This window comes from Choloepus didactylus, chromosome 20 (genome assembly GCF_015220235.1).
Source record: "Choloepus didactylus isolate mChoDid1 chromosome 20, mChoDid1.pri, whole genome shotgun sequence".
Classification (NCBI taxonomy): Eukaryota; Metazoa; Chordata; class Mammalia; order Pilosa; family Megalonychidae; genus Choloepus; species Choloepus didactylus.
Window position 1 is genome coordinate 36,464,368 of NC_051326.1, and position 122,046 is coordinate 36,586,413.

At 45.1% G+C, this 122,046-nt stretch overlaps 1 protein-coding gene and 1 pseudogene across 4 annotated transcripts; both read right to left on the reverse strand.

The window, feature by feature from the left end:
- Positions 1 to 54,266: 54,266 nt before the first annotated feature.
- Positions 54,267 to 98,462, reverse strand: FAM167A (family with sequence similarity 167 member A). 4 transcript variants are annotated; one of them, XM_037813361.1, is made up of 4 exons: positions 98,197 to 98,462; positions 92,001 to 92,102; positions 79,938 to 80,825; positions 54,267 to 58,103 (listed from the first exon to the last, which is right to left on the reverse strand). In XM_037813361.1, the coding sequence occupies exons 3-4, from the start codon at positions 80,334 to 80,336 to the stop codon at positions 57,840 to 57,842; spliced, it is 663 nt and encodes a 220-aa protein (XP_037669289.1). In that variant the 5' UTR covers positions 80,337 to 80,825; positions 92,001 to 92,102; positions 98,197 to 98,462; the 3' UTR covers positions 54,267 to 57,839. The 4 variants fall into 4 exon arrangements, with proteins under 4 accessions (XP_037669289.1, XP_037669291.1, XP_037669292.1 ...); XM_037813363.1 differs by lacking the exons at positions 92,001 to 92,102; positions 98,197 to 98,462 and adding an exon at positions 87,218 to 87,597; XM_037813364.1 differs by lacking the exons at positions 92,001 to 92,102; positions 98,197 to 98,462 and adding an exon at positions 82,148 to 82,184.
- Positions 62,704 to 65,954, reverse strand: LOC119516854 (annotated as a pseudogene).
- Positions 98,463 to 122,046: the final 23,584 nt, after the last annotated feature.

Genomic DNA, 122,046 nt, shown 5'->3' on the forward strand with positions numbered 1-122,046 from the left:
TAGCCAGCTGGTCAGGGACTTGGAAGGAATATGATTGGAAAACTGGTGACAAAGAGGTCTAGAGGAGAGGTATATGGATAGTTCTTTCTGAGTGAGCAAAAAACATGAAAATATTTATATCCCATGGGAATGCTCACCATAGGGAGACTTCAGCCAAGGAGGATTTTAATAATCAAGTGGATAGGATGATCCATTCTGTGGATAGTAGTCAGGATCTTTCCCTAATCACTCCTTTCATTGCCCAGTGGCTCATGAACAAAGTAGCCATTGTGGTAGGGATGGAGCTTATGCATGGGCTTAGCAATGTGGACTTCCACTCACCATGGCTGACCTGGCTGCAGTCACTGCTGAGTACCTAATCTGACAGCTACAGAGACCCACACTCAGACCCCGATGTGACACCATTCTCTGAGGCAATCAGCCAGCTACCTGATGGCATGTTGATTACATTGCACCACTTCCATTATGGAAGAGGCAGCATTTTGTTTTAACTGAGCAAAGTTAAACACATAGTCTGGGAGTGGGTTTGCCTTCCCTGCACACAATGCTTCTGCCAAAATTACCATCCATGGACTTCTTAGAATGCCTGCCTTATCCATTGTCATGATATTCTACACAACATTGCTCCTAATCAAGGAACCCACTTCACTGCAAATGAAGTGAGGGAATGGGCACATGCTCATGGAATTCACTGGTTTTACCATGTTCCCTATCATCCTGAAGCATCTGGATTGACAGCATGGTGGAATGGCTTTTTGAAGATTCAATTATGGTGCCAACTGAGTGGTAATACCTTGCAGGGATGGGGAAATGTTTTCCAGGAGGCTGTATATGCTCTAAATCAGCATCCTCTCTATGGTGCTATTTCTCTCATAGCCAGGATTCACAGGTCCAGGAATCAAGGGGTGGAAATGAGAGTGACACCACTTACTATTACCCCTAGTGATCCACCAGAAAAATGTTTGCTTCCTGTCCCTGCAACCTTAAGTTCTGCTGATCTGTGGGTCTTAGTTCTGAAAGGAGGAGCACTTCCAGCAGGAGACAATTGTTCCACAGAACTGGAAGTTAAAACTGCCAACTGACCACTATGAGCTCCATATGTCTCTGAATCAACAGGCAAAGAAGGGAATTACTGTACTGGCTGGGGTGATTGATCCTGATTATCAAGGTGTTATCAGCTTCTACACAATGGAGGTAAAGAAGTGTTTGCCTGAAATTTGGAAGATTCCTTAGGGCAACTATTAGTAGCAACAATCCAATCCATGCAGGACTACCAATGGCCCAGAAACTGCAGGAATGAAGGTTTGGGTCACCCCACCAGGCAAAGAACCATGATCAGCTGAGGTGCTTGATGGTGGTAAAAAGAATATGAAAAGAGAAGTGGAAGAAGGTAGTCATATGAGCTACATAGTCATGTGAGCTACAACCACTTGACCAGTTACAGAAGCAAGGATTGTTGTGGTTATGAATATTTCTTCCTTGTTTTGTTATGAATATGTTTGCATTTATGCATAAAGAAAATGTATTTGTTTTCTTCCATCTCTTATCCTTCTATCAAATAAGTTGTATTAACTTTATGTCATAATATTTAAGTTATAGGATATCAAATTTAAGAATGGATATTACCCAAGGACTTGTGCCCTCTTCTAGGGAAAGTGTGCATTTCTCTTTGTACAGAGGACAGTTGAATATTGTTAGGTCAAAATATGACTGTTACTGCTTTTATTTAGAGATTAACTATGGTTTACGGAGATGTATATGGGTGCCAAGTTGAGAAGGGGTGGACTGTGGTGGTTAATTCATGTGTTAACTTTGCTAGGTTATGGTGTCTAGTTGCTTCATCAAGTAAGCCCTGGACTAATTATTATTGCGAGAATATTTTGTGGATTTAAGTCATGAGTAAGTTTGTTGCATCTGTAGATGTAGATTACATCTACAATCAACTAAAGAGATTGTCTTCAAAAATGAGATAAATCTCATCTAATCATTCGAAGGTCTTAAAGGGAGAGCTGATGATTCCAGCAGTAGAAGGAATAATTTCAATCACTCCTTCAGCCACCCAGCTTCTCCTGGGTAATTCATTAAAAACCTTCATAAAAATTCCCAGCTTGCAGCCTGCCTTACAGAATTGGACTTGCCCATCCCCACAGTTGTGTGAGCCAATTGCCAATTCCTACAATAAATTTCATAGTATTTACATCAGACAGGAAGCAATAAAACTGTCCTTCTTTGAAGCTGACAAAACTGTCTATATAGAAAATCCCAAGGAATCTGCAAAAAAAAAAAAATTCCTAGTTAAGAGAGTTCATCAGGGTTGCAGGATACAAGATAAACATACAAAAATTAATTGTATTGGAGATAGATTTTAGGTTGATAGGTAATCTGTTCATGCTTCTGTAGCAATAGACTCTTTCTCCCTTTGAAATCCCAGCGTCATAGATTGGCTGTTACGCACATTGGGCAGAGAACCCTGTGTTTGATCATTATCACAAAGGGACCCGGATGTCCATAAAGAATAAGGAATCCCACTGCCCCAAGTTCTAGAGCCCCAGAACTTGAGCATTGTAATCAAGTCTTTTGTGGCCACCAGACCCTGTTAGTCTAAAGGCTCAGTGACCGCATTTTCCCTGCCTTACCAGTATGCCAGGTTCATCAGTGCCTTGAAGCGTCAAAGGGAAAAACAGTTCCAAATCTAGACATCCAACCGGATGAGGAAATCAACAAGGTCATTTATCAATAGGAGAGCCTCCAGGACAAAATCGTGCATTGCAAGTGGCGCTGCTTTTGGCTAAGAAAGATAAGCTAATCACCCCTATCCCAGAAGAAATCTTCAAAGCTATAAAACCAAAGATATAAGCTGATGGAAAACCTGGACATGCAAGATAATAAAATGGATTCAAGTAAAACTCCAACAACCAGAAAGTTAAAGCCTCCAGATTGTTCCTAAGCCAGTTAAGCCCTGAAACTCAGAGTACCAGTCTCTGCAGGAACAATGACTTTCATTCCTCTACCCCATGAGGCTGATGTCCCTTTTCAACATAAAGAAGTCAGAACAGTCATTGCCCAGATATCTCTAAAGATTGAGGAATGGACAGAACAAAAGGGAAGGAATTGTAAATGAGAAATTAAGAATTAACAAATAATTAGGATGACAATCATCAGATGCCTTTTCTTACCTTCTAGTATATTGTAAAACAACAAAAAGGAAATACCTGAAATGACTGAAACAAACTGAATTGTAACCCAGCTGCCTTGATCTTTGATAATGATTGCATAACTATATAACTTTTATCTTGTGAATGTAAAAACCTCATTACTGGCCCCACTTGTACCCCCTTATCATGTTTCAAAACTTTAGAGTCTTATCACACAAAAAAATCAATTGTATTTCTATATACTGACAATGAACATATGGATATCAAAATTCAAAATAAAATACCATTTACAATTGCTTAAAAATGCTTATATGTAAATCTAACAAAATATGTACAGCCACTTGTATGCTGTAAACTACAAAGTACTCAAATATCTAAATAAATGGAGAGACATACTATGTTTATGGGATGGAAGAGTTAACATAGTAAAGATGTCAATTCCCCCTAAATTGATATACAGGTTTAATGCAATTTCTATTAAAATCCCAGCAAGATATTTTGTAGATAAAGACAAGATTTATCTAAAATTTACATAGATTGGCACAGAAAGTAGACTATCTAAAAAATTTTGAAAAAGAAGAGTAAGATGATTTCAAACTTACTCTATAACTAGAGTAATCAAGATTATCCGGTATTGGTGGAGGATCAAGACACATAGATTAATGGATCAACGGAATGGATAAAGAACACAGAAATAAACCCATATATATATTCCCAAATTATTTTTGATAAAGGTGCAGAAGCAATTCACTGGGGGAAAGAGCTTTTTCATCAAATGGAGCTGGGGCAATTGGACAGCCATAGGCCAAAACAAAAACAAAAACTCCTTGAACTGACCTCATCCCTTATATGAAAATTAATTCTTAATGGTTCATGGACTTAAAAGTAAAACATAAAATGAAAAAAAACTTTTAGAAAAAATTAGGAAAAAACCTTTGGAATCTAAGGCTAGGTAAAGAGTTCTTAGACTTGACACCAAAAGTATCATCTATAAAAAGAGAAATTGATAAATTGAATTGCATCAAAATTAAAAACTTTTGCTTTGTAAAAGACCCTGTTAAGAGGATAAGCTACACACTGGGAGAAAATATTTGCAAACCAGATATCCGACAAAGGACTAATATCTAGAATAATATCTAGAATGTACAAAGAACTCTCAAAACTTGACATCACGAAACACAATTCAGTAAGAAATTGGACAAAAGACATGATGAGACATTGTACTAAAAAAGGTATGCAGATGACAAGCAAATAAAGATATGTTCAACATCATCAATCACTAGGAAATGGAAATTAAAATCCTAATGAGATATCCTTACACACATATCAGAATGGCTAAAATAAAAAGTAACAACAACATCAAATGCTGGTGAGGGTGCAAAGAAATGGAATCACTCATACACAGCAGGTGGGAATGTAAAATAGTTCAGCCACTAGAATGCAGTTTGGCTGTTTGTTAAAAGACAAAATGCAGCCACCATATGAACTCCTAGCAATTGCAATTCTGGCCATTTGTCCCAGAGAAATGAAAACTAATATTCATGCAAAAACCTGTACACAAATGTTTAAAAGTAGTTTTATTCATAATAGTCCAACTCTGGAAACACCCTGATGTGTTTCAGCAGGAGAATGGCTAAAGAAACTGTGCTACATCCATACTATGGAATACTACTTAGCAATAAAAAGAATGAATTATTGGTACATACAGCAACCTAGATGAATCTTCAGAGAAAAATGTTGAGTAAAAAAAGAAAAAATCCCCAAAGATTACACAGTGTATGATTTCATTTACATAATATTCTTGAAATTACAAAATTATCACCATTGTGACTGGATGATCAGTTGCTGGAGGTTGGGGAAGGAGGCTGGAGTGTAAGGGAAATGGATGTCACTGCAAAAGGACAACACAGAGGATCCTTGTGGTGATGGAATTGTTCTGTATCTTGACTGTATGAATGTCAATATCTTGGTTGCAATATTATACTATAGTTTTGCCAGCTGTTACAGGGGAAACCTGGCTAAAAGGTAGAGGGGATATCTCTGTATTATTATTATTACAACTTCATTTGAATCTAAAATTATCTCAAAATAAAAAGTTTAACTAAAATTTAAGAAGCAAAGTACCAGTCATGTACAGTAAACTCAATTACCTGTTTGGAGTCATTTGTTTAATTGCTCTCCACCAACCTTCTCCCCTACTCTCTTCTCTGACACCACCCAGCAGGATGGTTGTGACAACTCCCTACAGCCCCCCGCTTGGCCCTTGCTGGTGCAGGTGGGGATGGGTCCAGGTTTTTTTCTGTGGTGTTTGGCTGCAGTGGAGCAGTTATTTTCTGAAGTTTTTCTGTCATGCTAAAGCTGCTTCTTCCCTGGTTCTTTAGCTAGAGCCAGTAGACTTTAATTGGGGCTACTTTTTGTCTATTTCCATTGACATTCCCAGGTTGCTGGCTTCTCTGGCATCCAATTTGGGATATATGAGGCAAAAAGAAAATCCAGAGAACTCATTACTGAGATTATCAAGTTCTTTATCAAACGCTAGGCAGAACTCAGGAGGGGAGGATGACGTGATTGCAACCCTATCTATCTTAGTGATTCCCTAGGAAAAGGCCTCTGTTGGGTACTGGGGATCTTATAGTGAAAAATATTTCCTGCCCTAAGTGACTAAAAGTCTAATGGGGAAAAATGGGAATGAGTAAAAAGGCAGTTACAAAACACCGTGGTAGGTGCTAAATGCCAAAAAGTGGTTAGCACAAAGTTTATGGGAAGAAGTACATGGTTTTGTGTTTGTGGGGGGTGAGGTAGGGAGTGTTGATTTGAAAACTAAGCTCTTATCCTCTATACTCCAGACTTGTAAATCTGATTGTATCGTTAACATTCACCACTTGGATATATAAACGACATCTCAAACTTGACTTTTCCAAATAGATCTCCTGCTTCTTTGGGGAAATTTGCAAAATAATTTGAAATGGACAAAAAAGATTACTGGGTGTCCTGTCTAATGTGCCCTTCTGGGTTATTTATGCCTATTTTAAAATATATATATATATTTTACGACTATAAGTTAACTGAAAGTAATGCAAATGATTCTTTTCCATAGACAAGATGAAGGTACAATTGATCCTCTCTACTAAGAAGCCAGTTTTGCATCTATTAAAAAATTCATTTCAATATTCCTAGTTGCCTATATGTGTGCGTATTCACTTACCATACAATCCATCCAAAATGGACAATCAGTGGCTCTCAGAATAATCACAGAGCTGTGCTTTCATTGCCACAATCAATTTTAAAACATTTTCACAGCTCTGTAAAGAAAAGCCCGGTATCCCCCTAGCCCCCCTATTATTGACACTTATCATCGGTGGGTATCTTTGTTACAACTGATAGAAGAACATTGAGTTAATACTGTTAACTATGGTCCATGGTTTGCATTAGTTGTATTTTTTTCCATACACCACCCTATTATTAACATCTTGTAGTTGTGACATACATTTGTTCTAATTCATGGAAGAATATTCTTGTATTTGTTCTATTAACCATTGAATTCTTTTTTGAGTAGATTGTAGTATCTTACTATTTCCATCATTAATTAATGAGTTAAAAACATGTTTATTTTATATTTGCATGAAAGTCATAATTTAGCATTTAAAAAAAAAAAAAACTTTCAACGGTTTCAGAGGTCATCCTGGGAGAAGCCCAGTTGATTTGCTTGACAGAGCAAAGTAAACTACTGTATACTGCCAGACAAGTGCTCCCACCTCTGACCTAAGCCTGGGCACATCTTCTCTTGGTTTCCAGAGGGAATCCCAAGCAGCAACAGAACTTTAACTTTGCTGATTCTCTGTTTCTCTAGTTTTTTTCCCCTCCCAACACATTTTGTGTTTTGTTTTTATTTCTAGTTCTCACACGGATGTAAGTAATTCCCCCTTGGTAAGAGCAGTGAGGGAATTTGGTAAGGATGACAGAGATCTAGTCTCTGTTGAGTAAGAAATTACAAAGAATCTGATTTGTTAGTCTTTTTTGATTGTCTGATTATTTTTAGCTCAGATCAATTAAGATTCTTGTGCTCACTGGGACGAATAGCTCTTTGATATTTTGTGTCATGACTCTTATATTTCTGTAATTTGCTCTTGAACCATAGCTGATGTTGTAGAAATGAAATTATATGTTCTCCTTGTCTCTGTTTTGTTACATGAGTGTGAAATATTTTTCTACCTCTGGAGGATAGTAGATTAGAATGTCCCTTAATTTAAAGGAGCTCTGTTCCAATTCACTTATAGAGGTAAATAAGTACTTTATAAATTGAATATTTCTAAAATTCCCAGAAGAGAAGGAAATTGAACTTCTAATACAACATTTTAAGAATCCAGGTTCACATAATTAAGGTAAATCTTTGGCATATGAGGCTATTTTAATAATTTTGGTTTAAAAAATAACAATGTCATTTCCCTTATTTATCAGTGTATAATGTAAGCATTCATTTTATTTAACTGGTTTGTTTTTTCTAAACGTATATTGGTTTACTAATCAAATAAGTTAAAATTACTTTTACAATATTAGGCTTATGAATTATGTAAATTTATGTTGACTAAATTGAATCATTATTCTGATAAACTTTTTCCAAAACAGTAATCATGTTTTTGCAATATGTCAGCTGGATGCTAACTTCCAAGGGCTTTAGGAAACTTAAAAATTTGTACTAATATTATATTGAATTTATATATATTTATATAAAATAAATAATATAATATATATGAACAAAGTTATAAAATTAATGGGGGGTGATTGTTAATGGGATTATAAGTATCAGAGCTGTATTGAAGACAAATAGGGTTGAGAGGGGCTGTTTAAAGGTATGTATCCCACAGATCATCACTACAAATATAGACAGATGCTTGTATGATATACTTCTAAGGTATGACACTAGTACAGAGAGTTGACAACAACAACAAAAATTAATATGGTGGTCAAAGCTATACAAGGAGCAATAATGGTAAAGAAATATAACTGTGCATGGGCTTTTGTTTTTCAAGGGAAGAGTATTTTGTTTCTAATTCAGTGACGCTCAAACTTTTGTGGAGAGCCTTGGGACCAATATCCTTCCTAGGCACTTCCACCAAGTACAACTTTTGCTTATCTAATCCCATCTTGGATTCGGGCTCCTCAAAGAACACCACCCCCACCCACCCGGCCTGCCCCCTGCCCGCCTCAGGCTGGCCCGTCTTCCAAAGATCATTGTATTGTGTGTGTCATTGTTTGCACATCTGTCTTCCCACTGGACTGCAAGCTCTTTGAAGGCTGAGTGTGTTCAGTTCCACTCAAAACACATTTATTCATTATTTAACTATATGCCAGGAAAACAAGCCATGCTATACGAAAAATGTATAGAATAGTGTTTGTTTTAGAAGACTGTTGTGATAAGAGAAATGAAATAGCATTTGGGAAGTACCTAGAAAGTGGCAGTTGCACGTAAGTGTTAATTACTTTGATGTCTGGCCTGGCTGGCTCCTGTCTCCTCAGGAAAGCCAGTAAAACTCTGAGGGCAGGACCCAAAGAGCTGCAGGGACTTGCGTTTACCATTTTTCTCTCAAGGAATCTGATAAAGCCAGGATGAAAAGGACACTCCAGAGTCCCAGGGAGGCCCCAGCCTGCCCAGACCAGATGAGGCAGAGACTGGTAGCGTTTCTTTCTGCCTGGCTCAGTGACTGTCTGACAGATTGTGGGGCCCTTGCCCCTGCAACCACCTCTCCCTGGAAACAAGTCAGTCTGGTTACTAGCTCATGGAGGGCTTTTCTCCTTGGCAATGCCCTCTGTCTACCTCCATTTCTTGGGAACAACTGACTTCTCTGCAGGATCTCTTGAAAAATGTGCAGACTTGCGCCCCCGTACCCCCCACTTCTGCCCCCCATCATCCACAGCAGCCAGCATGGCACAGACCCTGGGCTGTTGATTCTAGAAAGGAAGTCAGTATGTAGGTAAATGTGGGTTTTGGGAATACCCGTCTCTCAGTTAGGGTGCCTGGAATGAGGATGGCTCCAGGGCAGGAGGTGGTGAGGTGATGAAGGGCTGGGAGAGAGGAGTGCTGTGAAGGGACAAGAGCATGCAGGAAAAGGAGAGACAACCCAGGTGAAACCCACCAGGCTAGTCCCAGAATCTGGGACCATCTAGGAGGGGGAGAAGGCTCTAGGCAATTGCCAAGAGGAGGAATTTGTCCTTGCCATCAAAGGGCTCATGGAGGAAAAAGGAGAGAGCTGCTGAGTGGGATTTAGCAATCTTGTTGAAATCAGTACCAGGAGAGGAACATCAAGAGATGGTAGAAAGGAGTCTCTGGGTTTGTGGGAAGGAAGAGAAGGAAGCCCAGGGAGCAGAGCAGAAGGAAGAAGCTGGTCTTAAGGGCTTAACATGAACAGGCTTCTGGGTTCCCTGCCACTGTGCTGTAGAAAAAGTTCCCTGGTGAACTGACCTCCAAGAGAAGCAAGGCCAGGCTTGGGTGGGACAGGCACGGTAGTGGAATGCCTGCCCTCCCAGGGCCCAGGAAATAAGTTCCAAGTGCCTGTCACAGAGTCCTAGGTCTCCTTGGATGGTTCTTGTACAAACCACACCATTCATATGACCTGTGCTTTCAGGAACTAGTCATGGAAGATTTGATCAACAGAATTGCGTGGCTTTCAAGACTGGAGTCTCTCATACACTCCATTTATCATCTTCAGAGCCTCCAAAAACTGTAATATTTGAACTTCCAAGGTTGTTTAAATGGCTCATCCTGCCCATCATTTATCTCTGAAGCTGTAATGGTAGGTGTTTAATGTTTGTATGTTAGATTGAATTAAATAGGAGCAGGAAGGAATATTCTTTGAAATTTTAAGGGTAGGGCTATTCCTGCAACATTACATTATGGACAAAAGAGCTCTGCAGCCAGAAGACTGGATTCTGCCCTTGGGTCTATCTCCTGTGACCTAAGTGATCAGCATGCCATTTTCATCATCTGTAAACTGCTATGGTCCCTGGCATCACAGTTGGCACCTAATAAGTGCTAGCTGAATAAAAGCGTAAAAATATAAAAATGGGAGCAAATGTTAGCAGTATGTGATTATTAATAAAAGATGCATCAAAAGTAAGTGCAAACCTGCAAAATCAGTATGATTTGGGGATCAGAAATCAAGAATTATTCAGTTACGTAAAAATTCTCCAAATCAGCAGGTGACCCAGCCTAGACTGTGACATTTCAATCATTGAAGTCCCTAGATATGTTTTGCCAACTCTGCTTTTGCAACCTCCAGTAAAAACTGCATATCCCTTATCTCCATCTTGGGTTCTTTCGAGGATGAAGGAAATCTGAGTCTCCTGAAGACTTGATGGTGACCCACAGCAACAGTTTCTGGGGATAAGATTTAGATATAGAAATAATTCACAGAATAAAAGGAATTCTTCTTCAGAATAATGTCCAAGACTGTACAAATGCTAAACCCAAAGTAAACACAGTCATTCTTGAGACACAATGGGGAGACCATTTATGCACACCCTGGAATCTCCCTGCTTTTATCTTCCATTGTAGATACTCCTAACCACCATGACACAGGTACAGAAAGCCATCTAGAGACTTCCCTTGTCCATGGCTGTGTTAGTTATTTATTGCTGCATAACAAATCACCACAAACTAAGTGGTTTAAAGCAACACACGTTAATCATCTCATAGTTTCTGTGGGTTGGGAGCCCATGTACAACTTAGGTCCTTTGCTTAGGGTTTCACAAGGCTGCAAATGAGGGGTCCTCCAGGGCTGGTTCATCTGGAGGCTCAGCTGGAGAAGAAACTGCTTGAAGATTAGTTGGGTAGTTAGCTGGCACAACCCTGTATTTGTGAGACTAAGGGACCCGTCTTCTTGAGGACAGTTGGCTGGAGGCCACCCTCAGTTCCTAAAAGCTGCTCTTAGCTCCTAGAGGCTTCTACAGTTCCTTGCCAAATAGCCTTTGCTAACATGACATTTATTTTATCAATCCAACAAGGACGAGTTCTAGAGTGAGTCTGCTAGCATGATGGAGTCTTCTGTAACATAACCTTAGTCAAGGGAGTGACATTCCACCTCCTTTGCCATATTCTGTTAGTTAGAAGAAGGGTTCCGCTTATGACTACCAGGAGATAGGGATCATCGGGGCTACCTGAGAGTCTGTTCTCCACAAAGGCCAAGTTTGTCAGTTGTCCAGCACTCCAAGGGTCACATAAATAGTCCATCATGATGTTTTAAAATTATTTATTGAGACCCAAAGAGAAGAGGGAGTAGGGAGATGCTTCCATGCTATTCCCAAAGCCTTTCGTCAATCATGTTCTTGGTCTCCTGCTGGATTCTTGCTGAGCTAATGTGTGACCCCATCATTTGGAGGGCTGGCATAATTTGTTTATTCCATTGACTATTTCTGAGAGATGGGGCTTCCTATCTTTCCTTTTGCCTCAGTGTTGAACCTCATCTGAACACTTCTTCCATTTTCACTCCCTTTCCTCCAGACACTCAGAGGCATTTTATCAGCTTCTCAAGTTGTAGTCTGCTCCCCCCACCCCATAGAGTTCTGTTTGTGCATTAGCAGGTTTCAGAGGGATCTAAAACCCAAATATCCAGTTGCACACCAGATGGCTACATTTTTCAGGGGAGAGGGTGCTGGCTTTTATCAGGTCCTCTTCAACCCCAAAAGATAAAGAACCATGAAACTTGAGCAGACTGCTCAAGTTTGGGAGTATGAAAGCTTGTCATCTTCCTCCCACCCTCTGTCCAGGATAACAGGTCCGAAGGCCAGTTGCCCTCTCTAGCCACAGCTGTCACTGTGCCAGAGGACAACAAGGCTGGGCCTGTGCCTGGGGCTGGAGCAGCTCCCAAGTTCCAAGTCCCACTTATCTCATTGGCCAGCTCTGACCCTGTCTTGAGACTCAGGCCTTGTGAGCTGATAGCGTCCTTTCCTCTTGCCAGAGTCAATACCGCAGCAGTCCCGTGAAGCTGGCAGCTGTTCCCCTATAGATGGGGGTGGAATGCCTTTTCATCTGTAAAGCAGGCAGGTGTGTTCATTCTTCATCTTGACAGGCCCTTTTGGCTTCTTCTTCCTCTTCTTCTCACCTCTCCAGGACCTGCCAGTGGTTATTTGAAGCAGTGGATCCCAAGGTAGAATCTTTTCCCTGCCTAGGATTCTCTGTGATCTTTTTTTTTTTTTCATTTTATGAATTTTTAATTTTTTTAAAATTTAATTTTATTGAGATTGTTCAAATACCGTACATTTATCCAAAGATCCAAAGTCCACAATCAATTGCCCACAGTACCATCATACAGCTGTGCATCCATCACCACAATTAATGTTTTTTCCAATTTTTAGAACACTTTCATTACTCCAGAAAAGAAATAAAGACAAAAAATAAACTCAATTACTCCCCTACCCCTAACCAACCCCCCTCCATTATTGACTCATAGTATTGGTATAGTACATTTGTTACTGTTGATGAATCAACGTTAAAATACTGTTAACTGTAGTACATGGTTTGCAATAGGTATATGTTTTTCCCTATTTACCTATTATTAGCTTCTAGTTATAGTGTCATTCATTTGTTCTGGTTCATGAAAGAGATTTCTAATATTTGTACAGTTAATCATGGAAATTGTCCACCACAAGACTCACTGTTCTATACATTCCCATCTTTTAAACTCCAACTTTCCTTCTGGTGACATATGTGACTCTAAGCTTCCCCTTTCCACCACATTCACACACCAGTCAGCACTGTTAGTTATTCTCACAATAATGTGCTACCAGCACCTCTGTCCACTTCCAAACATTTAGGTTCAAACTAGTTGAACATTCTGCTCATAATAAGCAACCTTTCTGTGATCTTTTGTTAAGTATATCTACCGTTTCTTCAAATCTTGGCCCGATGGACTTTTCTTCTCCTGGTAGGAATTCCTGCAGGGGCCCTGTGCTTCCAGAAATCAGAGACATGTGCAAGAAGGCAGGGTCAGCATCTGGAAGGCAGCTTTGGTTACTGGTTGAAAAATGTCACTGGATTGTGATAGGGGCAGGCCACAGAGGGGAGAAGTGATGGATCTGGCATCAGGAATTCTATGTGGTGTCAAAACCACAAGATCTTCCATCTCTGTGCAGGCAGAGCTTAAAGAAATTTGTTATAATATGGACAGTTGCAAGGATTCACATGTCAGATGTTCTACCAAGCCCATGACAGCAAGTCGCATGACAAGAAGCTGTAGAATGCATTTTGGAAAGCACATCAGGATGGATGGGCACATTATTATGGAAGTGATTTATGGCATAAATCATACTTAAGGATCTGAGGGAAAAGTAAAAGGGAGGGAGGCCACTCTGGTTGCTCTTGGGAAAAAGACCAATTAACTGGGGTGGAATGGGTGGTACCAGTTCAGACTTGATGAGCACAGGTGAAATGGATGTGATTCAGCTCCCTTGGGTCAGATCCCCAATAGCAGGGCCCCATGTAGTGGCATAAGCAGGTCCCCACCTCTGGTCAGAAAACAACCCTGAATCCTTCAGCTGCCTTTTTTTTTTTTTTTCTTTGATGACTATGTCTACAAATTTGCTTATGAGCAGATCAAATGTGACACTTAAGGCACTCATTCCCTAACAAACTAGCAGTTCCTGGTATGCATGGGGACAGATTTAGAAATAAAGGGCTGCCCAGGACTCTGAAGCCAAAACTCAGCTCATTTGCTGTGTTACTAAGAGGAAGGACAACTTACGACAGGTTGCACCCATACAGAGAAACTTCTTGGCTTCAGGTAGGGAACAGGGAGGGGCCAGATTGATGCAGAATTCTCAGAGAGAGAGAGAGAGAAAGAGAGAGAGAGAGAGGGAACCATTTCCTGATAGAAGTCACAACCCAAGGGTGAGAGTGGTATGCGGACAAAAGTGAGATTTCAAATAGAGTCAAGAGGCTGTCCTGGAGGTTATTTCTAAGCAAGCTTCACCTAGATATACCAAATGGCCACGTATGATAAGCCCATGTCAACTGTAGTCCCGAAAACCCTAAAGACTACCCCGATCCCTATCTGAGACTCTATGAATGTTTCATTCACTAAGTTTATTCTTCAGAAGCTTAAATCCTTCAGAGAACCCCTATGCCAGCTAAGTCCCCAAACCCAGAGGCAATAGCTTCTTCAAGAACATCAACCAGATGTGTCCCATTTTCCCATAATGTCAACACCCCTTTTCAACATGAACAAGTTAGGGTGGTCACTGCCTAGACATCCCTAAAGATTAGGAAAATGATTAAACTAAAGGAAGGGGTAGCAACAGATAAGATGGAATTTAACAAAGGATTATGAATACTGAGTCTGTATATAATTTTCTTTTCCTTAGTTGCTATGGTATTAGAATAGCTAGAAGGAAAGAACAAAAATAATAGAGCTGTAACCCATGGCATTCTTTGAAATTTGCTCTATAGCTACTCTTTAAATTGTAATTTGAAAGTTGTTACCTTTCTGCATGTATGTTATATTTCACAATAAGGAAATAATTGAAACTGTGGAACTGTAACCCATACATTCTTTGAAATTTGCTCTCTAAATACTTGTTAAATTGCATTTGGAAAGTTAATACTTCTATGTGTACATGTTATATTCCACAACAAAAAATATGATTGAAAAAATCATTGAAAAAAAAAGTAGGCAGGGCATCCTCTCAGTGCATGGGATCAAAGACACAGGGTGGCATTGTTCTCGGAGGACCCAGCTTGGAATTCAGCCCTAATTCCAAGTGACCTTTAAGTCCTATTGCTGCCAGATTCCACCCAGTGATCCTTATATATCCATAGTCTCCCCAGGCTATCCCAGTGGCGTCTCCTGAGGCCTTCTCCCTTGCAGCGAGGACAGAAGCCATCGGTAATGTTGAGACATGAGTGTCCTGGAGCAGAGGGCAAGAATCTCCATCCAGGGTTTCTCAACTGGGCTGCTGTGAACGCAACACAAGTGTGTGGAGAGAGTAACCCCTCAGCCTAGGAGACCCCCGCAGTAAGCTCCTTGCCTCGGCTGCAGCAGCCTTCTGGAATGATCCAACAGGTGGTACAGTATCATTTTCTCCGTATGTCACCAGGTGAAAAAGCAAGGGCAGACTTCGGCACCAGGCTGAGCTGAGAACTCATACCCCACAAGAAACTCGAAGCAGAGCCCTGTGATTCTCCTACCGGAATCATTAGGAGAAAGACCATTAGTTAAAGAAGCCTGGGAATCACAAGTAAACACTGAGATTGGTCTTCTCTTCTGGCCAAAAGTAGGGACAGACTTTACATTATTAAAAAAAAAGAAAATCTTTGCATAAAGCTGCCAATATTTTTCTCAGATGAAGATACAATGTGATGAACATTTTATTTCCTAAAAAGTTGGGGGCCTGGGCAAAGCAGATTGGCCTGGTCAGCGGCTCCTCGACAGAGAAACATTTGGAGCAGAGACTTGACCAGAGGGGACCACGTATCTGGAGCGTGGCTTCCTGGGAGGGCAGCAGAGCCTGAGAGAAGTGCACAAGACGGCTGAAACCAGGCAGTGGGAGGCTGAGATGGCTCCCCGAACCTCCTTGCATCTTTAGCAGTCTCCTGTGCAGTAGCGAAAGGGCTGAGCTCTGTGTGTGGATCGTGTTGGCAGAACTGAGTGAGCCTCAAGGTGGAGGGAGGCTGGAGAGGAAGGAAAGTCTAGTTCCCTGCCCCTCCGCAGACCCTGCCCCTAAGACAGGGAGGGGCCCCATGAACGGTGAGGTTACATTTATCCTTCTGACCCCTCCCCTGCCTTGCTGCTCAGTGTGAGGGCCAGGGTCCCGCTGCATCAGTTGTGGGCATCACCAGCATCATCCAGGAGCTCGTTAGAAATGCAGCGCCCCAGGACCCACCCCAGACCTTCTGCATCAGATCTTTTAACAAGATCCCCAGGTGCCTGGTAAGCAAGGGAAAGTTTGAGAAGCGCTGCTCTGTGAGGTACTAAGTTTGTGGCTTACAGAAAAAGCCTGTTCTGGTGGAAAATCATGGCTTAGGTAACCACACAGTCCTGGGTTCAAATCCTGGCTCCACCACTCTGACCCATGTGTCCTGTTGCAAGTTACTCAACTTCTCTGAGCCTCAGTTTCCTCACCTGCAAAAGGAAGATGATCATGGCACCAACTTCATAGGAGTGGGGAGAGAACTAAATGGGTGAATGTATGTGGAGGGCCTGGCCCATAGTAGGTGCTTCATAGATGGGAATTCTCTTTCTTCCCAGCAGATTTCCCAGGGCTAGGGCTGAGGAATCAATGTTTGCAAAGTCTCCCAGGTAATGCTGTAGCAAGGTCAGGGGCACTGTCTCGTACATTTACAGTCTTTAACACCTGGAATTATTCCCAGAGAGCACCCATGTAGGCCAAGGATGAAATAGACTAGAATTAGAAGATAAACATCTCTCCAATGGGAGAAGGAGGTATTTCTCCAGATGACAGTGAGCCCGATCAGGAGCCCTCCGACATGTGGAAGAGTGAGCCCTGACCAGAAGTCAGGGGTGTCCGGCCGAGGCACAGCCCAACACCCATGCCGGGCTCAGGAAAGGAGCGGGAAGTGAGACCTACAGGTGTAGTTTTAGATTTGTCATTTTAGGAGCTTGACTAGGAAAGGAGAGACATCTGCTGTTGTGGTGAATCCAAGGAATTTATTTTAAATTTTTTCTAAGAAAGGAGAGAATTAAGACTGAGGTACAGAAAACTAGCATTTATTCAGCACCTACTTTTTCTTTTACATGTGTCACCACCCAAGAAGGCTTTTATAGCCAAAGGACTAAAGAAAGCACCAGACATGTTCTGAGACATGAGCTTTTATTACAGGGCTTACCTAAAGGGTAGGGAAGTTGAGTCACATTGCCCTGAGATCAGGAGATTCTCTGAATGATTCAGGAGCTGCTCCGAATGGTGGCGTGTTCAGAGCACAATGTGGAAATAGTCTGCACTTTGGGAGGCTGAATACGCTGGTTGTAAGGCTCGACATTCCAATGGGTATGAGAGCATAAAGCAGGGAGCAGGGTCGTGCAACACAGGGAGGGGTTGATTGTAATCAACAGGGAGGAGAAGAAGATTATAGAGCTAACAGTATCCCAGGGAGTTTCCAGGAGGGGGTAGTTCCGGGTATAGATTACAGTTAGCACCTGATATTACAAGGAGAACAGGTCAAACCTTAACTGTCCCAGGTCAAGCAAACTGCTGCATGCAGTCTTCAAGACACTGGGGGGCCCCGGGCTCCCACAACAGGTCTGCTAGTTTGATTTATTTTACTTTTTTTTGGAAATAGTATATTACAACATGATATAGAAATGTCTATGAAGTAAAAGGATCCAGTTTAATTATATTTTAAATTAATTTTAAAGCAAGTTCCTGGGAAGCCACCAACTGGCTCAAGAGGCAGAACCTCACCAGCAGCCAGAAGCAACTGTGGGACACCCACTCCTTCATGGGAGACGGCGCATATCCATTATTGTAGTATGCTATAACATGTTATATTATCCTTATATTATTATAACATATACATTCGTTACTCTTTATGCTGACCCTGGGAGGTAGGTATTATATTATTGTCCCTTTTTACATATATGGAAGCTGAGACTCTTGAGGGTGTCCCCAAGGGTCACACAAGCAGCAGAGCCAAGTTCAAACCCAGGTGGGTCTGAGTGCAGGTGCAGGCTCTGTCTGCAGGACTGTCTGATGGGGGAGGGAGCTGAAAAGCAAGGGGGGAACAACCTGAAGGGTCAGGCCCTGGAGAAGATAGGGGCGAGAGAATGTGCTTGAGACTCGAAGGGGAGGACGAGAGGGGAGATCCTGAGCCAGCTCCTTGGGGGTGAAGGTGATATGTGCTCCCAAGATGTCTCGCCCCACCAGTCTCTTCTCACCACTCCCTCTCGGTGCCAGGAAGGCCGCCCAGGAGAGGTGGACGTTTCAGCTGAGGATTGGGAGAGGGTGCCCTTGACGTTTCCTATGAAACAAAGAGGAACTTGGCAACCAGATCTTGGAACTTGCCAGTGCTGGATCACCAAAGAGACTGTCCCCAGGACCATCAGAAGCTCAGCAGGAACGTGGCATTACCCCAGAGGGAACGTTTCCAGCTGGGCTGCTTGAAGACCCACGGGCCCCACTGGGCCCCAGCTAATGGGACTGTTTCCAGGGGAAAATACTCGACTGTGTTGGCTTGAAGGCTTATGCTGGGTTTCAAGGGAGATAAGCCAGAAAACAAGTCCTTGGCCAATGACATCTCAAGGTAACCCTGTCAAAAAGAGTTATTCTGAGAAGGTCACAGGGCCATTTTGTAACCCCTTGTATGGGACATTTCTGCTTTCCATAGCAGCTGGGAATTTCTAAGACTTTTAATACAGAATTAGAAATTCTACTAAAGGATAAAGGACATAGTGACAAGCGTCACACCCACCCTTGTCCTCCATCTGCCCAGTTCCCACATGTCCGACACCAAACCTTGATTCTCAGTTTCTTATACATCTTTCCAGAGCTTTTTAAATGTGTCTACAAGCAAGTCAAATGCTAGATTCCTACCCCACCTTTTTCACACGATAGGAATGTTACATACAGTGTTCTGCATCTTGCTTATTTTTACTTACAATGTCTTAGAGATCTTTTCAGATCAGTAAAAGCCTAATTTCATACATGAAGAAACATCAGTCCCAGAGAAGGAAAGGGTACTTTCCAAGGCCGCCTGGTTTTTGGAACTGAAACTAGACCTCCAGACAGGCCTACTCCCAGACCAGTGTTTTTTTTAGCATACCATTTTGTCCCTTTTAATTTATATTAAAATTAATACTAATTTGTAAGTTTTGGGCATAAAATTACCATTTTATGAATAAGTGAAAATCATGAAATTTGAAATGCAACTTCTACCTCATGACTGTATTCCATTTTGCTGCTTACACATATGTACAACAATTATGCTGGATGGAAATAGCTCTAAATTTATACATAATTGACTTAACAAGTGCCTTATAAATTATGTACATTTCTATCATATCCTTCCATGTATATCAAAGCATAAAGTTTCTTAACTCAGTATACAGGGAAGGTTTGCTCAATGAGTTCTGCTATTCAATGTATCAGACAGTGCTTTTACTATCGCCCCAGTATCCCTTCTTTGGGGGACTCTCCTCTCCCATTTCAAGGAGGGGCTATCCTCATGGGAGCTCACCCCCTGCCTCAGGAATGCTGTGTGATCTACATCTGGCCAATCATGGTGTTAAATTCCTCTGACAACAGTGGTATCAATGGCCCAAACAAAGCCGAAGGGGGTCCTTCCTTGGCATTGGCGTGTGGGCAATGGAAGAAATAAAATCTCTTTTTACCAGAATTGCTAAGCTGGGAGAATACAAATCTCAGGTGCTGGGGGCCCCTTACCCTGAGAGAAAGTGACCTCGGAATGGAACCAAGCAGACAGAGGTGAGAGATGGAGGGGGAGGGAGAGGCTGGAAATGCTGAGCCTTTCCTGTCCTGAGCCTGTCCTTAAATCCTTTGAGGTCTCCAGTGTCTTTCCCAGACTCCTTTTTGCTTGAGCTGGTTTGAATTGGGAGAGAGTCCTGATCACATATGTGGCAATCACATTTGCAGTTTGAAGACCTGTTTTTTTTTTTATTTTTATTTTTATTTTATTTTATTTTATTTTGAAATAAATTCACAGTTATAGGAACAGTTGCAAAAACAATACTAACCCCATACACAGAATTCCATCATACCCTGACCCCCCTCCCCCGATAGCTCAATCCACCAACCTTAACATGCTGTCACATTGCTATTTCTTTCCCTCCCTCCCTATCTATCATCCATCATCTATTACTCTGTCTTCTGAACATATGAGAGCTAGCTGCACACACCCTTGAACAAACACTGTAATTCACGTATACACTTCCCATAAACAAGAACATTCTTTTATGCAATCCCATTAAGCGCAGCTAAGAAGTATAAGAGATTCAACAAATGATACAAAGCTTACATTCTATGTTTCCTTTTCCTTATGTCTCAGCTGTGTCCCTTTGAACCTCCTGTCTTCCATCCTCAGATCCCATCCAGGATCATCCTTGGCATTCAATTGTCATCTATTTAGACTGTCTTCTTTTTTTTCAATTGTGGAAACATATATACAGCATAAATCTTCCCATTCCACCCCTCCCTAGCATTCCATTAGTGGGATTAATCACCTTTAGAATGTTGCAATGCTCTTTCCCACCATCCATTACTAGAAATTTCCCTTCACCTCAAACAGCAACCCTACACTCATTTCTTAACTCCCCATTGCCCCTTCCCCCATTTCTCTTAACCCAAACTCTACTTTTCATCTCTATGGTTATGTTCTCTGATAATTTCTTTGTGTTTACTGTGGGGCTTAAAATTAACCTCTTAAATCCATATCAATCTTGTTTTTCTTTGATACCACCTTCACTTCAATAGGACACATAAACTATGTTCCTATACTCCTCCATTCCCTCACCTTTGTATAGTTGTCTAAAATTACATATTTTACGTTGAGTTCAAAACCACTGATTTGTCATTAGAGTTTGTGTAATTTATATCATGTAGGAAGTAAATAGTGGAGTTACAGTTCAAAAATTTTTGACTTCTATTTGTATTCCATTGTGGTTGGAGAATGTGCTTTGAGTATATTCAATTTTTTTTTTTTTTTTTTAATTTCTTGAGGCTTGTTTTATGTCCCAGCTTATGGTCCCTTCAGGAGAAAGATCCGTGATCACTAGAGAAAAATGAGTGTCCTGGTGATTTGGGATGTAAGGTACTATATATTTCTGTTAAAATTCTCTATATCTCTTTTTCTTTTCTTTGTTTCTCTGTTGTTAGGGCTCCCTTTAGTATCTGAAGTAGGGCAGGTCTTTTATTGGCAAATTCTCTCAGCATTTGTTTGTCTGTGAAAAATCTAAGCTCTCCCTTGAATTTGAAGGAGAGTTTTGCTGGATAAAGTATTCTTGGTTGGAAATTTTTCTCTCTCAGAATTTTAAATATGTCATGCCACTGCCTTCTCGCCTCCGTGGTGGCCACTGAGTAATCGCAACTTAGTCTTATGTTGTTTCCTTTGTATGTGGTGAATTGCTTTTCTCTTGCTGCTTTCAGAACTTGCTCCTTCTCTTCAGTATTTGACAGTCTGATCAGAATATGTCTCGGAGTGGGTTTATTTGGATTTATTCTATTTGGAGTTCGCTGGGCATTTATGCTTTGTGTATTTATATTGTGTAGAAGGTTAGGGAGGTTTCCCCCAACAATTTCTTTGAATACTCTTTCTAGACCTTTACCCTTCTCTTCCCCTTCTGGGACACCAATGAGTCTTAAGTTTGGACGTTTTATTTTATCTATTGTATCCCTGAGATCCATTTCGATTTTTTCGATTTTTTTCTCCATTCTTTCTTTTGTTCTTTCATTTTCTGTTCCATCGACTTCTAGAACACTGAGACATTGTTCAACTTCCTCTAATCTTCTATTGTGAATATCCAGAGTCTTTTTAATTTGGCCAACAGTTTCTTTTATTTCCATAAGGTCTTCTATTTTTTTTATTTACTCTTGCAATGTCTTCTTTATGCTCTTCTAGGGTCTTCTTTATGTAGCTTATATCCTGGGCCATGGTCTTCTTGATGGCCTTTAAATCCTTTGCCATGTTTTCATTCCTCGATTGTAGTTCTTTGATTAATTCTGCCAAGTACTGAGTCTCTTCTGATATCTTGATTTGTGTGTTTGGAGTTGGATTCTCCATATTGTCTGGTTTTATCATATGCATTAAGATTTTCTGTTGTTTTTCACCTCTTGGCATTTGCTTTGCTTGATAGGGTTCTTTCAAGTTGTAAAAAAGAAGATACCAATCTAATTTTTCAGAAACACAGTTTGGTGATGTACACTTTCTCTAACTAACCAGCAGATGGCATCTGTGAGTCACCTATACCCCTCTAGTCAGTTCTCAACCTTGTTCCCATGGTGTGTGGGGAAATGATTCTTGTGGGGTTCAGTTGGAGAACTCAGATTCGGTGTGTTGCTGGAGCCGTCCGCCCTGTTGCATGTTTACGGGTGGCCAGGGGGGAAGGGCAGCTTTAATATTCAAATCCCCCAGGTTCCTGGAGATTCAAGGCCACCGCAAGAATCTAAGCCTTTATTTCATTTCAGCCCCAGACCCTGTCTCTCGCTGTCCCACAAACCACCGGACTTGGCGTAGTGTCCCTGGGTTCTCCGAGTGGGTCCCCCCTCCTAGCCACGATCCTCCAGGAGCTCTGCTGAGGGAATGCCATGTTACATCACAAGTGCGCACCATCCCTCAAGGGAAGCCCCGGGCCGCCGGGCCGTGCTGCGGCGCTCTCTTCCTGATGCAAAGATAGCCAAATGGGGCGTCTCAACCCCCCCTCCTTGTACAGTTCCTCCTTCCCAGCTCTGGGACAACTGGTGGGGCTCTGGGCTGTGGGCATGGCCCTGGACAGGAGTCTATCCAGCCCTCCAGGGAGCCAGCTGCAAGCCACGGGGTTTCTTTCAGCTTCCAGCTCTCCCCTCCGTTCCCCCAGCCCTGAGGGTATCTGCAGCGGACTATCCTCCAGGCCAGACACCGAGAGGCTGGCCCAGCCCCCTCTTGCTGTGTTTTACTGTGTGGTTCCCACTCCTGCAACTGCAGCCGCTCCTGGGTTTTTCCCTTTTTTTTTTTTTTTTTTAAAGAGCCTGTCAGTCTCCAAATGCAAAGCCCTGGCTTCCCCTCACCGCCGCGCAGCTGCAGGTCTTCCAGCCAGCTTACTCACTCATTTCAGAATGCAGACTCCCGGTTTCACCAAGTATATGGCCCCTGTGGAACTAGCAGACCTCATCCAGCTGGCACATAGCTGTAACCGGTATTCTGGGTCACTTTCTGGTTTTTATCTAGTGTTTTTCATGGAGGTGTTTTTTTGCCTTGTCTCACCTAGCTGCCATCTTAGTTTCTCCTCCCACAATTAATTTTTGAACATTTTCATTACCACACGCAAAAAAGAATAAGAATAAAAGTTAAAGTAAAAAGGAAACCCAAAACATCCCATACTCCTCCATCCCTCCCTATTATTCTTTTACTTTTTGTCCTCATTTTTCTATTCATCTGTCCATACATTGCCTAAAGGGAGTACGAACTGTAAAGTTTTCACAGTCACATGGTCACACAGAGTAACTGATATAGTTATACAATCATCTTCAAGAATAAATGCTACTGGGTTGCAGTTCAACAGTTTCAGGTATTTCTTCTAGATATTCTAATACACTAATAACTAAAAATGGATATCTATAAAATGCGTAAGAATAACCTCCAGAATGACCCCTCAACTCCATTTGAAATCTCTCAGCCACTGAAACTTTATTTTGTTTCATTTCTCTTCCCCCTTTTTTGGTCAAGAAGGCTTTCTCGATCCTTCGATGCTGGGTCCAGGCTCATCCCCATGAGTCATGTCCCACGTTGCCAGGAAGATTTACACCCCTGGAAGTCATGTCCCACGTAGAGGGGAGGGCAGTGGATTACTGAGTTTTTTGATGCCCCCTAAAATTTTGTGCCTGAGGCAGATGCCTATTCATCCCACCCTAGTGCCAAACCTGCTCTAGAGACAAGTAGTTGGTCAAGACTCTAGATCCATACAGTCTGCCTGACTGCAGTGTAGCAGCTCTCCTTTGAGACTACATGGGGCCAGCCAGAGGCTCACCATGCAAAGAAGCCCTTTGCTTCTGCCAGTCATTTAACTGATGCATCCACCAAACTACTCATCAAGATGCTGACCAACAGTGTGCTGCTAAATGCTCAACAATGGGTCCTTGCAGAACATGGAGCCCTGGTTTACAGTGCTTGTAGGTTCCCACGGTGAAAATACTCCTTCCGTGACTGATTTCAAGCCACAAAATGATATTGCTGAAAGTGGAGTTGGGAAGAGATGTGCACAACCAGCAATGGGTAGATCTGGGCTATAGGGGTCATCGAAGCCCAAGGCTGCTGTGGAGAGGAGCAGCGCCTCTTCAAGACCTACTTGCCTTTGAAATTGCAATGCATCAGTCAAATTAACTGGGAAAACACATGCACAGGAGAAGAAATTTAATGCAGGAAATTGGTTACACAGGTAATGGAGAGGCTAAGAACCAAACAGGGGGCATCAAAGACTAGAAGCAGCAGGAAGGTATGGCCATCTCCGGGCTGAGGGACAGCGGGCAGAGGCAATGCTGATGTCTGGGGTGGCAAAGGGCCGGGGTCACCTGGTAGAAGGTGGGGCCACAGCAGGCCCGCACAGCAGTTCTGAAATCACAGGGGAGATGCAGGTGCTGCTGGAGATGCTGCCCGAGGCTAAGAGGGAGGGAGACAAGCACCCTTGGTTTCTCTTTCCCGCCTGCCTTCCTGTCCCCTGCCACTGCCTCCCCTTGGGCTGAACCCACTGAAAGCTCATAAGGGAGCCTGCAGGCTGCACGAGCCCCCTACACCCCTTAATACCCAATCAGACAGGGGCAGGGTGAGGGATGGATCTGAAGGCAACCAAGCCGGACCAGCGCTGCCAGGCCCTGGGCGATGGGTGCTGGCCCAATAGCACCATGGCCACCACAGGGACAAAGGGTACAGGGGACCGTTTTCATGTTTCTGAGAACATTGTTTGATGACTAGACTTTCTGGGGAGGGAAAGGGTTTTTTAGCTTAAAATGGTTGAGGATTTCACATTTAAATGTGAAATATACACATGCCTATCAAGCAGAAAACTTTTCCCACACAGGCAGACTATTGTTATTGTGCTTAGATTTCCTAATAACACAAGCAGGGATGATGTTGAAAATATTTAATAACCTTAAATGGTAGCCCATAATGCTATTGTTGCAAAAGCAGTTTGGAAATCATATCAAGACTTGTATATTCACTTACATAGATATTGTGCAATGGGAGTGGTTAAATGTTTGGGGAGAAAATTAGAGGTTTGGTTTAAGCAATTTTTTTTTCATTTTTATTGAGATTGTTCAGATACCATACAATTATCCAAAGATCCAAAGTGTACAATCACTTGCCCCTGGGTACCCTCATACAGCTGTGCATCCATCACACTTAATTTTTGTTCAATTTTTGGAGACTTTTCATTACTCCAGACAAGAAATAAAGTGAAAGATGAAAAAAGAAAAAAAGAAAAGGAAACTCTAATCCTCCCCATCCCTAACCAACCCCCCTCAATTGTTGACTCCTAGTATTGATACAGTACATTTGTTACTGTTTATGAAAAAATGTTGAAATACTACTAACTGTCGTATATAGTTTGTAATAGGTTTATAGTTCTTCCCTATATGCCCCTCTATTATTAACTTCTAATTGTATTGTCATACATTTGTTCTGGTTCATGGAAGTGATTTCTAGTATTTGTACAGTTGATCATGGACATTGCCCACCATAGGATTCAGTTTTATACATTCCCATCTTTTGACCTCCAACTTTCCTTCTGGTGACATATATGACTCTGAGCTTCCCCTTTCCACCTCATTCACACACTGTTCGGCGCTGTTAGTTATTCTCACATCTTGCTACCAACACCCCTGTTCATTTCCAAACATTTGAGTTCATCCTAATTCAACATTCTCCTCATATTAAGCAACCACTCCCCATTCTTCAGCCTCGTCCTATATCTTGGTACCTTATATTTCATGTCTATGAATTTACATATTATAATTAGTTCCTGTTGGTGAGACCCTGTAATAATTGTCCTAATGTGTCTGGCTTATTTCACTCAGTATATTGCCCTCGAGGTTTTGTCATCAACCCATTTTTTTTTTAATATGGTTTTGTTCACTCACCATACATTCCATCCCAACTAAATAATTGATGATTTTCTGCATGGTCATACATTTATGTGTTCATCACCTTCACCACTATCTGTATAAGAGCATCTATATTTCTTCCACAAGACAGGAGGGAGAGTCAAAGAAGGTAGAGAGGCAAAAGAAAGAGGGAAAAAAAAATGACAGCTAGGAAGCAGCAAAAGGAAAAATAACCTTAAATCAAAGTAGAATAAAGAATCAGACAATACCACCAATGTCAAGTGTCTAACATGCCTCCCCTATCCCCCCCCTCTTATCTGCATTCACCTTGGTATTAGTTACAGTCTCTAGTTTATGCTGATTGCATCCCTCCCCCAATGCCTCCCCATTTTTAACACCTTGCAAGGTTGACATTTGCTTGTTCTCCCTCATAAAAGAACATATTTGTACATTTTATCACAATTGTTGAATACTCTAGATTTCACCAAGTTACACAGTCCCAGTCTTTATCTTTCCTCCTTTCTTGTGGTGTCTCACATGCTCCCCATCTTCCTCTCTCAACCGTATTCATAGTTACCTTTGTTCAATGTACTTACATTGTTGTGCTACCATCTCCCAAAATTATGTTCCAAACCACACACTCCTGTCTTCTATCACCCTGTAGTGCTCCCTTTAGTATTTCCTGTAGGACAGGTGTCTTGTTCACAAAGTCTCTCATTGTCTGTTTGTCAGAAAATATTTTGAGCTCTCCCTCATATTTGAAGAACAGCTTCGCTGGATACAGGATTCTTGGTTGGCGGTTTTTCTCTTTCAGTATCTTAAATATATCACACCACTTCCTTCTTGCCTCCATGGTTTCTGCTGAGAGATCCACACATAGTCTTATGAAGCTTCCTTTGTATGTAATGGATCGCTTTTCTCTTGCTGCTTTCAGGATTCTCTCTTTGTCTTTGACATTTGATAATCTGATTATTAAGTGTCTTGGCGTAGGCCTATTCATATCTCTTCTGTTTGGAGTACGCTGCGCTTCTTGGATCTGTAATTTTATGTCTTTCATAAGAGATGGGAAATTTTCATTAATTATTTCCTCTATTATTGCTTCTGCCCCCTTTCCCTTCTCTTCTCCTTCTGGGACACCAATGATATGTACATTATTGTACTTTGTTTCATCCTTGAGTTCCCGGAGACGTTGCTCATATTTTTTCATTCTTTTCTCCATCTGCTCCTTTGCGTGTAGGCTTTCAGGTGTTTTGTTCTCCAGTTCCTGGGTGTTTTCTTCTGCCTCTTGAGATCTGCTGTTGTATGTTTCCATTGTGTCTTTCATCTCTTGTGTTGTGCCTTTCATTTCCATAGATTCTTCTAGTTGTTTATTTGAACTTTTGATTTCTGCCGTATACATGTCCAGTGCTTCCTTTACAGCCTCTATCTCTTTTGCAATATCTTCTCTAAACTTTTTGAACTGATTTAGCATTAGTTATTTAAATTCCTGTATCTCAGTTGAAGTGTACGTTTGTTCCTTTGACTGGGCCATAACTTTGTTTTTCTTAGTGTAGGTTTTAATTTTCTGTTGTCTAGGCATGGTTTCCTTGGTTATCCAAATCAGGTTTTCCCAGACCAGAACAGGCTCAGGTCCCAGAGGGAAGAAATATTCAGTATCTGGTTTCCCTGTGGGTGTGTCTTAGAAAATTGATCCACCCTTTGATGCCTCGGGTCACTGTGCTTTTCTGCCCAGCAGGTGACGCCTGTAAGCCTATAATTCTTGACTGGTGTGAGGCGGTATGGCCGAGTTCCCCCAGGCTCTGGGGTCTGGTTCTGAATGGAAAGGGCCCCACCCCTTTCCTCCTAGAGAAGACAGACCCCCCAGGTGGAGGTCATTAGCATTTCAATGGTCTTGCTCTCTGCTTGTGCTGTCTCCACCCTTCCCTGAGTCACAGCCCTGGAAACTGAAAATGACTGGGGCTTTCTCCACTGAGCCAAAAAAGAAACAGATAGTCCCCTTCAGACCCAGTCCAAGGTGACCCTCCAGCTTTCCAAGGTCAGTCGTCACCCAAAACCTCTGTCTGTTTTTTAGGGATTCGTACCTGTAGTGAGAAGTTCACACTCGCTACTTAAAACCCCAGTTGGAGCTCAGCTGAGCTATATTCGCTTGCTGGGAGAGAGCTTCTCTCTGGCACCACGAGGCTTTGCAGCTCGGGCTATGGGGGAGTGGGCCTCACGACTTGTATCCGCAGGTTTTACTTACAGATTTTATGCTGTGATCTCGGGCATTCCTCCCAATTCAGGTTGGTGTATGATGAGTGGATGGTCTCGTTTGTCCCCCCGCAGTTATTCTGGATTATTTACTAGTTGTTTCTGTTTTTTTGTAGTTGTTCCAGGGGGGCTACTTAGCTTCCACTCCTCTCTATGCTGCCACCTTGCCCCTCCCCTCCGGTTTAAGTGATTTTAACACCTTAAAACTCTGTTTAGCTTTACAAGAAAGAAATATTTCAGTTATTAAAGCTGATAAATTATTTTGATGAATGATAAAATCATTGACATAAATCTCTGTAAAGGAAATAAGAAAGAGAAGCAGAAGATAATTATAGAAATCTTGAAATGAAGAAATGATATCAGTTGAAAATAAAATATCAATTCCAAGAGAAAAACTATTAATTTTCAACTAAGTTATATACAAATGTACTTTTTTTATGATGGAAGTAAAAAACGTAATGAAGTTGGAAGTTCTTTCAATGTTCTGAATCTTGTACATCAATTTGGCTGATTGATGTTTACAAAGCTCTGTGGATCATAGATGAACATAAGTTAACAAAATTAAATCGGTTCTTTAATATGGCATTTGAATAAACATTTTATTAGTTGGTAACAGACATATTTAATAAACAGAAGTATCAGACAGTATTATAAATGCTAGGAAATCTTTTAGTGAAATTGCTGTAGTTCAGTTCAGTAGAAGCCAAGAGAAGATTGGCACCTAAAATTAAGAGCACTGTACTTATTATAAGATAAAGTTACCTACTAAATATCAATTTAGTGGGGATTTGTTCAAAGAGTTTGATGTGATTCTGGAAGTCAAATTATGTCTCAAAAGAAAAGAAATATTACTCTCGCCAATTTATAAAAATAAATACATGATTTGGAAGTTATTAACATGATTTGATAAATTATCAAATTTACATGTCACTTGATAAGCTGTTGTATTAGCCATATAAATCAGTTTATTTAGATATAAAATAAAATAATTTTTGCTAATTTGATTAGCATCAGAGCATCTGTGCTGCAGAGGGAGCCCTGGGAAAACGGAGGAGATGGTCTGACGTTCTGGGGTGGAGATCATGTCCCAGAGGAGAGGCTGGAGCTGAATTCTGGGTAATAAATTGGGGGGGGGGGGGGGTTGGGAGGGAAGGCCGCACTGTACATCACACATGAACAGGAGCAAAGACACATGAAACAGCCTGCCGCCGCAGGGCTTGTTAGGTGGCTAAGTTCCGGCAGGGAGGGCTTAGGCGTTACTTAATTGCAGTCATCCATACAACAAATATTTATGGGGCACCCACCTGTGCCAGGCACTGTTTGAAGTGCTAGGGATGCAGCAGGGGATAAGAAGATTTTTAAAATCCCTGCCTTCATGGACCTTTCATCCTGGTGGAGGGGGAGACGTAATCAAGTATAAGGTGATTTTAAAAAATTGGACAATTTTGGTGTTTGAAAGTTGTACACATTTCTGCCACCAGGAGGCGCCCCAGTGCTGATCATGGTGACACAACTGGAGAATCATTTTGATGTTCATGTTTTCTGAGCTTGCTGTGAGACCACAGGACAGACAGAGGAAGCTGGGAACCGGGCTCGTGTCACGTTCTCTGCTCTATACGTGTTCCCCAGAAGCAAAATGTCACGGAAGCTCTTAACTTTATGTTACAACACTAAAAAGTAGGTGTAGCTCACTGTAATTTTTCAGATGAGCATATGGGATGTGACACTCTGGGGAGGAGAGTGTGTATTAGAGAATGTAACACAAATATGTCAAAATTCTGTCCCTGTTATCTGAGTTGCTCATCTTAGAAAAACAGGAAACGCAGCCTCTGCTTTCCTCCCTTGCTCTTCCAAGGCTGGGGACACAGAGGCAACAGAACTTGTCACCAAGAGTGTTTACCTCTCCCCACCAACTTCCCCAGAGAAATATTTGCAACTCGAGGTATATGTGATAATATGTAAAAGTGGGTTCTGAAGTTTTTAAAAACATATAAGGGAATCAAAAAGGGGAACTGTGGACAATGTTTGCTTGACTTCTGGGATTTGGAAGTTTTGTTTAAAAGAGTTTTCTAAAGTAACAGGACCAATTCTCAAATAGTTTGGGCACAACAGGCTCATGGTATACAACCTTATGCCCTAGGTCCCACAAACCCAGCCTAAGTTGTACTATCCTTCACTGCCGTGACTACCAGATTTTGTGTCCCAGTTTGGTTTTGGAAAGCATTATTGTACTTCTTGTTGGAAAACAAAAAAATTTGGCCATGGCCCCCCTACCCATCCCCATTCTGTGAGTTGTTGGAAGCAGTTCACTGCTTTTCTGTAAGAGATGACAGTTGAGGTTAGACCCACACACAGGAGAAATCAGTCCTGAGCTGAGCAGGGTTCAGGACTGGCTTTTGAGTTTCCAGATGGCAAGGACTGTGTCTTATTCCATTATCCGTTTCTGAATGCTCAGCCCCTAACAGTGCCTCACACCGAGGATAGTTGTTGGCTTGTAATACAAAAAAGTGAATCTTAGTTAAACACAAGCAAGAATTAGAGTCTAAATTTTTTGAGAAATATATGTCAAATGGATTGAGCAAGAAAATGAATGTTGCATCATAGTTCTGCTTCTTAGATCTGGTATTGCTTTCATGATTATTCTAATTTATTAGCTACCAACTAAGTAGCTTTTCCCAGGGAGGAGAGGATAGGGAGGTGAGAGAATTTGGTAAATTCCCTTGGCCCTTGAATCCCAGGTCCATCACTTTCTGTGTGATCTTAGAAAAAAAAAAAGCACTAATTTTCCTAAGCCTCAGTATCCTTTACTGCAGAAATAGAAATGACAATATTATTTAAGTCAAGAGTGGATGTGAGGATTGAATAAAAATATATTGATCATAATATCCAATACAGATATGAAAGTTTTACTGTAATGAAGCGTGGGTAGGCATGGCTGGAAAAAGGTTCATTGAACCTACAGATGATAATATCTCTAGTGTTTTCTAAGCCTTATTTTTTCTGGAGAGCTTGGGGTTTTTTGTTTGTTTGTTTGTTTAATGAGGTATTATTTTCATGACATAAAATGCACTCCAAACTGCGGTCGCAGCTATTGGCGGGCACCCACGGAACCCTCTGCGGTCGGCGTTGCTTGAGGGGTACCGGAGGCGAGGGTGAGGCGGGGGACTTGGCCGAGTCCCCGGCGGAGGCGTGCAAGGTGTGGAGGGCGGCGAGAGAGGGACGCGAGACAGTCTCTCTTCAGGAGGGTTGAACCAAAAGCCTTTATTCAGGGGTGAGCACAAGTTATATAGGGTGGCATAGAGGGCGGGGTCGGTGTTAGGGGTGTGGGGTTCTTACATGGCAATGCTGAGGGGATAAAGGCTAGGATTGGTTCTGAGAGGGCGCGGAGGTCGTTTGAAAAAGGGCGGGAGTTGCTCTGGCAACGGTGTATGCGCACTGGCGGTGGCGGGAGTTGCTCTGGCAACGGGGAGTGTGCGGGCAAGATAAGGGGGGCGGTTTTCTCCGGCAAGCTTCCTCTAACGGTTGTAATTTGGGTGAGGGAGGTGGGGCCTGTAGCCGGCTCCACTTTCTCAGGCCCGGGGGGCTGTGGAGGGTATTACTGCCCATGCCCACTACCCTCTCCAGGGGCTGGCCAGGTTCCCTGGCCCCGGCCCGCCAAGTTGGAACTCAGCACCAGCAACCCGCACCAAACCCACTTTGATGGGTTTTGACAAATTTACATCGTCAAAGCTTGTGTAACCACTTACCACAATCAAAATATAGAACATTCTTATCACCCACGAAATTTCTCTGTGCCCCATCACAATCAATCCCCACCCTTGCCCCAGACAACCACTGATTAATATTCTTTTGCTATAAATTAGATTCATCTTTTGTAGAGTTTTATGTAAACAGAATAATACTTTGTACTCTTGTTCAGCGTAATGTTTTTGAGATTCATCCATGTTGTTGTATGTATTAGTAGTTCATTCCCTTAATATCCATTGAATGAATATACCACAATTTGTTTATCCGTTTACTTATTGAAGGACATTTGGGTTTGTTCCAGTTTACTAATGCTGCCATTATGCAAAATACCAGAAATGGATTGGCTTTTATAAAGATGGTTTATTAGTTTACAAATTTACAGTCTGAAGGCCATGAAAATGTCCAAATTAAGGCATCAACACAGGTATACCTTCACCAAAGGAAGGCCAATGGCTTCTGGAAAACCTCTGTTAGCTGGGAAGGCACATGTCTGGCATTTGCTGATCCCAGGTTGTGTTCCAGCTCCTCCTTTGGCTCCTGTGCATTATTCAAATTGCTGCTCTTGGGGCATTTTGTCTTCTCTTAGGGTCTCTGGAGCAAACTCTGGTCTAGCATTTCCAAAGTGTTAGCAAAAGTCTGCTTTCAGTGGTTGTCTCCAAAACATCTCTCTAAGCTGCAGCAGCGAGCGCCTTCTGGTTGAGCTTTTATAGGGCTCCGGTTAACTAATCAAGACCCACGCTGAGCCGGCGGGTCCACACCTCCATGGAAATAATCTAATCAAAGGTATTACCCACAGTTGGGTGGGTCACATCTCCATGGAAACAACCTAATCCAAAGATTCCAACTTAATCAACACTAATATGTCTGCCCCCACAAGATTGCATCAAAGGACATGGTTTGGGGGAAATAATACATCCAAACCATCATAGGGTTGTGCTTCAGTTTCTAGCTACTATTAATAAAGCTGCTATGAATATTCCCATCTGAGTCTTTGTGTTGATACATGTTTTTAATTTCTCTTGGGTAAATCCTTAGAAATAGAATTGCTGGGTCAAATAGTAAGTGTATGTTCAATTATATAAAAAATTGTCAAAATGTTTGCCAAAGTGGTTGTGCCATGTTTTCATTCCCACTAGCAATGTTATGAGAGTTTCAGTTGCTCTACAGCATCAATACTTGCTATGGTTCACCTTTTTAATTTTAGCTATTTTAATGGCTATACCATTTTGATTCTAGTTTTCATCTCTCTGAAGACTGATGATGCTGAGCATCTTTTCATGTACTTATTGGCCACTTGTGTATCTTCTATGAAGAGTGCATTCAAATTTTTTGCCCATATTCAAAAATTGTTTGTCTTATTATTGAGTTGTTAAGAGATCTTTATATATTCTAGATATAAGTTCTTTATCGATATATGTATTGAGAATATTTTCTCCTGCTCATGAAGAGGAGATATTCCATTAGGAATATCTTTCAAAGAACAGAAGTTTTTAATTTTGATGAAGTCCAATTTATCAATTTTTTTGTTTGTGCTTTTTTTATAAGAAATTTTTGCTTACCACAGGGTCATAAAGATTTTTTCCAATGTTTTCTTCTAGAAATTTTATAATTTTAGCTTTTATATTAGGTCTATGATCCATTTTGAGTTAGTTTTTGTGTCCATTATGAGGTAAGGGCCATGGTTCATTTTTTTGCTACATGAATATCCAGTTGTTCAAGAAAAATTTGTTGAAAATGCCTGACTTTCCCGACTGAATTACCTTGGAAATTTGTTGAAAATCAATTGTTCCTATATAAGTCAATTTCTGTATTATCTCTTCTATCCATTGATCTATTCATCTATCCTTATGCCAATACCAGAGTCTTGATTATACCGTTGCTGTATAATGACTTAAAATAAGACAGTGAGGGCTTCTAACTTTGTGTTTCTTTCCAAATTTATTTTGTCTTCCCTAGGTCCTTTGTATTTCCATATAAATCTCAGAATCAGCTTGTCAATTTCTACAAGAAAGTCTACTGGGATTTTGGCTGGAGTTGTGTTGTATCTATAAATCAATTAGAGAGAATTGACATCTTTTTTTAAAAATTCAACTCTATTGAGATATATTCACATCCCATACAACCATCCAAAAAGTACGTCAGTTGTTCACAGTACCATTATACAGTAGTGTATTCATCACCATAACTAATTTTTTTATATATTTTTTATTGAGATTGTTCACATACCATACAACTATCCAGAGTCCAAAGTGTACAATCAATTGCCCATAGTACCATCATACAGCTGTGTATCCATCAACACAATTTTTTTTTCAATTTTTAGAACATTTTCATTACTCCAGAAAAGAAATAAAGGCAAGAAAAGGAAACTCAAATCTCCCATACCCCTAACCATGCCCCCTTCCATTATTGGTTCATAGTTTTTGTATAGTACATTTGTTACTATTGATGAAAGAATGTTAAAATGCTACTAACTGTAGTATATAGTTTGCAATAGGTATATATTTTTTTCCTACACCTCTCTATTATTAACCTCTAGTTATAGTGTCATACATTTGTTCTAGTTCATGAGAGAGATTTCTAATATTTGTATAGTTAATCACGGACATTATCCACCACAAGACTCACTGTTTTATACATTCCCATATTTTAACCTCTAACTTTCCTTCTGGTGACATGCATGACACTGAGCTTACCCTTTCCACAACCTTCACACACCTTTCAGCACTGTTAGTTATTCTCACAACATGCTACCATCACACCTGTCCATTTCCAAACATTTAAGTTCAACCTAGTTGAACATTCTGCTCATAATAAGCAGCCACTCCCCATTCTTTAGCCTCATTCTATATCCTGGTAACTTATGTTTCATGTCTATGAGTTTACATACTATAACTAGTTCATATCAGTGAGACCCTGCAATTTTTGCCTTTATGTGTCTGTCTTATTTTACTCAATATAGCGCCCTCAAGATTTCTTCATCAACCTATTTCTTTTAAGATGGTTTTGTTCACACACCATACATTCTGTTCTAAGTAAACAATCGTTGGTTCCCTGCATAGTCATGTATCTATGTATTCAGCACCATCACCACTATCTATATAAGGACATCTCCATTTCTTCCACAAAGATGGAGGAAGAGTCAAAGAAGGCAGAGAGGCTAAAGAAAAAGAAAGGAGAGAGAAAAACAAACAAGCAAACAAAAAACAAAACTTGATAGCTAGAAGGTGACAAAAGTAAAGATAGCATTAACCTAAAGTAGAATAATGAGTCAGACAACATTACCAATGCCAGGAGTCCCATACCCTTCCCCTATTCCCCACCACCCCCATACACATTTAGTTTTGGTATATTGCCTTTGTTATATTAAAGGAAGCACAATACAATGTTTCCATAAATTATAGTCTTTAGTTTGCATTAATTGTATTTTCCCCCAATCCCATCCTATTTTTAACACCTTGCAATGTTGACATTCATTTGTTCTACCTCATGTAAAAACATATTTGTACTTTTTATTATAATCATTGAGTACCCTAGGTTTCCGAGTTACACAGTCCCAGTCTTTATCCTTCGTCTTTTGTTCTGGTGTCCCACATGGTCCCAGCCTTCCACTTTCAACCATATTCACAGCCATCTTTGTTCAGTGTACTTACCTGCTATGCTGCTATCTCCCAAAATTGTTTTCCCAGACTCTCACTCCTGTCTTTTCCTTTCTGTCTGTAGTGCTTCCTTTAGTGTTTCCTGTAGAGCAGGTATCTTGTTCACAAACTCTATCATCTGTTTGTCAAAGAATATTTCAAGCTCTTCCTCATATTTGAAGGAGAGGTATGTTGGATATAGGATTCTTGAAAATTGATACACCCTGTGATGCCTCAGGTCACTGTGCTTTTCTGCCCAGCAGCTGGAGCCTGTCAGCCTGTAACTCCAGACTGGAGTAAGGAGGTGTGGCCTGTGGCTGTTTCCCCCCAGGCTCTGGGGTCTGGTACTGAATGGAAGGCAGGTAGTAGAGCTGGGCCCCACGCCTTTCTTCTTAGGGAAGATAGACCCCCTAGGGAGAGGTTATTAACATTTCAATGGTCTCTCTCTGCCTGTGGTATCTCCACCCTTGTCTGGGTCAGAGCACTGGGAACTGAAAACAGCTGAGGCTTTCTCCACTGAGCTGAAACAGGGACCAAAAGTCTCCTTCAGGGCTAGTCCACGGTGACCCTCTGGCTCTCCAAGGTCAGTCATCACCCAAAGCCTCTGTCTGCTTGCTGGGGACTCGTCGCTCACAGTGAGCAGTCCACACTTGCTAATTAAAACCCCAGTTGGAGCTTAGCTGAGCTATACTTGACTGCTGGGAGAGAGCCTCTCTCTAGCACCATGAGGCTTTGCAGCTTGGGCTGTGGGGGGAGGGGTCTTCTGGCTTGGATCCACAGTCATTACTTACAGACTCTATGCTGCGATCTCAGGCATTCCTCCCAATTCAGGCTGGTGTATGATGAGTGGATGGTCACGTTTGTCCCCCCCACAGTTATTCTGGATTATTTACTAGTTATTCTGGTTTTTTGATAGTTGTTCCAGTGGGACTAACTAGCTTCTACTCCTCTCTATGCTGCCATCTTAGATCCTCTACCATAATTAATTTTTGAACATTTTAATTACCACAAAACAACAAAAAAAATAGTATAAGAATAAAAATTGAAGTAAAAAAGAACACCCAAAACATCCCATAACCCAAAACCCTCACTATTATTCATTTACTTTTTGTCCCCATTTTTCTATTCCTCTGTCCATTTACTGGATAAAGGGAGTGGGAGCCACAAGGTTTTCACAATCACACAGTCACACAGTAGAAGCTATATAGTTATACAATCATCTGCAAGAATCAAGGCTTCTGGGTCACAGTTCAACAGTTTCAGGTATTTCCTTCTAACTATTTTAATACACTAAAAACTAAAAAGGGATATCTATATAATGCAGAAGAATAACCTCCAGAATGTCCTCTCAACTCCTTTTGAAATCTCTCAGCCACTGAAACTTTATTTTGTTTCATTTCTCTTCCCCTTTTTGGTCAAGAAGGCTTTCTCAATCCCTTGATGCTGGTTCCAGGTTCATCTCTGGGAGTCATGTCCCACATTGCCAGGGAGATTTACACCCCTGGGAGGAGTCATGTCCCACATACAGGAGAGGGCAATGAGTTCACCTGCCAAGTTGGCTTAGAGAGAAGCCACACGTGAGAACAAAAAAAGTTCTCTGGGGGTGACTCTTAGGCACCATTATAAGTAGGCTTAGCCTCTCCTTTGCAGTAAAAAGCTTCATAAGGGCAAGCCCCAAGACTGAGGGCTCGGCCTTCTAAATTAGTAGTCCCCAATGCTTGTGAGAATATTGGTAATTCCCCAGGTGAGGAAGTTTAATATTTCCATATTTTCCCCCAGTCCCTAAAGGGGATTTTGCAAATACATTTTTATTCTCTGCCCAAATTACTCTGGGATGTATTGGGGCTTCACACTAACCCATATAAGCCAACTAGATCTCACTCCCTACTTAAAGGTCGATGTAATTATGGTGTTTGAATAAAGTGGCCATACAAGTTCAATTATATAGTGTGCTACATAAAATAGAGATTTTGCACCAAATAAACATCTCTTCCGTTGGTCTCACACAGAAATTGAGGCTTTAAAACACCATTCCTGTATAATCACATAGTTACACATTTACCACCACAATCTATATGAGGATATTTCCATTTCTTCTGCAAAGAAAGAGGAAGAGGAGAAAAAAGAAAAAGGAAAAAAAATGATGACAAACAAAAAAAAAAGAAAAAATGAAATAAAATATGATAAAAAGTTCAGACAACACCACCAATGCCAAGAGCCCCATCCCTCTCCCTTATATCCCCCTCTTAGGTATTTAGCTTTGATATATTGCCTTTACTCTGGTTTGCATTGATTGTATTTTTCCCCAGTACCATCCCGTTTTTAACACTTTGCAAAGTTGACATTCATTTGTTCTCCCTCAGGTTTTTTAAAAAACATTCTTGTATTTATACATTTAATCACAATCATTGACCACTCTTGGTTTCACTAACTTATACAGTTTCAGTCTTTATCTTCTATCTTTCCTTATGGTGTCATACCTACCCCTAACCTTCCTCTTTCAACCACACTCACAGTCATCTTTGTTTAGTGTACTTAAAATATTGTGCTACCACCACACAGTATTGTGTTATCCATTTCTGGATCTATACAATCAGTCCTCTTGAACATTCTATACTCCTTCAGCATCAAATGCCTGATCTCTACCATCTTTCTATCTCCTGATATCTGCATTTTTACACTCTTCTCCAAACCTCTCTCTCCTGTCTTTTCCTATCTGTCTGTAGCACTCCCTTTAGTATTTATTGTAGAGGAGGTCTCCTGTTCATGAACTCTCTCAGTGTCTGTTTATCTGTAAATAATTTAAACTCTCCCTCAGTTTTGAAGGACAGTTTTGCCAGAAATGGGATACTTGGTTGGCAGTTTTTCTCTTTCAGTATATTGAATATATCATACCACTGCCTTCTTGCCTCCATGGTTTCTGCAGAAAGATCTGTACTTACTCTTATATGTGATGGATTGCTTTTCTCTTGCTGCTTTCAGAATTTCCTATTTTTCTTTGACATTTGACAATCTGGTTAGTAAGTGTCTTGGACTAGGTCTATTTGGATCAATTCTGTTTGGGATGTGCTGTGCTTCTTGGACCTGTAATTTTATGTCTTTACTAAGAGTTGGGAAATTTTCATTGATTATTTCCTCTATTATTCCTTCTGCCACTTTCCCCTTCTCTCCTCCTTCTGGGACAACCTATACAATGTATATTTATTTGCTTCATGTTGTCATTCTGTTCCCTGAGCCCCTGCTCATATTTTTCCATTCTTTTCCCTATCTGTTCTTTTGTGAGTAGGATTTAAGATGTCCTGTCTTCTTGTTCACTTATCCTTTCTTCTGCCTCTCCAAGTCTGTTGTTGTATGTCTCCATTGTGTTTTCATCTCTTATATTGTGCCTTTCATTCCCATAAATTCTGCCATTTGTTGTTTCAAGTTTATGAATTCTTCCTTATGTTCACCCAGTGTCTTCTTTATATTCTTCATCTCTTTTGTCACATTTTCTTTCAACTTGTTGATTTGATTTAGAAGATTTGTTTGAACATCTTTAATTAGTTGTTTCAACTTCTGAATCTCAGTTGTATTGTTAGTTTATTCCTTTGACTGGGCCATATCTTTGTGTTTTCTGATGTGGCTCTTGATTTTTTTTCTGTCTAGATGACATCTGATTTTCTTGATTAATTTATTCTGGAGGTTGTTTTCTCTCTTTTGCCTTGGATTTTCTTGTTGGTTTCTCTGATCTCTATATTTCTTTATTTGTCTCATTGGCCAGTTGTCAGATTGACCCTGCCCCCAGTCTTCTGCCCAAAATCAGGCACCAACTGTGGCCTGCCACAGGGATGGGAGACAGGCACTGGGCACCCCAGCAAGTTCACTGTGTGTAGTAATACAAATCTGCTTGTTTCTGATGGCACTCTGCTTTCTGCCAGCCAAGAAGATCTGGGTTTGTTTTAGAGCCCTGCTTTAACAGTTGGGTCTTCCATATTTCCCAGATAAAACAGGGCTGGGTTTCCTTACAGGGCATGTAGACCAGCTCCTGTCATCTTAAGAATGGGTCTGGAGGATCTTTTTAGAAGTTTTTCACTTCCCTTGCACCTTCTGGACTGTCCAGCAGATGGTGCTGTTTGGTAGCTTAATTAACCTCAGAAGCTGTTTTGCCTCCAAGTGCAGGCTGCTTCTACACAGGTGAGCTGAAACTGTGGGATTTCTATGCCCTCACTTTGCTGACCAAAATCTGGCTTGATGTGGAGCTCCACCTGTGGCAAAGTATTCCCTCAGCTGACCCAGTACTCCAGCCATCCCCCAGCAAGGAATGGCTGCTTCCCTCAAGGGTGGGGGAAGGGCTTTCAGACCTAGGGCTGTTAACACAGCATCTGTCCATGGTTTCTCAGTCTCTTTGTCCCTCACTGACTTGGGCCTTGAAATATCCTCCTCTGTTCCCTGGGTCTTCAAATGGTGGGGTATGTCTTGCTGCTGTGGGAGACTCTATAGTCTGTGTCCATTATGAGAGGGGTCCCACCTGCTTATTCTGTGCCTTTCCCACATGAGACCAAATGAGGGGGAGGGGAGCAGACCGGCTGGTCCAACATGGAAGATTCCTACCTAGAATTTCTTGTCTTTCTTCAATTCGGCCTCTGCAGGGTCCTTCTCCAGCCTATATCCTCCTCCAGAATTTCAAACAATTATAACTGTCCTTTTTTTCACTGATTCTCTGGAGAGTTTTCAGTAGCTATTTACATCGCCATGTTGATGAAGTCACCCCCTTGAGAATTAACATCTTAACGAGATTGAGTCTCCGAATCCATGAAGATGATATATCTTTCCATTTGTTTTTGGTCTCTTTAGTTTCTCTCAACAATATTTTGTAGTTCTTAGAGTATGAGTCTTACACATACTTTGTTACATTTATCTCTAGTTATTTCATGTTTTTGGTGCTATTTTTTATTTCAAATTCCAATGACTAATGTATAGAAATATAATTGATTTCTACATATTGACTTTGTAACCTGAAACTTCACTAGCCTTGTTTATTAGTTCTAATAACTTTTTTGTAGATTCATTAGGGTTTCCACAAAAATTGTGATGTTGTTTGTAAATAAAGATAAGTGTTACTTTTTCTATCCCAATCAGCCTTTTATTTCTCATTCTTGCCCCATTGCACTAGGTAGGATCCAGTACAATGCTGAATAGAAGACATGAGAGTGTGCATCTTTACCTTTTTCCCAAAACTGGGATGAACTGAAAGAATTCTGTCTTTTACCATTAATATGGTATTAGCTCCAGGTTTTTCAGAGATTCCTTTGTCAAGTTGAAGAAGTTCCCTTCTATTCTTAGTTTACTGAATGTTTTTATCAGTGTTGGGGATAGAAGTTTTTCAATTGTTTTTTTCTACATCTATGGAGAGGATGATATATTTTTTTCCATTTATTGCTAATATGGTTTAGTAAGTTGAATAAGGTCTCTGAAATATATGTCCACCTGGAACCTCAGAATGTGATCTCATTTGTAACTAAAGTAAGGATTTTGAGATGAGATTGCCCTGGATTAGGCCCTAAATCCAATGACAGTGTCCTTATAAAAGACAAAAAAGGAGAAAATACAGAGATATTAGGAAGACAGCCACAAGAAGATAGAGGAGAGATTGGAATTATGCTGCCACAAGCCAAGGACAACCACGAGCCACCAGAAATTGGAAAAGGCAAGGAAGGATCCTCCCCTGGAGGCTTCAGAGTGAGAATGTCCCTGCCAACACCTTGATTTTGGACTTCTTGCATCCAGAACTGTGAGAGAATACATTTCTGTTGTTTCAAGCTGCCAAGTTACTGGTAATTTTGTTAAGGTAGCTCTAGTAAACTAATACAGATTTTGGTCCTGGGAAGTGGAGTGCTGCTGTAACAAATACCTAAAAATGTGTATGTAGCTTTGGACTGGGTAATAGGTAGAAGCTAGAAGAATATTGAGATGCATGATAGAAAAAAATGTAGGTTCTGGTGCGAGCTCAGAAGGAAGTGAGTTGGACAGTAGAGAAAGCTTCTATTGTCTTGGAGAATACATTATCATCATGAACAGAATATTGGTAGAACATTCTGAACATTAAAGCTGCTTCTTGTGAGGTGTTAGAAAGAAATGAAGGTCATGTTATTGGAAACTGGAGGAAAGACCATCCTTGTTATAAAGTGTAGACAACTTGGCTGAATTGTGTTCCATTGTTGGATGGAAAGCTAAACTTGGATATCTAGCTGAGGAGATTTCTAAGCAAAGTGTTGGAGGTATGGCCTAGTTTCTCCTTGCTGCTTGTAGAGAAATGTGAGAGGAAAGAGATAAATTGAGAAAGGAACCGTTAAGCAAAAAGGAACAGCACTTAACCATTCAGGAGTTTCTTGGTCTATCAAGATTGCAAATTATGCTAAAATTAGGAAATTCAATTGTTGGAAAAGCATGCTCTGGAGAGAGAGCCAACAGTGTACTTGGAGATAACAGAAGCAGGAATAGAGAGAGGGTTATCCATGAAGTATCTGTGGAAGACCCTCTTATTTAATGGTGTTCTCCCACCCCCACCCCATGACATACCTGAGACACCCACAAAGTTTTTGAGAATATTGTACCAGTGGAAACACTGCCAGCTTGGACTGAAGGGGACAAAGACTAGACAAAATGAGAGAAGGCTGTCAGACTTCCAAAATTTTATAGGCAGGAAATGGGCTTGGTTGCAAATGTGTATTATTCACCAAAAAAAAATGAAGAAAGACCCTGACGGTAGTACAAGGCTGGGAGGGTGGTCACCAGAGGTCTAAAAACTGACCTAGCTGGAGCCATGGGCCCAGAAGGCAGAGCTACTGCAAGCCCAGAGGTCAGTTGCAGGCCAGAGGGTGAAGCATAAGCCACAGAGGAATATCCTCAGGTCTTGGAATCTAAAGGAATTTGCCCTGCTGGATTTCATACTTGCTTGCAACTGATGACCCCTTGCTTCCTTCCAATTTCTCCCTTTTGGAATGGGAATGTCCATTTTATGGCTATTCTATCATTAAATTTTGGAAGCCAACAGCTTGCTTTTAGGTTTTGGGTCCACAGATGGAGAGGAATTTTGCCTCAGGATAGACCATACCAAGAGCCTCACCCTTATCTGATTTAGATGATTTAGATCATATGATTTGGGACTTTTGAGCTAACATTTAGATGAGATTTTGGACCTAGAGTTGATGCTGTAAAAGGTTGGGACTTCAGAAGATTTTGGCATGGGGTGAATATATTTTCTGCATGGGATGGACATGAATTTTGGGGGGCCAGAGGACAGACAATTGTGGATTGTTTCCTCTCCAAAGATAAGTTCAAGTGCTAATCCTGGTAGCTGTGAATGTGACCTTAATTAGAAATAAGGTCTTTGTAGATGTACTTCAGTAAAGGATCTTGAGATGAGATTATCCTGGTTTACCTAAATCCAATGACTGATTGATTGGAGTGATGCATTACAAGCCAAGGAACACCACTTCTAGAGTGTTCACTTCTGGTTGAGCTCGGTCATAACCATGAAACAGAGCCGTTCTTCTCCAAGGATGCAAAGGGTTACATTATGTAAATAGTCGAGGTAGATGACACTCTAAAATTAGCTCTGAGACCGCTCATCCTCTTTACATTTATTTATTGAGGGTCCCGCCTGTTCTGGGTACTGGCTTAGTCACTGGAAGTTTAAAGGGGAAACTTGCACTCTACTTGCAGAGCTGGGGTATATGCAGGAAAAGGAGACCCACTGCTCAAGTGGCAGAGACAAGGACACTTCGGTGCTGGCAGTAGGTGCTCCATGGCACTTTGTGGTGAAGGACTGGTTTGGTTTTGTTTTTAAACTTCCAATCTATGATGGTCTCTGAAAATACAATAAAAATGCATTACTACAAAAATGAAGCAAATAACTTACGAAATACAACCAAGATTTTCTTACTGTTAGATTCAACAAACAATTACTCTGTCAAAATGCTCTAAATGTTTCTCAAACCTCACTCTCCATTTCTGTACTTATCTGGGAAGGCGCATCACCAATGGCTAGGATGGGGAGGGCCTGGACTGAGGATGAAGGGGCCAAGGATTTGTAACCCAAGGAAGAAAAGGCTCAGGGGAAAGCAGTTGTGATATGGTGGGGAAAGTCCTGAATGTGAGTGTGAATCATGACAGCAGCGTTCATTGAATAGTGCCTTGTGTGTGCCAGATCTTCATTTCTGTCACCTTAACCCTTACAGCAACTCTGAATGGTAGGCATTATTACTCAGAGACAGTGTTTCAGAGGAAGAACTGAGGGTCAGAAAAGCTGACAGCTTCTGACTGCAGAGTTGAGCTCCAATGCCTGCCATTTGACCCCAAAGCCCTGAGGGGCTGCCTGGCTATCTTTCTGGGTTTAGTACAAGATGCTTAAATCCTCAGAGTTACAGTTTCTTTGTCTATAAAATGGGGGTAATGAGACTTTCCTAAAACAGGTCATAATGGGCACTAAATGAGGTGACAAATTATTTAACCATAATCATGAGGTAACAAAAAAAAAATCATTTTTCTAAAATGATTGTTGTGTTCAAATATTTAAGGACCTTTATGTGAAAGAAGATGAGAATTGTGTTGAGTAACTCTGGATTACAGAGTTAAGAATTAATTTAAAACTTATCTTCTGCATCTGCTTTGAACCAGGCAATTTATTACCTTAAATGAGTCAGGTGTAAAATCTCTTTAGACAGTAGCTACTACTTAAGTGTATACTCTGATTACACATATGACCTCATTTAATTCTCACAACCCCTATGAAATCAGTGATTTTTATTAGCTCCACTTTACAGATGTACCAATGAGGTCCAGAGAGGTTAAGTGAAGCGCCAAGTTCATGCAGATAAAGAGGTAAGGAGCTGGCCTTGGAGGCTTGGCTGGGGGACCTCCAGGGTCCAGCCAGCTCCCCTCTCCATTCTCCACTGCACTGAACTGCCTCGCGGACAAAGCCGCAGATGCTGGGCGTGGCTCACACACCCCCTCTTCCCACTTCTCTCTTGCTTTTCTGTCCTGGGGAGACTGAACAACTAAATATTTGATTTTCTAGCTTTTGGACCTTGTTTCCTGATCCTTGTTCTCCTTCAATTTATTCCTATAATCAGTTGGTTCAGGATTTCTCCATTCTGCCTATATATTAGAACCACCTGGGGAGCTTTAAAACATATACACACTCATGAAAAAAAAAAATATGTATATATAGAGAGATTTCTGAACTACTCAGAGATTCTCATTTAATTGTTCTGGAGTAGGACTTCGGCATAGATATACTTTTAAAGCTCCCCAGGTGATTCTAATGTGCAGCTGGGATTTTAAATTGCTGATCTAGATGATTGGTCATAAATATTCTGATGTTATGGGATATTATGTGATTTAGATGCTTAATATGTTCACATTTAACAATTTAAAGATTGATAACAAACTTCAAATTGGAATTTGGGCTGGTGCAGAAAGGGAGAGTCACACATCCAACTCCCGAGGCTGTAGAAGTTGGTTGGGAGGGTCGGGTTGGCTATTCCTTCCTTTCAACCATCCATCTTTCAGGTTTTGAGGAAAATTATGAAGGTTGCATTCTTATCTTTGAAACCAAGATAACATTAAGCTCAAGAATGCACACACACACATACCCTCCTTTTAAAGTATTTTGTTTAGTGGGGATACAAACTCTTTTAGAAATCCATTGCATGGACTTGGCTTGCTGGCATAATCTATATCTGGGTTTGTTACCAGGGATAATCAAGGTGAAGATACACTTCTTTGCAAGTAAGTTAGCCATGTGGAGAGAGGGGAACAAATCAGAGAGTCCAGACAGTTGTCTTCTCCAAAAGGTAAAAAATTTAAAAAAAAAAGCAAGCAAAACCATAAATACAGGATGAACTGAGACACATCAAATTGGGAACAATTAGACATGAGAGAATGTATACAATCAGGAACAGAAAGCCTTTTGTGAAAGTAATCTCTTTGTAATTCTGACCCATGGGAAAAAGGCAGAAATCGACAGCTGGGAGATTGAAGAGGCAAACTGAATTATTTTGGTAACAGTCTTAGAAAGTTGTTCCTCTTGGAAGACAACGCCAAGCTTTTAGCTGCAAATTGATAAAGACTGCTAGGGCTTTAGAACTGGGTGAAGCCATTGAAGGGGAATACTGGAGATGTCCAGGGATTTCAATAGGTGAGAGCAAGTGATAAAAAGTTGGAAGGGCTTCTTACTTTTCAATTGTAATGGGGAAAATGGATACACTCATTAGGAATTATAGAAGTTAAAATTTAGAAGGAAAGCACCAAATTAAACAATAGATTTTTAAAAACTGCAATATTTTCAGGTTAATAATGGACATTTTATTTTCTTTATAAAGTATTGCACTCCAGAGCTGAGGTAAAACATGAATCGCAGTTTAGATTGCATGAATGAAATCAAAGTATTGTGTGTATCTTCAGCTTCTAGTCATCTTGTTTTCCCAAAATTGGCACATGTTTGGCATTTATTAGATAATTACAAGTATTTGTAGAATTGAATTGAGCTGTGACAGAGTACTCCAACTGGAGATTTCAGTTGAGTGGTAGAGAACAGTATTTGAATTTTGAGTTTTCCAGCAAACATGGAAAGCGACAATAATCTTAAACACCAAGAAAACTAGCAAAGTCAGTGTTCTAGTTTGCTAATGCTGCAGAATGCAAAACACCAGAGATGAATAGGCTTTTATAAAACGGGGGTTTATTTCGCTACACAGTTACAGTCTCAAGGCCACAAAATGTCCAAGGTAACACATCAGCAATCGGGTACCTTCACTGGAGGATGGCCAATGGCGTCCGGAAAACCTCTGCTAGCTAGGAAGGCAGCCGGCGTCTGCTCCAAAGCTCTGGCCTCAAAATGGCTTTCTCCCAGGACGTTCCTCTTTAGCAAGCTTGCTCCTCTTCAAAACATCACTCACAGCTGCACTCACTGAGTTTTCTCTCTCTGAGTCAGCTCATTTATATGGCTCCACTGATCAAGGCCCACCCCAAATGGGTGGGGCCACGCCTCCATGGGAACATCTCATCAAAATCATCACCCACAGCTGGGTGGGGCACATTCCAAGCAAATCTCTGCCCCACAAGACCACAAAGATAATGGCATTTGGGGGACACAATACATTCAAACCGGCACAGTCAGGTATAAATTTTTGTACTGCTAAAGTGTGCCACAAAATGCACATATAGATTCCTCCCATTTTTCCAGCAGGGGGCGCCTTAGTATCATTTTTTCAAAACAATGTACCTAAGAAAAAGTCTGAAAAAACGTATTTGTTTACTCTACAGGGGGAATAACTTCCCAGATTTGTTTTCTCAGACCTCCTTCCCTACGTGGTTCTGGCAAAGAGCAACATGCAAGTGCAGGGCTGCAGGAAGAGAGGACAGACTATTAGCAATCCCGGGATGAGTTAGGAAACCAGGTTGCAATCCCCGTTCTGGCACTGACTAGCTGTGTGGACAGTCACTTCAGCTCCCAGACCTGCTTCTCTGTCTGCAATAGGAAAAAAATTGTACTCTTATTGCTGAAGTCCTCTGGCCCTGACAGTATATCCTGTGACTGAAATGTCAGCTTGGGTCAATATAAGGTCATGTCTCTTTTAATAATTTATATAAAATAATTCTGAATCCCATTTCATCACTGCGAGTTGGTCTCCTCAGCTCGGCTCGTTTACTGACTGTCACTCGCCAGAGCTGCTCCTGGCTGCTCTGCCTCGTCCCTAGAAGTGGAAGAAGTCGCCACCTCTACGGACCTGGGCTCCCGGTGTTACAACTCATTCAAGTGGCAGTCTGTCTGTCCCCGACAGCCCTGCCTTGCAGGAGTCAGGCACCCATGCAGCTGCTTGTGCTGCGCCCAGAGAGCCCCCTCAAGGCAGTTTAGGGCTCCGGAGCCCGTGCCTCCCTCCCTTGTGGAGGATTTTCTCTTCGAGGCCCCTGGGATCTCTATCAGCTGACTTAGGACTAACTCCCTCAGTGTTCCAAGGTGCCTTCATAACTTTGAATCTGTGAAGGAATTGAGATCTCTTTCTTCCAGAAGGTTTTGTGGCCCTGACAATGTCACAGTTTGTCCATCCCCTCCCTGGCAATTTCAGGGGTGAAGTGAGGAGGGGCAGTTTTCCTTAACACCAACAGTCCTGGTTTCCTCTCCCCCAGAACATGATTGCTTCTTGCCTTTCATCTGCTCAACTAAAAGGGAACATTCAGGCGGTTTTTCTCAGGGAGACGTAATATCTCTTCTACTAGCAATAGAGTCAACTGTTCACTTTTAAACCAAGACTTCTCTTCCTTAAAAACAAAGCAAGTTCAACCTCACTGGGTGCCCTGCAGTATTTTTATGATGCTTCATTCAGCCTGATCTTTCCTTTAGAGAGAGAGCGAGAGAGTGCGTAGAACATAGAGGCAACTTTGCAAGGTGGGAAAGAGAAGGGATTACAGGAGATGACACATGTCCCTTTGTCTCTGTCTCCTGCAGGAATACAGCAAGAGCCTCACCCCACAGCACCCCCACTTCCAGCCCCTAGCCCCAGAGGTGGTGTGGTGGGCTCCTTCAGGGGGCCAGAGGGCTGAGCTCAGGCAGTCTGCAGCAGAGGACTTCTGGGAAGAGTTGTGCCAGAGCCCCTGTACCAAGGACACCGGCTGATGGGACGACTGGGGACCAAAATCCAGCTGCTTTGCCTAAGCTGAGTGGTGGAGTCAGATGAACTGTTCCGGAACTGTGCAGATTGCATTGGCTGGGACAGTGAGCTCCTTGGCTGAGCATGACAGGGCTCTGTCCCCCTGATGACTACTGTGTCTTGGACTTGCTCCTGCCCCTGAGCCTCAGCCTCAGAAGCTGCTATTTCTGGGCCCTGTTCTAAGAATCAACCAGGACATTATACAAGAAAGGGGAGGGGACAGGAAGGGAAGGCTAATTCATGTTCTCAGATTTGGTGCTACTTCCTCATTTAAAAACAAAACAAAACAGAACTCCTCCTTTTGTTTTTTCTTGCACCTTCTTTCTTTCTTGAGTCTCCCCCACCCCTATTTTTCTCCCTTCCTCCCTTTTCTGTTTTCTACTCTCTGGTGCTTCTGACATGGGCTTCATTGTGAGGGTGTCAAAGGGAGCAGAGCTCAGAGTAGTTGGTTGGGATGCCGTACCTTTCACCAGAAGACAAAGTTTGGGCAGCTGGCTGATGCAAAAGGCCCTCTTCCTTTCTGGTGGCCATCGAAGGGCAGTGGGACATTTGCCATAGGACGTGCATGTGCGACCTCTGGAGAAAGAGAAGGGCCCGTCTCTTGTCCCATGTGGCTCAGCCCTTAAGGCCAGCAGCAGGGTGACATCCAGGATAGTGGCTCTGAAGACAGGGGCTGGGGTTCTCACACTGGTTTTATTTTGTATTCCATCAGTAAAAAGATTTGTGTGTGTGCCCCAATATATTTATACATCATATAATGTATTACCTTACCAATATATTATGCATATTTTAAAGCATTTTAAAAACAGAAAGGAAGAGACTACAAATATTAATAGAAGTTCTAACCTTTTCTCCTCACACCCTACTGCATCCTGTTGTGCATTCCCAGATGCCTGCAGGACACTTCAGAGTCTGTTGGCCAAGGTGTCCCCGGGACTGCAAGCCAAGGGGTTTTGCAGGACCACTTGGATGAGATGGCAAGGACGGTGAGGTGGTTGATAGTATCCTGTTTGTTCATAGATATCCCAGCTCTTCTCTCTTGGGCACCTTCCCGCCCCTTGGAGGTTAGGTTTGGCGATTGGACTTGTTTCGGTCAATGAAACGTGAGAAGTGAGTCACTTCCAGCTGAGTGATTCGAGAGCCAGTGGGGAGGTAGGGCAGGGACGAGGAAGAGGACAAAGCGGAAGAGCGAGGGGAGCTGCTATTTTCTGGTGGCAGCAGGCGGCAGAGGTGTGGACAGAAGAGCTCTTGAGAATCACCCACTTGGGTGCTGAGATGCTGCGGGGAACCCACGAAGGCTTCCGCTGAGCTGGCTGGGATTCAGGGCGGATTCTGATGAGCCCTTGGGAATCACCTCTTATCGCAGCACTTCCCTGACTCTAGCTCCCACAACCCCTCCGCTAGGCACATAAGTCTCCAATTCCCTGTATCAGGGCCTTCGCTTCTCGGAACACTGCGAGTGGCTTCAGCTTTCCACAGCAAACTCTGACTCACCCGGGCAACTGGGTAGGAAGCATTTATCCTACCCTCTCCTCACACTACCCAGAATGTGCCACCCCTTCCGTCGAGGCTCCTGGTGGGTGGTGGAGGCCCTGAGGGGTGCCCACCGGAAGCTCTCCCTTTAGCACCTGGGCTGGGCTCACCTGGAAGGTGAGTCTACTGGAGTGAGACTGAGTCTGGCCTGTAATTTCAGACTCAGATTTCCTTGGTTCTCTGGATGCTCTTTGGCCAGTCTCCCTTTCTTAGTGCTTCAATCTCTCCGTTATGGAGAATGGGGTAGGAAGAAGAGCAATCTGGGGGCTCTCTGTTTAACAAAATGGTTTAGCAAACACACTTGGGTCCTGCAAAGCTGAACCCGGCCTTACTGGATGCTTCCTGGGGAACTTCTCCACTCCACTGGTGCCGGTCCCTGCTGGGAGGGGAAGCGTTTGCCAGCAAACTTATCTTCTCTCAATGAGTGGTGGATGAGCGCTTTCCGGAACCCTCCAAAGCTTTTGAGGTTTCTCTTCCTGAATCAGTTTCCTTTGGAGACCGCCTTGCTGTCTCCATCCCTGTTTGCTTTGAGCCTGTGAACAGGGTATTTAAAACTCGCCAAGTCTGAAAACTTCCATCTGCCCGCGCCGTTCCCATCAGATAGGCTCTGCGGTTAGGACAGGCCTGTTGGCTCTGGCAGGGCCGCCTTCGGCTCCCTGCTGTCATCCTTCTCCTCCAGCTCACCCCCCACAGCCCTCTTCCCCAAGCCCTCGGGACCACAGACCCTGGAGCTTTATCACGGAGAATTAGGAAAGGGAAAACGCTTCTGTTCTCGCTGAGAAGCCAAAAGGGGATGTGTGTAAAAACAGTTCAAAAGCCCCTTTCCAAATAAGATAGCTCATGCCTTTGGGAGCTATTGACAGCTGTGGCTGAAGTCACGGGCCAGGCCAGGCACCGCTTCACTGGGCCCAGCCAGCAGCTGATGGAGCAGACGGCGCCTCTGAGTGGAACCCGCATCACCTCCGAGACGTCAGCTTCACTCTCCCCGTTCTCTGACCATCACCTTCTGTTCAGTCTCACTCTGGAAATTCTCAGATGTCCTTGACACCTCCAAACCCAAAACCCTACAACCTTATCACTGTTGTCACCCCCATCTCCATGTCCTCTCTTCCCCCCTTACTCAGCTTAAATCCCCTAGTCTAGCACTAGGACTGCTCGCTTGCAAAACACCTTTAGCTTTTGCCTTTCCCTTTTCTCAAAATACCTGCCAGGTAAATGCCCTCTGCCAGTATCTGCTTGGTCTCTGCCTGCACTGGAACAGCTAAACATTGCTGGGGGAAGATTCGCTCAACCCTGCTCACTGGTTTCACCTCACGTTTATGACCATAAGCCTCAAATGGGCAGGCAACACTACCAGATGGTTCTACCACACTTTCCTAATAAGTTAACTTGCCCACTCTCTGAGATAATTACTTTAAAGCTTCTTTCTCTTCAAACCTTCAACATTCCACCCCCCTCCAACTCAGTCTTACATTTCATAGAGAAAAAAGAGCAATCCTACGTGACTCACCTCCTTTTCCCACCACTGATGTCACCAACCCCCACATCTTTGGCCGCACACCCTGTACTCTGTCTTACTACAACAGAAGATGTGCTCTTGCTCCTCTTGAGCTCACACTCTCCTCTTTCACCTGTACACCTGCCTCCTGTACCCTCTCATCTTCTCAAGAACTTCACTGCTAAAATCGCTGCCCTCTCTGAAGGATCCTAAATTTCTCCGTCTCTATAGGATTATTCCTACTGGTGTATCTTAGATGCTATGTTTGTTTCCCAGGGCTGACGTAACAAGTACCACAAGCTGGGTGGCTTAAAAACAACAGAAATTTGCTCTCTCTCAGTTCTGGAGACTGGAAGTCCAAAATCAGGGTGTCACGAAGACCCTGCTCCTTCCCTCTGAAGGTTGCAGGAAAGATTCCTTCCTTGCCTCTTCCTAGCTCCTCATGGTGGCCAGCAATCATCTTGACATTCCTTGTTGAGTAGATGTGTCACTTCAATCTCTGACTCTGTTGTCACATGGTGTTCTCTGAGTGTGTCTGTGTCTCTGTGTCCAAAATTCCCTCTTCTTATAAGGACACTAGCATTGGTTAGAACCCAACCAAATCCCGGACAACCTCATCTTAACTTGATTATATCTGCAAAGGCCCTAGGACTTGAACATATCTTTGGGGGGTGGGCATGGAATGCACAATTCAAGTCACAACAGACGCCAACACCTTTATTATATACAAACTTTCCCTTGACTTTACATCCTTGTCCAGTTCCTACCCTATTTGCTCTGCTCCCTTGACAGCAGACAGACTAGAAAGAGCTGTCTCCATTTGCTGTCTCCAGTTCTTTACCTTCCGTTTTCTCCGCAACCAACACAATTGGCTTTTGTCTCTACCACTGCACTGAAATGACTCTCATCACGGTCTCCAAATGCCCTCCATCATGCTGAAACCAAAGCCTAATTCTCTGCCCTGCACTTACACAATATCTCAGCAGCATTTGATATTGGCAACTCCTCCTTCATGAAACATTTGCTTCTGTAAGGCTCTCTGATGCCCCATTCTCCTGGTTTTTCTTCTATTCCCATGCTGTTCCTTCTATGTCTTCTCTGACAGCCCCCTTTCCTCCACAAGACTTCTAACTGTTGGAGTCCCCAGGATGCTGTGCTTTGCTCTCTTCTCTTCTGTACCTACACTCCTTTCCAAATGAGTTTATTCAGTTAATGTACTTTAAATGTTAGCCAAACCCTAATGACTCCCGCATTTATGTCTCCAATGTTGACCTTTCCCCTGAACTCCAGGTCCTACTGCCTACTCCTTTCTTGGATGCCTAAAAGGCCCTTTAAACACGAAATGGCTGAAACAGACTGTTGATGCCACCCCTTCACCCCATTCATGCTCTCCTCAAACTTTCTCCATCTCAGCAAACATTACCACTTAGTTGTTGACCCAAAGGGACATCCTTAATTCCCGTTTCCTTCACATTCCACATCCAAGCTACCTGTAAGTCCTCTTGGCCTTACCTCCAAAGTATACCCCAAATCAGGTAATTTCTCACCAACATCCACAGCTAGTACCCTAGGCCAAGTCACCATCATGTCCACTGCAATTGCCTCCTAACTGCCTTCCTGGTCTACTTCTGCCCCACCCCCCCTCAATTTCTACACAGCAGTAAGAGGTTTGCTAAAGTTTAAAACAGATTATCACATTTCACTTCCCTGCTCAAAAGCCTAAAAAAACTTCCGCACAATGCTGATAAAATCCAAACTCCTTATTCTAGCCTACAAGGCTGACGTGATCCAGCCCTGCAAGCTCACCAACCTCACCTCCCATCTCTGTTTCAGCTTCACTGGCCTTCTTGCTAACCCCTTTACAGGCCTAGCTCCCTCCTGCCTCAGAGTCTTGGTACTTGCTTTGCTATCTGGGACACTCTTTTTCCTGATCCTTGTTTAGCTGCAGTTTCAGCCGAATTAACACCTTCTCAGAGAAGCCTTCCCTGACCACCTAGTGAAAGCAGCCCCTCCCACACGATTATACTGTAGTCACATTTTATCTCCTCTGTGGCAAACTTATTTTATTTCTTTGGAGACCAAATCAGGGTAGTTTCCTTTGGGGCTGAAGTAGTGTATGTGTGGTGCATCTGTAGGAACAGAAAGGCCACATGGCTTCTTGAATGTCCTTTGGGCCAGATGGTCAATGGTGGATGGTGGAGACCACCACTGAGCATGGATTTCCAGGTGCCTGCTCTGCTCCGTCACCTCCTAATCCATAGTCTACCCGGCCAGTGTCTCCTGTGTGCTCTTTGTGGGAAGTGGGTCACAGTCACACATTCTCTTGGATTAGGCGGGTGATATAATCTCTAAGGGACTGCACAGAACTCTTTTGAGAACATAGCTATAGAATCAATTCTAAACAGTGCCTTCCCTTGCCCACTTTGTACTTTTGAAGGGTTTCTCAAAGTGTCTGTGGAGCACTTGCATGAGAGTCACTTAGTGTGTTTGTTTCAAGCAGAGTCCCAGGCCCCACTCCAGCTCCAGAGAACCAGACTCTTGGTGGACTGCAGTACTTTTCCTGGGACTATGCATTTGCAACAAGCAACTCTGGTGTTTCTTATGCCCATTTCAGTTTGAGGATCACTGCTTTAAGAGGCTGAAAAAAATTCAGGCACAAATCTTCCTCAGAGTATGATAATAAATTTCCAAAGGTAATAAACTTTGGAAAGGTTTACTGGAGACTAGAATGGATTTACTTTGGCTCTGGCCTAGGTCAAATTCAGGAACAATGGTTGAGTTTCTTAATCATGAGCTCCCTTAGCCCACACTGTGAAGCTCCTGATTGGCCACAGCTACCAGGTAGCTTTCCTTAGAGAGAAGCATAATAAAGGAAGAAGAGTGATTTGAGTGATCGTTTCCATCCTCCCATGCCTCCGTTCAATGGTTGGTTGACCAAATCATGCAAATGCATGTGTTCATTCTTTTAATTAAAAAATAATGCTTTATATCTTCTTTTGAAATATTTTTATTTCACTTTTTCTAACAGTAATATAGGAACAAATGATCATAAAAATAAAATTATAAAGTATCCATCGATTACATAATAGCACTTGGTATTGCTAGTAGAAACAGGGAGGAGGCCTGGAGCTAGATAAGACCAATGTCAAACCATCCAGGCTCTCCAGGACTTGGTGATTGCTACTGAATCCATGAAGACACCAGACATTACCACACGGCAGCGCCAACAGAGATTTCATGTTTTACACCCAGGGGATGCTTGGGGATGGCAGAGAGATGGGTAGATAATGAGTAAAACTACAGAGTACTGTATACACATAGAAAGCCAGAAAGTTGCCCTGGGACATCGACAAGATTAGGCCAAGATTGTCGCTGACCCACAGACATGGCCCACACAGAGCAGTGACTTCACAAAGCTGAGTTAACTTGGTTAGTTGTTTGTGTTCACTGTGGCCAGTAAGGGAGCTAACAGGCACTGGACTATGAGCAACAGACTTCACCTGTCTTTTCCCCTCCACTTCTCTTCTCTGGCACTCTCTTTCCTCTTTCTCCTCTGTAGCCCAATTCAAATTCTCTTGGGCTGGACTAAGCAAAATAGCTGAGACCGCTAACCTAGCGGAGAAATCATGAATTGATCTCAGTTTCCTCTCAAAGAACAAAAGAAGGAAAAAAGCATTGGGTTGACTGAGCAACTACATTGCTCGGCTTTAGTTGAATCTATTTTTTTTTCTGGTTATTGTAATGACTGATTTCTTACAAAAAAAATCAGTCCAGCATTTCTTCATAATAGGGGATGGGCTTCACGTGTGGGTTTGAGCATGTTGACGTGTGTGTTCTCTGCGGTGTGAGTAGGTGAATGCACACTGGCCAGGGTGTGTACTCTGCTGCCTCAAGAACACCTTCTGGAAGTATCCTGGCAGGAATGCTGCTCTTAGGCTTGGCAGTGTTGTGCCTAATCCCTGAGGAGAGACATCACTCAGGACAGAAAGTCTCCACCTCCATCCTCTCCTGCATGAGGGAGCACAGGTCTGACAAGGCTGCCCTCCACTCAGTCCCCTCAAGGAGTCTTCTGGGCCTCGGATTTCCTTCTTTGCTCAAATTAGCCCAGAAAACAAATCTTGGCTATGCTGTTCTCCCACATTTGCAGAAAGCATAAACACTCAGGCTCTCTGAAATCACTAGGTAGAGACCAAGTTCTTTTCTTTCTAACTTGGGACTATTCATTAGCATCCTCCCACTCCCAGCTCACAAAAGAAAAGCAGGCTTTCCCCTACATTGGTAATGGTGTGTGTGTGTGTGAGTGTGGGTGTATTTGTGTACGTGCACACCCTAATGTAATTATACAGGAAGGGAAAACATGACACATAGAGCAGCAGGGCATGGTGGCAAGACTATCGGATGGCGATTTGCTGTACAGGCCCTGCAGGTCTTCTGTCTAGCCGTAGTTCTGAGTTTGACCCAAATATTCTGAACTCCAAAGTGAGAGGGGTTGGCGGGGGGAGGGGGAGCGACGGGGTGCTGAGTGAGATGGAGAGCAGAGAGTTTGGCAGTCTGAGGGTTTGGCTAACAATTAGAACCATCTTTGGGGCTCAAGTTCATTGATATAGGGTATGCCTAGGCATTATTAAAAATGATTTAACACATCAATATTCTATAGCCACTAAATGGCTGTGTAACCTTGAGGAAGTCATTTTCCTTCTCTGGGTTTCGGTTTGTTCCTTTATGAATGAGAGGGCTGGACTAGATGGCATCAGAGGTCAAAAAATTCTGATTTTATGATTATACTGGGTTGGCAGCGGGACCTCCTGTTATATCAGATTAAGTTCCTTAACCTATTGAGGTCTCAGGCCTCGACTTGATGATCCTCACACTTGTTAGGGAGACCCTCTTAAAAGCCAAATCCTAAACTCCTGTACTTGACTTTCGCAACTGGCTTCCCCAACTGGACAATAATCAAAGTTATGAATATGTTAGCAATAGATTAGTAACAGTCTGATTCAACTAAAATCAGTTGTTCAGGTGTGGGACAGTATCTCAGAGGAGGCCCGCACCGTGCTTTGGACCTCCCTCAATCACCTTTTTTGAGGAGGCAGTTAGGTAACGAGGTGATTCCATTAGAATCCACCAGGAGGCCTCTGTGGCCCTGCCAGGAGTATTCAGCTACGGGAAATCAATCCATTTACAGAGCTGCCTGGCCAGTCACTGAGTGTCTCCTGGACACTCCCTCGGGAGTTGTGGGGTGGCAGCCAAGGGGGTCTTTGGGGGTGGTGATTGGCTTAATTGCCCAGGGGAGACAACAGAGCAGGGCGTGCTTGCTTCATCCAGGCTACACTGGTGTGTGCTCGTCACAGGTCCTGGCACGTGTTGGAAACAGTTTACACGGCTTCAAAGTGCCAAGATCAAAGACCAAAAGTGCCTGGAGCAGGCGCCCATCGAGGGCACTGGCTGCTGGGCTGGAGCCTACATCCCCAAGGAAGACAGCTTCCCTTTGCTATTCCTTCCAGTTCTTCTTTCCTGGTGGGTCCCTTTCAAGGTTGCTGAGTCACCTATTTAGGGTGAATCTGAGCCAGTACTTAGAGGACAGCAACATTGAGATGGAGACATCTAACTCATCTAACCGTGCTCCCCGCCCTCACCCCCACCCCTTCAAAGTGGGGATGGGGGACCTCAGTGCCCTTGGGGGAGCCTCCTGCAAAAATAACAGCTTTGGGGGTGCCCTCCCTCTGAAATCCCAGTTCGTAGTGTAATCGCTGACTACAGCGGTTTTACTTGTAATTATAAATGTTATTTTAGCTCACTTCCATTCCTTAACTTGCTATCTTATGTTAACTGAGTGAGTTACAACACTGAAGTGACCAGAAGCCCCCTTGTGTAGCCACTTGTGCTTACCCTAGCGGACTTTTGTGAGTTTTCAAGGGCTTCTTGGCCCACACTTGCACACTACCTATTAACTATAACCAAAACATAACCAATCACTACCTCCACCTCCCTATGTTTGAATCCCATAAAAAATCTAAGCTCTTTAGACTCCCATAAAAACTCTAAGCTCTTTAGACTTGGGGAGACAGGTTTGAATGCTGGCTCCTGTCTCCAGGCCACTCCACTTTGCATTAAAGCTCTTTTGTTTCTCAAAATCCCGATGTCATGGCACTGACTCCTGTGCGTGTCGGGCAGCGAGCCCTTGCTTGGTAACAATAGCACCAGTGATTCCCGGAGACAGGAATGAGGGTAACTGAGGGGAGGACTGAGACGTGTCGTGCTGGAACTCAGTTCTCATTTAACAGCAGGGTGGAGTGGCCCTTCGGCATGACTCTTTGGGTGCTAAGTGGAGAGCCAGTCACAGAGACACTGGGCTCTCACATCTGGGGCCCCTGAGACAGCACTTCCCCCAGGTCCTGGGGGGCCCACTGACTGATTCCCATCAATCGCAGGGAAGCCCTGCAGCTGCTCTGGGTGTGCTCTGCCTCTGGGGAGACCCAGCAGGGTAGCTCTGCTGCAAATCCCTTCCCACGCACACCTTCCCTCCCCCGACTCTGCTCTCTGGCTCCTCTGCCCCCTTTCCGGGGGCTTCTCAGCAGAGAGAGAACCTTCGGGAATTGATATTCATCTTGGTGACCCCAATGAGCTTGAGTGGAGTGGAGAGACTAAAGGAGGAGGCCAGCGGGGAGTCGCAGAAGAGGTCGGCCAGCTCGTCCCGCTCCTCCAGCTCGTAGGTGGCGTCGTTGAGCATTCTCCTGTGGAGGTGGCATGTCTGCTCGATCTTCAGCTTGTTGATGTCACTGCGCAGGCGCATGAGCTGTCTGGCCAACTGCTGGTCCTGCAGCCGCATCTCAGTCTGGAGAGGAGGAGGGGGGACGTCAGCAAAGAGTTGGCGTGGGAGCACTGCCCCTCCAAATCCCTCACCAGCACAGACCCACTAACAGGAGAGCTAATTAATGTCTTGGGTCCACCCTGGAAATATAAGCACTTTCCCAGCACAGGGAGGTGAAAAGACACAGCAAGATGACAAATGAGGTCATATTCACAAAACAATACTTCATGTAACAGATAATCCCCATTCAGTCCATTTTTAGAGCTATACATTCAGATAGAGTAAGAGTACAAAGCCACATGAGAAGCTAAGGCTTAAAATGTACAGGGCTCCTATTTGGAACAATGGAAAGGTAATGGATGGTAATGGATGGTGGTAATAGTAGCACAACATTGTGAATGTAATTAACAGCAAGCTCTGAAACGTACATCTAAATATGACTAAAAGGGGAAAAGTTACACTGTATATATGGTAATAGAACAAAAAAATTTTAAAAAATCCATGGAACTACACAAGAAGAACAGTGAACCCTAAGTCAAACCATGGACCACAGTTACTAGTACAATTATACAAATGTGCTATCAATTGTAACAATTGTTTCACACCAACACAAGATGTTAATAACAGGGTGGTATAGGGAATCTTGTATTTTATGCATGATTGTTCTGTAAACACACGACTTCTCTAATAAAGAAAAAACAAACAAACAAAAAATACTTGGGAATGGTTAAAAACAAATTCAGGAGCCCTTCTGAGTGGGAAAGAGGGAAGGTGATGAGGGAGGATGTATGGGGTTCTGACCCCATTGGTAACATTTTGTATCTTACGCTGGGGGGTGCGTGTGCATATCATATATCATATCATATTTCATATTATTTTTAAAAAATATTTTAGAACATATCTGAAATATTTCTTAATAAAACTGCAAAAAACCTAAAGATAAAGAATGCTAATATTTATCCAACGTTTTACTATGAACCCACGCTGTTCTAAGCTCCTCATGGATATTAACAGTTCATCTTTATTACAATTCTGTGAGGTCATATTACCATCATCATCCACATTTTATAGATGAGGATGCTGAGGCACAGCCAAGTCAATAACCTGTGTGACATCCCAAAGATAACAAATGGCAGAGCTGGTATTAGGAACCCAGACAGTCCAACTCCAGAGCTCAAACTACTGACAGTGATGCCCTTCTCTCTCTTAAGGTAGAGCTGAATGAGGGGACGTGGAGCTACCTGTTTTTTCAGTGACCTATGAGAGGGGTCATAATATTTTTAGAGCCTCAGAGCTTCCTTTCTCTTTTCCAAAATTCATTTCCAGGCTAACCTTGTCGGAGCTTCAAGGCCACCACTAAGGTCCTGGCAGGGCAGGTTTTGTTCCACATTTTATAAGTCAGGGAAGGGACGCTCAGGTAGCTTCAATGAGGCGGTGACTTCCACAGTTTTGCTGTGGCACGGATGGGAGGAGACTCACTGGAACTGTTCAGGCTCCTCATACACAGCCTCTTCCATTAACAACACTTCAGCACTAAGACACATCACCAGCTGCTCCTACTTGACACGGGATCTTCCTCACACGGTTTACTCCGCCTACACTCGCAAGGGGTTATTGTTTTAGTATTTTATGTATTCATGCTCAGCTATGCCAGTCACCTATGCTCGGAGCCAAACAATTTAGAAAAATCAGCCACGAGATTCCAGAAAGTTATGCAGACGGATGTAATTATTTTCACTTTCCCCCTGTTCAGGTTTGGAATCAAGTGCATTGCAAGGTTAAAAAAAAAAAAGTGACTTGACAATATTTCCTTGTTCTCTCCCCCCCCCCTTACCTTTAATGTACTTCTACAGATCTTCCCTCTCCCCCAATTTCATATATGAGAAAAATCAAGATCTAAAGTCTATAATGGTTAAGTTCATGTATCAACTTGGCTAGGTGATGGTGTCCTGTTTGGTCAAACAGGCACTAGCCTGATTGTTACTGTGAGGATAGTTCATGGATTTAAATCACGAGTAAACTGATTGCATCTATGGCTGACTAGACACTCAACTAGGGAGACTGACTTCAACAATGCGAGAGTCTCATCCAATCAGTTGAAGACCTCAAAGGGAGAGCTGATGATTTCAGCAGTCAGAGGGAAGACTTTCCATCTTTCCTTCAGCCAGCTTCTCCTGGGAAATTCATCAAAAACCTTTCACTGGAGTTGCCAGATAGCAGCCTGTGGAATTTAGACTCACCCAGCCCCACAGTAGTGTCAACCAGATCCTATAATAAATCTTGTACAATTCACATTACACATACACACACACACACACACACACACCCTGTTGGTTCTGTTTTCTTGGAAAACCCTGACTATTACGCTGACAAACAGAATTTGTTTTTGATCTGGGATAGCACCAAGGTAATGAGGATGAGCTCACCATAGGGTAGTTGGTCATTCATTTGTTTATTGAAAGCCTGGAACTGGGCTAGCTGCTGCCTAAACCCTGCTGAAAGAGATGGGTGTCAGATTTGTCTGAAAGATAGGACCAGTTCATGCTTCTCCATGGCTCTTGTCCACCTAGAGGTGGACTGAAGTGAGAAGACTGGGGTGACACGAAGGGGTCACAGAGGCTGCAGAAGTAGGAAATTCACAGCTAGGGGGTTAAAACCTGGGTTCGTGGTGAACCCCACTCCTCACCAGCTGAGTGGCTTTGGAAGTCACTCATGCGCCTCGAACTTCTGTCTCTATCTACTGGAAAGGAATGATGACTATTCCAAGGATTCTAAGAATTAGATCAGATAATAACATACTGTGTAAACTGAACAGGGCTGGCCAAGGAAGTGTGAGAGGCTCCACCTTGTTTAAGTCCTTTCTCTCCAGGCCAAGGTACAGGCCGTGGGAACCTGTGAGAACCTCTCAGCTTTAAGCCTTCATTAAAGAGTCCGGGGCAGCAGTCCTGACACCTGGTTTCTGTGACTCAACCATCAGTGCAGGTTTCATGTTCTTCCTGGCAAAAGCTCAAACTTAGGACGTGCCGATTTCCAGTTCTCTCTTCCAGGGTGGCCTGTTGCCCCATCCGGGGACAAAGGCACTTGCTGTGTTCTTGGAGGTGTGGCCTATAATTCCAGCATTCCTGAAAGTAGCACCGTTCTTAGGGAAAATGTTATTGTTTCAGGGGCTGTCAGCCTGTTGTGGTGAAGGGGTGTGTTCCCCCTGGGTGAGAAAGAGGGGGGGTTGGTGGCCCCTTTGAAATACCTGTGTGAGGGATACACCTGCCTGTAACCAAAAGATGTTGTTCCTTTGAGTCAGACAAGAAGAATATTTCTTAGGAGAGCCCGGTTGTCTCTAAGATGGAAGGTGGGCATGATGGAGTAACTAAAGATGGTAATTATATTGCTCTGAAGAGGAGGAGGGAGGTTTGCCTGGCTTTGTTGGTGAGGGAGTGGTGAGGGGCTGGAGGAAAGGAGGCTGGGGCTCCTCCAAGGGGGAGGGGGCAGGAGCGGAAAGACCCAAGGGCTAGATGGTGAGCTGAGGAAATTCAGAGACCAGAAATATCTCATATCAATGTTTAAGCTGTTAAGATGTTGCTAATAATCTTTAGCAAAGTCACGTGGTTCACTAGTGCTCTTCTTGGAGTTAGAAGAGGAACTAACTCCTGCTTCTGGGCCAGATGGAATAAAAAACAAAGGCTGCAAATTTAGGGTGACCACCTTGTCCCGGCTTTCCCAGCAAAAGTCCCCTGTCCTTGAAACCAGCTCAGTCCTTGGGAGTTGGTCGCTGCAGGTGCAAGTGTGTTCACAGGCATTGACAGGTGACAGAGGGCTCATCTTCTGATGGTTGTACAGTAACCATCTCGGAGGCACCATTCTTTGTTCTAACTTGTGGGCATCAGGGACTGACCAGACTCCGAAGGTGGCAGTGGTCTGGGAGGGAGAATGGCCTTCACCATGGGGGGTTAGAGGAGAGGGGCGCCATGGAGGGAGGGCTCCACACCAAGTGGTAAAGAAAGAGTATATTTTGTTCTTTTCCAAAGACCCCTGCAGCATTTGGGAGAAGTAGCATTTCTGTGGAAATCTAGAAAATGTGCTTCCTTCCACAACATTCCCTTGCCCGTTTGCTCTGTGCGCACTTCTCTGTCTAAAACTCTAAGGGATTGGTTTGCATCCCAGGGAAGCAAATGCGTTTATTCCTAATTTCCAATGGGATCTATCTGAATACTTTCTCTGATCCTAGGGACTGATATCTACAGGTCTAAATTGTCCTGAAGATTTCAGGAGATGAAAAAAAAAGACATAAATAGGAGACCCTTGGGAACACAAGCAGCAAATCTCGGCAGGTGTAAACTTTAACCCCTCACAGTTTTTGTTGCCTCAAATAAGTGACAAGGTATGACCTGCCAGAGAAACTTCCTCTTTCCAACAGTGGTCTCATCTGGAACCCTTGTTTCTATTACCTTGTCCTTTCAAGTCCTGGAGAATTTTGCCATGTAGGTTTTTTTTTTTTTTTTTTTTTAAGGTTTCAAATGTACTTTATTTCTTCATTAATAACATATTTTAATGGGTGCACAATGCTTTTACTTCTCATCAATCATAAGTTGGTTTTGAAACATTTCAATAATCACATCAGCTGGGATGATTACTGATCTCTCCATTCCTTTGGGGTGACTGCCAACAGGGGACAGGTTCCATTCTATTCCAATTTGTGTTGCTGACTCGGGCAAGATGGCGGCATAGAGAGGAGTGGAAGCTAAGTAGTTCCCCTGGAACAACTACAAAAAACCAGAAACAACTAGTAAATAATCCAGAATAACTGCGGGGGGACAAACGAGACCATCTATTCATCATACACCAACCTGAATTGGGAGGAATGCCCGAGAACACAGCATAAAATCTGTAAGTAAAACCTGCGGAACCAGGTCGGGAGACCCCCTCCCCCATAGCCTGAGCTGCGGAGCCGCGTGGTGCCAGAGAGAAGCTCTCTCCCAGCAAGCGAATACAGCTCAGCTGAGCTCCAACTGGGGTTTTAAGTAGCGAGTGTGAACTGCTCACTACAGATACGCAGCCCCAAAAAACAGACAGAGGCTTTGGGTGACGACTGACCTGGGAGAGCAGGAGGGTCGCCTTGGACCAGGTCTGAAGGGGACTATCTGTTTCTTTTTTGGCTCAGTGGAGAAAGCCCCAGTCATTTTCAGTTTCCAGGGCTGTGACTCCGGGAAGGGTGGAGACAGCACAAGCAGAGAGAGAGACCATTGAAATGCTAATGACTTCCACCTGGGGGGTCTGTCTTCTCTAGGAGGAAAGGGGTGGGGCCCTTTCCATTCAGAACCAGACCCCAGAGCCTGGGGGAACATACCTCCTCACACCAGTCAAGAATTATAGGCTAACAGGCGTCACCTGCTGGGCAGAAAAGCACAGTGACCTGAGGCATCAAAGGGTGGAGCAATTTTCTAAGACACACCCTCAGGGAAACCAGATACTGAATATTTCTTCCTTCTGGGACCTGAGCCTGTTCTGGTCTGGGAAAACCTGATTTGGATAACCGAGGAAACCATGCCTAGACAACAGAAAATTACAACCTACACTAAGAAAAACAAAGTTATGGCCCAGTCAAAGGAACAAACGTACACTTCAACTGAGATACAGGAATTTAAACAACTAATGCTAAATCAATTCAAAAAGTTTAGAGAAGATATTGCAAAAGAGATAGAGGCTGTAAAGGAAGCACTGGACATGTATACGGCAGAAATCAAAAGTTCAAAAAACCTACTAGTAGAATCTATGGAAATGAAAGGCACAACACAAGAGATGAAAGACACAATGGAAACATACAACAGCAGATCTCAAGAGGCAGAAGAAAACACTCAGGAACTGGAGAACAAAACACCTGAAAGCTTACACGCAAAGGAGCAGATGGAGAAAAGAATGAAAAAATATGAGCAACGTCTCCGGGAACTCAAGGATGAAACAAAGTACAATAATGTACGTATCATTGGTGTCCCAGAAGGAGAAGAGAAGGGAAAGGGGGCAGAAGCAATAATAGAGGAAATAATCAATGAAAATTTCCCATCTCTTATGAAAGGCATAAAATTACAGATCCAAGAAGCGCAGCGTACTCCAAACAGAAGAGATCTGAATAGGCCTACGCCAAGACATTTAATAATCAGATTATCAAATGTCAAAGACAAAGAGAGAATCCTGAAAGCAGCAAGAGAAAAGCAATCCATTACATACAAAGGAAGCTTAATAAGACTATGTGCGGATCTCTCAGCAGAAACCATGGAGGCAAGAAGGAAGTGGTGTGATATATTTAAGATACTGAAAGAGAAAAACCACCAACCAAGAATCCTATATCCAGCAAAGCTGTCCTTCAAATATGAGGGAGAGCTCAAAATATTTTCTGACAAACAGACAATGAGAGACTTTGTGAACAAGACGCCTGCCCTACAGGAAATACTAAAGGGAGCACTACAGGGTGATAGAAGACAGGGGTGCATGGTTTGGAACACAATTTTGGGAGATGGTAGCACAACAATGTAAGTACACTGAACAAAGATAACTATGAATATGGATGAGAGAGGAAGGTGGGGAGCATGTGAGACACCACAAGAAAGGAGGAAAGATAAAGACTGGGACTGTGTAACTTGGTGAAATCTAGAGTATTCAACAATTGTGATAAAATGTACAAATATGTTCTTTTACGAGGGAGAGCAAGCAAATGTCAACCTTGCAAGGTGTTAAAAATGGGGAGGCATTGGGGGAGGGATGCAATCAGCATAAACTAGAGATTGTAACTAATACCAAGGTGAATGCAGATAAGAGGGGGGGGATAGGGGAGGCATGTTAGACACTTGACATTGGTGGTATTGTCTGATTCTTTATTCTACTTTGATTTAAGGTTATTTTTCTTTTTGCTGCTTCCTAGCTGTCATTTTTTTGTTTCCTCTTTCTTTTGCCTCTCTACCTTCTTTGACTCTCCCTCCTGCCTTGTGGAAGAAATGTAGATGCTCTTGCTTAGTATGAGCAGAATGTTCAATTAGGATGAACTTAAATGTTTGGAAATGAACAGGGGTGTTGGTAGCAAGATGTGAGAATAACTAACAGTGCCGAATGGTGTGTGAATGAGGTGGAAAGGGGAAGCTCAGAGTCATATATGTCACCGGAAGGAAAGTTGGAGGTCAAAAGATGGAAATGTATAAAACTGAATCCTATGGTGGGCAATGTCCATGATCAACTGTACAAATACTAGAAATCACTTCATGAACCAGAACAAATGTATGACAATACAATTAGAAGTTAATAATAGAGGGGCATATAGGGAAGAACTATATACCTATTACAAACTATATACTACAGTTAGTAGTATTTCAACATTTTTTCATAAACAGTAACAAACGTACTATATCAATACTAGGAGTCAGCAATTGAGGGGGGTTGGTTAGGGATAGGGGAGGTTTAGAGTTTCCTTTTCTTTTTTTCTTTTTTCATCTTTCACTTTATTTCTTGTCTGGAGTAATGAAAAGTTTCTAAAAATTGAACAATAATTAAGTGTGATGGATGCACAGCTGTATGAGGGTACCCGGGGGCAAGTGATTGTACACTTTGGATCTTTGGATAATTGTATGGTATCTGAACAATCTCAATAAAAATGAAAAAAAAAAAAAAAAAAAATTTGTGTTGCTGTATACGTCCATACAGCAACACAGAAAGTGGCTCCACTAGCTAATACAGCATTACCATATTTGTCATGGAAATCAGTTGTATGTTTCTGGTAGCTCTGCCTTGCTATTGTTTGCTGAATGTTTCGAACTCCGAGAAGACTCAGTGCGTTTTTGGCCAAGTGAAACATCGTGAAGCTGTAGACAAAACTACGGCAACTGCAGCAGCTGGCTTGGTGTGATCTAACTTGCAAAGAGCCATGGTTGTGCTACCGTCTCCCCAAATTGTGTTCCAAACCACGCACTCCTGTCTTCTATCACCCTGTAGTGCTCCCTTTAGTATTTCCTGTAGGACAGGTGTCTTGTTCACAAAGTCTCTCATTATCTTTGTCAGAAAATATTTTGAGCTCTCCCTCGTATTTGAAGGACGGCTTTGCTGGATACAGGATTCTTGGTTGGCAGTTTTTCTCTTTCAGTATCTTAAATATATCAAACCACTTCCTTCTTGCCTCCATGGTTTCTGCTGAGAGATCCGCACATAGTCTTATTAAGCTTCCTTTGTATGTAATGGATCGCTTTTCTCTTGCTGCTTTCAGGATTCTCTCTTTGTCTTTGACATTTGATAATCTGATTATTAAGTGTCTTGGCGTAGACCTATTCATATCTCTTCTGTTTGGAGTACGCTGCGCTTCTTGGATCTGTAATTTTATGTCTTTCATAAGAGATGGGAAATTTTCATTAATTATTTCCTCTGTTATTGCTTCTGCCCCCGTTCCCTTCTCTTCTCCTTCTGGGACACCAATGATACGTACATTATTGTACTTTGTTTCATCATTGAGTTTCCGGAGACGTTGCTCATATTTTTTCATTCTTTTCTCCATCTGCTCCTTTGTGTGTAGGCTTTCAGGTGTTTTGTTCTCCAGTTCCTGAGTGTTTTCTTCTGCCTCTTGAGATCTGCTGTTGTATGTTTCCATTGTGTCTTTCATCTCTTGTGTTGTGCCTTTCATTTCCATAGATTCTACTAGTAGGTTTTTTGAACTTTTGATTTCTGCCGTATACATGTCCAGTGCTTCCTTTACAGCCTCTATCTCTTTTGCAATATCTTCTCTAAACTTTTTGAATTGATTTAGCATTAGTTGTTTAAATTCCTGTATCTCAGTTGAAGTGTACGTTTGTTCCTTTGACTGGGCCATAACTTTGTTTATCTTAGTGTAGGTTTTAATTTTCTGTTGTCTAGGCATGGTTTCCTTGGTTATCCAAATCAGGTTTTCCCAGACCAGAATAGGCTCAGGTCCCAGAGGGAAGAAATATTCTGTATCTGGTTTCTCTGCAGGTGTGTCTTAGAAAATTGCTCCACCCTTTGATGCCTCAGGTCACTGTGCTTTTCTGCCCAGCAGGTGACGCCTGTTAGCCTATAATTCTTGACTGGTGTGAGGAGGTATGGCCGAGTTCCCCCAGGCTCTGGGGTCTGGTTCTGAATGGAAAGGGCCCCACCCCTTTCCTCCTAGAGAAGACAGACCCCTCAGGTGGAGGTCATTAGCATTTCAATGGTCTCGCTCTCTGCTTGTGCTGGCTCCACCCTTCCCCAAGTCACAGGCCTGGAAACTGAAAATGACTTCGGCTTTCTCCACTGAGCCAAAAAAGAAACAGATAGTCCTCTTCAGACCCAGTCCAAGGTGACCCTCCGGCTCTCCCAGGTCAGTCGTCACCCAAAGCCTCTGTCTGTTTTTTGAGGATGCGTACCTGTAGTGAGCAGTTCACACTCGCTACTTAAAACCTCAGCTGGAGCTCAGCTGAGCTATATTCGCTTGCTGGGAGAGAGCTTCTCTCTGGCACCACGAGGCTTTGCAGCTCAGGCTATGGGGGAGGGGGTTTCCCGACCTGGTTCCACAGGTTTTACTTACAGATTTTATGCTGTGATCTCGGGCATTCCTCCCAGTTCAGGTTGGTGTATGATGAGTGGATGGTCTCGTTTGTCCCCCCGCAGTTATTCTGGATTATTTACTAGTTGTTTCTGGTTTTTTGTAGTTGTTCCAGGGGGACTACTTAGCTTCCACTCCTCTCTATGCCGCCATCTTGCCCCTCCTCCTGCCATGTACTTTTGCTTGTGGAGTCTTCTCTTAGTTTGGGGAAATAACAAGAAGGACAACAGTGGCTCAAGACACAGGCCTGTACAAATCCGAAAGCACATTTGGGGCAGAGATTTCTGAACACATCGTTTAAGCTGGTCTGAGAGAAATCCCATCTCAAACCACAGGGGCCAAACCAATATACTGTACAAAGAACATCATAATTAGTACAGATCTGGGCAGATGGAAAGAATCCTGGGGCAGTCAAGGGCATTTTGTCTAATCTCTGTTTCTAGGACTTGTATCTAAGCTATCCCAGTCCAACAACTACGGTTAATCTCCATGAGATGTTGAAGAGGAGACTGGGTATAAAATCCAGGCCAGGCTGCAGCCATGTGTGAAAGAACAGAACCTGCTTGGTGATGAGACCTAATTCTTGAACCTTGGAAGCTGTTTCTGTACCTTGTCTCATTATTTATTTAACTTAACCTAAAGGTCCAGCTTACCATTTTAATCAGCGCTCTGCTATGGTCCAGGAGTATCCACTTGGAAGCCTGGAATAGAATATTACTCATTATTTGATCTTGGGTTTGGCCTCTGAGAACAAGCCAGAATAATCTTCTTAGGAAAGAAGGCTGGGGGCATCACTAGGTTTTGTTGCTGAATGGCAACTTTAAGTTCTGGTAAAAACATTTTAAAAATATATTCAAACACCCTTAGAAACCAATCTGAGTTTGTGCACTGGTTTCCAAGGGAAGCTGTCAACTCAGGCAGAGTCCGGAATGTGCTCACAAAGGTTTCTACTCTGAGAGGCAGCAGGCCAGCAGCACTCGCAGATGCCACACTCTGGAGGGAGCCCCTGGCCTTGGGAGCTGGGGTAAGTGTGCAAGGCTGGTTCTGAGTTCCCTTGAATGTCTCCAGCCTGGGGTGTGGGTGGGAGGAAGGGACAATGAATCCCTCCCCTGGGCTCAGTTCACTGGCGCACCAAAGAGCCAGCGAGAAGATTCCCGTCTTGGCCAGGCCTCCTGGGCTTCTGGCTTCTCCCAGGGGCTCCTGTGGTCTCCCTGGGCACATCCATCTGCTGGGAGGGCAGGATGGACACGGCTGGGGCAGAGGCTGGGCAGCACTCAGGCTTCAGCCAGGGGCTCTCTAGTCTCTACAGCCAGAGTCAAGCAGCACATATTTGATACGGTTTTTGACCCTTCAGACTTAGAAAGTCCTAGATCAAACTGCCACCTTCACTGAGTAATGCCACCCTTTGAGAAGGATGGGGCAAAGCTGTCTAAAGAGTCGCTCCATCTGCCACCAGAGGCTCTGAGTTCAAGTCCCAGCTCAGCCTCTGGTGAGACGAGTGACCCAGGGCGAGTGGCGGGTCTCCTTTGTAAAATGGGGACACTGGTCACCTTCTGCCTCTCTCTTTAAGATTGCCATGAAGCTTAAATGTGATCTTGGATGTGAGGGTCCCTGAAAGCTGTATACCCAAGAAAGGAATTCTGTGCTAAAAAGGGAGAATAGGAGAGAGGTGGGTTGTCTTAGGCACAGTGAAGACAGGAAACCAGAACAACCATGCCTTTCAGCCTCCTCACTAGGCTCCTCCTGGTCTTTACTCTCATTCTCTCCTTGAAATCCTTGATTCCAGGGTTAAATTGTCCATGTCTCTCTTCTTAAAACCTTTCAAAGCCACACCCTTCCCTCCCCAGCCCTCCATGACCTTTAGGACAAAGCCCGGACTCTTTAACATGACTTTTTAGACCCCTTTATCTCTAGCTTTGTCTGTATTACCCCGAGCCCCCCGGACCCCCACCCTACATAGCAACCACAGTTGAACTTTGCTCTTTCTGCCTAGAACCCACCCAATCCTCCTACAGGGTTCAGCTTAGCCTTTTGTCTCCCCCATTCCTGCAGGCTGGGTGCCCTCTCCCACTTGGTGCCCCCTATCATAGGCACCTGCACATAGTGTTGATCGTGCTTGTTAAATTACTTTTCTACTAGATGGCAAAACACCCAAGGAGAGATCAAGTCTGTGTGTTCACACTGCTTGGTGCATAGTTCCAGGGCTCAAAAGTCTTTTGTTGAATGAATGCATGGATGGATGGATGGATGGACGGATGGATGGATGGATGGATGGATGGATAGATGGATGGATGGATGGAAGAAAGAATTATATCTCCCAGAGCTAGGTCTGGATTTTTCACAGCTTAGATAATTCTGAGGAAATCATTCCTGCCTCTCCCAACCAGGCTGATCTCTACTTCCTCAGAACTTCTGCTACCCAGGACCACCCTCAGCTTCACCCCCCACCCCCACCCCCACCCTGCCTGCAGAGAGGCAGCTGAGTAGAATGAACAGAGGAGCATGGGCATCTGGATCTGAAGTTCTTCTCCACCATGTGCTAGTGGTGCAACCCTGAGCATATCACTCAACCTCTCTGAGCCTCAATTTCCTCATCTGTTCAATGGGAATAATATAATACCCACTCTATGAGAATTAAATAAAACACATATGTAAAACACTTGGTACAGGACATGGGATTCAATAACTATTGGTTCCACATTATCCCTTCTTCATAATCTGAACTGCAGAGCTAAACACTCAATTACTTTTTCATAATTTCACATAAAACATTCTTATATCCTGTGCTAGGTTACGGGAGGTCTTGAGTGCAGACATCCTGTGTGATTCATCTTTATTCCCCAACAATGTCTGGCATAGAGCAGATGCATCACACACACACTTTGTGGGTGATTACTCATGCCTGACATTTGTGTTGCCCTTGATACTTTACCAAGCATGACCCTGTGAGGTAAGTAGGGCAGAATTATTCCTCCATCCTTAAGTGGCTTGTCCAACATCACAGAGCAAGTGCAAAGCCAGGATTTGAAATGGAGGCAGGGGTTCTCCCAGGCAGGGGGTGTCCTTAGCTTGGATATGATGAGGTCCAGGCCCATGAACTAGGAGTAGGGAGTTGTAACTCCCCCCGTTCCTGCCACCTTCCTGGAGAGCAGGTGGGGGTCCTCTTGGGCCAAACAGCCAGTCCTAGGACTGTGCTGCTCTCTCCGGAATGCTGGACGGTCAGGTCCATGGCATAGGTGTTCCGGCTGGGTATCTGAGCAAGTCTTGCAGGAAGGGCTGGCTCCTTCACCTCTGGTTAGCCGAGCTGCCTTGTTGAGGTATCCTTGGGGCAAGTGCATGGAGAGAGATAAGAAACCAGCTAGGGAGGGGGAATGTCTTCCTGCTCTGACATGAGCTTCCTTGCTTTGCCTCCTGAACTTTCATTTGCAGGCCAGAGTCCCAGGATGGACTAACCTTTTACAGGCAGGAAAGATTGCCCTGTGAGTGCAGAAGCTTTAGCCAAGGCAGCTGCCATATGTAAATAAAGGGAGCTGCAGTACCCTGGGATCCACAGAGAGCCCTCTGAAGACCCCCGGAACACTCAAGTTGGGAGGGACATCTAGGCTCTTCTCATGTACATATTTTGAGATCTTTATAAGAATTGTCTCACGTGACTGTGGAGTGGACAAGTCCAAATTCCAAAGAGCAGGCCTCAAGCTGGGAACTCTGACAAAGATTTTAGATGAATTCCCCAGGTGAAGCTGGCTGGCTGAAGGAAGGATGGAAATTCTCTCTTCTGACTGCTGAAGTCATCACTTCTCCTTCTAAGGCCTTCAACTGGATGAGACCTCTTCCATTACAGAAAGCAATCTCCTCAGTTGATTGTAAATGTAATCAGCCACGGATGCAATCAACTTACTGATGCTTTAAATCCACAAAATATCCTCACAGTAACAATCAGGCCAGTGCTTGCTTGACCAAACAACCAGACACCATAACCCAGCCAAATTAACACAAGAACTTAACCTTCACGTAGATAAAAGAGGAGCTTTAGTCCTCCTCCTCCAACAGACACCTATGGTGTCTCGCGCTAGGTGGGCAGCTGTGGAGGAGGCAGGAGAACCCAGGGCTCCTTGACATGCCCGCTGATCGAGACCCTCCATCCCCCAGGCTCACAGAGCAGCCAGCAAGGCTCCTGCCTGGCAGTGTCTGGTCTCCATGGGCTTGGCAGTTGGGAACAGCAGTTCCTGTGTGCCAGGCCCTCTAGGCAGAACTGTGGAAACTGTCTCTATGTTGTTAAAGTCTTATCTGCCTTCAGCCTCTTTGTGCCCTTTCTCTGGCATTGCTTGTCCGCTGGCTGTGTCTGGCTCAGGCCTGTGCCTGGAGATACAACCAACAGCCACTGCACAGTGGCCAGTCCCTCAGGCCCTGGCAGCAGTCTGGGGGCAGGCTTTGGGTCCAGAAGTCTCATGTGTCAGAAGCTTGTAAAATAATCCACCCCTCAGAGAGGGATTGTGCAGACTAGTGGCAGGCCTCTGGCTTGCAGAAGCCCTTCTGAACCTAAGGCTGGACTTTGTATTAGAACAATGAGCATCCTTCTCTGAGAAAGAGGGGGGAGTGAGTTCTTGAAAAGAGTGCAAAATAGGGTGAACTTTAGAGAATAGCACCTAAAAGTTTCAAGAGTTGAGGAAATGTATTAAATGAGCACAAACTTTTGTGAAATACCAAGTGTACTAATAAGCTTGTTTGGTTGTGAGAGCAATTGAAAGCATATGGGCTCTGAAGTCAGGCAGATCTGGGCTCAAATTCCTGCTCTGCTGGTTGATCTTGAGCAAGTCAGTCTCCGGTTTCTCATCTGTAACATGTGGATAGCAATAGTACCACCTTAAAAGACCTCCATATTAAATGATGAGGCATATAAATGTGCTTAACACAGCACTCAGGCATTTCAGTGAGTGTCCCCTCTTTTTCCCTTTACTGCACCCTGGCAGATTATTATCCCATTTACAATGACACAAGTAAGCGTCAGTGTTGAGTTTCCTAAAGTCACACAGTTGGGAGGTGGTAGAACTTTACGTGAAATCTGATCTAACAGATATGATGCTTTTCCCACTCCACCTGGGACTCCCAGAGGCCAGTTAACCAACCAGTTGCATTAGACTCACCAGTGGATGCTTCTAAAATGACTGAGCACAATCCCGTATTTGCCGCATTTAAATTTCCATGGAGGGCTCGGAGGGATCTGTACTTTAACAAACGCCTGGGCGCCTCAATGAGCAGTCCCTACACAACACTGTAGTGTGTAGTTACTATAACTGGCTGGTACCCACCAGAGGCATTGGGTTTTAATCCTAACAGAAGAAATATGAATGAAAAATACAGAGAAGCACTATGTCAACCAGCTCTTAAAGGTGCGATGTGGTTACCAAGGAAGTTAGGGATCTGTGCCCTTCCCTATGGTTAATTTCATTGTCCACTGGGTCTGACACATGGTGATCACTCAGTTAACACTGACCTCAGTCCCTCAAAGCATTTTGTGACTCTAGTATGCTCTTGGTCACAGCATGCCAGTGTGTCATGTGCCTGTCACCTCCTCCATAAAGGCAGGAATCTTCAGATCCACCTCTGCCCCCCACCCCCTCACCTCCCCTAAGCCCAGGCCCTCAGTAAATGCTGCTTGTGTTGAATGAACAACAGAAGGTGGCATTAAAGGACCCTGGTCAGTCTATTATAGCCCTAGGATTCCCCAGTTGTTATTCTGGTTAGAAATCGCCTTCAAGCTTTCCTCCTCCCTTTTCCTAAAGCAGTGAGGGAAGCTCAAAAAGATAAGAAAAATCAAGGCCTGATTTTTCTTATCTTATTCTAGGAGATTCTATGCCTACCATAGGAATGCTTACCAAGTACATTGGCAAGACAGAGAGGAGCCTGGTACATTTCTTTCTTTTGTCTTTCATTTTTATAATCTTTTTTCCCTCTGATTATATGTAATAGATTCCTATTCTTGAGATTTTGAAACTACATAAAAGACCAAAGAATAATATTAGCATCTAGAAATAAAGATCATTGACATTTTGGTATATTTCGTTTGCTGGTATCTTTGTTTTTTAATGTTTGCAATGACCATTAAAGGGCTGAGTCTATCTGGATTAATAGCTTGTGGCGGCTGGACAGGTTGAGAGCCAGCTTACACCGAGAAGAGTTGGCCTTGGGCAAAGGGGCGCCTGAACTAGGAACTCTCTTGTGAACCAAATCCTAGCTCAGACAGTCCTCCCTGGTTCTCTGAGCAAGATATTACGCTTACTACAGAATGGGCATGGCTGCCCCAGTCCCTGCTAAAGGGCTATTATGAGGCATTGCTAATAACGCGCTAGAACCGTTTAAACACATCCTGTTCTGAAATCTGGATTTTAAATGCAGGCTTTGTGACAGTTCATGGCCCTGAATTGAACATTTGATGTGGGTGCTTACTACACAGGAATAAGAGCTTGATTCAGATCCAAGAGATGTGGGTCTAAGTCTGGGTTTAGCCACATCCTAGTGACCTTGGGCAAGTCACTTAACTTCTCTGTACCTCAGGCCCATAATCTTTCTGAGCCTCGGTCTTCTCATCTGTAAAATGGGCATAGCAAATACCTCCAAGCCTTCCCACAGAACACTGTATGTAAACGTGCTTGGGAAACCATAAAAGGCTCCTTAGATGGAGGAATTGACATGGATGTCATTTCCAAATTTCTTACCTCCAGCCCCATCAGAAGATGCTCAGTGAGCCCAAGCTGTCATTTGGCCTTTTCATTCAGCCAGTATAGAGAATATTGGCTTCTGAGGGCTGTGTCTAGAGAGACCAGTCATTTGCTTGCCAAATGGGCAGCCTGGGCAAGAGAGGGTTAACCAGGAGAGGGCTCCCAGCTTGAGATCAAAGGATCCTAGCAGCAGGGAGTGAAGCTCCCAGCCCAGTGGGAACAGCTGAATTCTGGTCTTCGGGACTCTTGCCACAGCCTCCTCGAATTATTAAAACTTGCCAGGTTTCTTTTCCCTTTTGCTAACAACCATAATAACACCTTTTGTCTATTGGGATAAAACACTCGCATGAAGCTAAAAGGAAAATATCTATCAACACCCAGGGATTCTCACCACAAAGACAAGCCATTAAGAAGTTGGAATGCTCTGTTTTGTTTTTAATTTCATCTGGCTCTGGCACCACACAGATAGAGCAGAAGACTTTCTTGTCCCTTTTCTTTACCTTTCATGTTGGCAAGGAGAACTTTCTAGCAGGATTGAAAAGACAGGAGAGACAGTCCCTTTTCCCTTTTGCTGAATGCTAAGATGCTTGGGGACCAAGCTTGACCAAAACCCAGTCAGAGGCGGTTTGCGAATGTTCTGAATTCCAGGCCCAGCTTGAGTGCAGGAATGGAGAGTCCCACAGCTTCCTGGTTTTGACCTTTTTAGCTCGCCCCTTCCTGGGTCATTACCCCCACCCCAGGCTACTTGGCCTCCCAGTGAGGTGGAATGCTGGCTGCTGCAAATTTCTGGCAACTTGAGCAGCCTGGGACAAGCAAGAAGAGTCGCACCAGGGCCAGTAACCTGGTCCTAACTCGGTCTTCTGGGAACGGCGAGGCTGGAGCTCGGCCTGGAGGAGTCAGGCAGCCTTCGACGCTGCCTAGGGGAGAGGGCGCTTGCCCTGACCGCCACAGCCAAATGGTGACACGTTGTTCTCCGGAATCCACCTGGGATCAAAGGTCAGACCTTTTCTTAGGTGGAGGAGTAATGCTAGCAGGGTTTGAGGAGCCATGTCCTCCTTGACTGAAGGAAAAACTGCTTCACCTGGAGGCCTCTGGGGGCATCTGGAGTGTGGGAACCCCGGGCCCCCCAGTGTCTTGAAGACTGCACATAGCAGTTTGCTTGACCTAAGACAGTTAATGTTTGACCTATTCTTGTCTGTGCTAAATGTAATCTATAACTACCTCCTCCCAGAGACTCCCTGAGATACTGTTATCTACAAGATGATCCATAATCCTCCCCTCCTCCCTGTTGATTACAATCATTCCCTCCCCAAGTTGCAAGCCTGCCTTATGCTCTCATACCCATTGGAATGCCGAGCCCTTATAACCAGCTTTTTCAGCCGCCCCAAAGTGCAGAGTATTTTCTCATTGAGCTTTGAACCTGCCACTATTCGGAACAGCCCCCGAATCCATTCAGAAAAGCTCCTGAATTCAGGGCGACGTGACTCGACTTCCCATCCTGTCGGTAAGCCCCATGATAAAGGCTCATGTCTCAGAACATGTCCTGTGCTTTCTTCAGTCCTTTGGCTACAAAAGCCCTCTTGGGCCATGACATGGAGTGACTATCGTGTTTCTCATGGCGAAAGCTGGGAGAGTGGATCCTGGAGGGAGTTGTTAGGATTCCTTCCTTGCCTTGGAAATAATTCAAGATTCACAGTCACTCCTCTGCCTTTTAGCTGGACTCATCTGGAGCAAGGAGGCTGGAACCAGTTCCAGCACTTCCTGTGTCTGAACGGATCACCAATGCCTCCCTGGTGGTTATGAGCCGCTCCTGGGATATTCGCTAGATTGTCAGAAAAATGTTCCTGGCCTGCCTTCTACTGGGCACGAAAACATGGATGAGCCAAAAACAACGGGTGAATTCAGTCAAAACTTTAATCAATTTGGGTGTTTGGCATCATGTAGGGAAAACATCCAAATGACTGTCTGAATTTCAGATGTTCAATCTGTTGCCTTGGCCACATAAGAAGAAACGGATGAATTTGCAAATAAGCCTGACAAATCGGCAGGGAAAGACCTGCCTGGGTATAGAGGAAAACTTGATTCTGGGCTTAAAACATAACAAAAGCCATTTCAAACCAGTGTCATTGGGTTGAAAAATAGATTAATCTTGAAAGATAACCTTCAATGAGTTAACAGATGAAGAATCAGAAAAACAATGACATTAATTTTACTATTTTGACTGAGACTTTTAAAAACATGAGAATGTGTGTTGTTAACATTTTGAACCCTCTGTTTTCAATTCAAAGACTTTTACAAGTTGCCTTTGTGACTGTTTAATCCCCTATGCAGGCAGAATTGCAGGTTCGAGTGTGCCTGCCTGCCAGTCTGCATTTTGGCTGCTTTTGATCTTCTCAGAGATAACAATCTTCTGAGAGACATGTGGTTCTGGATCAGTCATTTTGAGATGCTGTGAGTCCATTCACTGAGCCAAAAGCCACATGGGCTGTCATGGCAGAGCCAGTCAGGGCCCAGGGCTCAAGCCGGGAGATCCCTGGGTCTTCCTTCTGAGCTCCCTTCATGGTCCCCCTGGCTCTGGTTTTGCCTTTCATTCCTCGATACTCCACGTGGAGTCCAGGGACCAAAAGGACAGCACATCCTTGGAGCTCATCAGATAATCAGAGTTGAGGGCTCATCCCAGGCTTACTGGATCGGAATCTTCATCCTAAGAGACCCAGGTAATCTGTATGCACATGAGAGTTTGAGAAGCCCTGCTCTAATAGATACTCTGTCCTGCAGCCAGAGAGATTTCTGGAGCATGATTCTGCCCGTTGCTATTCTCCTCAGCACAGCCAAGTGACCCTGTGCCAACTGGCCACTCCTCCAGCCTCGTCTCCTGCCTCTCTCCCCATAGCTCTCAATTGTGAGGACCTGAACCACTTTCTAGACATATACTCATAGGTAAGTCACCTGACTTCCATGAGCCCCAGTTTACCAATCTGTAAAATGGAGATGATAGCAACAGTCTCAGAGTATTGTTGTGAGGATCAAAGAGATAATGGAGTGAGGGTTGGGACTCTGTCTCATTTCTCCTTCTGCCTTCACTCCCACCTCCGTGCCCTGCACATTTTGTCAATTGCTGGCATCTCTGTGAATTTACATTTTAGGAAAGTAACAGAGAAGTCGATGGCTTTTGGGGCACGCTATGCAGCATGGTGGGCAAGAAGAGCACGGGCCATGCAATCAGATGGGACTCCTCTCATTTATTGCTGCCTTCCTCTCTGAGCCTTTTTCCTCTTCTGTCAAATGCTGGCAACTGGAAGGTGTCAGGAAGTAATTAATGCACGTAAAGTACCTGGCACAAGGTAAGCACTCAATTAATAACATATTGCGCTATTATTATTACCCAACCACGGTAACACTCTCTCATCACCAGAGAAGTAAATGCTATGCAAATACAAAGCATTCTTAATAATGCTAATATTCTCTGTGCCTCTTTAAGACACAGCTTTGGCAGCCAAATCATCTTGACAATAAATGCCATGCTCTTTGCCTCTGGAGTATTACTCTATACATTATCCATGACTGCTCTGTACTCGGGCACGCTGTCCTCCTTTCAGCCTGCACACTCCGGGCCACTCGGTGCTGCTAGGATTGCTCACCTAAGCCCAACATGACCTGTATATCTAAAGCAGTGGTTCTCAACCCTGGTTGCACATTGGAATCACCTGGGGAGCTTTAGAAACAGGGAGGCCTGGACCCTTCTCCCCATTCCCAGATTCTGATTTCATTGGTCTTGGGTGTGGTCTGAGCTTTGGTAGTTTTAAAACTCCCCAGATGATTCTACTATGGCGCCAGAGTTGCAAGGCACCATTTCAGTCCATTACATGATGAGGGCAAGCTCTAGAGAATTCCCTTCTAGTTTACCCATAGAGGAGAATTCCTTCTCTAATCCCTATCCCAAAGGTGGTTTCATGGAGAATTCTAATTTATTTGGAAAGTAAAATCTTCTCCCCAAAGCGATAAAACCTCAAATGAACCTGAAGTCAACAGATTGAATCCTTGATGAATGGGAATATTTTTTTGTCCCTCTAATTTTATGAAAACAAATTAAAACAGTTTAGCATTAGGAATTTGGGGGTCTGTCCTGGGGCCACTGCATGTCCATCTCTCTTCACCTCTTCTACCACCTCCTGAACAGCCAGTGGGGGAGAAGCTCCCTAGAGACGCTTGCAGAATACATACGTGCTGCGTCTTCTATAAAACTCAACAGTGTGCACACACTCTAGTTACTAAAGACAGACATAATGGAGTAGTGTGTGGTGAGAAGCATTCTCAGCATCAAGGATTAAAACCACAAAAGGTTTCCAATTAATCAGATACCTGAGTCCCTGAGGGTCCTGCCCCAGGAACGCCAATGATTTCCCTCTGATAGAGGGAAGCTCATGAAGACTTCTGTTCTCCAATGGAGCTTTATTTTTCAGGATTCTAGCAACTCTAGCCAAGCACGCATCTGTATACCCTGTTGACCCAGGGCCAGACTACTGGCTCTGGAAGGCAGTTGGCTCTTAATTGCTGGGCTTGCCTCTGGCCAGAGTGAGCTGAATCTACAGATGTCACCTGGACCTGGGGTGATGGGGTGGGGCAGGGGGTTGAGAGCATGGGCAGCGTTAGTGTCATGCCCTGGGCCAGTGATTCTCCCCTGGATGTGGATGTGGGGGGGAGGGAAAGGGGTGGGGTCTAGAGCTCTAAGTGCCCACCCCCATTCTCAGGCTGAGACTCAAAGTGCATGAGGAGAGGTGCTGCTTGTCCAGGAAAAGGCTGAGCTGCTTGTCCCAGCTCCCAAACACAACATGCCCTTCGCTCACACTCATTCCCTTTGATCACACTCATTCTACCTGGAATGTCCTCCCCAGCCCTGACTTCTGGCCAGATTCCCACTCAGCCTCCGAGGTGCAGCCCAAATGCCACCTCCTCACCAAAGCCCAGGCACAATCTGTCATGCCTTCCTCCGTGCAGCTCCTTGTACTCCACAAATAAGAGCACTTTCCATGCTGAGCCTCAGCTGCTTACATTAGGTCCCCCCAACAGACCACAGCCTCCTGGAGGGGTGGAGCCCCACCCCCAGGGTGCACCCCGTATAGTCCCACTATTCGTCACAGGGCCTGGTGCAGAGACCACTAACCACTGGCTGAACAAATGATCACAGGCACCCGGCAGGAGCCCTGGGTCGCTGGCAGGATGAGAAGTTTTCAGAGAGCAGGGAGGGGGCAATGGAACTCCAGGAGCCCCTTCAGCAGTCCAGGAATAAGTGAATGAGATGCCAGTGATGGGACTGGGGTAGGCAGAAAGTTGGGGACACCTTCAGAACGTGGGCTCCTGCTCTCATGAGCAACGCCTTCCTGGAATCTGTGATCAAAGGCTGATTGACACATGGATCTCATGTAACCATATAGTAATGAAATCTTTTCATTTAATATGAAGAGTACAGATATGTAACTGGGAAAGGATAGAGACGGGAGAGGGAGAGAGGGAAAGAGAGAGAGAGAACGGCATTTTCTTATTTCCAGAGACTCTCGAAGAGCAGCCACTCACCAGTTCCTTCCGGAGCCAGGTTAGAGCTTCCCCGATACTTTCAAAGCCTTTCAGCTTGCCGGCAGACAGGGGCCCCTCGCCCTCACCCTGGCTGGCACGGGCACTCCCCTTAGGTGGCGGTTGCTGCCTGGGCTCTCTCCTGGGGAGCGAGGATGCTCCCTCTGCACACTCCCCGTGGCCTGGGCTGGCCTCTGGCTCTGCCGCCGGCCTTGGGAAGGTCCACGTCTGCTCCTCCAGCCTGGCCTGCCACTCCAGGTAAGAGGGCCTGCGGGTCTCGAGCCTCAGTTTCTCCGTGAGGGCCTTCAGGGTCCGTAGGTGGTCGTCAGGAGGCAGGGCCACTGCTGCTGGCTCTTCTTCCCCACCCACCACTTCTTCTATCTGGAACTGGGGCACAGACATCCTGCCGTCTGCCCAGGCAGCCTGGCATGGGAGGGGGTGGGGGGCGGCGTGGCTATCTCAGCGGGTGGCAAGGTTGGGTCCTGCTCGGGAGTGGCCTCATCCGGCTGGGACCACGGCTCCTGTGGGCGTTGCTAGGATGGTGAATGGGTCTCAGAGGACTGGGCAGCTCCTGGAATCGGAGGGGACCTGGAGCCAGCCACAGAGAAAGCACCTTCGTGGTGCTCCACCAGGAGAAGCTGAGGAGTATCGGGATTTAAGACTCTTCCTGGAGTCCTGTAGGTTCGGTGTTTTGCCAAGAGGCAGGATTAGACAAGCGTTAGCAGGAATCTTTGGGGGGAGCCTTTGCCAAGAAGATCTATCAAACCTTGAGGTGTAGGCAAATCAGAGACCGGCCCAGGAAACAGGCCCCGGTGCTCCCTCTGCGCAGAGAAGGGCAGGTGGCGGTGAGAGGCTACCAGCTGCTGCGGAGGCACCGTGAGGTCCCCGGCCCTGCGGGAAGGATGAGAATGAGGTTAGCGCATCCCTCACATGTGCACCAGGCCTGTCGTCCTACTGAAGCTCCCCAGCCACTCTGAGGCTGGAACGTCCATTTCACAGGAGGGGAAACTGAGGCTCGGGGAGGTCAAGCCACAGTGGCAGACCCAGGGCATCTAATTCCTCATTCAAGACTAGAAATGAGGCCATTTCAAGGCTTTAACTTGTTATGGAGAAGTCCTGGGTTAATAATAAGCTGATATTTGTACAGTGTTTTCCATTTATAAAATAATTTCAGCTCTATTGTATCTTTGGTTCCTCATAGTCAGTCTGTAGTCATCTGTTTCTATCCCCATTTTACACATGAAGAAATGGAGTCACTGAGTCTGAAGGCACCTGTCTCTCCCCTGTGAGGCAACTGCCCAGGGTTCCCAGAGCCAGTGAGCAGCCACCCCAGACCCAGCGGGCTGCCAGAGCCCTAACCCCCCAATCCCACCTCCACCCACCACACCCCCACCCTCAGCCCCCAGCTCCGGAGGCAAGCCTTACTCTCTCTACAATCCCTCAGTTTCCTCCTCCGGAACAACATCGCACGTCATCTCTTCAGAGGAGGAAGCAAATAAAGCTTGAGCGGCTGAGGGGAAGAAGTTGACAGCAGTCAGGTTCCTTAAACCGAATGAGGCTTGTGACTCACCGTGAGAGAGAGATGGTTCTCACAGTGACCTAAAACTCCCACTAACTGCACCTTGTTGGCAAGGGCTTCTGCTCTGTGATGTGACTTGACTTCCCCACCTCTGGTGAGGGGGGATAAACCGAGGTTCTTACCCCATAATGTTAAAGCAAAGGGGAGAAAAACAATAACTCAAAGTTAGAATTAGCCTCGAGCCTCCTACCCCCATGTTCTCTCTCCTTGGCATCTCCAGGTCCACAGAAGAAAGAGATATGGAGATGGGTTTAAATTATAGTAGGACACATTTAGAAGATAGAAGTTCTTGCCTTTCAGAGTGATTTTTAAAAACACATGCTGATGGAACACAGATGTAAAATAAACAAAAGGAAGTAATTGATATTGAATGATGTCCAATACAAAGTTTAGATGAAAAAAGCCTCCTCAACAGCCTGGATGATACGCTACCCTTTGTGTTAAAGGAGGGGAAAAGAAGAGATCTTTAAACTGACTTGTATATGCCCAAAAAATTATTTGCAAGGAAGAAAAAGAAACTGATAGTTGTGGTTGCTTGTTTGGGGGTGATAGGTGATAGAACTGGGCAGATGGGGGACAGGGATAGGATAGGGGGCAAAAACTAGGGTGGGCCTCCAGGGGAGTGTTCTCCTACCTGTGCCTGATGAAATTGTTCTGGATGGTTTTGAGAACTCTGGCCAGAACCAGAATCTGACCAGAGGCTCTCTCGGTGCCCATCTCATTCCATAAAACTGCCTCCTGCTTTGGGGCATCCGTGGGGAGTGAGAAGGAATATTCCACCACAACAGATAGCAGAGAAACATAGGGTTCTAGAGCAACAGATCTCAGTTCTGGCTGCACATGCAAATCCCCTGAGGAACTTTTAAAAACCTATCGATGCCCAGGCTCCACCTGCAGAGGTCCTCGGCATATTTTTACAGTGCGCCTGGTGATTCTAAGGTGCAGCCAGGGTTGGGAACCCGGGGATCAGATGACCCAGGTGTTAAGTCCTGTCAGGCTCACGAAGCCTCAGTTTCCTTGTCTGTAAAATGCAGGTGATACTGCCAACCTCCAAGGCTCTCGGGGCTTGGCAGAACCAAGGTTTGTCTGCATTCTCTGAACTTAGCATGCTCTGCAAATGAGGCGTACTCACATGGGGATTTTTTGTTCTCACGGTCACACAAGCTCCTTTAGAATTTCTGCAAATCCAAAGATTTCTTTGCCACTCTGGGGGGGCCCTCCCAGGCGCTGCCTGACTCTGCAGTTTTGAGTATGCTTGGGGTAGCTCTTTAGCCCCATGAGGCTTCCTTCCCACCCACAGGGGAGCTCCAATTATTTCCAGTGAAGCTTTTTTGGAGAGGATCCAATTTCAGATAAGCCAATGAGCAATGCCTGCCTACAATAGCTCTGTGAGCAGATGACATGAATGGGAAGTTGAGTTCTCACCCACCTCTAAACCAAGTACACACTCTCCCTGCGGAGGGAGAGAATTCTGTGGCTGGAGTCAGAACTTCTTAGGCAAATATGTCCCAGCTGAGTGGGAAACAATTATGACTCTCTGACTTTTTGTGGCTGGGCAGGCGGAATTCATTTTAATTAGCAGTTTCTAAGTGAATTCAGAGAAGGCTTGAGAAGACTGTATCAGGAATATTTCCAGGCATCATCAGGAGCATCAGTGAACCGTGCTCTGGCTAACTATGCTCCTTTGATCCGCTGAGCTTTCTGGCGTGCACCCAGCACTTGTAGGCCCAATGTTTCGCTCCGACCTCCCAGCAGCCCCTGCGAGCAGGCAGGACTGTCGTGTTTCACAAATGAGGGAAACAAAGCTGGGAGAAGGGGGGCGACTGCCCATGGTCAAAGGACAAAGCAGAGTGACCCGCGTCAGCCGCCTTCTACTGCAGAAGAGCCCGGGCCTTGGAGTCAGACACCCAAGATGCCTAAACCCTGGTTCTACCACCACCTGCCCCCCATTCTGGAATCTTGGGAATGTCACTGTTATGGGTTGAATTGTGTCCCCCCAAAAAGATATATTGACGTCCCAATCCCCAGTACCTCAGAATATGGCCTGATTTGGAACTAGGATTGCTACAGCTGGGATTAGGCAAGTTAACATGAGGTCATACTGAGGTGGGGTGGGCTCTTAATCTGGTTTGACTGGTGTCCTTCTAAGAAGGGGAGAAGGGGCACAGGTGGAGAAAGAACATCATGCACCCATGGAGGCAGACACCGAGTTACACCACAACTCAAAGAACACCAGAGATTGCCAGCCACTGTCAGGAGCCAGATTCTTCCCCACAGACTTAAGCAGGAGCTCGGCTCTTCTGACGCCTTGATTTGGGACTTCAGCCTCCAGAATGTGAGATCATAAAGCTCTGTTGCTTTGAGCCACCCAGTTTATGGTACTTTGTTACACCAGCCCAAGGAAACTAAGACAGTCACTGAATGATCACCTTTTGCTTCTGTGTCCTCATAAGAGGAGTGGGGATAATAAGGACCAGCTACAGAATCGACAGGGCCCAATACAAAATGAAAATATGGGGCACCTTGCTAAAAAATATTAAGAATTTCAAGACGGTGACAGCAGAGCATCAAATCAAGCCCCGGGCCCTGTGTGACTGCTTGGGTCCCACACTCATGAGGCTGGCCCTGGGGATACTAACATCAACTTCACAGGTCGCTGGAAGGATTAATTAAGGTAACAGAGCTCTTAGCATAGTGCCTGGTCTACAGGAAACCCTGGCTACACTTTAAAAACTAGTAGGATTAAGACTGGGCCGCCCATTAGTGTAGCATCACAATAGCTCCACCAGATTGACCTTTTCATTCCCCAGAGCAGTGATCCTGTTGGCTCCTGACTCGCTGGGCCTTCAGATCCAGTCTCTGCACCCTGAAATTCTTCCAAGAAAGCCAACCGAGACCAACTTGGTTTGTTTCATCTTGCCCAAAATTGAAGATCTAAAAAAATTGCCTTTTTGTCATGCCATATTGGCATGCCTGCCAGAGAAGAGAGAAAACAGCCCAGCTTTCTTAAAAAAAAACCCTCTGTACCCCACCTCTCTTTCTCACTGCTCATATGTTTAAGGTGCCAAGACACGGCTGGGGGCCAGAGGGTGGCCCAGGTTTAATAGTGTGTTACCCAGAGAGTGAGACCAAGGTGGGGGATCACCAGGCCGTGGCAGGGTGCCTCCGTTCTGGTCCCAGCTCAGCCCCCAACAAGCCACACCCCCTTGAGTCCACTCCTCCCGGCCTCAGTTTCCAAATCTGTGCAATGGCACTCACAACCCCCACCTGCCTCCAAAGAGTGTTGTGAGGACCAAATGAAATCTCACACGTGAAAGCTTTCTGCAAACTGTAAAGAGCTGTGCCCACCTAAGGACTATTATCAAAGCATGTGTGGAGTGTGGGGAAAACGTGAGTTGAAGCATTCGCCATTTCAGATCACCTGGTCACATGCAGCCGGCAGGAACTGAGCCCTCCACGGCCTCCTACAGCCCCAGCACACCCAGAGCATGAGAATTTGCTGAAATAGGACCATGTTCCTGGTAATCACATGGTGCTCCGGGGAGCACTATCCAGCTGGAGGCTCTCATGTCCGCTGCCCGAGGGCCAGGCCCGTGGGGGTGCTTCTCTCTCCTCTAGCTGGGCATGGGAGCTGAGCTGCAAAGTTGCGACACAGGTCACTCCAGGGATGCTACAGTGGAAAGGGCACTGAGCCGGCAGGGAGGAGCGCGAAAGGGTGCAGGGGGAGGGGAAGCCAGCGCCGGGCAGCTTCCTGGGCTGGAGGAGCAGGAGGTGGTCTTCCCCTTCCTCTGGGCAAACCAGGGACTCCTGGGACCCAGGCCCTGAAGGAAGAGCCCTCAAAGTTCCTCGGCAAACAGGCTTTCTCTACATCTAACCTCAATCCTTCCTGCTGCTGATTGAGCACAACATTGTCTCATATTTGGCTTTGCAAAGACCAATAGCCTGAGGAGGAAAGGCAAAGCATGCTGCAAGACCTGGGGCTTGGGGCATCTGGGAAAACAAGGTCAGCCCCTGTAACACTACTGGATCCTGGCATGCCCCCCCAGGCAGGCTTTCCCTGCTGCTGCTGGGGACATGAAGTTCCCTTAACAGGAGGGCGTGTCTGTCTTTTTGTAGCTTCAAAGTGCCAGTGCCTGGGGACCTGTGCTGCACACAGGGTCCGGTGTTCAAACACGCTCCCCGGCTCACTCCTGGCCCCTGGCCCGGAGGCTGCCACGAAGGATACTCCACCAGGCATGAGCTAAGTCCTTGGGCTCCAAGAGGATCAAGGCCGGGTGCAGCTCAGTCACCCAGCCAACACCTTGCCTCATTATGATCTAATCTGCTCACTTGGAAAATCTTCAAACCCCCTTCCGAGGCAGGGGCTCCCAGGGGCAGGGAAGAATGCAAGGGGCTGCTCCCCAATTCATTCTCTCTCCCTGTCTCTCAGGGGCGATGGCGGTGTGAGTGGATTACCTGGCAGTTCTCACTTCTCGTAAGGTCCCATCACCCTCTGTTCTCAAAATCTCAGAAGCCAGCCCTCACCCTTTTTGGTTCTGTAGACTCTTGCTCCTTAGATTTTTCACTATAACCATTTCATTTCTTCTCCATAATACAATCAGCAATCTTTCTAAAACGTTACCCAACACTCCTGTCCCACCAAATACCAACCTCCTGTGATTTTGTACGTGCTGTTCCCTCAGCCTGGGTCACCTTCCCTTCCCTCTACCTCAGTTTTGGTATTGTCTCCTCTAGGAAGTTTTCCTTGCTTTGCCCATGCTGTGCTGTGTCTGCTCAGGGTGCAATGAGAACACACAGGAAAAACAATCAAGTCATCAAAACAACATTAGCTAACACTCACTCATTCAGAGCATACAGGCCAGGCATTGTTCTGAGGTTCATGTACCAACATATTCAATTCTCAAAGCAGCCCCATGAAGCAAATATTATTGCCATCTCCATTTTACATAAGAGGAAACTGAGGCACAAACAGGTTCTGTAAGTTGTCCAAGGCCATAGAGTTCAAAAGTGATGACGCTGGGATTTGAAACCCTCCAGTCTGGCTCCAGTCTGGCTCTTAAGCACTTTGCTCACTGCCCCTCTTAAGTAAATAGTGCTTGAATCAGGGATTTCCTTGACGGCCTTCTCTACTAGATTCTGAACTTCTTGAGGTCATGAACTGGGTCATTTATCTTGGAACTTCCAGCACTTAATGCATCTCTGCTGTCTTCATGCACTGGTGAAAAGAATGAGCAAATAGAACAGATTCTCCCGCACGCTCTATGCCTTTTACTTGCTTAAATCCAAGCCAGTCTGGATGGACTCAGAGAAGGAGTGGAGAGGGCCCTGCGCTTCCTGGAATGGACAGCGGGGACACCTGGCTCACCCCTGTCCTTATGAGACTCCATCCCCTCCTACCTGCCCCGTCCTCGAAGTGCCGGGCCTTGGCCTGAGGTGAGGGGACAGAGCAGCCCCACACAGCCTCACCCCCCAGGACATGCGAGCTGGCGCCACAGGGGGGGCAATGCCATAGCACAGACATATCTCGAGAACATCCTCTGTGTCCAGCATTGTACAGACATCTGTGGGGTAGTTTCAGGCCAGCATCTCCCCTCCTTCTCCCAGAAAGAATAAGCTAGGGGAGCTTGTCCACGTGGAGCCTGTGGTCCCCTCTCTCACCTCAGGGATGGGCACAGGACACGAGATGGGTCTCTCAGGACTCTACCTGGAGTTTTTATGCCAGAGCCATCCCAGACCCTGGCCTTGTTCTGTGGGGCAGTGAAGGTGGTGTTTTTCTGGGGATGCTGGAAACCTCTTGCTCACTGCATGGCATGTGTCCTGGTGAAGGAAGCCAACAGACAAGATGGTTGGAGGCCCTGTCTGCAGCCACGCTTCCCTGACTTTGACGATACAGCTTATAAATGCTCCTCTTTTGGTGAAGCCACTTGTGGGAACCCCAGGCCCAGGGCATTCCCCAAGTGCCTTGAAGACTGCACACAGCAGCTTGCGTGACCTAGGTCAGTTAAGGTTTGACTTATTCTCCTTGCAAAATCAGATGCTAATTGTAATCTACACTGGAAACTACCTCCTCCCCGAGACTCCCTGAGATACTGTTATCTACAAGATAATCTGTAATCCTCCTCTCCTCCCTGTTGATTACAACCAATCCCTCCCTGCGTCACACCACCACCACTCCTGCCTTCTGCTCTCATACCCACTGGAATGTCAAGCCCTTATAACCAGCTTGTTCAGCCCCCACAAAGTGTGGAGCACCTTCACGTTGAGCTCTGAACCCACAGCCATTCAGAGCAGCTCCTGAATCCATTCAGAGAAGCTTGTGAATTCAGAGCAACGTGGCTCGACTTCCCCACCCTGTAGGTAAGCTCCATAATAAAAGCTCATGTCTCAGAACATGTCCAGTGCTTTCTTTAGTCCTTTGGCTACAAAAGCACTCTTGGGCCATGACACTACTTTGAACTGCTCCCCTGACATTTGTAACTGGCTAACATAAGCATGTGTTGGACAAAGAATCTACAAGAACATGGTGGGTATTTGTGGCTATTTGTCTTTTTTTAAACCACATTCAGCCCCCCTCTCCTATCCTGTGTCTTGGTGTCCTAGTTTGCTAATGCTGCAGAATGCAAAACACCAGAGATGGATAGGCTTTTATAAAACGGGGATTTATTTCGCTACACAGTTACAGTCTTAAGGCCACAAAGCGTCCAAGGCAACACATCAGCAATCGGGTACCCTCACCGGAGGATGGCCAATGGCCTCCGGAAAACCTCTGTTAGCTAGGAAGGCAGCTGGCATCTGCTCCAAAGCTCCAGCCTCAAAACGGCTTTCTCCCAGGACGTTCCTCTCCAGCAAGCTTGCTTCTCTTCAAAACATCACTCCCAGCTGCACTCTCTTTCCTCTTTGAGTCAGCTCATTTATATAGCTCCACCGATCAAGGCCCACCCCGAATGGGTGGGGCCACGCCTCCATGGGAACATCTCATCAAAATTATCACCGACAGCTGGGTGGGGCACACTCCAAGCAAATCCAACCAGCACCAAAATGCCTGCCCCACACAAAACCACAAAGATAATGGCATTTGGGGGACACAATACACTCAAACCGGCACACTTGGGAACGCCCCGTTCTGTGTGGGATAGTAGGCAGTCGCGTGCTTCCTTCCCAGCAGCCAGGGGGATCACATGCCCCTCCTTCTGGGCCCATCCCGTGGCCGTCAGGGTGCGAGCACATGGCTTGAATTTGGCTGTGCAGACGCTCAGGCCCATCACTCTGAATTTGTGGGTCCTCTAGTCTCACACCCTCGCCTGGCTGCCAGTCATCTTTCTAAAGTGTAACTCTGATTCTTCCCTGATTACTAATAATTTTACTAAGTAATATTTCATGAATACTATCAAGCCATTAATACGTATCACCACTTAACAGGTTCCACGTACTGTAAGAAAATATTACCTCATATCATTTGCATAAGAATCTTGCCAAGGCTGTCCTATTGTTATCTTGTTCTAAAGATGACGAAACTGAGATACAAAGAAGATAAGTAACAGGCCCAAAGGCACTCAGCTTGTAGGTGGCAGAGCAAGGACTCAAGCCCAAGCCCATAGCTGCCGGTGGAGTGGAGGAGAGCTCTCCAGGAGGAACCAGGCTGAGCCGAGTCTCACACTAGAGCTGAGGGGAGCACGTAAAGGGCCAGGACCCAGCTCAGGGCTTCAGGTGCCTCTCCCCAGTCTGTTCCCAGCAGAACAAGCCACGAGCGTCCTCTGGAGTCACTTTGCCTTCTGGAGACAACCAGCTCAGTCCTGCCTCCGTGCTACCCTGTGACATGGGCCACGCCATCCCTGACTTCATTTTTGGAGCACTTTCACGCTGTGCAGATAGCTGGGAGGGTCTTTTATCCTATTGCACAGCTGAGCAAACTGAAGTTAGGGAGTCTGAGTGACACAGAGTTTTTCAGTGACAGCCCGGAGCCGCCTACCCATATTCCTTAAAGAGGCACTGTCTTCTAGAACATATCATTTGGACAGGGCTGGTTCCCACCCTTCTTGGCCCCACCCAAGTGGAAAACTTTCTGCCTGCAGGTGTATACCTCAGTCCTCCAGTAAAGTTCTGGAATGAAGAATTGGCTACACCCTGGCCTAGGCCTCCTGCAGGATCAGAATTTGCTCAGCGAGGCAGGTCTGGCAGGAATGTCTGAAGCGTTGGTCCCCTGCCTTCACGCACCTACCACTCTCTGGGTTACCTGCTGCTCTGCAGCAGGAGGTCAGGGTGGACCCCGGACTGTGGGTCGAGTGTTAGCATGTGCAGAGGTGCCTTTGGCTTCTTTGTTGGGTGTGTTGTCAATCCCTTCATTAGACAGACATTCCTTAGGCTCCTGAGGAAGGGGCATCTTCCGAGGCCTCAGTCAACCCTCGTTGGAGGCTGGGGCGAGTGGGAGGAAAGGCAGGTGGAGGTGTCCACCCTGACTTACCCTGACGTCCAGTTTTGGCCAGGGCAGGCCACCTCCAGACCTTGCAGGCCCCATCTTTTACCCCAGATTAAAACAGGGCAGCCCACGGGGTGGGACCTAGGGGCTGAAAACAGAGGGGGACCCCAGCTACATGGGCTGTGGTGAAAATGGAGCATTTGCACCCCAAGGACCGAGTCCGTCTCCACCAGCAGCTGTGTGACTTGGTGCACCTGTCTGGGTCTGCAGCAATCACCTAGCAGAGCCTCAGGAGGATGAAATGAGAGGGTGAGGGGAAAGGCTTGGTCAGCTCTAAAGTGCTTTAAAAACTTAAAAAAACATTCAGGGTGTCCCAGGCCACAGCTCACAGCTCAAACTTTTTCTTTCATTTTCTAAAGAGGTTAATATCTTTTCTTTACTTTTCTTTTTTTTCCTTCCAGGTGGGTAAGAGGTAAATAGGTCTGGGATGCAGATTCACAGTCAACTAAGGGAAGCAGAGCTGTGACTCGCAGGCTTTTCAGTCTGGGATTCATCATAAAACCCTGATGCTTGTCTTAAATGAGAGCCTCGGGCTGGGTCTCTGGGCTGACCTCTGGCCCTCATTGAGCGAAGCAGAGGGAGGCTGTGGAATTACCTTCTGGACTCTGAAGACGTGCCAGGCACTAATGAGCGAAGGGCAGAGAGTGGGGGAGACATGATCTTGAGCTTCGCAGAGCTGCTGACAGGAGCCAGAGCAGGGAGCTGGCGGCCAGGAGCCACGGGGAGAGCCATCTCCCATCTTCTCAGGGGTTGCCATGGTGACCGAAGCAGGAGGGGACACCCGCTGGTCTGGCCCTACCAGGATCCTCTTTCCTAGCTCATCCTTATTCAAGATCTTGCTCAGGGCCCCTGGTGGGACGCCTCAGGTGGCGAATGACTGGAACCTTGGTGCAACTGTGCAAGTGTGTGAGTGTGGTGGAGGTGAATTGTGTCGGGATGTGTGTGTGCACATGTGTGTGTGTGCATGTCTGAGTGTGGCAGAGGTGGGCTATATTGCTGTGCATGGGTGTGGTTGTGTGGTGGGTGGTGGAGGTTAGGGAAGTGGGTGTGGTATCGACGTTACCCAAGATGGTGCCATCAGAGGTTGTCTTCAAATGCACCGTGACCTACACCTCAGGGTGATGCTTTCCTACGGGGCGTGCCGGCTCCCCAACCAAGAGAACTCCTACCTGTTCACTTCCTGGAAGCCATCCCCCTTGCAAACTGGACATCTGGCAGCAAACCACGGTGAGAATCCACCCATTTCTTTTAAAGGAGTCTGAGGCTATGCTCCCCAGCCCCAAGCCTCAGCGCCATCAAACCTGACCTCTCCTTGATCTCACACCCTGACTTCACTCATCTGTGCTCAAATGTCACCTCTACAAAGAGACCAGCTCTGACCATCCTATAACGACCAGCACCCCAGCTTCATTTTTCTTCATAACTCTTATCACTGACGATGGGATGCTCTATGTTTACTCATTTCTTTGTTTATTGAGCCACTTGAACTTTCTGGCTGGGGAGGTTTGGCTCCAGGCCCATCCCTGGGGCAGCTGCGATGCTCAGACCTGAGGCTGCCAGCACAGGGAAATGGGTAGATGGGGTGAGGCCCCCAGTAGTATCGGACTCCGGAAAGGAGGCCCATGCCCTGGTGGGTGGCGTCCCTTGCTCCAATTGACTCTCCTGTTTTAGGCAGCCTCAGGCAGCCTCCACCTTGGGCTTCCCCTCCATTACTGCTGAGAGATGGAAATGATGAGAGATGGAAATGAGAGAACCTTTTTGGACAGACCCAGCCCTGGGTGGGAGAGAAGAGAGTCCTGGCCTGGGAGTCAGCAACAGGGGCCCCTGATGGACTAAGCAACTCACTCCCCCTGCTCAGGTCTTCTGTTTCTTCCTCTGTGAAGTGAGTGGAATGGGTGAGATGGCCTCTTACGTTCCTGCCAGAGCCTGACACTCGCAGAGCAGTGAGCAGCAAGTGGAATTATCACCATGTCACGGAAATGTGCCCACGAAGCGGAGGGAACCCACTTACCCGTGGTCTCCCAGGGAAGGTCTCCCAGGTGAGGCTGGGGTTGGAGTGTCCTGTGCTAATGGTGGCACCTCAGCTCCTAAGTCGAGGGCTCCATTTCCACACCTGGAATGATAAGAGAGTAATCATGATATTTTTAAATCACACCGCAGTTTACAAAATTATTTCCCCCAGGCTCTGGCCTGGACTACAGAGGCCTTCCCAAGACTTATGCCACAGAGAAAACTGCAAACTCAAGACGTGCCCAGGGTTCATGCCCCTCCATTAGTGGAGCTGGGGCTTGAACCCAATTCTTCTGACTCTCTTCAAGCCTCTATTATCTAGAAAATGGGAAAACCATGCTTTGTCTCTCTGGACAGTATGAGGAAAGAATCTACTTGTCAAGACCTTTGTAAATTCAAAATGCTCAGCCTGTGCTGAATAATTGATGGGCTCTGTTCCCGGCTGCTCCAAGCAGACACACAGCCCTGGTATTATTGAGAAGTGCCCCTGCAACAAGGCCATGCACGGGAAAACCTTGCCATTTATTTTGCCCAGTGAAAGAAGTTGCAGAGAAGATCACACCAAGAAAGAGTTGTGTTTCCTTGTCGGTGGGGGAGAGGCCCTGGTTCCTGGGAGCTGTAGATCTAATTTATTGCCTTTCTCAAAGGAGAGAACGGCGAGGCAGCTTCAGGGAGGGGGGGATGACAGCCTGCCCCCTTCCAAGGCTGCTAGGCCCTGGGAAAAGGGCTGCTCTTGCCGCCAGGAAGAAAGGTGCCCGGCAAATCTGAGAGCCTGGTTTGGAGGCCATGGCTCATGGCCAGCTTTCCTGGAGAGCCGTTTGTTAGGGAAGGCAGAAAGTAGCCATGGGGAATGCAGAGAAGTCTGAAGTGGTCCTCCTCTGTAAAAGTGCTTGACAGGGCTGTGGAGCAGGGTCTAAGGCAGCCTGGGGCCCCACCTGTCGCATGAGACTACAGAACTTTCTGGCCAGAGGCCACGGCAGGGATTGGGAACCGGAAGGTAGACACAGAGTGGTCTTCAAAACCATTCGCAGAGATCAAAGCAGAGCACAGCTCGAGTGGGCATCCTGGCTATGAGAGCAGGAAACGTATAGCTGACTGAAACTACAGGGTAACATTCCACACTAAGGACACTGGGGTGCTACATCCTCCCCCAGGGTGGGGTTCAGCCCACCAGTGTGTCTCCTAACTGGCATTTGCCTCAGCCCCAAATCAGAGGCAGATCCAGGACTACTTGAAACCACAGGATAATTGGCTCTGACTTCAAATAAGCAAAACCAACAAACTCTAGCTCAAGTGGGAATATGTTCTGATTTGCTTTCTATGTTTTTACTCTGCATTGCAAGTTCCAAAGCCCAAATGTTCACAAGGACCTCCTAAGAGGTTTCACGGTGTGCCCCAAGTGCTTGTGTAACTCCCACCCCCTTTACACACTCGCTGGGTCTGCTGACCGCGGGGTGGGGACAGGAAGGGTTCTTAGACTTGCATGTGTTTGGGCGGTGGGCCTTAAGGCCGAGATGGAATTCCGGCTGGGAAGGGCCGGCAGCAGGGAGGGGAGGTGGTCTGCAGCTACCTCTGCAGGAGAAGCACTGGGCCCAGAGGGGACACTGGGCTCAGGTGCCACGCAGGCAGAACAAAACTGGGACACATGATTCCGCTCCATCACTCGTCCCACCTCAGGCCGAGAGTAGCTGCCTCAGCTTGTACTTCATCGAGGGAAGGAATCAGGAGTGTGGGCAGAAAGTAGTGGGTCTGGGGAACCAGGGCACAGCTGGGGAGTCAGGAGTCTTGGTTTCATGGCCCAGCCCCCTCCATTTACTAGTTCTTCACCTTGGGCAATTGATTTAATCTCTCTAGGTCCCAGGTTCCTCATCCATGAACTGGGGCATTATAATTGGACCTACTTCTTAGCCTTGCAAGGATTGAATGAGACAAGGTGTATGTGAATTTTCAGTTCTACTTCTGACTGTCACTTCTGCCCTTGACCATGTTTAGCTGGCACTCTCCTTGGCCTATCCAAATAGGACACTGAGGCCTAGACAGCTACTGAAATATTAACATCAACTCATGAGTGTCTGCGTGCTCCCCAATGCACAGACGGTCACTTTCCCATCAGCTCAGCACTTTGGGCCGCACAATTGTTTATTTACTCATCTGCCAACCTGAGCTGGCTCCGTGCTCTTTGAGGGCAGGGCCACTGTCTTATGCTTCATTGGTAGGGTGTCTATTATTTATCTTGAAATCCTTTGCAGAGATAGCAAGATACTCTGTGTGGTTTAATTAGGTTACAACCCAGGCACACTCAATCCAAGTGCGTTTTGGATCAGGAATCCCACACCCCAGTGGCAGCCTCATATCAGAAAGCCCATAGCCCACTGGAGGCCATTGGTGAAAACAGGTATTCGAGATACATGCATTAGCCAAACAAATTTTGAGGCGCTCTCAACTCGTAAAGAGCAGGGTAAGAGAAGGTGGTGAGGGGTGATGGGTGCTCAGAACACGGGGAGACAGACTGCTGGGACCTCACCGAGCCCACAGAACAGGTTGTAGACCCACTTCTGGGCCTGTTGGAAAATACACATTTCTTTAAAAAATGTCTACAGGCAAAATTTTGTCTGAGACTTGCTTTGCCTTCCCCTTCCTCAAAGTTTTCAGTGGCTGCCATCAAACAACCCAACAACACAACAAAACCTGAGACTCAGAGCTGTATGACCAAACTTAGGTGGGTTCCCAGTCTCGCCGTACCCCAGGGCCCAGCATGTACAAATGCCTACAGGACTAGGACTAGGGAAACTGTCATTTTGACTTGATGGTTGAGAGTGGGGGCCTGGCCTCTAAGTGGTGGCCTCCCAGTGACGAATCCTCCTGCAGAAACTTCCTTGTACAGGACTCATCAACCTGAGAGGGTTCTTCAGCTCGCTCCCAGGAGCTCTGCTGGCTGCCTGGAATGAGGAAATGCTGCTCAGCCTTCACTAAACCCTGAAACTGCAGCCGTGGCTGAGGTCATGAGGTATGAGATCACTGCGTGGGCCTCAGTACACCCCTGCCCTCTGACTTAGAAAACTACCTCTGCCCTCTAGGTCCTAAGAGACAAGGGCTAGGGGAAGCCACGGGGGACTCATTACCCACTCCCACATTTGGGTCAGGATATGCAGAGGGGGATTTCTGGCCACCCTGGACAGACTGCCCTGAAGAGATGGAGGCTCAGTCTGGTCCCCGGGGAGAAGCTGAACCCCCGCCCCCAAAGCTGCCAGGGAGGAGGGCTACGCTGAATGAGGAAATGGCATGGTAAAGGGAGATTTAACAGTGAAGGGGCCAGGCTGCACCCCCAGTAGCGATGACCAAGTGGCAGACTCATGACCAGGGGCCTCGGTGTGAAGGGCCCTAATGCTAGAGACCCTCCCACCACTAGAGAAAGGAGCCCTTCCTCACGGGCTGGACCACAGGGAGACAGGGCCACTGTTCCTCTAAGGAGATGTTGATGGAGGAGAATTATTGTGTGCAGGTGGGGACAGGGGGTTATTCAGGAGGAAAGGGGCTGGGGCTGGGGCAGCACAAGCCTCTAACTGCTTCTCTTGCTCATCTTTTTCCTTTTCTTTTCTTCCTTTTCAACACTTCTCAGGAGCTAATTGGTGAGAGACAGGGTGGGTAGACAGGGGGTTTTAATGGACTGGGACAACTACCCCAGGCAGGGAAAAACTGAGATTTGCAGCCTTCCAAACTCATCCTGCCAACTTGACCCTCTGTGGCCCCCCCAAACTCTATAGGCCGAATGCAAAGTTAGCAAGGCTTATCTGTTCCCCTCTTTCTCACCCCTTTTCCCACTTCCAGTCTCACTTTTCCTGCTCCCCAGTTGCTCCCTGCCCTCTATTTAGCCTGTCCTCACCCCTTTGAGATCTGTTTCAGAGTTTGCCTTTCCTTCCTTCCTCCTCACCCCAATCAAAAGGCCCAATCAAACATTTGTATATTAAGGGCCATCCTGGTTAATCCTAAAGAAATTTTCACTAGTGGAATGGGAGGACTCCTGTACCCCTAATCTGTAAACCAGGGAGCAAACTGCTCAGATTATCCTTCATCTTCCACCTTTGCAAGCAGCTCAACATCCTAGGAAAGCAACAAGCACATCTCCCAAGGGGTGCTGGGAATTCCAGAGGCTCCTATAGGGTCAAGGAAGTTTTCCACTAGTAAGATATGCCCACTGAACAAGACAAGGGTGTGCAAGGAGCCCAACAAGCAGTTTCTTCCTCATTGGCCTGGGGCTCTGTCTATCTTTGAGCAAATAGCCTTAATTTGTCTCCTTGCTAGAGCCCCTCTTGGAGGAATGCCAAGCAATTTAGTAGAAATCCAGTCTTGTAATTGAAAGAGGGAGAACGTGAAAGAAGTAGCAAATGGATGAGGAATTGGTAGTCTTTGGATAGGCAAGGAAGAGCAAGCAAGCAGGATAATGGAGGACACTTCTCCCTGCTACAGGCAGCCAGCAGGGTTCAGGTCAGCCAGACTGACTGCAAAACCTTTCAGTCTCTTGAGAAAAGAACTGACTTTCCTGGCTCCACAAGGTCCCTTGAGGTGGCAGGAAACCTTCTCAGGTCACAGGATGAGCTCCTCCACATGTCTCTCATTTCATACGGATTCACCTGGTTTCTTCCCCCTTCTCTAGACCTTAATTTCCTCATCTGCAAAATGTAGGGCTGGGCTACGTAGCCACTGAGATTCCCCAGCTCAGATTTTTCCAGAGCAGCCTTCCTTCGCTCACCACCTTAGGAGTCAGGTACATGATGGTGATTCTTTTGCTCTTTGATCACCTATGTGAGCTCCACCAAGTTACTTAACTCCTCAGAGATCCATTGGCAAAACGGGGACAATCATGTCTCCTTCAAAGGGCAACTGTGAAGATCAATTGACAAAGGGATGCAAAGGGGTCTCAAACAGTGCATGATCAGTAAATGCAGCCAGGAAGGAAGAGCCGTCACCTTTATCAGCTCTAAGTACAGCTCGTGGCTGCTTTGCCAGGACTTTAAAAATAATACAGGCAGAAGCTCCGATCTCCCATTGGTCTTCTCCAAGGTGGGATGTGTGGTCAAGTCATGCATCCAGCTTTGGCTTCCCAGGACTCAGCCCAGCACTCTCCACTCCCAATCCCCGGAGCTGATGAGTGGGCAGGGCTGTCTCTGGGCACTGAAAGGGAGGCTGCTTTAGAGCATGTCTCCTTTCCATGTGTTGGGAATTGCCCTGTCGATAGGAACCTGCTCTCATCTGGGAGTCACTCAGGAGTGACAGGAAGTTTGTGCAAACTTGATTTGGGACAACCTGCCTATGGGTATGAAAGAGAAGCAACGGCCACCAACCTAGAGCCACTGGCCTTCCAGACCATCCCAGGAGGAATCACACACAGAAAACCTGTGTCTAAGTACCACAGGGAATAAAAACCAAATACAGCAATAAAGGATTTTTTTTTTTAAAGCAATAAATCTAAACTGACTTCTTTTGAAGGAAATGCCTGCCTCTAGAGACGTGGCTGTTCCAGGGAAGGTGTATTTCCCCATGACCCTTGGATGCCGAAGCGCCATGGCTGAAGTGCCCATTCCCTTAGGGCCTTTTTGGCTGCACGGTCCTCTCTGATCACTAGGGCTTCAGCCCTGAAGAGCATCTTTAGATCCAAGTACCCTGAGTCACTTTTCCTGAGTTACTGATTGCATGCCTGGGGTCAGGAACTTCCATTTCACTGACTCTGATGTAGGCAGAGGAGACAGGGGCTGCTTGGAGGTCACAGTCTGGGAGTAGACCTGCAGAGACTCCAACATGGGGGCCCTAGCTCTCAGACCTTGGACCTAAATCTCCAATCAGAATCTTAGCCCTGGAAGAATCCAGGGAGACGGGAGACCGAGTCCACACCCCGATGAGGAATCTGAGCACCCTCAACGTCTCTAGTAGCTGGGTGAGGCAGGAACCCCGTTCTCCTGCAGGTGGGTGTGTCCCCGGAAGGCGCTTTGGGATCAGGGCTGCAGCTGGGCGCTGGGCGCTCTCCTCCAGCCCCAGGCCTGGGCTGCTCGCCCTCGCTCCCTGCGCGGGAGACCAGGGGCACCCCGCGCCCGCCCTCCCCTCCCGCCCTGCTCGCCGGCCACAGCCTCATCGCCCCCTCCGCGGCTCCCACCCGCGTCCAGCACCGTGAGAAAGTCGCCGCCCCTCCGCCGCGAACCTACCTTCCCTGGGCGCTGGGGAGGCTCCATCCAGGGGAGCCCCCGAGGTCTCCCGCTTCCTTTTCCCAAGGCGGAGTCCCCGGCTCCTCAGCTTCTGGCCCCAGCTTCTGCGACTGAGCCGGCTCCTGCCTCCCTTTCTCTCATGCTCCTGTGAATTGTCAGCACTATTATTTTTTTTTAAGGGACTTTTTTTGTGTGTTGCGTCAGGTCGGTTGCCTGGCGACAGCAGAGCTAGTCCCCGCGAGTCTTTTCAATTCTGGTTCCCTCCAGCCTCTCATTCATGCCTCCAAGCCCGGCTCCAGCCTCTCGCCGCGCCTCCGAGGACCGTCTGAAGGTCCCAGAGGACCTCAGCAGCCGGGTCCTAACGCCCTCTGGTTCCACATTGCCAGCAAGGACTTGAGCCCAAGCAGCAGCCAGATGTGGAAACAAGTCACACCGATTTGCCAGGCCCTAAACGAAACCAAACCCAAAAATTCTTTTTAAAAAAAAATTAAAAAAAAAATTTATTAAACCATTAACCAAGACAGCCCCGCCCTCCCACCACGCAAGCATGGCAACGTGGCTTTTGCACAGTCAACAGTCTGCCTTATGGAGAGAGGCAGGAGAATTCCCTTCCAGGCACCCACATGCCAAGATCCTACACTCCACCCGCAGACACGGCTTGAGTTTACAATACCACCAGCTACCATTTACCGAGAGCCTAACTTGTGCCAAACCCTGACAAAGACTCAGCAGGGTAGATGTGTGCATCTCCATCTTACAAGTGAAACCGAGGCGCAGAGAGGTTAAGTGGAAACCAACAGCAGAGCTGGGAATCAGTCCAGGCCTGCCTGACTCCCTAGCACGTGTTTCCCTCACTAAACCGCACGGTGTCTCATAGCATATAATACGCGGTGCCGTGTTAACCATTGGAGACACGAATATCCTAAGATTCCGTCCCTGCACCAAAGCCTGCATTTGCGGGCACTCAAGACACATACACGACAGCGGTCAGGACCTCTGCCCCATCTCGTGGGTTTTCTCCCCGCCCCAGGCACCCACCCGGAAGCCCGGACTTCAGGACCAATCCTGACTGCAGACAGGAGGCTCCGGTCCAGACCCCCGGACTCCACCTCTTCCTGGCTTCTAGCTGTCCTGACCGCAGGCCCCAGGGCTGATTACTGGGCTTTGCTCTCATTCTGGGAGCATCGCAAAGCACATTCCCTCCAAGTCTCCTTTCCTACAAGCTTGGGTTTTGTGCCACAAAGCAGCATGTTCTTTAATGCAGTCTTGTGAGGGCGGATGTATTAGTGTTGATTAGGTTGGAATCATTTGATTGGGTGTTTCCATGGAGATGTGACTCAATCAACTGGGCAAGTCCTTTGATTAGATAATTTCCATGGAGGTGTTACCCCACCCACTCAGGATGGTCTTAATTAAATCACTGGAGTCCTATAAAAAGAGTTCACAGACAGAAGGAGCTCAGAGAAGCTGTGAGTGACATTTTGGGGAACAATTGAGAGAGACATTTTGGAGATGGCCACTGAAAGCAGACTTATGCTAGCCCATAGTTTGCTCCAGAGAAGCTAAGAGAGGACAAAACACCCCAAGAGCAACATTTTGAAGAGCACACAAGAGCTGAGAGAAGAACTGGAACACAACCTGGGATCAGCAGACACCAGCCACGTGCCTTCCCAGCTAACAGAGGTTTCCCGGATGCCACTGGCCATCCCTCGGTGAAGGTATACTTGTGTTGATGCCTTCATTTGGACATTTTTATGGCCTTCAGACTGTAGCTTTGTAACCAAATAAACACTCTTTATAAAAGCCAATCCATTTCTGGTATTTTGCATGATATCAGCATTAGCAAACTAGAACAGGGTTGGAAGGTCCTTCAAAGTTATCTAACATGCCAACCTCAAGACAGCATTGGGACAGCAGGGCAGTGTCATTATCTTCATTTACAGATGTACAAACTGAGGTATGGAGGAGCAAAGTGACTTGCCAAAGGTTACCCGGCCAAGAAGGGACCTGCTGCCTCCATAGGCCCCAAGTTTCCATGTGGACTCAGTCCAAGTCTCTTGAATTCTCTCCTAGTGGCCTTTGTCCTTCACTGCAACTCCCCTTCTGGACCCCTTCCAATGTAACTTCCCCCCTTCACTAGAATGTTTTCTAAAGAGGTACCTTGCTAATGTGAGAAAACTCTTTATGCTAATGGATTAATGCTTCTAAGCTAGCAGGTATATTTTAACAGGGGTCTTGCAGAGAGTCACAGCATTAACCCAGAGCTGTGATGTATCCTGTTGAGTCTAGCTCCTATAGCTCCTAATTATCTATCCAACCCTTCCACTTCTTCTCATCTTCTCTGCCACTCTACTGATCCAAGCCACCAGCAACTTGTTGTCACCCCAGCAACAGTCTCCTTACTGGTCTCCACGCACCTACTCTTGGCACCCCACAATCCTGTGTGTCCTCTACCAGAGCATACTCTTTTGATCATGGCTTCTCCCTGCTTAAAGCCCTTCAATAGCTCCCCCATTTCTCTTAGGATTAAAACCTAACATGGCCAACAGAGCTGTGCATGATCTGGCCTCTGCCTGCCTCTTGGGCCTCACCTTGCACTGTGCTTCCCCTTGTTATATGCTCTCCAGCCACTCTTTCAGGCCCTGCTACACACCTGTCCCCTCCCAAACAGGACTTGCTGTAGCTTCTGTCTCCCAAGGGCATTCCCAAATTACACATTCTCATAGCCCACTTGTTTCTCATCCATGGGACAGTTGTAGTTTTATCTTTAGTTGTGATATTATTTGATTAGTATCTTTCTCTATCCTAGGTTGTAGTCTCCAGGAAGGCAGGAACCACATTTGCAGGCAGGGGACCCTGGTCCAGACTCAGTGAACCCATATCCTCCTGGCCACTAGCTGTCCCTGACCACAGGGCCCTCTGCTGAATACTGGGCTTTGTCCTCATTGCTCACCAGTGTATTCCTGGCCCCTGGCATGTGCTAAGTGCTCCAATGTCCTCTTGGTAGAGCCTGCCTGCTTACCCCATCTGGAAATGCTTTCTCCCACCTTCAATCTCCTAGCCCTTCATTTGGCATGTGGCTCATGTTTCGGGGTTATGGATGCTTTCTTATGAGTGAATTGTCTTACGTCCTCAAATAGACAGGCAGCCTCTCCAGGGCAGGGACAGTGTCTTACCATGTGACTTCCATTCTGCATGGCATATGTCTGCCAGTGCCTGTGGGCAGGATGGGGATGGGGGTGAGTGATGAGGAGGAGGAGGAGGGGGAAGGAGGAGGAAGAGCTAGGTCTGTCAATTATCATGTCTATCCACATGGAGTGGTTAAAAGAGTGATAGTTACAGCTCTAGCATAGAATAGTATTAGTCATAAAGTCAATTTTCAAAGATATTTAATGATATGAGAAAATACTAATGATCTAAGGCTAAGTAAATAAGTTTGGAATACTAAATGCCTATATACTTTATGAGACCTTTGATACTGATATCTAAAATCTAATTCACATATATGTATAGTAAAAAAGATTGGAAGGTTATGTGTAAATATTAACCATGGTTATCTCTGGGTGGTAGGATAATGGAGGATTTACATTTTCTTCCATATACTTGCATCAGTTTTCTACATTTTATACAAGGAATAGTTTTTATAATCAGAAGTATCAAGAAACACTACTCAAAAGAAAAGGTAGCTCTATGTTCAAGGTTCCTGATGTCTCCTGCTTTGCAAATGGGACTCTGTAGAGGTGATGAGCTCTGATAGGTGGGGAGGATGTCAGTGGGCCAGAGAAGACAAGGTCATCTTCAGCATTCTTCTTTCCTCCCCAGTTGGCCCATTTAACCAAAGAATATCGAATTTAGCCATGAGGCTGAGTCTGGACTCCCCAACAGCACATTAACTCAAGAACTGCCGTTTGGATTAGCCCTGACAATCTAATTTGGCAAGGCACAATGGTGTGTGAAATGGCTAGCCCAGGTGTCTGGACCATTCTAGAGAATGTGTTGGGCCAATTGACAGCAGCTTCACTAACATTAGCACAGTGCTTTACAGGTTACAGAGTGGTTTCATTTCAAGTAGCCCAGGTTGAGTGAGATGCATTGCCTCTTTTGATCCTACAAAGACCCTGTGAAATGGGGGGTGTCAAGAACTATTCCTAATACTTACAAACATATATGCTCCTAACAACAGGACACCATAGTATATGATACAAACATTGACAGAATTGAAGGGAGAAATGGACAGTTCTATACTAATTATTGGTGATTTCTATACACCACTTTCAATACTGAATAGAACAATAAGGAAGAGGATCAACAAGGGAACAGGATTTGAATGATGATATAAACTGACTAGATCTAACAGACATATATAGAACACTTCACTCAACAACAGCACAATGCACATTGTTTTCAAGTGCACATGGATCATTCTTCAGGATAGACCATGTGTTGGGGCACAAGAGAAGTCTCAGTAACTTAAAAAAATTTGAAATCATGCACAGTAACTTCTCTGTCCACAATGGAATAAAGCTAGAAATAAAAACCAGAAGGAAACCTGGAATAGTTACAATGTGTGAAAATTAAACCATATACTCTTAAACAACCAAAGAGTTAAAGGAAAATCTATAAGAGAAATTAGAAAATACTTAGAGATGTATGAAAATGAAGACACAGCATACCAAAACTTATGGGATGCAATGAAGGCAGTGCTCAGTGGGATATTTATAGCCATGAATTTATAGCCAGGAATGCAAGCATGGTTCAACGTATGAAAATCAATCAATGTAATTAATATACTGCATAAATAGAATGAAAGAGTAAAACCGCATGGTTATCTTAATAGATGCAGGAAAGGAATTTGACAAAATCTAGCAGACTTTTTTGATAAAAACTTCAGAAAACTTGGAATATTAGAGAACTTTCTCAACATGATAAATGCCATTTATGAAAAATTCACAGCTTACATCATACTCAATGGCGAAAGACAAAGTTTCCCCCAAGATCAGGAACAAGACAAGGATGTTCACTTTTACCACTGCTATTCAATATTGTATTAGAAATTCCAGTCAGAGCAATTAGGCAAGAAAAAGAAATGAAAGTATCCAAATTGAAAAGGAAGAAGTAAAACTATCTCTATTTGCAGATGACGTAACCTTATACATAGAAAATCCAAAAGAATCCACAAGAAAACCATTAAAGCTAATAAATGAGTTCAGCAAAGTGGCAGGGTACAAGATCAACACACAAAAATCATCTGTGTTCTTATAACTAGCAATGAACAATCTGAAGAAAAAATTCAGAAAACGATCCCATTTCTAATAGCATCTAAAATAATAAAATATCTATGAATAAATTTAACCAAGGATATAAAAGACTTGTACACTGAAAATGACAAAACATTGCTGAAAGAAATTAAAGAAAACCAAATAAATGGCAAGACATCCCATGTCTGAGGACTGGAAGTATGAATATTGTTAAGATGTCAATAGTACCCAAATGCCTTATTATTGCTTCTACCTGTATTTTCAGTTTAAAAGGTGAGAAGATTAAGTCAGCAGACACGAATTTTTGGTGAGAGCTGGCATTCCTAAACTCCTTAAAGGGCTCAAATTTGTTGTCCGCCTTTTCCAGGCTCTCGTGATACTGAACATGGTATCAAACAACTTTATTAGGTTTTAACTCTCCATCTGCAAGTATACTTAAGTTGATTTTCCTAATGTCCACACTTAATTGTGTCATCTTCCAGCTCAGAATCCTCCAGTGGATCCCCAGCACCTTTAGAATGGAACCCGAGATCCTTACCATAGTGCTCAACCTACAGCACAACCTACAACTCAGTTCCCACCGCCTCCTGCTGCCTGCAGGCATCCTCTGTGCCACTCTTTCCCTCCCACCCCTTGGCTCAAGTGCTGCTACGGGGACTGTCCCTTCCCTCTCCCACCGGGCAGGAAGGGCATATGAGGGATGACCCTCCACTCTCAGAGACACTCCTCTCTCTCTTACCCACCACCCTTTGTACCAACTCTGGTTCATCTGGGTTCTGCACGGCTGTTTATGACTATGGACAACTGTGTGTGGTCACTAATTAGTAAGTTGTTTATAGTCCTATCACATATATGACCTTAGCTCCCCTCTGTAAATCACCTACCATGATGGTAGAGATGCATGTTAGGTTAAAATGTTAAACATAAGTATGGGATGAGGAACTGATCAGAGAAAATTTTATCAATAATGCTGGGTACAATATTTCAAAGATTGTGTATGTATGGCTTTGGGGGGTGCGGTGGCGAGCAGAGCACAGAGGAGATGGTTGGGGAGCTACAGGGACAGACAGGAGGATAGACCCACCCCTCTGGGGAGGCAAACCTGGGACCAGCAGCCAAGCCCCTGGGCCGGTCACTGTGTATGTCACAGACCACATGGACAGCTTCACTTTGCAATGCCCCATGGAGCCCACCACCTGCTTGTCTGCCTACCAGGCCAGAATTCCTCTCTGACCTGAATGTCTCCCACGGAGGTAGGAGTGGGCTGGGTGCTCCTTCTGCAACAAGCTCAAGCAAGTCAAGAGCCAGTGGAGGGGTCTGGGGTTTTTCTTCCCACTTGCTACCTTTCTCACTGTCATCCTATTGTATTTTTTTTTTAAATCTCCAGGCAAATTGAGGTGGGGCAAAGAAGGAACTCTGCCTTTATTTTCAAGGTTTTAAAATTTAAACTCAAAATACCTACCATATTTCAAAGATTCTCTTGATTCATTCATTCATTCATTCAACAAATATTTATTAACTCCTACTAAATGCCAAGCACCGTTCTAGGCTCTTGGGATATATCAGTCACGTATAGATAAAGACAAATGTCCTTGGGAGCAAATGTTCCAGTAGGGGAAGGCAGATGATGAGCAATAAGTATACTAGATAAATAAACAATAATGCATGTATTAGAAAAATTAAAATGTAGGACAGTGGAAGTAATGGAAGAGGAGCAGGGCAGATTGCAATTTTAAATAGGGTGGTCAGGGATGACCTCTTTAATAAGGGTACTTTGGAGCAAATACTTGAAGAAGCTGAAGGAGTTAGCCATGAGGTATCTGGGGGAAGCTTGTTCCAGGCAGAAAGAAGTGCCAGTGCAAAGGCCCAGAGTTCAATCATCCCTGACATGATCAAAGAAGATCAAGGAGGACTGCATGGCTGGATGATGTCAGAAAGGTCTCAGGAAGAGGGTGCATGGGGCAGAGTCTGTAGGGCCTGGTGGACCATCATAACTTCTTCACCTTTTCCCTGAGGGAATGCACTGAATGGAATAAGTCTGCCTACTTGGCACTCCCATGGGAAAACTGGTTTGAGCTTGTCTCCATAGGAGTTTTTCAGTTATTGTATATCCCTCATTGTACTTGAGATTTGGTATATATTCATTTAATGAAAGAAGGAAAGAAGAAAGAAATTTCTGTTTGGTTTTATTGCAGGGAGGACACTGCAATTGTCCCTATCTCCAGGGACAATTAGAATGCTCAATCCTGGATCAGAGTCCACTAGCTTTTACCATCTGTATTTGCAAAAGACTTTTCCATCCATGGGCCCAGTGTCTCAAAAGAAACAGGAAGTGTCTGTCATTAGGCATTGAGTCTAACAGTAAAGGCTGTTTGCAGTCCTTATCTCTCGATTCTGGCTGAAGCACAGAAAGGTGATGCAGGCTGGGTTTCCATCCTGGAGGGAGCCCATTAGTTCAATAAACATTTATGGATGGCTTGTTCTGTGCCACCTGGTGCTTGGCTGGGGGAGACGGGGCATGCAGCTTGTTAGTGGAGAAAGATAACTAACCAAGCAGTTGTCATACAGGGCACCTCAGCAAGGCAGCCACCTTAGTACTGGAGTCAGGGAGGGCTTCCTGGAGGAAGTGGCAAATGACATCTAAGCCCAGATCAGATGGATAAGTGGGGGCTGGCTAGGAGAATCAAGGGGGGAGGACTGGGGAGGAGTTTAGCAGGCAGAGGGAATAGTGTTTGAAAGAGCATGTGACATTTATGCAGAAGAGAAAGGGGTTCAGCATGGCTGATGTGAAGAGTGCAAGAGTGCCTGATGGGCAGAGGTAAAGTGTTTGGAAGTGATCCTAAAAGCAATGGGATTCAGGAAGAGCCCTATCATGGGCATATGTATTTTCTAGAAGACTGATGGTTGGAGGGGAACAAGACAGGAGGCCAGGAGACCAATGAAGAGAGGGCACCAGTTCTACTGGTTTGGGTGGTGGAAGTTCAGAAGCACAACAGGGAATTGGCTCCCTGAAATAAGCCTCCCTGCATTTTTCCCTCACGATGATGGATGATGGGGAAATTATCAAGGTTAAGGGGAACAGCAGGAGATCTGAGGTCAGGCCAACCCAGGTTCAAGTCCTGGATCCTCTGGTTACTAGTGCTGTGTCTTTAAGGAGCCACTTAAGTTTTCTGAGTATCAATTATTTTATAAAATGGGAATAATTATAATCAGTACTGCCCTGGGTCCCATGATTTAGAGAGCCCTGCTCTAGCCCCCATTCGGGCAAGGTGGCCATAGGGCCAAGGGGTTGTGGCTACGCAGAGTCAGCTCTCTCCCTTCTGTACTAAGCTCTACGTACCCAGAACCCAGGCATTTTTCTCCCAGTGATCCAAACCCACTTTAAGTTTGTGCAGGGATCTGTCCTGACTGTGAGGTTTGGGTGAAGGTTGGATCATAGGCTGGGATGTTCACAAAACTAACATTGTACAAGGCCCCTGGAATGGTATAAAAAGAGGGCAACCATGGGTGGGGGCTGACTGCTCACTCTCCTTGCCCCTCCACATTCCAGAAGTCCAAGGGTTCAAAATTGGTACCTGGCCTTTGAGGTTCTTATAAGAGAACCTCAGATACTCCTTTATAAGACTTCCCAAATGCTAAGCTTGGGCCTGATCATAATACTGTCTTGCTGGTTTGTTTCAGAAACAAATTACACTGCATAGTGTGCACTAGAAAGCTCCGTTCAACTGTTAGTTGTCACTATCCTTACCATCATCCTCTCCATCCCAGCATCTCAGCATCTTCTGCAGAGTTTGCTCTATTATCTTGTTGTGGACACTTTTAAGATTCCTCATCTAGGAAGGTGCTGCAGAAAGTGTTTCCAGGTCCAACCCCAGACATCTTTGGTGGCAACTAGAAGAAGCCTTCATTTGAATGAGTGGCATTACGGGAAACCAGAAATGACACCACTATCAACAACAGTGCAGCAACCCCGGTATGCAAGGGGAGAGCTTTCTAGAGATTATTTTAAGTGTCGTCTCACCCAAAGAACCTGGCAGCTTTGAATGATCAAAGAGCCCTGGAGAACCAGGAGAGCCAAGTTCCAGTCCTGGCTTGGTTACTAATTAGACCTTTGTCAAATCACTTTCCTTCATTGGACTGGTTCCCTCCCAGCTCTAGCATCCTCTGACACCCGTGTCTATGACACCACCACCCAGAGAACAAAATGTCTCATTCTGGACCATGGTAGGAAGCAGAACCAGAAGCTGTCACGTAGGAGGATCTGGCAGATACTGCAAATCTCAGCCAGTGAGAGGTCAAGAACAACTGGCTTCAAAGAAACAGAGTCAGCCAGGTTTTCCTTGCAACCAGGGATGAGAGTTACCCGGTGAGACGTTCTTGAGCAAAACTGCACTTCTCTCCTGAGAAGTGGGCTTCTCAGGGTGGGCTAGTCCTGGACCCACAGGTAGGAGTTGGAAGTCTTGGGCCTGCAATAAAATTCTAACCCTCATGGAAGCCTGGACAGGGATGCCCCATGGCTCCACGAGCCCAACAGTGGCCAATCTCTGGCGATATGGAGGCCAGGGCTGGATGTCAGGTGTAGGAATTGCAGCACACAGGGATGAAGTCAAACAGAATCACTCTATCGCCAAGAAAGCCTAGACCATCAGCAAGGGCTTTAGAGTCACCATCAAGACCAGGTCACAAAAGCATTTTTGCTGTTCAGCATGTTTGCTGGGGAAAGATCTGGAGAATCTTCACATGCACCCCCTTTCCAGGGATTCTACCCTGAGACGATAACTGGGAATGGAGTCTCCCCTGTACTTAGCTGCTCTCCTAAAATCAACTCACACCTACTACCCCCACAGATGCTAAAACAAATGGGACAAACACATTCACCTCCACACGAACAGCAAGGTGACAGGGGAGTCCTGCAGTTTGGAATTCAGGCTTAGGGGACAGCACATCCAGTTGTGGCTTGACCACTTGCTATTGGGCCACTTGAGGCAAACAACGTACCCTCTCAAGCCTTAGTTTCCTCACCTACACATTGAGGATAACGATACGGACCACTGAGTTTGTCGTGAGGATTAGAATCAATGCATGTAAAATGCCTGGCATAATGCTTGGCACACAATAACGGTGCTTCTTATCTTGCCCATGTGCCAGCTGATTCTTAGCTGGTGCCCTGCCTGAAAGGGGGTATACCTTTTGCTCATTCCGGTTCAACACAGCACAAGCAAATATTAATCGAGCTGGCAGGATGCCCGAATACGCTGCCTTGTTTGTTTTCTCTGAACACGAGGGAGCTCAGTTTGGAATATAACACCAGCAAAACAGGATGACCACGGAGCAGACAAACACGCCCCCGCGTTCCCTCCGCAGTTGCAGGGTCCAGACTCAGGAGCGCTTCCCAGCCGGCAATGCAGCGAACCGCGTCCACAACTGTCAGCTGCCATTAACCGATCAACATCTCAGGACCTTGTTTCTGGCTCACAGAGAGAACAGGAGACAGAATAGGGGAGAAGAATGCACAAAGGCATGCAGAGAAGGTGGAGGGGCTTGCTTGATGCACTCGAGGATGGGAGAACACATGCGGAAATCACATCTGCAGGACCCACTGATGCACCACTTTCAGGTTAATGTTTCATGACCTGATCAAAATGTTTAGCAAACAGAATCAGCTGTCCTTGAAAATGGTTGCTCTGGATGATACCATTAGAGAGAGAGAGAAAGGGAGGGAGGAAGGGGGGCAGGAAGAGAGAGAAAAGGAAGGAGGAGGAGGAAGGGGAGGAGAGAGAGAAAGGGAAGGGGGGTGGAAAGGATATTAGCAGAGATTGGACCTTTGTCAAATCACTTTCCCTCTTTGGCCTTGTGTCCTCTCCAACAGAATGAGTGGCTCCAGCTCTGGCCTCCTCCCACCCCTGATTCTAGGACACTCCACATCCACAGAATAGAATGTTATCATGCTGGACCCTGGTAGGAGGCAAGACCAGAAGCTGCAATGGGAGAGGAGGGGAGGGGACATGATGGGAGAGGAGAGGCTGCTTGGAGTCAGACTGGGGCCCTGTTCATTCTCCTTCACTTGCTTCGCGTCCACTAGCCCAGTGTCCTGGGTCAGGAGCCTGTGAAAGTTAACGGGACACTGTCAAAATGAACAAATGCCCAATTCTTCTTCTCTACCTCCCTCGTAGAGGCCTGGGTCCAAGAGGCCTGGGTCCAAGCAGGCCTGGGCAGGCTGGCTGGAAAGAGGCTGGGGAGAACAGGGTGGCTCTGTTGTAGGAAGGGCCAGGTCAGGCTGGATTTAGTAGCCCTGGTGCACTCCTCACCTCCAAGTTCAGGGTAATTTCCATCACAGCTGTCTCTCTGCAAAGCATGTTTTCCCTCTGCCCAGCAGAACTCCCTGCTCTCTGGTAGACTTCAGTTTTTTTGAGCCAGTTTCCCTCCATGGGCATTTCTGCATCCTTGCAGATCAGGGCTCATTGCATTGCAGGGGGTGGGTTGTCTCTGAAGTTCCCTAAGGGAGGAAAACGACCTGTTGGCAGTTGGAAGAGGACAGCACCTTGGAGTGACTGCATAACATGCTCTCAACCCACACCCCCACACCCCACATTTCTCTTCTTACCCTGAGGTCCCCCCATGCAATCAGCTCAGGCCTATGAGACCTCAGCGTCTAAAAGATATCAGACTGGGCCTAAAAGAAATCAGGCAGAGGCTGAGTTTAAAATACAGTTAAAATCCAAATTTTAAGACATTATAACAGCATATTCCTTTGAACCTCTCTTCCCCTCACCTGACTATCAAAAAATAATATAATCTGAATTAACTCCACCTCCCACAGCCTCCTTATCAGCCTAACTAGCCTATCAATACTTTACCAAACCACCAACAACAGTCTAAACTTCTCACCACTATTCTTTACAGACCCCCTCTCCACACCCCTACTAACATCAGAAGAACCATTAGCTTTTTAAAACACACACATACACACAAATATATCCAGCATCTGTAAATACTAGGTTCTGGGCTGGATAATTATAATACAATTATATAGTTGTTAGAAGGGAGTAGAGAAATGTTCATTAAATATGGTCTGACATATCCTTCTGCAGATCCCGGATTACATAGACTTCTCTGATATTTCCACAAATTTATTGATTCTATTGCCCCTGCCCAGAGCTCCCTTCCCTGTCTTTGTTCTATAAGCTCCTACTCTTTCTTCAAGGCTCAGCTCGAGGGGAATTCCTCTTAGAACTTTCTCCAATATCCTCTCCCCTAACTCAAACTGGTGCTCTTCAGCCAAGCTCCCCTAGCACCTGGGGCGGGCCATGATGCTAACTCTTAGCCTGCATCGCTGATCTCTTGCTTGTCTCACCTAACAGAGGTCAGGGATGGTGTCATTCATTTCTGTGTTGCAGCACAGAGCAGGAACATGGTGGGGACCTAATCACCGGGGCATGCATAGGTGACTGACTGAATGAATGAGCCATACATTCGTGTAAACCCTTCTGCTTAGTTTCCTCTGCTAAAGAAGGAATGGGAGGGAGACAAGCTGCCTGGGGGGTGCAGAATGTCACAGATGGGCAGTGAGTGATGGGGTGGCAGGTTTGGGAGCTGGGCCACCGGTCCTCTCCCACCATAAGGATGAACAGGCAGAGAGGGAAAGAAGGGCCAAAGGAAGAAGTAAGGGAGCTTGGTGGGGTTCCCTTACTTCCACTCGGATATGGTTTGGCCACTGCTAGCATATCCCAAACTGACTCCCAGGAAGACAGGCATGAATCTTTCCCTTTACTAAGGGGATGTGTGATCTTTCTTCTTTTTGAAGGAACCTAAAGGGGGTAGTAGATATTTTGCTTCCTTTTCAGGAAATCAGCAAGGGGCAAACTTTGATGTCCTTTCCACAGATGGAGAAGCTGAGGCTGGAGAAAGGTCACTTCACAGAGTGCTTCTGAAGCTCGCACGAGCAGCCGGCCATCAGTATGGGAACTCATTCTTTCTCCTCCAGCTCTGAGAATGGGTAGCAAACATGTGCCCCTGCCAAGAAGTGACCTCTGGTAAATTCCTTAATCCACCTGCAGTTTTCGGTCCTGAGCTCGAGAGCAGAGCACACTAAAATGCTTTCCGTTCAGCAGTTATGACAATTTGGGAAAATTCCATGACTTGCCCCACCTCTCCCAAGCCTGGGCAGCTGTGGTGTTTGCACCTGGGTATCTGGAATGTGTGAGAGCCAGAGAGGGTGCAGGGGAAGGGAAAACACAGCCTCCAATAGCATTTCCGGGCCTTAAAATCGTTCCTGTGGTGGGTCAGTACCTCCTGATGGTTTGAGAAAGTACCCTCCAGCTTCGAGGCGCAATGTAAGCCTGAAATTCTGTCCCCACGTGTCCTGTTTCCGAAATAGTGTTCCTGGCTGGACTGTGAGGGCCAGGGCTGAGGGCAAGGACAAATCCTGTGGAAAAGAAGTGGGGGAAAGTGGGAGTAGAGGGTGCTGCAAGGGCAAAGCAGTGGCTCCCTACCCCTCGTGAGGCCTGAGAGGACAGGAAATGAGGGCCCAAGAAGCCAAGGAGCCTGGATCTGCAAAGTTAAAACAGCCTCCGCTTCTCACTGCTAACTCGGGGCCCCACCCTGCCGGGCTCCAGGCCCCATTTGCTCACACCAGAGCCACTTCCCTGAGTAGCCAAGAGACAAAAGGTTGCGCCTCAGCTGGGTCTGGGGAGCTGGGAGGGGCGGAGCCATCTTCCCTCCCGCCAGGGAGTGGGGAGTGGCTGGAAGTTCAGACACGAGACACTGCTCTCCTGCCCCACAATCCGAGGCCTGGACTGTCCAGAGGGGAAGCTGCAGTGGGCAGGGGGCAAGGCTCACACCCTCCTTCCTCAGGGCCCCTTCTCTGCTGGGTGGAGCCCTTTCCCAGCCCCTTCTTGCCAGGCACAGGGTCTCTGTCCCTGCTCCCTTTTTGAGCTCCTCTCCTGCAGCCTGGTGGCCCTGCTCGCTTAGACCTTGGGAGTAGCTCTCTGGGAGTCCTTCCGCCATTGATGGGTCAGAGCACCCACCTCACAACCCTACTGAGCCCTCTCAGTGCCCCCCACCCCTCTACACACAGACACACAGACACACACACAGGATTGCCTCCAGCTTGGGAATTGCTTCTTTTTCTACTTGTTCCATTCCCTCCTACTTTTTGGGCACCCCATAAAATCTCTCCTTACCTCAGGGAGTCCAACTCTGGCTACCATGACAGGAAGAAATCTAATTAAAAATTGCTCTCTGCAGTAAAGCACTGGTTTCTTGGACCCTCCTAGAATATTTGCTTTTAAAAGAGAGTGATCCTTTACCCTGATGAATCTAACTGGGGAATTTCAGGCCCTGTGGCAGAGCAAGGAACTACTCTCCCCACGGGACCCACCCCCATGGGACAGTTGCTACTATTCATTGACATACACCAGGTAGTTCACCAGGCACCTAATGTATTTGTACATTTATAATTTTAGAGTTATGCATTTAGATTTTTTTTTAATTGGGGCCATTTGTTTGGTTTTGGCCATTTCTTTTGATTATGGAAAATTTGAAAATAAAGAAAAAAATTTAAAGATCAAAAAAAGAGAATGGCAATCACTCATATTCACACCATCCATAATTTTAATATTTTGACATATTTGCTTCTATGTTTTTCCACACTGTATAGTGTTTTACAAATTATGCTAGTTGCAAGTGAATTGATTTTACTTTTAAAAAATTGCAACAACACTCTATAGCCTACTCAATGAAGAAACCAGCACCTAGAATAGGGGTGCTTCTGTAAAGTGTGTGTGTGTGCACATGTGAACAGCAAGAAACAAAGGAAACAGTTATTGCAGGTTGGAGAACTAGAGATCATTTTCACGGCACGACAGAACATTTGTCACACCTCAGTGGGCATTTACAGTAGCTAAAAGGCAGACCATAAAAAAAATTACAACATTATAAGTAAGGCTGAAGTCCATTTTCGCCAGTTTCCCACCCCAGCCCTCACCCCAGTACTGCTTCTCTTCTCTCCCTCCCCCTCGCCCCCACCCAGGGATGATCATTATTACGACTTTGAGGTACATTTTTCCATTTTTCTAGTTCATTGCTTTACTTATATATATATGTGTACATAAAGTACACACACACATATACAAACTTGCAATTTCATTTTGTTTATTTACATTTTCTCCCTAACAGTATAATCCTGCATGTATGGCTCTGCAATTTGCTTTTTCCTCACCAATATGTTTTTGATGTTGATACACATAGATATGTCACTTCCCTTCACTGCACACTTCAGTGATCCACACCTTTCTAACTGACAGTTCAGTTGTTTTCAAGAACAAACGGTGCTGCGATAATATCCTTGTCTGTTTGTATTTCTCTAACGTAGGTTCCTAGAAGTGAAATTGCTGGGTGATTGGGTCTGCACATTTTCTATCTTACTAGAAACTTACAAATTTCCCTCCATCTAGAGAATATAACAATTTACATTCCTACCAGCATACCTGTATATCCAGTAACCTAACCAACTCCTGATATTGTCTGACTATAGGTCTTTCCATTGTGATGGGTGAAAATAGTATCTCATTGCTAATTTTCATCTCTCTGGTTACCACTGAGGTTGATTTGAGCCTCTTTTTTCGATAGGGATGCCCAAGTGTTCCAACATAATCATTCATTGAATCTTCATTCTTCCTTCTGGTTTAAAATGCCAACATTTTAATACACTTTATTTCAATGTATGCATGGGTCAGTTTATTCAGTTCTATTGATCTAGTTGTCTTTCCTGAGTCAATACTACACTGTTTTGATTACTATGGCTTGATAATATATGGGTTCCCATATGCTAATCCTTGCAGCACTTCTGTGAGAGTGTAATTCCATTTTTATAGATGAGGGAATTGAAGTGCATAGAGTTAAAATAATTTGTCCATGACCTTTCTCACCAAGTACCCAAGGCTGGAAGGGGCTTCAGGTGGGGGCCTGTCTGTTCCTCTGCCACCTGTCATTCCCTCGGCATGAGCTGAGAGGTTCCATGATGTGCCGCAGGAAACAGCCAATGCTCCTTGTCCCTGAGCTTCTGTAAGTCTGCAGTGGGGAGATCGTGTACAACTTTATGCAGAGTGTCCCCACCCCTACCCCAGGGTGACCCACTGGACAACTGTGGAATATCAGATAAACTTTTTTGTGGTTTCAGACTCAAGAAGAACTGGGCTTCTTCTGAGCATCTGATTTGGTTTTTTATCTTTTGGACACTGTGATTCATGAACCACAGTGCTTTGCTTTCTGATTTGGGTGCAAGAAAACTCAGAGTCAGATGCGTGGCTGCCCTCAGCAAGTGGAGAGGGCTTCCTGGCAATCTCTGTGGCTCCAGAACGCATTCCTGCTTCTATCTTCCTTTTCTACTCTTATTTTCCCTTTGACCACTTCCCCCATCTACCTTAAAAATGTTTTATTTCAGTGTATTGTAAAAGTCTATCATTTTTAACAAAGAGGTACAACAGAGTGGCATATGGAAAAACTACCCATTACAAATTTTAGACTATATTTAATAACCAGCACTACACTAATACTAGGGATGAAAAATTGGTGGTTGATAAGAGCTATTGGATGTTTCATGTTATGATAATTGTTTAAAATTGAGAGTGATGATGATTGTACACTAAGTGAAGATAATGTGAGAACCTGATTGTTTATTTTGGACAGATATGAAATTAGGAAGCCCCTACCTAATAAGTCAAGCCCTTGACTTGCTCTTGTGAAACTTAGGGCTGTAAATGGGAGGCTGAGGCTTCCTATAATTATGCCTAAAAGGCACCTCCAGAGAACCTCTTTTGTTGCTCAGATGTGGCCTTTCTCTCTCTAAGCCAACTCAGCAAATAAATGCATTACCTCCCTGCTACAATGGGACACGACTCCCAGGGGAGTGAATCTCCCTGATAATGTGGGACACAACTCTCAGGAATGAGCCTGGCCCTGTCATTAAGGGGTTGAAAATGCCTTCCTGACCAAAAGGGGGAAAAGAAAGGTAACAAAATAAGGTTACAGTGGCTAAGAGATTTCAAATGGAGTCGATAGACTATGCTGAGAGGATAGTCAAGAGGTCCCTATCTGAGATTCTATAACAGTTTCACTCACTAAGTTTATCTCTCAGAAACTTAAATCTTACCAGAGTGTTCTTATGCCGGAGAAGTCCTAAAACCCAGAGGCAACAGCCTCTTTAAGAACAACAACCAGATGCAGCCCCCTTCCCCATAATGTCAATACCCCTTTTCGATATGAACAAGTTAGGGTGGTCACTGCCTAGACACCCCTGAAGATCAATAAAATGATTAAACGAGAGGAAGGGGTAGCAATAGACAAGATAGGATTTAACAAAGGATTGTGATAATGAATATTTATATAAATTTTTTTAAAGATGCTAGGGTATTGGAATGGCTGGAGGGAAATAACTGAAATGGTGGAACATAACATTCTTTGAAATTTGCTCTGTGTCTACTCGTTGGATTGTACTTTGAGAGTTACCACCTTTCTATATATGTCTTATATTTCACAATAGGGAAATGGCTGAAACTGTGCAACTGTAGCCCATAACATTCTTTGAGGTTGCCTGTATAACTACTTGTTAAATTGTACTGTTAGGGTTACCACCTTTCTGTGTGTCTGTTGTGTTTCACTGTAGGGAGGTGGCTGAGATTGTGGAACTGTAGCACATGACATTCTTTGAGATTTGCTCTCCAACTACTCGTTGAATCATAAAAAGTTGTCACTGTTATATTTGGATGTCAAATTCCATGATGGAGAATGTATTTTTTTTTAAAGTGAAAAAAGTCTATCATTTGAGTTAGACTGTAGTCTTTTTGGTACAAGGTAGCCCTGTAATCTGTAAATTTCAAGTTAAAGTGAAATGTTACAGGTTGTGTTGGGAGCTATTTGGAGCCTGATCTCAATGACTTATGAGATTCCAGTGTCTTCTAGGAATCTCCTTGCTCCCCTGCCCAACTTGAAGCCTCTTCACTTCCCTTGAGAGAACTCTCCAGATCCCAACTCCTGCAACCACTAAGCCCCAGCTTGGCCTGTTCCTTCATGCTCCTGGGATTTGGTCTGTCTCCCATCACATGACGCTGGCTTGGCCTCAGCTTCTGTGGCTGCCCTGGATGGGCCTCAACCCTCCTGGACACTCAGCCTCTTTCAGCATCCACTGACTCAGGCGTTACTCACCAGGGGCTGCCCCACCAGGCCAGGATGGCCCCTCTGGGGGTCTGGGAAGGGCCTAGAGTTTCAGAGCTCAGGGTGGTTGCTGACCTCTCTTTAAGCCACTGAGAAAGTTTGATTTGTGGCAGCTCAGCCTTCAGGGTTTGAAGCTTCCAGAACATCTGCTTTCAACTCAAACCAGGCATTAGTGGGATTGTGGAATGGAAGTCTGGGAAGTATTTTCTAAGAGGTGGAGTGTTGGAGAGAAAAAAAAAGACTGGATTGGGATCAGGAGACCTGGGATCTAGTCTTTTTATTACTACTTACTGGTTTACAGCCTTGAGCAAATATCTTTACTTCTCTTAACCCTGTAAAATGGAGATAATAATACCTACATACTAGAATTCATTCATTCAACAGCTATTATTGAGTACCTTCTATATGCTAAGAACTGTTAAAGGTATTGGGGATACAGTGATGGGTGAGAAAGGCAGGGCCTTTTCTCTTGGGACTTACCTGTACTCTTGTGAGTGAAAACAGACAATAACAATAACATAAACCAATTAACAAGGTAATTTTATATATTGATAACTGCCTTCAAAGAAACAAAACAGGATGACTCAATGGAGAAGAATGGGGGGTGGGGAGTTAAGTTAAAGTGGTCAGAGAAGGCAATTGGCCAGATAATGATAGCTTGCACTAGTGGAGAAGGTGATAAGTGGGTAGATTCTAGATAATGTTGGAGGTAAAGCCAATAGGAGATACTGACTGGGGAAAAGGGAACAAGAGAATGACTACTAGACTTTTTTGACTTGAGTAACTGAGTCAATAATAGTGTTTATTCATTGACTTGGAAAAGAAGTTGGTTTGATCTTAGACATGTTGAGTCTGAGACCCTAATTTGACATTCAAGTGGTGATGGGATGAAGGCAGTCAGACATCCCATTTGGGAGCTTGGTGCAGAGCTATCGAGTGTACTTGGGGCTTAAACATGGCAAAGGGCTAAGCTGAGGTATGTAATGAGTGTCAAGAGTCACTACTCCTCTTTATGCATCTCCCACCCTCCCCATCCCTTTTCATATGCCCTCACGCACCCCACAAAGCCTCAGGTGCTCCTGTGGTGCTCCTGAGGTTCCTCTGTAGGGGACTCTGGGGCTGCTCCCACTTCTCAGCACAAAATCAGCACATGCTACATCCAGGGCCCAGGAGCACAGCTCTCGGGTAGCTGGCAAGGAGGAAAGCAGCCAGCAGCCTAATTTTCTCTGAGGTATCAGCAGCACTGGGCATGTTATGCTCTGATAGTTTGCTTTTTTTCTTCGTGTATGAGTTAGGATGGGGGGGGTGTCATATAGGGGTAAGGGGACAATGCCTCAATCCAAAGTCATTATTGATGGAGTTGTTTATACATTGCCACCTAGGTTTGAGTTTTTCAGAAATTTGTCAGTTTAGAGGCCTAAACAGGACCTCTTAATCACAGTGTGAGGAGCTCTCTCTGATATGGAAGCCTTCTTTTCCTGAGGGAGCTCTAGAAGATAAAAGAGGTATCCCAAAGGTCCTGTTTGGTACCTCTCTTCCATACATCTTGGCCTGTCAGTGTATGGGTTTGGGTTATGGTGGCAGAGCCAGGGTCAGTGAACTGTGGGTACAGAAACGTCTTAGCATCTCTCCAGATCCTCAGAGATGAGCTCTAGTGTTTCCAAGTTGTATCATGATTGTGACCTCCACTGAGCACCTGTTCCTTGCCAAATATTAGATCCTTTTCCAAGAGTTCATTTTAGAATCCTACAGTGACTCTGTTTGGTAATTTCAACTGATGCCTTTGAGGCCCACAGATGTGAGATGGCGTTCCCATGAGCACACATCTGGAAATAGCAGAGTAGGCTTTAATCCCAGGTCTGCCTGCCTCCAGATCCCCAGAGGACACCATGCTGTCTCAAAAGCTATGGGGAATTTGGGCACTGAGGCCCATGTGGATGAGAGCTGTCCCCGAGCAGGGTTGCTCTCTGTATAGCGTGTCTGGGGTGGCCAGTAGAGTGGGGATGAAGATGCAGACTGAAGAAAATGGGCTAATTCCTCTCACTGTTCTTATCTGTTGTTCTCCCCATGGACTTGGAGGGGCTGAGTGGCCAGTGGGATAGGATGATCACTTAGGGAGGGACTCAGGGCTGTCAGCCCATGCTGGGCTCTTCACCTCAGCTCCAGGACAGGCCCTGGGATCTTTGCAGAGTGAGCAAGTCCTCAAGGACTTAGGTAGGTCCTCAGAGCCCAGCTTCATCTCAGCAGACATGCTCTGCCAATGGGGCCAGTAGCTTCCACTAGAAGGGAGAGTAGAGGACACAAATGCTAGTTGATGCTGGGTGGTTTTCAAATACAATGTTCTTTGGGCAATATCACCCTGACTGACATAATGTTTTGTCTCTGACCACAAACAGGCCTTCTCCATGTGGTGAGGAAAACAATCACCAGCATCCCCAATTTACTTACCACAGCAGAAAGTATGGGTTCTGGAGCTAGACTCTATAGGTATTTTTAGGCAAATTACTTAATCTCTCTTGGAATAGTAAAAGAAACTATCTCATGGAGTTGTTTGGGAGCCAAAGGAGATAATAACTGTTAAGATAACAACTATAAAGCGCTCAGGGACTGGTCATAGTGAGAGTGCAGTAACTGTTAGCTGTTGTTACCATTATCTGCCTGGCCATCCCAGGAAGAGCTCTGGGATCACAAGACCACTCTGTGGGTTGATCTCTATTCTCAGAAATATTATGATTGGTCAGGCCCTGGGTCACATGCCCTCCCATGTGACGAGAAAGTTCAGTATTTTACAAGAAGAAAGGAGATGGGAAAATTTGAGAGGCAGTCAAAAAAGTCAACAAAACAAAACCAAAACAACAACAACAAACCTTCTCTTCTACTTCAAATCACCCCAAACTGTTTTGTCTACTGCCTCAGAGGTTGGTCAACCTAAATGAGCACTTTAACAGTACCTAGACTGTGATTTTCCTTGGTTGAGAATCACAGAACTCCATTCATATAATTCTAAGATGTACAGAATACACAGATTTTAGGAGGACTTCAGAAATAGCTCAGCACAAAGCTGGAGAGGGCACCAGTGACTACCATTAAGGTTATGCATCTCATAACCCCTGGGCCCTTGAAGAAGCACCTGCAGACAGAGGGAGGGGAAAGCACAGAGCAGTGGCTTCCAAATTTTTTATTGTGATCCACAATTTACAACTCAGTACATACACATGGGTAACAAAATTCAAAGCTTTGCCAAAGCCTTACCTCCGATATACTCTTTTCTCTTCTACTGTGCTCTATTCCTGTCTCTCTCCTCTTTTCTTCCATGTGCTTTATTTATTCTATTCTGTTCTAGTCTATTTCATTTTTTAAACACTGATTTTGACACACTAAGTTGATTATCACCACCACTTGAGAATCTAGCCCAAAGAGCCAAAAACATGGATGCAAAGTGTCTGAAAAGGACTTTTAAGAGCCTGTGGAGAACCTGGATCCAACAGGAAGAACATGAGCTTCAACACCAAACGGTCCTGAGTTGGAACCCCAGATTTATAAATGTACCAGTGGTGAGACTAGCTGTGCTACTCAACCTCCCAGGGCCTCAGTTTCTTCATGGTTAAAATGAAAATAGTAAAACCCAGCTCTTAGGGTCCTTGTGAGAGGTGGTAGGTAAAGTACCTGACCCTCAAAAGGTCTCAGAAAATCTTAATTACCTTTTCCTTTAAACTGAAGACACCATGCCCCAACAATGCAGGTCTTTACATGGGAGTCCTTCCAAGTCCCTGAAATAGCTTAGTGGTTAACAGCAGGGAGTCTGGAGCAAGACTGCCTGGGTTCAAATCCTGCTTCAGACGTTTAAAAGCTCTGAGAACTCGGACATGTATTCTAACCTAGCTGTTCTTCAGCTTCCCTGCCCCTTGAAATGAGGATAATACCTATCTCTCAGGATGTTGTGAGTATTCAGTGAGTTAGTATATACAAAGCGTTTAAAACAGCTCCTGCCACACAGCGATGCCGTGTACATGCTTGCCATTATTGCTATAATAATGTTGGTTGTACACATGAAACGAGTGACAGTGAGGAGAGATCCGAGACTCATCAGGGAGGATGGTGAAGACAACGTTGGATGGTACACACTGGTGTATGGCTGGACCTGTTGTTTACAGCCAATGACTATCCTGACTTAGTGCCTGTGCCCTGTAAGTTGTTAAGCATTTTGAATAGCACCATAATTGTACCTTGTTTTCTCGGTATGGCCTCAAATTGCTCCTCTCTGCTACCAGGAACAGAGCTTAACATGCAGCAGAATCCAACCCAGAGCCATATTTTAAAACAGGGATTGGCAACAGGTTCGATGTTCATATTTTATGAGCACTCAGAATGTCCTCAAATCTCAAATATGCAATGGACTTTGGCAGTAGTCCCACTCACCATCAAAATCGGGTAGGAAATGTATAAGGGATGTGGGGTACATATAAGAAAGTCATCTCTTCACTTTCAAAGATATTTGCTAAGGCAGAATGAGAAGGGTTTGGAGCAAAGTTTGCACTTGTACCCTCTTTGTACCTCTTTGCTCCCTCCCCTGTCCCTGCTTCTGTCCATGGGACAGAGGTGAAGGCTCCCACCATGACTTGACTACCAGGTGGGAGGGTTGCACATGTCACAGGTTCTGCCATTGCTTAGGTCGTATCCACTCCCCTTTCTCCTTCCAGTAAAACTCAGATTTTCATTCAGGGATCCTTTCCTCTCCCTTAAAATCACTTAGATATGAGGGAATCTGTCCCCACCATACTCCTACAGATAAATCAGCATATTCCATCTGTCCCTGAATATAGCCACTGCTTCAAGGGGTATTTTTTCTCTTCTATCTTTGTGAAACTTTTTATTATTTAAAAGTTGGACCTTCTGGAATGGTCCTTTAATTTTCCTTTCTTATCTCTTCTATTTCCATCTCTGTTGTTTTTGCTCTACTTCCTCAAGATTTCCTCAGCTTTATCTTCCAACCCTTCCATTTTTTCTATTAATTCCTAAGACTTTTTTTTTTAGTCTCTGAATGTTTTTTTTTTTAAACATCCTGTTTTCTCATTTGATGGTTCAGTATTGTCTATTAACTCTCTGAGAATATCAATAATATTCATTTTGAAGTTGACTTTTCTCTGTATAAGGTCTGTATTCTCCAAGTTTTATTTTTCCCACTGTTTTTTCATCTCTGTTTGACATAGATTTTTTTCCAAATATCTACTTATTCTTGACTGGCGAACTAAAACAAACAAAAAACAACTGTAAGTTCTGAGCCCATGGGTGGTGCTTGTCAACAGTTTCCTTCTTTGTAAGGTGATATGGCTTGGGCTATTTCCATGGGAAACCCCCAATGTCAGCATCTTTCGCGTCT

Coding starts and splice junctions, on each gene's coding strand:
- FAM167A (XM_037813361.1), bottom strand. CDS start 80,336: ATGTCTGTGCCCCAGTTCCAGATAGAAGAAGTGGTGGGTGGGGAAGAA. Junction 58,104..79,937: donor CCTGGCTCCGGAAGGAACTG/GTGAGTGGCTGC, acceptor CCTCCTCTCCAG/ACTGAGATGCGGCTGCAGGA.